At 49.2% G+C, this 140,538-nt stretch overlaps 6 protein-coding genes and 1 pseudogene across 13 annotated transcripts in view; 4 read left to right on the forward strand and 3 right to left on the reverse strand.

Moving 5' to 3' along the window:
- The first annotated feature begins 18,560 nt into the window (after window positions 1-18,560).
- Window positions 18,561-38,645, forward strand: STMN1 (stathmin 1). 2 transcript variants are annotated; one of them, XM_045545929.1, is made up of 5 exons: window positions 18,561-18,674; window positions 20,365-20,439; window positions 20,931-21,103; window positions 22,948-23,139; window positions 38,303-38,645. In XM_045545929.1, the coding sequence occupies exons 2-5, from the start codon at window positions 20,427-20,429 to the stop codon at window positions 38,441-38,443; spliced, it is 519 nt and encodes a 172-aa protein (XP_045401885.1). In that variant the 5' UTR covers window positions 18,561-18,674; window positions 20,365-20,426; the 3' UTR covers window positions 38,444-38,645. The 2 variants fall into 2 exon arrangements, with proteins under 2 accessions (XP_045401885.1, XP_045401886.1); XM_045545930.1 differs by lacking the exon at window positions 38,303-38,645 and adding an exon at window positions 23,506-24,019.
- A 13,532-nt stretch (window positions 38,646-52,177) lies between these two features.
- PAQR7 (progestin and adipoQ receptor family member 7) lies at window positions 52,178-57,260 on the forward strand. The gene is given in 4 exon segments (XM_045545931.1): window positions 52,178-52,183; window positions 52,340-52,430; window positions 56,095-56,548; window positions 56,550-57,260. Coding segments are annotated over 2 exon segments (1,041 nt in total). The 5' UTR covers window positions 52,178-52,183; window positions 52,340-52,430; window positions 56,095-56,116; the 3' UTR covers window positions 57,159-57,260.
- Window positions 57,261-60,237: 2,977 nt separating this feature from the next.
- On the forward strand, window positions 60,238-85,452 carry LOC123634387 (aurora kinase A and ninein interacting protein). The gene is made up of 4 exons (XM_045545937.1): window positions 60,238-60,410; window positions 80,993-81,134; window positions 82,713-83,507; window positions 85,382-85,452. The coding sequence occupies exons 1-4, from the start codon at window positions 60,333-60,335 to the stop codon at window positions 85,450-85,452; spliced, it is 1,086 nt and encodes a 361-aa protein (XP_045401893.1). The 5' UTR covers window positions 60,238-60,332.
- LOC123634385 lies at window positions 68,951-69,750 on the forward strand (annotated as a pseudogene). The gene has a single exon (XR_006733899.1). The product of XR_006733899.1 is annotated as a 3-hydroxyacyl-CoA dehydrogenase type-2-like (transcript).
- On the reverse strand, window positions 84,629-96,570 carry MTFR1L (mitochondrial fission regulator 1 like). 4 transcript variants are annotated; one of them, XM_045545932.1, is made up of 7 exons: window positions 96,472-96,570; window positions 93,502-93,631; window positions 92,896-93,000; window positions 90,455-90,564; window positions 90,012-90,223; window positions 88,399-88,720; window positions 84,629-85,619 (listed from the first exon to the last, which is right to left on the reverse strand). In XM_045545932.1, exons 2-7 carry the CDS (start codon window positions 93,523-93,525, stop codon window positions 85,514-85,516), a joined length of 879 nt encoding a protein of 292 aa, XP_045401888.1. In that variant the 5' UTR covers window positions 93,526-93,631; window positions 96,472-96,570; the 3' UTR covers window positions 84,629-85,513. The 4 variants fall into 4 exon arrangements, with proteins under 4 accessions (XP_045401888.1, XP_045401891.1, XP_045401889.1 ...); XM_045545935.1 differs by lacking the exon at window positions 96,472-96,570 and adding an exon at window positions 95,813-96,460; XM_045545933.1 differs by lacking the exon at window positions 96,472-96,570 and adding an exon at window positions 95,426-95,805.
- A 3,014-nt stretch (window positions 96,571-99,584) lies between these two features.
- SELENON (selenoprotein N) lies at window positions 99,585-114,663 on the reverse strand. Its single transcript, XM_045545938.1, has 12 exons — window positions 114,458-114,663; window positions 113,724-113,841; window positions 110,792-110,925; window positions 108,244-108,453; window positions 107,991-108,115; window positions 107,358-107,495; window positions 105,779-105,860; window positions 105,419-105,607; window positions 104,996-105,101; window positions 103,370-103,482; window positions 103,177-103,278; window positions 99,585-101,798 (listed from the first exon to the last, which is right to left on the reverse strand). Exons 1-12 carry the CDS (start codon window positions 114,644-114,646, stop codon window positions 101,628-101,630), a joined length of 1,677 nt encoding a protein of 558 aa, XP_045401894.1. The 5' UTR covers window positions 114,647-114,663; the 3' UTR covers window positions 99,585-101,627.
- Window positions 114,664-130,381: 15,718 nt separating this feature from the next.
- The window catches only part of MAN1C1 (mannosidase alpha class 1C member 1), a 131,440-nt gene continuing 121,283 nt past the window's right edge, over window positions 130,382-140,538 (reverse strand). For 2 of the 3 annotated variants that reach the window (XM_045545940.1, XM_045545939.1), the window contains exons 9-12: window positions 136,029-136,248; window positions 133,317-133,489; window positions 132,063-132,178; window positions 130,382-131,146 (exon numbers count right to left, since the gene is read on the reverse strand). In XM_045545940.1, the coding sequence (XP_045401896.1) occupies window positions 131,032-131,146; window positions 132,063-132,178; window positions 133,317-133,489; window positions 136,029-136,248 (624 nt within the window). In that variant the 3' untranslated portion in view covers window positions 130,382-131,031. The remainder of the gene's footprint in view (window positions 131,147-132,062; window positions 132,179-133,316; window positions 133,490-136,028; window positions 136,249-140,538) is intronic. The other variant, XM_045545941.1, reaches the window with a different exon arrangement.

The raw sequence follows: 140,538 nt of genomic DNA on the forward strand, positions 1-140,538 counted from the left end.
GAAGTTTCATGGCTGTTTCTTTTTTTTTTTTTTTTCTGAGACAGAGTCTCACTCTGTTGCCCAGGCTAGAGTGCCATGACGTCAGCCTGGCTCACAGCAACCTCAAACTCCTGGGCTCAAGTGATCCTCCTGCCTCAGCCTCCCAAGTAGCTGGGACTATTGGTGCACATCACCACGCCCAGCTGATTTTTTTCTATTGTTAGTAGAGATGGGGTCTCACTCTTGCTGAGGTTGGTCTTGAACTCCTGACCTCAAGTGATCCTCCTGCCTCCGCCTCCCAGAGTGCTAGGATTACAGGAGTGAGCCACTGAGCCTGGCCTGGTGGCTGTTTCTTATTGCAGGAATGGAGCCCAGCAGTCACCCCTGGAGTTCTGTGGGGGACATGTTTAGGTGTGTACTTCTGTGAGTACTGGTTTGCCTCTCTGGGTTGCAAGGAAGAAGCCCATGTCAATGAAACTGAGTGACAGTGCTTTGTTGTGAGGCTCCACAGGAAGAGAGATTCTTAGGAAACCATCTCAGCTGCTAGCAGGACACGCTCTGGGTCCCCGGGCTTCCCAGTCAGTGCAGCGCTGTTCGGGTCATAACCTGAGTTCCAAGGTTCCACCTTGTCTGTGAGCCCTTGGTGTTGGTTATTGGTGGTTCCTCAGGGCAAGAGGGTCCAGTTGGGTTGGTTTGCTGCCGACTCGTGTAACTCTCCCCACCAGGCAGGGCTTCAGCCAAGCCACCATGGCAGTGCTTGGTTTCCTTCAGGTCCAGCACACACCAGGCCGTCTGTCCCAGGTCCGCGCAGAATGGGTTTTAGTCACAGTGCACCGCAACTGTATGCAGAGAGAACGCCTGGTCTTTACTTGGTCTCCCCCGTGGAGAGCTTTCTGGATTTCTCCCTTGGAAAGAGAGCTGGAGCTGAGGAGAAACCTCTAGGCATCACAGTCCAATTTACTTACTTCACAGAAGGGAAGAATAGAGCCCCAGAAAAGCTGATACACTTGCTCAAAGCTGTACAGCAAGTTAGCTGCAGGGGTAGGCCTAGAACCAGCTCTCCTGACTCCAGTTAGATTTTTTTGGTTGGTACATAAGGGTGCGTCTGTGCTAGTGAAGTGTTCGATAAACCCACCGGCTGTGTACCAGGCAGGGGCCATGTCCTGAGAGTGGACAGGCCATGTAATCCCTGTCCTCTAGAAAGGTTATAACCAGGGTATCAGAGCACAAATAGAAAAAGATAGCTGTCTGATTTGCAATGGCCCTGGGGAAGCCAGTACAGTTAGGCAAATTATACTAGGTCCAAGGGAAAAATCTATACGCCTCTGAGCATCTGCCTGACCCTCGGTGACCTGCTGAGAAAGGCGATTATCAAGATTTTTTTTTTTTGACAGATGGAGTCCCGCTATGTGGTCCAGGCTGGAGTGCAGTGGCTATCCACAAGCACCCTCACAGGGCACCACAGCCTCAAACCCCCCAGGCCCAAGTGATCCTCCTGCCTCAGCCTCCCAAATAGCTGGGACTACAGCGTACCCTATCACGCCTGGCTAAGATTTTTATGTTTCAGTCTTGTTAGAACTAGATAGGTCACAGGACTTCCGGACTCAGCCATAACAGAGCAGAGAGCAGGAAGGAGCCTGAGAGAATGGATTGGGGACCTCATTGTATGTGACCTGTTCTCTAAACCATCTGCTCTTGTAAATCCCTGTTTCACAGCCCAGAGCAGCTAGGGAAAGGGCCAGGAGTCTTTGAAACACAAACCACCAGCGTGTACAAGACCATTGGGTATGAAGCTGTCTTTTCTCTTCCCAAGTACATGAGGTTTATAAAGGATAAATGGAGTGTTTCTCTGGCTGGCCCAGTACCTGCTGCTCGTGCAGTGGCCGGGGGATGCTGTCGGAAGCTCTTGGGAGTGGCAATGGCATGGTTTCCAAAAAGACAAGTTGAAAACCCAGCTACAAGGTAAGCTCCAGAGCCTGGACCCTGGCAAATTAGTCTTTTGGCCTGGTTGCCATGGAGACAGACAGGCAGCAGCTGCTGGGGAAGAAGAAACAGCAGCTTCCCCAACATCTAGGATTCTGAAACAGTAATGGTGGGGGAGGGGGCTTGACACCGCCCTTTCTCCCCGAGATATCGAGGCTCCTCTCTGCCCCCCAGCTCCCAGACTCATAGGATCTGTTGAGTTGCCAGGGTCACAAAACAAGATGGTGGCAGTGCTGGATCCTGAAGCCTCAGTTTCCTGCTTCCAGGCCAGTCCCCCCACCCCCAACACCACAGTTGCTGCCTGCTCCGCTTTTGGAGCAAACAGATCTTCCAGCGCTGAGCTCCTGGGCCCTGGGAGGGTTCCCAAACGCCTTCTTGGAGGGGACAAGTCACTAGAGGTGAATCCCAGCGTGTTGGCCACTGGAGGCCAATTTTTCCTCTGCTCTGTCGCCGTCTCTCTGGAAAACCTGGCAGAGGCTGAGTGGATCTGTGACCAGCCATTGTCTAGAAAGGGAGCTTGAAGCTGAGCCCAGAGGGACCTCGGCAAATGATGGACTTTATTGTTTCCTCATTTGATGCTACACCGATATCATTAATTTGTGGCTTCACTGGCCATGCTGCCTGCCTGGCTGCCCTCCAAGCCCTGACCTCCCTCACTGGGTGGAAACAGTCCTCAGCTCTCCTCCTCCAGGGGTTATCTCTGGAAATTGAAGGTTGGAGAGGAGGGGCCTGGGATCCAGGTCACCTGGGTCCACTTTCTCAGCAGAGCTGCCAAGAGGTTGTGTCTTAGCATCTCGGTTTCATCCTCTTTGGTAAAAGGAGAAATGAGGCTGGTATTATCTAGGGCTTTGAGTTCCTGGGCTTTGGATATGAGCAGAGTCCTTACGTAAGAGAACAGAGACCTAGTGTGGAGGGATAGGAGAGGGAGAACTGCAGAAAGGCAGAGGCTACTGCTTATCTACGAGCCCGGGCTTTTGGTGTTTAATTATGAAGCTTCGGTTTAATTACAAAGATAGTTCATGTGCAGGCATTATCAAAGAAAAAAGTCAATGCCAAAGAATATAAAGAAAATTGAGAAAACAACCCATCACCTCAAGTCTCAATCTGTAGAAACCACCGATAATTTTCCAGATCTTTCTCTATGCTTACACTCCCCCCATATTATTATAATTAACAAATGATATATTTAAAATTAACAAACGATATAAGAATACATTTTTATAAAAGATGCAAACACCACAGATAAATGTAGAACAAAAAGCAAAAGTCTCCTTTTAGTCTATTCCATTCAACTGATAGCTACTGTTAAGTCTCATGTCCTTCGTACATTTATGTACATACACAAACACAAGAGTTTCAGGCTTTCGTTCTTTAGTGTAAAGGTAGTCATAACATCCACATTGCTCAGCAAGTTGTTTCTCCCACCATAATAATAGTTCTTAGATTTTTCCACGGTAGTAGACCTATCCCATTCTACATAACTGCTGCTTAATAGTCCCCATTTAGGATATTCCGTAACTTGTTTAAGTAATCTCCTCCAATAGACACTTGAGTAGTGGTTGTTTACAATCATTTGTTAATAATGATGTTTTGAACACTTGTACAGCTATTTATACAGGGTTTATTTCTAGAAGTAAAATTCCTGGGTTAACATGTCTGTGTATCTTTAATTTTTCTAAATACTATGCAGATTTATTTTTATATTTTTTTAAAAATTATCTTAGCCATAGATGCCCACTGCAAGCAACAAATTGAAAAGTATAGAAAGCTATGGGGGGCTGGGGAATCACTCACAGCATTTTTCCTGTCACCAAAATATGTTTGTAAATATCCTTTTTATGATAGGTATCATATGTACAGACCATAATTTTCTTAGCTATTCCTCCATTGTTGGGCTTTTAAGTTGCCTACCTTTTTTTTTTCATTAATGATAACACCTCAGTGAATCTTTCTGCATAAATCTTTGTCCTAAATTCAATAATTTCTTTAAGCCAGATTCCAAAAGGAGTAGGACTGGCTCTAGCGATAGCGATTTTAGTGAATCTAATTTTTTAAGTTAAACGTTATATTACTATTATGTACACATGGTACAACATTCCAAAGACACTAAAGGTTACACAATGAGAAGAATATCTTTCTCCTACTTGATCCTTTGGCAGTGGTTTTCCTCCTTAAAGGCAACACGATTACGTTTTCTTCATGTGTATGTTTCTTATGGGGAAAAAATATATGTTTTTTATATCTATTCCTTTTTTCATGTAGAAACAGCACATCAGATACATACTTTTGCACTATTCTCTTTTCCCTTAATATTGCTTGATGATAGTTCTATATATAAAATAGAGAACTGCCTCATTTTCTGAAAATATTGCATAGATTTCCTTTAAATGGAGGTACCATATTAAATTAATCAATTCTATTGATTCATTTTTAGGTTGTTTTCCATCTTTTGCTACTGGAACAGTGCAGTAATGAATGTCCTTATGCACATGCCATTTGCACAGGTGCCGGCGCCCATCTGTGCGATGGGTCCCTGCATAAATGGAACTGCTGGGTCCCAGGGAAAGGGCACTTTACATGTTGATAGCTATTGCTGTCTCCACAGAGAGTGACCATTTCCTCAGTGGAGGATATGGACAGTTTTCAAAGCTCTTAATACAAAAGGCCAGCCTGCTTTCCAGAAAAGTGTTACCTGTTTATAGGTTCACCCCCACACCACTCCCTCCTCCCACAGATTTGCCTGACAAGCAAAAAAACCAGTATGCCCATATTTGCTGTGTTTCTTCATTTTTTTCAAAGGGATCTGTGAAATATTAGCAAAAGTGAACAAATAGTTAATTTAAAAAACCTTTCTAGCTGGGCGTGGTGGCACATGCCTCTAGTCCCAGCTAGTAGGGAGGAAGAGGCAGGAGGATCACTTGAGCCCAGGAGTCAGAGGTTGCTGTGAGCTAGGCTGATGCCACGGCACTCTAGTCGGGGCAACAGAGTGAGACTCTGTCTCAAAAAAATAAATAAATAAATAGAAAACCGAGGATCTGGGAGAATTTCCTAATCCTCTTTTTGCCACAGTCTATGTGTGACCTTGGCAAATGACTTATCCTCTCTTAGAATTGTCATGAGGAGGAAGTGAGATAATACATTCTGTAAAGTCCTTGGCACATACCAAGAGCTCACAAGGTGGCAGCTGAGAAGAAACGTTTGTTGAGGAAAAAATGCCAGCCCTCCAAGTAGTCCCATCAGTCAAAGGAAGGGAGGCTGTTAGGTTCCGAAATGCAGGCTGGGCGGTGCCCCCGGCTTTGTTCTTTCCCTCAAATTCTCCCGCTGGTCTTTCCTACCATGCAGAGGAAAACGGAAATCTGCCACACCAGCTCCTGGGGACAAACACCCCAGACCAAGACCGGCCCTTAGGGCGGGTGGGGGCCGGGGGCCGGGCCCTCTCCCGGGTTCAGGGACGCACCTCGGGGAGCCCAGGCGGTGTGGTCTGCGCCGGGCGCGGAGGACCAGAGCCCCGCGGCGGGCGCCCGCGGCCTGACCCGGGACCGCGGCGCGAAGCTTGCATTCTCGCCGGTTTCCCACCCAATTCCCGTTCCTCCCAGAGCCAACGCCGGGCGTGAGCCGCCGGCGCCCCGGGGCCGAGCACCTCCCCGCGGCCGGGGTGGGCGCGCCGCGAGCGCCAGGTGCGCGGGCTCCGTGCGTCACTCTGGGCTCCGGACCCCGCCAGCCGGAGGCCCCCCGCCCTACTCAGGTCCCTGCGGGCGGCAGGGCGGGGTCGCCGCGGCTCGTGCTGGGTGCCGCGGGCCGGCGTGCTCCTCTGCCGGACGCAGGACGGCCCCTGAGGCCCGCGCACCTCCACAGGCCCGGCGAGCCCTGGCCTCCCCCTCCCTGGCACGGAGCTGCTGCCCTGGAAAATCTGCTGCTAGAGACGCCATTTCGGTCCCCACCCTTGCCTCGGCCGAGGAAGAGCCAATGACGACGCTCGTGTGTAGCTGTGCCAGCCGCAGGTAGGGTGGGAGAGCCGCTCTGTGGAGCAGAGCGAAGCCATTTTCTGGAAGGACGTGCAGTCACTTCCACTCGTGGTATAGTCACCATGTTGGACAGCTTCAGCCGTTCCCTCCCCGCCCACCCCCTTACACCGTGGTCTCTCCTTGATTTTCCCTGACAGGGACAATATGGTGCGGTGCAAAGATTGTGCCCCGGGGAACCAAGTGACCAGGAGTCTGGTGTTGGCTCTGACCTCACCCCCGTGACGCAGCCCCAGTCCTCAATCTTTCCGTTTGTAAAAATGCAGGGAAGAAATAAAATCAGACCATGGCAAGTATTGATGAGATTGTGGGGAAGTGGATTCTCTCGTTTTGTCCTTCTCTAGTAAAACTGAAAATATTCCTAATCTGTACTCAATCATGCTGTTTCTCAGTCTCTATCCCAGGAAGATAACTTGCGCATGTACTCAGGAAGGCTGTCCATTTCAGGACCATATCTAGTACCAAACCATTGACAAGGGCTCAAGGGCTGTCAATAGGGAATGAATAAATAAAATGGGGTCTGTATACATAACAGGTCACTATATCACAGAAGGTATAAACCAGATCCATATATGCCCTTTGTAGATAAGGCTCAAAATATATTAAGGAAAAGCAGAAAAATGCATACAATATAATATGATTTTTTTTGCAACACATCAGACAGAACTGTGGATTTTCTATGGTTATATTCAAACATATATATTTGCATTTTTTAAAAAAGAAAGGAGCAGCCTTGGGGTGGGGGTGGCTCATCCCTGTAATCCCAGCACTTTGGGAAGCTAAGGAAGGAGGATCCCTTGAGAGCAGGTGTTCAAGACCAGCTTGGCCAACATAATGAGACCCTGCGTGTATAAAAAATAAGAAAAATTAGCTGGGCGTGGTGGTACTTGCCTGTAGTCCCAGCTACTTGGGAAGCTGAGGTAGGAGGATTGCTTGAGCCCAGGAGTTTGAGGTTACAGTGAGCTGTGATCACACCAGAACTGTCTGGGCAAAGATTCACTCCTAATCCATAAGAGTGGCTGGCTCTGGGGAGAGGGAAAGGGAGTTGAGATAGCAAGTGGATTTGTTTGTAATATTCTCATTTTTATTTTTAAAAATGACAGTACATTCACTTATTACTTAGGGAATTTTAAACTGCATATTCATAAAGAAAATACTGGAAACAAATATGTCCAGGAAACAAATAAGTCAAAAGGTAAACAATGGTTAATTCCAGGTTATGGGACATATAAGTAATTGTTATTTTCTTCTTTGCACTTTTTTGATTTTTCAGTTTTAAACATGCAGGGAAGGGATTCAAGAGTGACTGTGTGACCCATCAAGTCCCTCAGCTCAAAGAAGCTGCAGTCCTGTGATTCTAGGTAGTCATCTTTAAAGCCCTAACTCCCCTCCCCGCCTGCCTGGAAGGGCTTACAAGTAAGAGCCTTGGTGCTCCTGCCCCATCTCCCTCCCCAGTGTCAAATTCAGTCTTACCATCCCTCAACTTGAAACCTACTGGCCAGAGCAAACTACTTGCAGTTCACCTGCTGTGCTAGGGCTAGGCTCATCACTTCTGGGCTCATCTCTTCTGAGCTGTTTCCTCTTCCTGGCGCCCTCTTCCCTGCCTCTTTGCCTGCAAACTTCCATCAGATCTCATCAGCTCGGCGTCCCTACCCTGCGTCCCCTGCCCTGCCTAGGTTACCACTCTGAGCTGACTGTCTATTTATTGTGAATTCTAGAGGCCAGGAACTTGCCCTCTTCCTTTCTGTACTGCCAGGGCCCAGCACAGGGCCTGACAGCCTCATGGTTCCTCAGTAACCGTCTGTTGCACGAATAGACAATCAAAAACAACAGATTCTTCTGTGGTCTGGGTTTTCTAATGCTCCTCCCAGGAGCTCTGAGGGTTCTGCTTGCTCAAGTTTAGTGGCAGAACCAGGATTTGGGCTCAGAGACTGGCTCCAGAGCCCACGCTCTTAACCACTATGCTCTGAGCCCCTAATGCATTCGATGTGTTCATGCACCAGATATGTATTGAGAGCCTACCATGCATCAGGCACTGTTTCATGTAGTAATGAAGACACAGCCCCTATTCTCATGGATCGGGCGATAGGGGGTGGAGGAGGACTCAGAAAATAAATAAGTATATAATTTGCCTACTTGTGATCTAGAGATGAAATATACAGGATGACGGAAGGAACGGTTTGGAGGGCGGGGGCAGATTAGGAGTTCAGTTTTGGATGTGTTTGGTTTGAAATGCCAATGAGATAACCAAGTGAAGATGTGGAGTAGGAGGTGGATAAGTACGTCTGGAGTCCAGGACACGAGACTGGGCTGGATATATACATTTGGAAGTCAGCAGCATAGATGGTATTTAAAACCGCAGGACTGGCCTAGATCACCAGGGCAGTGAGTGGGTTCCGGGAAGAGGCCCGAGTACTGAGTTCTGCAGCACTTAGAGGTGAAGGAAATGAAGGGAGCGGCCAGTGAGGTGGGATGGAAACTGGAAGAGTATGGTGTCCTGGAAGCCAGGTGAATAGAGGTTCAAGGTCAGCCGTGGCAAGGGTTGGACAGGGGCCAGTCTTTGGATAGGCTTGTACAATGAGGGGAGGGAGCTGTTGCAGGAGCAGCGGGACAGGAGCCCAGAGAGATGGGAGAGAGTTGGATCCTGCAGGGTTGGTTGCAGTGCTAAGGAGCTTGGCCTTTAATCCCATACGCACTGGGTAAAGTGGAGGGACAGGATCAGATTTTTAGAGCGAGCCTTGTGGTGACAGTGAGGCTGAGGCTGACTTGCTTTAGGCAGCCCTGGTATTAAAGTTTACTTATATTTAATTAGATAACAATGTTTAAAAATCAGGAGATTTTCCAAGAAGTATTAAATTCCAGCTTTTCTAGCCACACATTGTTGCAAGACAGCCATCAGCCAAAGCTGAGCAGAAGCCCCCTGTTCTGGACTGAATTGTGTCCCCAGAAAAGATGTTGAAGTCCTAACCCCCTGTACCTATGAACATGACCTTATTTGGAAATTGGGTCTTTGCAGATGATCAAGTTAAGATGAGGTCATTAGGGTGGGCTCTAAACTAATACGACTGGTGTCCTTATAAAAAGGGGAAATTGGGACCCAGAGACAGACACACATAGAGTGAAGACAATATGAAGACATGGGGGGGGGGGGGGACACCATCTACAAGGCAGGGAGCTGCTGAGGCTACTGGAAGCCAGAAGGGAGAAATAGAACAGATCCTCCCTCAGAAGGAACCAACCTTGCCCACACCTTGATCTCAGACGTGTAGCCCCCAGAACTGTGAAACAATACCTTTCTGTTGTTTAAGCCACCCAGTTTGTAGCACTTTGCTAAGACAGCCCCAGAAAAGCAACACACCCACCTCCTCCCACCTAGGGGTCCTGTGTGCTCCAGTCTGTGGCAGTCCCCTCTCGGCAGTCCCGTCTTCGCTGCCTTTTCTCCCTGCTGCTCCGCAGGGATTTGAGTTGGCAAGAGCGGGTGCTGGGAATGGACCGGAGGGGTGCAGACTGAAGACCGATTAGGAGGCTGCTATAGTAATCTAGTAGCCTGGTGGGGCCTGCACACACCCTGGGGCAGCGCTGCTTGCTAACTGATGCAAGGGCTTAGTGAAAGAGGTCTTGTGTCTATCCCCTCCTGTGTTTTCTCTTGCACAGCATCCTACCCTCCTCCACCTGACACCCCAGCCACCCCCACCTTCCTGGCTTCAATTCCACTCAGTGTAGATTTCACCCGCCTTGGAATGGGTGTCATTTCAGCAGCCTTCCTTTCAACTTCCTGTGACAGCTGTAACCTCTGTTCTCACTGAATTGCTAAGATTGCTGATAAATGCCAACTGCTTGGAAGCTTTGTAAGTGACTGGGAACGTGCTCCCATGCCAGGCCATGGAGAAATGGGCTATGGAATGGCCGAGAAATTTAATGAGTTAAAAGAAACTAGTAATTCCCCAGCCTTCCCTGTTTTTAGGCCCGCAAGAGCCCATCCAGAAATAGACTAGATCTAAAATAAAAATCATCCTCCTAGCCCCTGTAGGAGGAACAGTCAGGTTACCCCTTAGAAGCTCCGGAAGCCCAGCAGAGGGCTAGGGCAGCAACCTCACCAGCCCCACACTGGTTTTTCTTGCTCATATTTTGATTATTTGGAAAAGGTTGGGTGGAGGAAACAACAGAAAGCAACTGCCCCAGCCTCCTTGTTAAAGAAATGTCACTGGCTAAGAAGACAAGATGATATATTCAAGATGAGGTCCTGGATTAGATCCTGGAACACAAAATGAACCCCAGTGGAAAAATGGGGAATCCAGTTAAAGTCAGCCATTTAGTTAATAGCATTGTACCAATGTTAATGTTTTAGTTTGGATAAATGTACCATGATTATGTAAGATGTTAATGTAAAAAGAAGCTGGCCGAAGGGTACATGGGAACTCTGTGTGTGTACCATCTTTGCAACTCTCTGGAAATCTAAAATGATTTCAAAATTGAAGTTTAAAAACAAAATACATTTTTTTTTGAGACAGGGTCTTGCTCTGTTGCCCAGGCTAGAATGCAGTGACGATATCATAGTTTCCTGCAGCCTCAAACTCCTGGCAATCCTCCTGCCTCAGCCTCCTGAGTAGCTGGAACTATAGGTACACACCAACAAACCTGGCTAATTTTTTTTCTTGTAGAGACGTTGCTCAGGCTGTTCTCGAACTCCCTGCCTCAAGCAATCCTCCCACCTCGGCCTCCCAAAATGCTAGGATTACTGGCATAAGCCACTGTACCTAGCCAAAATACATTTTTTAAAAAAAAGAAAGAAAAAATGTCACTGTTCAGAATAGTACATTTTGAATTTGCAAGAGACTGAACACCAGAATACACACTCATATATGCTGTCTGACCCTAAGCCCTCAGTGTGGTTTGGTGGACAAAAAGACATCAGCCGAATGATTTAACACTTGCTGAGTGTCTGCTCATGGCACCGTAGCGATACCAAGACAAAAATCATACAGAACCCTGCTCTCAAGGAGCTAACTCATAGTGAGGAGGCCAAACGTGTACGGATAGCCACAGTACCAGCATAGTGGTGGCGGTCAGAGAGATTAATCAAGAACTTGAAAGTGGGGAGAATTTCAATCTAGACAGAAGCCAAGGGACTCAAGGCCTCGTGAGGGTTGGTGCTATAGACTGAATGTTGTGTCCCCTCCTCTCCAATTCATATGTGGAAACCTATTTCCCAACATAATGGTTTGGAGGTGAAGCTTTTGGGAGATAATTAAGTCATAACAGTGGAACCCTCATGAGTAGAATTTGTACCTTTATAAAAAGAGGAGGAGACATGAGATCTCTTTCTGCTCCCGGCCATGTAAGGATAAAACAAGAAGACAGCTGTCTGCAAACCAGGAAGAGAGCCCTCATCAGACACTGGATCTGCTGGCACCTTGACTTCCCAACCTCCAGAACTGTGAGAAACAAATGTTTGTTGTTTAAGCCCCCCAGTGTACGGCATTCTGTTACGGCAGCCTGAACTAAGACAGTTGGTGCCAGCAAAACACTGAGACGTACAGGTGTGTGACCTTTCAGGGAGCTGGGAATAGTCCAATAAAGCGGAAATTTAGTTGGGAGCAGGGGGGGAAGAGAGTGAGGGTAGAAGTCTCAGAGACACAGGAGGACCTAAGATGGGTAAGGAGGACACAATTCTCTTCTGTTTTAAATATTACTTTTGTCATTAATAAAAGTGATGCATGTTCATTTTAAGAAGTTTGGAAAACCCAGAATAGTACAAAGAATAAAACCAACTCAATTGTTATTTTATTCTTCAGAACTAATATTTTGGTGCATTTTCTTCATTATATTTTGTTCCTAGTTGGGCTCATACTATACAGTTGGGTGGGCTTTGTTTGTTTTATCTAGCATAATGTTATAAGCCTTTCCCTATCTTATTAAAAAAGGATTTTAAAGCAAGAAGAGAGGTCATTTAGTCCACCTCCCTCCTAATGCAAGAATCGCAATTCAACATTCCTGATGATTAACTGGCAAATCTTTGTCTGGACACCTCTTGTAGCAGAATCATGTCATTCATGAAGAGGTCCAGGTCCATTCTATTGTTGGCTAAATCCAATGATCACAGAGTTCTTCCATTCGTCTTAATTGTGCCACTCTATAACCATCCCTCTTTAAGAAGACAGATCTTCAAATGTATCAAGAATCAGCCAGGTATGGTGCCTGCCTGTAATCCTCCCAGCTCCAGGAGGCTGAGGCAGGAGGATCACTTGAGGCTAGGAGTTCAAGACCAGCTTGGCCGATATAGCAAGACCTGGTCTCCAGAAAAAAAAAAAAAAAAGAGTCTTAGGAAAAAGGAGGACGAGGTCGTTGAGGTTGACTGCAGTGACCTCATGGAGAGTCTCAGATGCCACACCAGAATCCTTGGACTATTAGCCAGGGAACGGAGTCACCAATTTTTTTTTTTAGGTTTCAGAAATTTTTACTTTTCTCCCATGATGTGCTCTAAAGGTAAATTTATGAAATATTTTCAAGCCAAAAATGGCATGATCAGAGTTGTGCTTGATGATTAATACCTTAGCTGTCACTTGCTGAGAGTTTATTATGCATAGACACAATGCTAGGGACTCTACATACATTATTTCTTTTAGTCCTGACAACTCTATGAGGTAGAGGCATTGTCAGCATTTCACACATAATGAACACAGGCCCCCAAAGGGGAAGTCACGTGCCCAAGCTCATACAAATGGTAACTGAACAGTACCTGCCACATCATATAAAGCACAGGATTCAAATTCCCTCTGTGACATGAACTAGCCACGTGACCTTGGGCAAATGTCTAAAGTCCTCTAGGCCTTTCTCCCTTATTCATAAAATAACGGCGGGGGTGGGGGGGCGGTGGTAGCCTCATAAAACAGTTTAGAGTAATAGCCAAAAGCATAGAGTCAGAGCCAACTACAAAAGCTCTGCCACTTCTGTGTGGCCTAGTTGAACAAGTGATTTAATCTCTCCCCAGCCTTGCTGCCAGCGTCTGCCAGACCCAGGGCAGACGTGTAAAAGGGAAGCCCACACACCACATGGCTAAGTATTTAAGAGTTATAAATCAAAATAACAAACTATTTAAAAAAATATATGTCCTAGCCTCCTGCCTTGACAAATATGCCTCCATAACAACCTAGAAAGGTAGGTTTTGAGTTGGAAATTCTTGGATTCCCTGGAATTCCATGTGAGAACATAGCAGAGCTAGCTTCCTTCTCTTCCCACTCCCCAGCCCACATGTGCAGGTTCAGCCAGCTCAGGACAGAGGGGTGCTCTTACCAGGAGGAAGTCTGCCTTTGGGAGAGTGGACCCAGGGAAGGGGCTAGCATAGATGCCAAAAGTAGACTTGGGCCATTTTGGCTGGGAATTCTGAAGTCCTGGGCACTCAGAGGGTGTTCTAGAAGGGGTGCCCAGGCTCTGGGTGGGCACATCTCTTTGGCCCCAGGGTACTCTTTGCCTGTGAGGAGGGGCAGAGCTAGAGGACAATCAGGCTACAACCCTCTAAAGCACAGGGCGTAGGACAAGGACCCATTTGACACGTCTAAGGAAGATACTGTCTCTTTGTGCCTCGATTTCCTTTAGGATGACCAACTCATCTCGACTTGCCTGCGACTTTCCCTGTTTTGGCACTGAAAGTCCTGCATGCTGGAAAAACCCTTTAGTCCAGGGCAAACCAGAACAGTTGGTCACCCTCATTTCCTCATCTTTACGATTAGGCTAATAATATCTCATAAGTTTGTCATGAGAATTAAATGAGTTAATACATGTGGAGTGTTTAGACCAGTGCCTGCCATGTGGTACGCATTCTGTGCCAGCTATTATTTAAAAGATTCCATTCTACTGGAAAATGCTAAATTTCTATAATTGGAGGCTTCGAGTGAGAAAGAGGAAAGAGTTGAGTCTGAGTGAGGTTTTAAACCTGGAAAGCAAGAATCTAGCAGAGCAACCAGCTGAATGGGGAAGCCCACATGCGACTGGTGGGAAGCTGCTAGTTCAATGTGCATCACATGGGGTTGGAGGGCCTTATGGGGCATCCATGAGGAAATGTCTTTTAGGCAGTTGGAAATGTGACTTCAGCGTTCAGAATAGAGATGGGAGCCTAAGAGGAAGATGAAGAGTCATCTCCATAAAAGGAATCACTAGAAGAAGGTCTGGACTTCTATCAGAGGGAGGAGGGTTAGAACATGGAGACAGAAGACTGTTGGCCCCATTCGACTTAACACATTTATAATGTGTGCACTTTACCACAGTTCAATGACTTGAAATGTCATTCATTTTAAGACATACCATTATTTTATATGTACCACTAAGAAAAAAGGCTGTCCATAATTACAACATGCTATAATATTATTGACTATGAGGACCAATTGATTTCAAAGATACAAAAATGTGAAAAAAAATCTTAGAATTAATTAAATAAGATATATGCCAGGCATTGTGTCCGGCAGCACGGGGAGAGGAGTGGGATACAGTGATGAAAAAGACCCCACCTTCAGAAGCTTCCAATCTCACAGTGACACCTGCAGCTACTTTTACCACAAGACTGACTGTGACAAGTGCTACAGTGCAGGCACCAGAGCTGTTCTGAGATCAGCTGCTGCTTGCCAAATATTCAGAAGAGTTATTAACATAGACAGCATTGACGGCCATGTCTTTCTTGGGATTTCTAGTCCTCCTCCTCCTTTTCCCTAATGCGTGAAATTTCTAGGGACAAAGCCTTTCAACCCATTTTTGAATGAATTGAGATAATGAATTAAAACACCACATGGTGAGTGTTGAATTGGTACAACTCCTGTGGAAGGCAATTTGCCACTATCCAAATTATTATACAAATGTGTTTTGCCCTTCGACCCTGCAATACCACCTCTAGATAAATCTTATAGATATACTCACCCACTTGGGAAATGCCATATGATCTAGGTCATTCATTACAGCATTGTTTGAAATAGCAAATTACTGGGAATAACCGAAGAGCCGTGGATAGAGCACTGGTTAACTGCGTCTTGGAATATTCATACCGTGGGAACAAGGTCAAGGAAATGCTCGATGTATGAACAGGGAAAAGATCCCTGACATGAATTATTAAGTGAAAACTGCTAAGCACAGAACAGATATAGGAGGCTATCATTTGTAAAAAAAAAAAAAAGAAAGAAAGAAAGAAAAAGGGAGGATAAGAATGCATATCTATAAATTCGCCTGTGTACATACAAAGAAATTCTAGGACACACAGGAAACTGGTAACAGTGATTATGGTGAAGGAGGGGTTGGTAGAGAACTTAGCAGACAGAGAAAGAAAAGGCAGGAGGAGGAGGACTTCTTATGTTTTATTTTTAAACCGTGTGAATGTGTTACTTATTTAAAATGTTAAATTAATTGAATTTTTAAAAATACCACATGGGAAGAGTTAACCCAGTGACTACAATTCCCACCAAAAGGTGAAAGTCTAATATTCATTCATTCATTCAATAACCTATAGCAATCAAAGAACTTCTCTAACAATGATACTTAACAAGTACTCAGCACTTACAATGTGCCAGGCATCCTGCTAAGCATTTTCATGTACATGATCTCATTTAATCCTCACCACCCTCCTATGGTGCAGGTGTCTAATACTATGGAAGAGGACGCTGAAAGTGAGAGGGATTGTTCTTGCCTAAAGTTCTCTGCAAACATCCAGGTGCCACTGTCGTGGGCCAGTCCCGACACCGGGCACTAGGGACAAGACAAAGACACCACCCTGCCTCCAGGACCTAATGGTCTAGCGAGGGAGAAAGACGTGTAAAATAGATTCACAGACAGGATTTGAACAGAGAAGGGAGTGTCAGAGCACAGTGCCTGAGGATTAGCAGACAAAGGGAACAGAGAGGCTGAGGACAACAAGAAAACGTCTCCCACGACACGTTTTTTGCCAAGGACAGGCCCCGAAAGCAGCCTATGTGGGAGACAAGCCTTGCAGCCCAACAATGAACAAAGGCTGTCCAGGGCTCTCTGGCAGTAGAGGAGATCTGACAACAGCCCAGAAGGCCATTTGATCAGTGTAGACATTCCTTCTAGACTTTGAAGCCTGAAGTGCTCTCCTTTAGCTGTCTACACAGATCAAAGGCTGGAGGACTGCCATATCTCCACTTCGCTTTGCGCCACGCCATAGTCACAGCTAGCTCCACAACAATCCGACCAAGCCATCTGAGCAGAGGCAAAAATAATTCTCATAGGCAAAGATAGACAGTCCCAAGATGTGAACATTAACTCCTTGCTGCCACTGCAGGGGGAGGGGATCTTGAACTTAGTTTTAGAAAGCTTTCGAGAGGGGAGATTCTGCCCCTCTCCAAAGTCAAGTGGCAAAACTGTTTTCTCTCCTTACAGTTGAAAGCCCTTCCTATTCCAAGGCCCATATAGGGACACCCACGGGAGTTGACAATAATTAGCTGTGGTCTGGCTCTCAGAAAGGCAGCCTCACCGTACAGAACAGGGATCATCCCACCTCACAAGCCCCATTTTATTAACAGGATCATTCTAGGGGAAACCTTTCCCCCACCCCCTCAGTTCTTAAGCCACCACGAGGAGCTCAGGAAATCCTTGTCGCAGATTGGCAGGACCAGGCATCTCACAACAAACCCAGAAGCCAAGTGGCATCGCTAAGAAAGATTAAAAATCGACATGAATTCTAACATCTACATTCCTAGCTGCGGTTTCCATGGAAATAGACATCTGCTCTAGGGAGAAAGAAAAGGTGGGGGGAAGCGGTGTAAGTGCTTTAAAATAATCAGTGTTTTGAAAGATTTTTTTTTTTTCTGTCACAACATTAATAGTCAGAAATGTGAGATTTTTGTATGGCAATTTCTGGTATTTTTTTTTTAATATACACCAAATGGGTGGGACCTTCCTCTGCAAACCTCCAGATTAAGTACAAAGACTGCAAGATAAAAGGCAGGTTCAGGGAGTAAAGGCCTTTGGCCTTGGGTTCCTTCTTCATTTGTGTTCCCTGCCTATCTATCACTTTTCAGCAGGGTGAAAACCTCTCCAACTTTTCTAATGATTTCTGAGATTCCACTCAGAAAAATGACAGATGGAAGAACCTGGCCATTTTGAAGCTAAGTTTGGTCTGAGAGGCAGAAGCCTTTCGGGGCTCAGAATCTGAATTATTCCTGGTCCTGTTCATAGGCTGATTGAAAACCACTTAGGTTGGCTGAGGGGAGGCTGACCCCACACAAGAGCGATTGTTAGAGAAAATGCCGAAAGAAGCATATTTCAGGCAACAGTGCATTCCTAATTGTTTGCTTTGTGCGGTGTGTCTGCAGCTTGTATGGTCCAGTTCTCATAATCCCAGGCACCCATTAATTGTATATTATCTCTGGCACATCCCTAGTAACTAACTAGACATAGGAGTCTTTTTAAATGAGGACTGTTGTGTCAGGAGAGTTGGTCATATTTATGTCTTGGTTTGAGGAGACAGAGCCTGTTAATAAAATGAAGGTGTCCCTTCTGTTTAGTCAGGATCTCAAAGAGCAGGTACCTTCGTGTAATGACCACCACCTGAGGACACAGTCTTCGTCAGAGGATGGGAGTAGAGGTCTAGGAATCATGCACATTTTACTTATTTTTCCTCTTCTTGTGGGAAAAAGGGGCCAGTCATAACACGATAGCCATGGTCAGACCAATTTCCTTTGTGCCTCTGCTGTGGTTCTGATCTGTCCAGGTCAGGGGAAACAGTGACCTTGTGGCTCTTTTTGTTTTGATTTTTAAAAAGAGCCCAATGCTGCTCTGGAGAGCACGTGCTCCAAGAACAAAAGCAGCACTTAACTGCGGTTCGTGTAGTCTAGAACTGCTACAGCTCTTCCTTCCCTGTCATCCGCTAAAGACTTGGCAGAACAGATGGAGTTGCATTTAAGCCCAGTGGCTTTGTTAGACCAAAGGAGATCAAATTCCAGAGCCTCCCGCTGTCCTGCACAGGTCCCTGGTCACCAGCTAGGGAACCTGGGGATGGGAGCGAGAACGCACCCAGTGAGGGAAGGGCCACACCCGTGACCCGTTAGGGCTGAGTGGGTTAGTAATTATGATGTCACAATACAGGTGACATGCGGGTGTCCGGGGTAGGGTGCCAGGGGGGCAGGGGCCACCCATGCAGGGGCGTAGAGTGGCATTGTCCTGTCACAGGTGCTCGGGCGTCTCAGACAAGCACGCGGGTGGGGCAGTAAAGGGACACTGCTCAGTCTGAGTGCTGCCCTTGGGGCGAGGCGGGGCACGTGGCTCTACGGAGGCGGAGTCCAGGCGGCCAAGGTCTGAAAGGTAGGGAAGGGCCCCCCACCCCGCTCCGCCCAGCCCTTTTTCTAGAGATGGGAGAGCTGGTCCAAACTCAGTCCGGGGTCCACCGCAACGCCCTCTTCCGCGGCCACATCGCCGCCTTGGCCCCTGGCTCACACCTGGGGATACCCCCAAGCGCCCCCCAGACCCCCGCATTGTCCCCTTGCCCCGCTAGCTTAGACTACACTTCCCGAGGTGCTCCGGGGTCCCGAGGGGCGGGGCCCCACTCGGGCTGTGGGGGAGGGGGCGGCACGTGCCGCCGCTCTCGGCCAATGCGGAGCCCCGCACGGGGGTCACGTGCCGCTGTTTGGCGCTTTTGTGCGCGGTCGGGTCTGTTGGTGCTCAGAGTGTGGTCAGGCGGCTCGGACCGAGCAGGTGGGTGCGGGGCTCTCTGAGGAGGCGGTGGCCGGCTTGGGGCAGCGAGAGGGACGCGACCGGCGGGAGGGGCCGGGCTGTGGCACCGACCCCCTGCTGGAGGGCGGCGGGCGGAGCCGCGGGCCCCTGAGGGGCAGGTGGGCGGGGGGCTCTCCGCTTTGTGTGTGGCTCGGGCGGAGCCTCGGCTTTGTCCCCACTCCCTGGGGGCGCGGCTGTCGTGGGGAGGGGTCTGAGCGAGCTGGAGGCCTTAACCCCGGGGTGTCGTTGAGGAGACAATAGGGGTGCCGCCCCTTCCCTGCAGGCTCCGCCGTGGTCCCCATTGTCTGAAGGGGTGGGGCGGCGCCCCCGGGGACCAGCAGCCAGGCTGTGGGCGGTCAGGGCCGCGCCGCCTCCCCGCGATTGCCCTAGCCTGTGACTGAGGGGTGGGTCCCCTGGCTTCCCTAGAGGGCTGTCCTGTCTTTGCGGTGGGGGCGCGGACGGCTTGGGTGGCGTCAGGTTGGGGACGGGGACGACTGGAGGAGGTGGCGCGGCAGGTTGGGGACGGGGACGACTGGAGGAGGTGGCGAGCCGACTGCGAGGCTACCAGGCGGCTCGTTACTGGAGCCTGCTCCACCCGCTGAGGTGTGGAGGGGGTGGCGGCGGCCTCGAGGTGTTTTTGGCGGGAGTTGGGGGGGGCGTCCGCGCTGGGCGAGCCCGGGAGGGGCGGAGTTACCCGGATAGGACCGTTAGCCCCGCCCATCCCTCCCCTTCCCACGCGCGCGGGCTCGGGGATGTGGAGAGTTCGGGGAGATTCGAAAAGGCGCGGGGAGGAAGGGGGCGGGGCCCGGGGCCGGAGTGCAGGGCGTGCTCTGATTGGCCGGGGGCGTCCTGTCCGCTTTTCTTCGCCTGGGCCAGGGCCACGCCCATCCTTGGTCGGCTGCTGAGTGTAATGCTCTGCTCGGGCTAGAGGTTTTCACAGCCTCTGATTTTAATTTCTAGCTGTTCGGAACCTGTAGTCCTGCGTTTTTGGTACTAGCCTAAGGTCTGCAAGAATTATGATCTTAAAAAAATCAACCAGAGATATAGCGTTTTTTATGACATAACGGCAGCAAATATAACTTAAAACCTAGAGGGGAGAAAAAAAAAAACTCCAGAGGTTCATAAAACTTAATTTTGCTCGCTGTTGGCAAAGAGCTTAAACCTCAGGAACAATAGGCGTTCTACATTATTGGCTAATATTAGCTTGGGCGTTTTGTTTTCCTCCATAGCAGAAACAGACAAAGCAAGGGTGGGTATTTCATTTGCACAATGAATTGTAGGCAGTATTAAGATGGCTCCGGTCTGTACTGTTGAGTTGAATGTGGAGTATCTTTTCACGGTGGGGCGGAGAAATTTAGTTTATGAAGGGAAAAAAAAATGCTTCATCCTTGTAACCTCATCTAATTTTAAAAATCGATGAGTTTTTTTGAATGGGCAAGCTCAGTTAACTTGATTTTCTGCAACCAACGTTATATTACAGTTCAAATTTCCCAACATTTCGGTATTTTGTAGATATTGATAATTTTTTTTCCTGGTTAATGATGTCTTATGTAATTCCACGTAGTGATTTTTCTGACGTTTATTTATACAGATGTGATTTGAGATCTCTTTGTGTTGGTGACATATAGAAATACCAAGAAATTGATTGCATGCTTTTGAAAATTGTTTTCAGGGCTTTCCTTACCACAGTGGATTGTGTAGAATACACTGCCAGTCTCTTGTCTTCTATTCACCATGGCTTCTTCTGGTAGGTAATCTATTTGGAAAAGCTGAAATTGTGATGGGGTTATGATGTTAGATTAGGAGATGGCTCAAGTCATACACCTTTAATTTGGCACTTGTGTTTTGGTCTTATCAAAAAGCTGTTTTATGAATAGAATAATTAAGAAGAAAAAATGATTATTGCGTGAATGTACTGAGAGCTCATAATTGTTTCATTATTAGACAATTAAGCTTTCTCCAAAGCAAAACTGTGGAGTTTGCACAAGTCTTTCTTTTGTTTATGAAAGGGACGGTCAGGTACTGATGTCTCAGAATAGTGTTTATTAATCCAAAAATGTGGAGCTTTGTTTTTCTGAGAGATGATATTTATGTAGTAATATCTTGCCTGCAAACGCATTTTCATCAGCCCTAATTTGATTCATTACATTTAACTTGGTTTTTAGAAAGTTGCAGAATAGTTTATTAAAACAGGAGAACCTTGGTTTTCTGAATTATTATAAATATGATCAACTTCAGATATCCAGGTGAAAGAATTGGAGAAGCGTGCCTCAGGCCAGGCTTTTGAGCTGATTCTCAGCCCCCGGTCAAAAGAATCTGTCCCAGAATTCCCCCTTTCCCCTCCAAAGAAGAAGGATCTTTCCCTGGAGGAAATTCAGAAGAAATTAGAAGCTGCAGAAGAAAGACGCAAGGTAATCATGACAATTCATAGAAAACAGGATATTTATTAATACAATAGGGCAAATGAATTTTATTTTCATAACAGGAAGAAAACAGAATTGTAGCTACACCATGATTATAACTGTGAAAATTACACATGCAATGGCTGGACAAAAATACCAGCCGTCGTGTGTTGAACTCCTATTAATGTGCCACCTCTTTTGTTTATATTTTTCTCCTTTAATATAGTGACCCTACACTGGGTGTTGTCTCAGATAACGGGAATTAGAAAACAGTCTCAGGAATGTTAAGTTATTTTCCTGAAGTCATACAACTAGTAAGTGTAGGAGCCAGAATTCAAGCCCACGTCTGATTTAAACCAAAGCTCATGCTTCTCTTGCTTCCTCTTTGAAAAATAGAATATTTGTTGGCAGATGATTCTTTGTCACTTTAGTTATTTTTGAGAGCTGTATAATAAAAGCATTCTAAATTGCTAGTAATGTGGTTGTGTTGCTTAACTGGTATTGTGTAGCTTTTCTCTTATCTAAGCAATTCTATTACAAAGTAGCTATCCTTAAAAAAAACCAATCAGAAGAATCAACAAATACTATGCTTGTTGTAGAAAAACTGGGAAACAAATTTATAAATAGAAATTAAAAGTATTCATTTTCCCACCTCCCAGAAATAGCCATTGCTAACATTTTAGTGTATTTCCTTCCACTCAACATTATTCTACTCATTAAGAACTTTACATACATTCTCATTTAGTCCTCTTTCCCACCAACCCTGATTGGGGTGGTGGGTTTGATTTTAAGTTGGGGCAAGTAAGGCACCAAAAGGTGAGGTGTAGTAACCTGCCCCAGACCAGCACAGCTAGTGTAATTTGAAGTCTAGTATATACACACAGGCCCCTTTTAAACTGCTGTAGCGTGTGTCATATACTTTTCAGTGACACATGCTGTGTGTATGGGCAGTGATTCAACATCAGCACTGCGAATCTTTTCCCCAGGAAGAGCAGCAGTATTTACACTTGTGCAACATCTTCTATCTGTGCTTCTATGTAGTTTGAGTTCACGGAGTAGGAGGAAACAATACAGCTGAAAGTTGGACAGAGGGAAGTTTTTTAGGAATCAACCCTGGCCTTAGTCATTAGCCACTACTTTACATAATAACTGGCTAAATATAGTGAGACTCCTATCATGATTAGTATTTTGCAAAAGAGAATTAATAGAACCAAGTGGCAGATGCTCTGTAGTTAACACTGGAAGTTGATGCTTCCAAACACCTCTGAGTCTGATAACAAGCTATCCTGAGTCTGCTGAAGGAGGCACACCAAGGTATGGTTTGGAAGTTAATGAGTTTCCACAGAGAAAAGCTAATAAGCCTTTCCTTGAAACAGAAATCCTTCTCACTTAAATGGTAATCTGAAGGCTTAAGGTTAAATTTTCTATTACTGATTTTTTTTAGTCAGTTATGGTTAAAATCTTTTATAATGAGCCAGTTTTCTTTGGGTAACTCTTTTGAAGTTAAGTAACCAAAATTCTTTATAATACAGTACCATTCCCAAGTGCATATTACTCAAGTCATCTGGACACCATTAAGCAGAAAATCTTACTCTTATAAAGATTTCCTTAAGGAATAATTGGGCAAGAGATCTCTGAACAAATATAGGCAGTTTTCCAAAGTAAATACAAATACTAGAAAAAGAATATGATTTTCACGGTATTTTATGATAGGGATAATTCAGGTCCTAATATCCGTATTACTTAAAGAGACCTTATTTTCTGCCTCTTTTCAATCCCCCCATTAAATAATATCTGTTGTAATTTTATACTAAATACATTCCAGAGAGCCTAGCCTGTTAAATTTTTTCTAGTCCCATGAAGCTGAGGTCTTGAAGCAGCTTGCTGAGAAACGAGAGCACGAGAAAGAAGTGCTTCAGAAAGCAATAGAAGAGAACAACAACTTCAGCAAAATGGCGGAAGAGAAACTGACCCACAAAATGGAAGCTAACAAAGAGAACCGAGAGGCACAAATGGCTGCCAAACTGGAGCGTTTGCGGGAGAAGGTTGGTTTCTTGCTTTGTAGAGGGATTAAGAGCTTGTGGTTTGATTCACCACCGAGTTGGGTTGAACTAAGTGCCTTCAGTTTAGGGACTTAACATGTTAAATGAGAGGTGTTTTTTTTTATGATGGAATATTCAGTAATATCCAGCAAAATTGCACGCATTCCTTGCAAGATCAGTAGGCAGCCTGGTCATTAGGTTCCCCAAGTGACCCAGGAGGTTTGAAGATGATGTTGTAGAACTCTAATTTTGTAATTCCCATGGGATGGTAATATAGGTACCAAGGCTTTGCTGGGCCTCTTTGGGGTGGGGGAGCATGACTTGATAGGCTTTTTTATTTGACTGATGATACTTACCATTGCTTTACAGGATAAGCACATTGAAGAAGTGCGGAAGAACAAAGAATCCAAAGATCCTGCTGATGAGACTGAAGCTGACTAATTTGTTCTGAGAACTGACTTTCTCCCCCTCCCCTTCCTAAATATCCAAAGACTGTACTGGCCAGTGTCATTTTATTTTTTCCCTCCTGACAGATATTCTAGAAGCTGATGTAGGACTGCATAGGTAGATCCAGGCTGTAAGACGTTGTTTTAGGGGCTAAAGGGGAGAAACTGAAAGTGTTTTACTCTTTTTCTAAAGTGTTGGTCTTTCTAATGTAGCTATTTTTCTTGTTGCATCTTTTCTACTTCAGTACACTTGGTGTACTGGGTTAATGGCTAGTACTGTATTGGCTCTGTGAAAACATATTTGTGAAAAGAGTATGTAGTGGCTTCTTTTGAACTGTTAGATGCTGAATATTTGTTCACTTTTCAATCCCAATTCTGTCCCAGTCTTACCAGATGCTACTGGACTTGAATGGTTAATAAAACTGCACAGTGCTGTTGGTGGCAGTGACTTCTTTCTATTCAGGTAACAAATTATCAAGCTATAGACACCTGCCTAGTTTATGTTTGTTCCAGATGAGGCCTTTGGGCTGGTGGAAATACCCAGCACACACATTACTGCAAGTTCTCTGCCCTCCAGTTTCTTGCTCCTGAGTTGTTTGCATTGTCTTCTTCCACAATCATTGCTTTGTTTTGATGCCTTGGCCCAGATCAGCTGTTACTATACTCTTTCAGATGTTTATTTGCAAACAAGCATTTTTTTGTTCTGTGTCCCTGTTAAAAAGGCAGAATAAAGGCACAAATGGAGTTTCTAGAGAATAGTTTAGAGGGAATCTCAAGGTCCTAGTTGGAGATATTTGGTGGTTACAGGTGGGGGTGTGTCCTAATACTTTCCTGCCATCAAAGCTATGACTCAAGAATCAGAATTAATAGAACTTTCTATGCTGCTGTAAGCAACTGCTCTGACATGATTAAAGGGAACTTTAATTATTTGCTGGAGTAACATTTGACTTGGGTGGTTAAGGTTGGCAGCTACTTCATCTTGTATCCAGAGGCTTATAATACTCACCATTATCAGTGCATTTCCTCTGAATTCAAGGAAAGCCTTTGGCAGCTTTCCTATGCTGTTTGGGAAATAACCTTAATTACATATGATTTTTTTTGCTTCCCAGACATCTGTATAAAAGCTCTTAGAAGCCAAGCACTTATAGCAAAAGATGATTGCTAATACTGCAATGGGTTCACGTGTTCCTAATGCATGTGCCTCTGCAGCTCTGGCTTTATCTTGATCTGGGTTTTGCCAAATTTATTTATGAGAATAATAATAGCCTACTAAACTTACCTCTGATGCTGTTAGGAATAAGTGAGTTTGTGTGTGCATAGAGAGACCACGCTTAGACCAGTACGTATTTAGCACTATATATAAATGATTACTATTTTCAACCACAGGCTCCTGAGTACTCTAAGTTTATTATACTCTTGAGTTGGAAGTGATTATGCAGCTTTTATGTGCCTTGCATTGACTTTTAAATTTACTTAGACTGAGATGATCAATCAGAGGAATTCTGGACAAAAGCTTGATTTGAAGAGTTATGGGCATGTAGGGCAAATAGGAATAAGATCAAATGTTGTTTAATACAGTAGCTGCTGAGCAATATCTAAAAGAGGATAGGGTGAGGCTTGTGTGTAGCTTAAGCACTGGTCATCTTTGGCTCCTGTCTCTGGTACATAGTAGGTGCTAAAAATGTGCATGAGTGAAATGGTGCCTATGGGATGTTTAAAACACCAGTTCTGAGTAGATGGGAATATAAAGAAGGCCTGAACAAAGAAATCTGGAGTAATGATTTAGGTGTCCTACAGATGGCACAGTAATAAGCTTTTGTTCGTTCATACAGGACTTTGTTGGGAAAGGAACAGACCTCGGGAGAAAGCAAGAAAAGGGTCAAGATAGGCCTGAAGGAAGGTCCCCTGTTAGTTATAAGCAATCTGTGGTGGCCCTGAGTTTATCTGAAGGCAGTTCTGACCTCCCCACCTCATGACAGTAATAAGTCACAGGAAACTGAACAGGATACATCTTACCCACAAAATCAGAAGCCCTATTTCACCTCTGACCTTTGGAGGAGGATTTAGTCCTGGGTGCCAGTTTTCTCCTGGATAAAATGAGAAGATTGGGCTTGGTCAGTTTGAGTAACTTCTACTCCAAAATTCTTTGCATCTGACTTGGAGGGGAGGAGGAGTAGTGGGTATCCACGAACTTCTAGGGAATGTCCTTATCAGCGTACTTTCCCTGGCCTGAGTATTCTCTGTCCCATCCTCAGGAATCTGCATCTATCCCAGCCGGGCCAGCCTCTCCCGGCAGCACTTCTGCCATGGGTAGTTTGTTTGCAGCCTGGGAACTGTGACCAAAGAGCCGATCCCATTCCTTTTGTTTTGAGTGGAAAATGAGGCTTGTCCTTTCTTGAGGTTTTTATACTTGGACTTAATGATTGGCCACAATAGAAAAGAGGTTTGGTTATGATGATGCCACTGTACTCTAGCCTGGGCAACACACTGAAACCCTATCTCACTCACACACACACACACACACACACACACACACACACACACAAGAGGCCAGGTTGGTGGCTCACACCTGTAATCCTAGCATTTTGGGAGGCCAAGGCAGGAGGATTGCTTGAGGCCAGGAATTTGAGACCAGCCTGAGCAAGAGCAAGACCCTGTCTCTACAAAAAAATAGAAAAGTTAGCTGGGTGTGGTGGCACGTGCCTGTAGTCCCAGCTGCTAGGCTGAGGTGGGAGTTTCGCTTGAGCCCAGGAGCTTAAGGTTGCTGTGAACTATGATGATGCCACTGCATTCCAGCCCAGGTGACAGAGTAAGAGCCTGTCTCCAAAAAAAAAAAGGTTTGAAGGATGTGAAGGAGGCTCTTACGTACGTCAACATTTAACAAACACGGTGTGCTTCACATTGGGCTACGTGCTAGGGATGAAAAGAAGGTGAAGTTAGGGTCCAGCGTGACATGTGCTTATACCTGAAGGGGGAGGAAAGTTGTGGAACACGTATCTGAGAATGATGTCAACCATGTGCTTGTACTAACCAGGTATGTTCTAGTGCTTTGGTGAAAGGAGTAAACACAGAGGGCTTTCGTGATCTGGGAAGTTTAGTGGAGGAGAAAGGACTTGAGCTAGTCCTTAGAAGTCAGATGGACCCAAATCAAACCCCCCACTAAAGCACTTACTTATTAAACACTCAGCCTGTGATTGTGACATGCACAGAGAACCTGCCATAGTTAATGGCCCGAGGCAGGCTCTCCAGGAAGGTCCCCTGCCCCTTCCTTTATCCTAAGTGGTAGAGGCCCTTTGAAGGTTTTCCAGCATAGGGATGGCAGTAGTCAGTAAACAGTCATTTTAAGGAAGAGAAAGTGGAGGTGGGATGAGTTGACTGGAGACCACTGTGGGGGCTGTTGGAGCAGCACAGGGGTGAGGCGGGAGAGCCCTCGGGGCCTCTGGAGCAATCCACATGGCTGACACTGTGCTGAGGAACTGGGGCATGTGCTGCTAAACATGGGAAACTGGAGGAGGAAAAAGAAACGACTCCACGGTTGGCTGGCAAAGCGGTGGTGCCACTGTTGAGTGAGCACTGACATCCAGGCGTTGCTGTGCACATCGTCTCCACCATCCCCACCGTCCAGAGACACAGGCTGAGGAAGGTTATGTAACTTGCCCAAGGTCCCAATGAGCTAGTAAGGGAGTCTAACCCAAACAGGAAAGGGGACTGCTCTGGCAGCTCAGTGTCCCTCTGTTGCCCTGAATAATTTCCTTGTGCCCCAAACCAGCACATGGACTCAGCCAGCAAGTGAAAGCCCTAAATTCTGCCAGTGCCACCTCCTTAAAAAGGAAATTTGTGACCATCTCTTTATTTGGACTTACCTGGAAGAGAGCTCTCATCCCCCACCTACCAGTACTTTATAAAGGTGTTCCCACCCACTCTGTAAAAGAATTTGGGTTTCCAGCGGTGTTGTAGCTCTCCAGGTAAATCTGTGCACCCAAATGACAGTTTGGCTACCTTACTGCTGATCCTGTTGTTTGAATCACCGTTAAATATGAATCATTTAGGAATTTAGAACACGAAAGCCAGGCTTCTTAAAGAGGTGCCTCTTTGGATAGAGGTTGGATTAGGTGCCCTGAAAGTTCCTTTCCAAATCAAAGACTGTGATCCTCTACCTGGTTAGACTGCAGACCCCCTAAGATCAGGGACCATGTCATGAACACGAAGTATTCCCCAACTGAGCTGAACTGACAGGCCCCAGACACACTGCTGGTGAGCCAAGTCCTGCCCCCTCGCTAGCAAAAAGCCCTAGTATTCACTGGGATGGGGGGCTTGGTGGAGGCTCCCCATGCTAAGTCTAGGTTCCCCTCTTAACCTTCTCTCTCCTTAATAGTGACAGCTAAAAATTATCTGAATGAATCCCCAGAACAAGCCTATGAGATTATCTTGCTCATTTCCCAGGTGAGGAAGGAGGCAACCGAGCTATAGTTTAGGTGATTTTCCCAAAGTGATATTAGCAAGTGGTGGAGTCAGGAATCAAACCCAAACTTTTAACCCCCATGCTATACTGCAGCTCATCATGTATTACAAATGTAAGTGGTTAATTATTATGCAATTATTTTTCAAGTGTGTCTCTCCAGGTAGAACATAGGGTCCCCAAGAACAGGGACTCTGCCTGCCACTGGATCTCCAGCCCTGAGCCCAGCTCATGGTGGGTGGTGACTATGTGCTGGATTAATTAATTATGAGTGAGTAGGTGACTCCCGCGGTCCACCTGCTTTGTCCTCATCCTGGGCGAACCCCATCACCCCGATTTTCTAGAAGCAAATGATAGTTCTGCCCTACCTTTGCAGCCTCCAAGGTGCCTAATCTTTGATGGAATCCTCCCAGATCCGAACGCACAAACTGGGAGCTGCAGCCAATATGGGTCCGCAGGCATGTTGTGTTCGCCCCATGCTGTGTTTTAAATCGTTGAATTTGTTGACAGTTCCACGTGAAAATCTGATTTCAGGCTTATCTTGAAGAACCGCAATATCTGGCAACCCTGGGCTCACAGTCCCACCCAGACGCCATCAGCAAGCTCCGGGCAGCTGCTGCCCCCTTGAGGCGGGACTTGTGCTCTACAGCCCTCCATTCCTCCCCCCGCCTCGCCTTCTGTCCTTAATGGGACCGCCCTAGCGTTTGCGGTCCCTGACACAGCCCCTGACAGCAACTCTGTCCGACCACCAGCCTAACTTTTTTTTAGGTCAAAAGTCCAATCAGTACAAAAGGACATGTAATAAAAAGCGAATCTCCCTCCCCCTGGTCCCTAGCTGTCCTCCCTTGTGTCTCCTTCCAGAGATGCTGTACCTTTGCCAGCACAGTCCCCAGACATCCCAGCTGGCCATCAGGGTCACGTGGCACTTTTTCAAAATGCGGAGACATAAGACCCTCATCAGACCTCTGGAGGTAAGATTTCTAAAACTGGAGCCCAGGTGTCCAGATTTTTTTAAAGCCCACAGTGTTTTCTGTTGCTCAGCCCACCAGAGGTCACTCTACTCAGGAGGCAACGTTGCAAACACAATTTGCACTCTCCGGCGCCCCTAGTCCTGCGGAAATGGGCCCGAAGCACCAACCATCACAGAGTGCCGGCTGCACCCTGCGCGGGGGGGCACCCCCCAGGACCCAGGCACATATTACATCCCCTTTCCTCCCTCCCCCCACGGTAGGCCCCATTTCCTAATTTACCGTGTGGACCGTTCAGTACAAACACAGGAGACCTGCGCTTGATGTGGGGCACAGACAGGCGCTCCTCAGTCCAGATGCGGGCCAGGGTGACTTCCTGTAGGAGATGATACTTGGGCCACGTTTGGTGTAGGGATTAGAAGCAAAGAAGGCACACCTCGACCCTGTGCTTCCCCAGCCTGAGACTCTCTGTGACTACCAGTGGCACCACCATTCTCCTGGCCACTGACAGGGACACTTTGTTAACAATGTATTAGGTTATTAAGTATGAAATGTCCGATTTCCATAGGCACTTTGACACTTCTTGTTTGAAAGTACATCCTCATTCTTTCAAACACATGGTTTGGCCTGTGATTATCTTTCAAATTTTTTTTAGATCAATTTTTGTGAAACCATGGAAAAGTCAAAAAGTCGTGTTATTTTTGAATATGAGTTTTATTGTGGAACCAATGCAGCGCAGACAGCTCAAAATATCAACCATGTGTTTGGGAAGGATGTAGTTAATGAACGCACAGGACGCTGATGGTTTGAGAAGTTCCATTCTGGTGATTTTAATCTTGAAAATGAGCCATGTGGGCAACCTGAGACCAAGGTGGATAATCATAAGCTGAAAGCTGTAGTGGAAGTGAATCCATCTCAACCTACATGTGAATTAGCAGCAAGGTTTGATGTTACTATTCCAATAATATTGGATCATTTGAAACAAATGGGCAAAGGAAAGAAGCTGGATAGAGGGGTTCTGCCTGAATTAAATGAGTGTCAGAAGAGAAATCGTCTCGGAGCTTGCCTTTCTTTGCTGTCACAACTTAAAGGCAAACCATTTCTACACCATATTGTTAACTGTGATGAAAAATGGATACTTCTTGACAATCGCCAGGGTTCAGTACAATGGTTAGATAAAGATGAAGTGCCGAAACACAGTCCAAAACCAAATACTCATCAAAAAAGCTAATGGTGTCTGTTTAGTGGTCCAGTGCTGGTATTATCCACCACAGCTTCATGCAACCTGGTTGGTCGATTACAATGGATGTCTACTGCAACCAACTGGATGAAATGATGAGGATGCTTGTGATTAAGCAGCCGAGATTGGTCAGTAGAGACAGGCCAATCAATCCTCTTGCAAGACCACATTTCGCACAAACAACGCTGCTCAAACTACAGAGGCTGGACTTGGAAACTCTCTGTCATCCACCATATTTACCAGACCTTGCACCAACTGACTACCACTTCTTCCAGGCTTTGGACCACTTCTTGCAAGGAAAAATAGTCAATTCTCAACAAGCTGTGGGAAACGCCTTTCAGGATTTCATCGCCACTCCTTCTCCAGGCGTCTTCACTGCTGGCATAAACAAGCTACTGTTAAGATGGCAAAATGGTCTTGATAGTTTAGGGGCACACTTTGATTAATTATAGTGCTTCTTGTTTGAAATATAATAAACTCCATTTTTGTTTTGAAATCAAACATTTCATACATCAAGAAGGCCCTGGGAGACGAACTGGTGTAGAAGGAGGGTCAAGCCATGGTCAGACCAGCCTGGCGTGGGCTGCTTGGGGTTGGCCAGCCTGGCACCCAGAAGTAGTGCTGGGGGAGTCGAGGAGCCTTGTGCCTCCTGGAAAGTCTCCTCGCGGCAGCTTGAACCAAGGGTATCAAAGCAAAGGCCCCGGGCCGCTGCCAGTCCACAGACTGTTACTGGTCTACAACCAGATAAGTACAGAAACTGAAAGTAAGCATTTAGAAACTTTATCACAATAGTACAAGGTCTGTTGAATACTGTTAAGATGAAGTTAGGCTAGAATTTTGCATCTTTTTTTCATTTCATTTTTTTGTATTTAAAAATTATTGTGGTAAAATATACATAACATAAATGTACTGCTTTAACCCTTTTAAGTATATAATGTAGTGCCATTAAGTACATTCACAATATTGTGTAACTATTACCACTATCTAGTCTATTTGTCTTAAATTTTACAAAAGTATAAGTTATCAACAGATTAAATTTTTTTTTTAATTTAGCTTGAGAAGCACTGGCCTAAATACTGACCTTTGGGCTTCCCAAAGCCTCGAAGTTTTGGAGGAATTGAGGGAGGGGCTTGATTATGTTGTTTGGCTTCACTTTCCCAAACCGTGGAGCAGTTTCCAGGCTCCCAGGCTGGAAAGGTGGACTAATGGGCTTCACCCTGGGCTGGAGGCCAGCGAGGCACCGAACAGCCTGGGGCTGGGGCAGGTTCCAGGGGCTCTTCCAGGCAGGGCAGCCCTGTGCCTGGGCCACAAAGGGTGGTTGAGAGACCATGGGGGCATTCTGTTTGGAAGCCAGCAGGCCTTCCTTCTGACTCAGCCTGGGAGGCGTTCAGAATCCCAAGAATGTCAGCTTCAGCTGGAAGGGCGCTCAGTGGTGGTGGCATCTATCTCCTTAGGTAGAGGAGGATCTTGAGGCCAGAGAGAAAGGCCTGGCCCAAGGTCACAGTCATTTGGTCTCAAATACAGGCCTTTCAATTCCCAGTCAGAAGCAAGGCAGAGATTTTTGGAGTCACACAGCAGGATTCAAGTTCTGGCTCTCTTGGCTCCACAGGGGCCCTGGGTGCCCACACCCGCATCTGTAAACTGTGGGTACCCACAGGCCGGCTGGGTACTCAGTGCTGGGTTCAGGGAAGTGTCCCTCCTCCCTGGGGGCTCCCCCCTGCTGCCCCGTCCTACCGGCTTCACAGGTCTTCTCAGCCTGCCATTTCCCATCCTTGCAGCTGGGGGACAGAGGGAGGCAGACCCTTGCCCCAGACTGGGGAGAGGAGGGTGCACCCACGGCACCGGCCCCCAAGCATCCTCTCCCTGGTAGGCCTGCTCTCCGTGCTTGACTGTGCTGCCGGCCCTGGGTGTCTTTATCTTTTCTGGGACTCAGAACATTTGCAAAATGAAAGGGTTGGACCAGAAGAATAAAAAATCCATTTTGGGGAGAGGATGCTAAAGTTTGGATACCTTAAATTTTTGTCTCTTTTCTGGAAAGTCCAAGCTCACAGCAGGCCTGACTGGGCTGCCCCCAGGGGACCAGGCCATTGGCATCTGTGTCACCTCGCTCTGTATTTTCTCACTGTCTCCTGTCTCTTCTTTCTCTTTTATGGCTAAGGTTTTTTGAGCTCTCTCTATTTGTCACATGTTGTGTAAGCACTTTACATAATCCATTTTGTCAAATCCTTAAACCAACCTCGTGAAGTAAATACAGTTCCTATCCCACTTTATAGATGAGGAAACTGAGGTTCAGAGAGGTTAGGCAGAGCCAGCAGCCTGCTCTGTCAATGCCATTTCCCAGATGGTCAGGTCCCCGTCTGGCCTGAACTTAGTGGGCTCAGTGTGGCAATGCCTGTGCTCACCTCCTCCTTCCTGTTTTTCCTAAATGGTCTCTGACTCTGCCCTCAGCGATGTTCCCATTGGTAGGATCTCCTGGCCGTCAGGGAAGAGGGTTGGGACGTTCCAGTTTCTGACATATCTCCTGTATCATGTTCCTTAACCCCAGTCTCCTTCCTCTCCTTTCTCTTTAGATGTCCAAGAGCTAGAAGGTTCCCTAGGAGATCACCCAGTCAAGTCTCTCCATTTGTTCATTCACTGAACAAATGCACACTGAGCCCTCATTCTTGCCAGGCACAGCGTTGGGCCCTGGGGACACAGCGATTTTCAAGGCAGACAAGGGCCCTGCCCGTGCGCGTGCGTGCTGGGGGAGGAGACAGATGATAAAGAGATTGTGGTGAGTGCTGTGGACAAGATGTGACACACAGTGGCTGTGGCAGGGGTGAGGGGCCGCCACAGATGAGGCAGGCAGGAGCGCGTGTTCCTGGTAGAGGGGACCATTAGTGCAAACGCCCACAGGCAGGAATCAGCAGGTGTGAGGCCGGAGCATAAATGAGGCCCGCCAGGCCGGATGAAGTGAGCTGGGGTATCCCGTGCAGGGGGGTGGTCAGGGTCCAGCTCACAGCCTGGGGCTGGCGCCAGGGTTTGTGTTACAGTCTGTGCGTGATGCCGAGCCTCAGATTTAAGAGGGGAGTGATGCGACCAGATTTTGTGTGTAAAGAATCCTTCAGCCTTTGTGAGGAGAATGGAGGGTAAGGAGGGCTGGAGTGCAGGAAGGAGAGAGATGAGGGTGGCTCGGACACGGGTTGGAGGGTTGCGGTCAGATTCAGGATCTAGGTCACAGTGCAGCCAAGAGGGGCTGGTGGCCTGGATGTGGACTGTGGGGAGAGGGAGGCCTCCTGGGCTTTTTCACGTGGGGAGCCAGGAGAAGGGAGGTGCCATCTACTCAAATGAAGAAGGCTGGAGCAGGAACAGGTGCGAGGGACGGGGTGGAGAGAAGCAATGGTTCCACTGGCCACCATGGGAGACCTTGCTGGCTGCCCTCCCACCATCGATGTTCTCCTTCCTTATAACAGAAGCCTGAAAGGTGTTTCTAGGTACCAACTTGTCCGGCCCCTCCATCCACCTTTTGCCATTTTTTCCATCCTCCTTTTTCCTGCCTGGAATGGGGACGTGATACCTAGAAGTGTAGCAGCCATATTGTGATCATGAGGGTAAGAGTCACATGATAAGATGACTGGAGCAGGGAGATCGTTAGAGCCTGGAACCTCGATGACATCACTGAACTGACATATCAGTCTTGGACTGCCTATGCCCCACCAGGTTCTTGTTGTAGGATGAAGATTAATCCTTTTACTTGTTTAAGCCACTGTTTTGTGACTTTTCATTCCTTGCTGCTGAATTAAGTCATAGCTAATGAAGTTATGAAGGTTTTGGAGGAGGAATCTGGGTCTAAGGGAGGAGAGAAGGGGGTTACCCATATGCATGGGGTTAGCCAAATCAGAATTCAGTCATTTATTCATTTATTGAGGACCTACTATGTACCAGGCACTATCCTAGGTGCTGAGAATTTAGCAGCAAAAACAAAAATGGACAAAGGTTCTTGCCCTAGAGGAGTTTGCACTCGGTATAATCAAGAAGCCAAGCCTGACTTCTGGGCTACTGCATTTTTATTTGATCCCAAGGGTGTTGGAGTTTGACATATGAACAGGTGATAGGGTTGAGTGTGGCATACCTGTTCCCACAGCCTTCGTCACCCACCCACTATGTTAGCAAATCAGAATGGTCAAGATATTTCTCTAGTGTTTTCTATGAGCCAAACACTGTGCTACATTCTGTCTCTGAGGGAGAGCAAGGTTAAGAAACCAGGCCCAGTCACACAGCTAATAAGCAGCTGTGCTGGATTGGCTTTCTGACTCCAGATACCCCACTGCACTCACTGACCCTCCCTGGAAAACCTCTTTCCCCACTTTCCCTGCACCCCTCTTTGTCATTCTTTGACAAACCGTTTCCTGATTTCCCCTTTCTCCTTGCTTTGGACAGGGACAGTGTCTCTTTTTCATCTCTGTAGTCCAGGCACCTAACAAGGGCCTGGCACCCTTCATTCATTCATCCCACTTTCCAAGATTTCTCTGTGCTGAGTGCTGGGAATATAGGACAACAAGACACACAGCCCAGGAGGGAGACAGGCAATTAACAGATGTCACAGTGTGATGGATCTGGTAGGGTAATCAGAGGGACCCGTCCAAGTACAGAGAAGGGCAACCAAGTTAGACCAGGGTGGTGGGAACCAGTCAGGGAGGGCTTCCTGGAGGAGGTGACACCTGAGCTCAGTCCCAAAGGAGAAGCAGGAGTTGAGCAGGTTAAAAAAAAAAAGCCGTAGTGGGTGTTTCAGACAAAGGGAGCAGCATGAGGAGGGCTGAGAGAGGTGAGATGGCAGCACGTGGGCGTGGCTGGACTGCAGATGGAGGGGGAGATATGAGGCTGGTAGGTCACAGGACAAGGAATCTGGACTTGATTCCGTAGGCACTGGGGAGCCACCCATGGGTGGGGAGCAGAGTGGGTCCTGGTCAGATTTGCCTTGGCACTCCATAAATACTTATCAATGCATGTGTGAAAGAAGGAATGATAGCTATGGGGTTCCGTGCATGTGTCCTGCAGAATGGGGAGCGGTTAAATGATCTGACAGTGGAAGGACACGCCAGGCAGATGCTTGGACTGCATCACTCCTCTGCGACCCTGTCACCTCTTCCTCTGAGATGTCCCTGCCTGGGCCCCACCGTCAACAGCTGGGATCTTCACAGTGGTCCCTGCACAGCCGTGCTCCTTCTTTCTTGCCCTCTGCAGGGTGTTCCCCATGGCTGCCTGAGTGATGCCCTAGGCCAGATCCTCCACCCCAGGCCTCTGCCCAGTGCGTTTGTTGCCTCAGCTACATCAAAATGGAAAAAGAAATTTCTGTACTTATTATCGACAATGGCTCTGGCATTTGCAAAGCTGGCCTTTGTGGGAATGATGCCCCAGAGGGTTGTGGTAAACATGGGACAAACATGTGGGCAACAGCTCAGAGCAATACCAGCGTCCTGACCCCAAAGCACCCAATGGAACTGGCTGACATGGAGAAAAATCCAGCATCCTACCCTCTACACAAGCTCCATGTTGCTCTGAGGGAGACGTGTTCTCTTTGCCAAACCTCTGCAGAAATCTGCCCCAACAGACAGAATATGACCCAGGCCAGGTCTGGAACCTTCAATACCCACTACGTGTGCTGAGCGGGGTGCTGGCCTCCCCGTGTGCCTCTGTTCATACCACCAGGAGTGCTTGGACTGTGGCATGAGAAACTACTCCATGAAGATCCTGACAAAAAGAGGCTTCAGCTTCACTGCCATAGCTGACAAGCGACTGGCAAGAGAAGGGCCCTGAGTTTCTGGTGGCTGGGGGGTTGCCCCTGGCCAGGAGAGGGCCAGGTGTCCAGGCATCTCCTCCGGCCCTCCTCCTGGGGCTTGGACAACTCAGTCCTAAAGTGTGATGTTGGCATCTGAAAGGACCCGTATGGCAACACAGTATTGCCAGGGTACCACCACGTACCCTAGACTTGCCGATAGCGTGCAGGGAGAAATCACAGCCCCGGACCCGATGCAATGAAAATGAAGAGGGGTGCTCTTGGCACTAAGCACTCTGGGTTGGCGCTTCCCTGCTGGCCGCGCTCTCCCCTTCCAGCAGAGGCGGAGCTGCACTCCGCAGGGGGAGCATGAGTCAGGCCCACGCACTGTCCACCACAAATGCCTCTAGGTGACGCAACTGCATGGCGTTTGCATCATTAGTTAATTCTCGTGTATGCATTCACCCTGGTAAGATACATGCACTTATACAAGTCTCATGAAACTGGACCAAGTCTTTGAGAAGAAGCCTGTGCCTGATATTAAGATCAATATTCATACTGGGTTGTAAAAAATAAGTAAATAAATAAAATGTAAGTCAGATCATGTCACCCCACTGCCACAAAACCTCCTGTGGGCTCCCCATAGTACCAAACATAAAATCCAAAGTCCTCATCCTGGCTGGAAGGCCCCGGGACCCCAGCTGGCTCTGGGATCTCATCACCTCCCCCTACCCCATCCTCAGCTCAGCGGTGCCTGCTGTTCCTTGACAGTGACACAGTGTTACCTTGTCAGCAGCACGGCCTTCCCTGATCACCCGCTCTCTGAGTTCCCTGCCCCCAGCATCACTCCCCCTTTCCTTATCCTGCTTTGCTTTTATTCGCAGTATCTATATAGATTCTTTCCCTATTAGAAGATAGGCTTCAGGAGGGTGGAGACCGGGTCTATCCTATTCCTACCTGTGTCCCTGGCATCTGGCATAGGGCCCAGCACATAGGAGGTGAAGTGCTCAATAAATACTTAGAAGGAGGATGTCTGGACCCCTGCCTGCCCGTGTGTTGGCTGTAATGACAAGTTGTCCCCTGTCCCCTCTCTCATTGCCATGATCTCTGCCTGTCTCCAGCTCCATGGCTCTGCATCTGCCACCAGCTGTTGGGGAGAGTGGAAATTTCCACTTGGAAGCTGGAAGGACAGTCATGTTCCCTGGGCTGAGCTAGATGGGCTGAGCAGAAATTTCCACAGCCACAAACTCCGTCTGGAAGCATAAGTGTGGTGGCCATGGAGCCCGAGATGGGGCCAGGGCTGCCTGTGAACATCTGAGTCTGCCCCCTGCCCAGACTCAGGGAGAACAGCTTTGTTTACGGATCTGCAGATGGGGAACCCTGGAGCCAGAAGGATCTTTTTTTTTTTTTTTGAGACAGAGCCTCACTCTGTTGCCTGGGCTAGAGTGCCGTGGCGTCAGCCTTGCTCACAACAGCCTCAAACTCCTGGGTTCAAGCGATCCTCCTGCCTCAGCCTCCCAAGTAGCTGGGACTATAAGCATGCACTACCATGCCCAGCTAATTTTTTCTATATATTTTTAGTTGTCCAGCCAATTTCTTTCTATTTTTAGTAGAGACGAGGTCTCACTCTTGCTCAGGCTGGTCTCGAACTCCTGACTTCAAGTAATCCTCACACCTCGGCCTCCCAGAGTGCTAGGATTACAGGTGTGAGCCACCGTGCCCAGCTTCAAGAAGGATCTTTAGCCATCCACAAATTCAATCTCCTGCTTTACCAGATGGAGAACTAAGGCCAGAAGGGGAAGCAATTTTTCCAAGGTCACACAGAAAGTTCATGACAGAGGATGGACCCAAACTCACTGCAATGACTGGGTTTGGTCCTCTTTTTCTCTCCCATTCCCTCCCTCCCTCCTGCCTTTCCCTCCCACTGTCCTCCAACTCATGCTTCCCAGGTGCCTACTTTGGGCCAGCCCAGTACTCTGAGCTCCCTGCACTAGCACCTCAGGCCCCGGAGGCTATGTTACCACCACCTGCTCCCGTCAAACCTCCTCCCCACACCCCTGCCTCCTGCAGCTCTGCTACACATTTAAAAATCCCGAAGCCCAGGTTGCTCCCCATACCAGTCAGATCAGAATGTCTGGGGGTGGGGGCCAGACGTCAGTAATTTTTAAAGATCCCTGGGTGATTCCATTTGCTGCAAAGCTTGAGAACCATTGGTTTCAGCCTTGATTGATGGCACTTCCACCTCCTGTCACTTGATTCCTGGATTGCAGATGACCTGGTGATTTTTTTTTCTTCCAGATTACTTTATGGACTCATTGGCCTGGGCAGGGACAGACCTTGGCTGAGCAATCCTTCCTCCCTTCTGCTCCTGCCCTTTGCCCAGCCTTGAGCCTCCAATCTGCGCAGATTACCTGGTTTGACCTGTCTCACCAACACTAGGTATTCAATAAATATTTGCTGTGGATGATGGCAATGACCTTGAGAACTTTCTGGCCAAGAGGATCCTTGATGTGGAAGAAAGAAAAAGGCTTTGGGGTCCTTTGGATTCTAATATCAGCCAGGTCTGCTTGCCTCAGTTTACCCCTCTGTGAAGTGGGGCAGTGGAGAGTGAAAATGCCTACCTTGAAGTTTGTTCTAAGGATCAGGATCAGTTGCTCTGGGAGCAGACTGCTCCTGCCCTGATGGTGGGGAATGGTGACTGTTTTGGTGGGTGGCAAGTGGGACCTTAGGAAGGAAGGTGGCCGTGAGCCTTCTGAAAAGGACCCTGCACAAGGTGGTTTCCTCCCAGGGGAAGTAAATGGGGGTGCAGAAGCTGAGGGGTGAGGTCCCAGGGATCAGCCAGAGAGTGCCACCACCTGCCTAGGAATGCAGGGAGAGGTCCCTGGTAGGGGGTTTTCCTGGGAAGTAGCACCCCACGGGGACAGAATCAGCATTTTGGGTACCTGCAGTACCCAGAGGAAACAATGCCCAATTGCAACCCCAGCGGAGGAGGGAGAGCTTTTCTCCTCTCATCCCTTCCTCCTCTATGGCACCAGCCCTGGGGAAGCAGCATGGGGACAGCAAGCTGGAGAAACAACGAAGAAGCTGATCACAACCTCCCTCTCCACACAGTTATTCCAGAGTAAAGAAGGTGAAGCTTTAGGCTGAACAGAAGATAAACATTTTGATAGCAAAAAGGACCAGACTTTTTAATGCCTAGAAGAGGAGTCTGTGCTGTACACCTGAGAGGGGACGCTACAGGAGCATCTCAAATGCGGCAGGAGGCTCCAGAGGAGTTAAAGGGGCTCCGGCAGGAAAGCATCAAGGGTGATGGGCTCCCCTGGAATCGGCATTGGGAAGCCCATCTGTGCTGCCAATTGCCTGCACGGCCTTGGCAAGGCCCTTTATTTCTCTGGGCCTTGGTTTCTCTAGCTGTGAAATGCCTCTGAAAGGGCCCTGCCAGACCTTCCCAGTTTGTACAAAGATCTGAGGTCTTTCAGTTCCAAGCAGGAAAAGTGAGCACATCCTGAGCTCAGATCCTGAAACAAACTCTGGAAGGCCTCAGGACGCCAGGCAGCAAGTCCAAAACATGACCTCCTCCGTGTAGTGAGGAAATAGAAATTTTAACATTTGTTGTTTAAAGTTGTTAATTGCTGGCCAGGCATGGTGGCTCACACCTGTCATCCTAGCACTCTGCAAGGCCAAGGTGGGAGGATCGCTTGAGCTCAGGAGTTCAAGACCAGCCTGAGCAAGAGCAAGACCCCATCTCAACTAAAAATAGAAAAAATTAGCCGGGCATGGTGGCTCATGTCTGTAGTCCCAGCTACTCGGGGGGCTGAGGCAAGAGGATCACTTGAGCCCAGGAGTTTGAGGCTGCAGTGAGCTAGGCTGACACCACAACACTCTACCCAGGGCGACAGAGTGAGACTGTGTCTCAAAAAAAAAAAAAAAAAAGTTAATTGTAACATTATTTTTTAAATAGCTTTACTGAGGCATAATTTACATACCATGAAGTCCACTTCTTTTAAAAGTGTACATTGCAATGACTTAGTAAATTTGCAGAGTTGTGCAACTATCACCACAATCTGATTGTAGAACATTCAATCATCCCATAGAGATTCCTCATGCTATTCCTGTCCAGCCCCAGGCAAGAACTGATCTACTTTCCGTCTTGTAGATTTGGCTTTCTCGCATATTTTATAAAAGTGGGATCGTACAATATGTGTGGGGTTTTTTTTTGCATCCAGATTCTTTTCACTAAGCATAATATTTCTGAGGTTCATCCATGTCATAGTGTGTATCAGTACTTAATTCCTTTTCATGGCCAAACAATATGATATGTATATACCACATTTGATCCATTCATCAGTTCATGAACATTTGGGTTGTTTCCACTTTGGGGCTATTATGAATAATGCTGCATTGGACATTTTTGTGTACAAGTCTTTGTGTGGATATATGTTTTCAATTCTCTGGGGTAGATTCCTAGAAATGGAATTGCTAGGTTGTATGGTAACTCTATGTTTAATATTTTGAGGAACAGAATTGTTTTTGTTATTTTCGGTTCCTTGCATTTTTATATAAATTTTAGGATCAGCTCATTAAGTTCTGTAAACAGGTCTGCTGGGAGTTTGATAGAGATTGAGTTGAATAATAGATCTATAGATATATTTTGTAGATTTCATTGTGCAAGTCTTGTATGACTTTTGTCAAATTGATTCCTCAGTATTTACTTCTTTTGATGTGATTATGTGCAATGCTATTTTAATATTCAAAGACAAAGAAAGAAAAAATAAAAACATCCTGAGTATGCAACATTTGATAAATTATGGTCTGTTCTATTTTTTTTTCTTTTTTTTTTGAGATGCAGTCTCGGTGTGTCATGCAATGGCACGATCATAGCTCACTACATCCTTGAACTCCTGGGCTCAAGTGATCCTCCTGCCTCAGCCTCCCAAGCAGCTGGGACTACTGGCTTGCACCACCACGCCCAGATAATTTTTAAATTTTTTGTAGAGATGGCATCTCAGTATGTTGCCCAGGCTGGTCTCAAACTCCTAGCCTCAAGGGATCCTCCCACCCTCAAAGGATCCTCCCACCTTGGCCTCCCAAAGTGCTGGGATTACAGGTATGAGTCACCACGCCTGGCCAGATCTGTTCTATTGATGGGTTGTTCTGGAATTGTTACAAGTGGTTGTTATGTGTTTCCACAGAAAGATGACTCTGATCATGTTGGACCATGGAGAATCCTGAGTGTAAGGACCACATCTAATGTATCATCCTTTTCCAGGCATGAGCAGAGAGGCTGGCACAGATGTGATGCTTAGGTGTCGTAGCCACTAATACCAGCCACCAAATATTTATTTCTTCTGTTGCACTTTCCCACCTCTTGAAGTTAGTTGTGGCCATGTGACTTGCTTTAACCAATGACACGTGAATGGATGTGATGTAGGTCAGTCCTGAGCAGAAACTTTAAGAGCCAACACAAAACTTGTTATAGTCTTTTGACCTCTGCAGAGGCGGCTGGCTGCATCTCAGGGCCACTCCATCAGCCTGGGCCCTAGAGTGAGGATGATATGGAGAGAGACACAGCCAATGGCCATGTAGAACGAACATGAAATACAACCTGATTTAAGTCACTGAGATATTGGGGTTGTTCTTGTGTCATAACCTAGCTCATCCTGACTAGTAGGTGGGTAACAATGAATGAAGTGAAAGAGCAGAATATTAAATTCTCTGTCTTCTCTGATTGAAACTAAAAATGAATATAGGCAGTAAACCTAAGGGAATGGGGAAATTAATGCCAGCTGGAGTGTCAGGGGAGGGAATTGTGGGTGAACTGCTTCTATTTTAAATGTATTTTAATGGATATTCAGCCTCACTCATAATGAGAGAAACAGGAACTAAATGGAAACTGAGATTTCATTTTCATCCAGTAAATGGGCAAAGATTAAAAGGTTTGATGCCACACTCAGTGATGGAAACAAGCATTTCTGTATATTGCTTGGGGGAGTTTGGCAACAACTACCAAAATCCCCATTGACTCAATAATCCTGCGTCTATGACTTTATTTTACAAATATTCTTGCATGTAATGATGTAGGAGAAGGGTTTTTCATTGCAACATTGTTTATAAGCAAAGAGCGGAAACAATTTAAATGTCCATAAATAGGAGATTGGTTAAGTAAATTATAACCCATGTGCACAGTAGAAACTTTCCAGCCATAAACAGGAATGAGGAGGCATCTGTGTACGTACAAGGAATGGCCTCCAAGAATGATAAGTTAAAAAGGAAGGTAGCAAACACTATGTATGGCCTGCCACCATCTGTGTAAACAGGAGGGGGTGTGCACACATCGGTATGTATGTGGACTAGGTGGGGGGTATCAAAGAAAACAGCTTTGTCTTTTCCCCCACCGCCCTCACTTTCTGTGCGCTGGTTCTCCTGGTCCCTTGGTTGAAACCACAAGCAGTTCCCATGACTTGATACTCTCAGATTTTTTTTAAAAAGTGTTTCCAATCACCTTATTAAGTCATGAAGCAGTTTCATTTTAGTCATTTGAGACAGTAAGAGGCACAACTTCAGACTATTCAGTCAAAGATTTCCTCTCTCCCAGCCTAGGCTGACTCCAGGTGGGAAGACAGCTTCTTGCCTCCCTCCCTCTGTCCCTCTCATCCTTCCTCCCTTCCTCCCTCTTTCCTTCTTTTTTCCTTCTTTCCTTCCCTCCCTCCCTCCCTCCCTCCCTTCCTTCCTTCCTTCCTCCCTCCCTCCCTTTCTTCCTTCCGTTAGTCTCTACTGAGCACCTACTGTGTGTCAGGAGCTGCTCTGGACCTGATATCCAGCTGTGCCCAGGCCTGGCAGATGACCCCTGGGAGCTTACCCTCTGGGGAGAATCAGACAATACGTCCTGGGGTGCTGAGCGCCCTGAAGGGAGGGTGGGGTGGAGATCAGGCTAGTTTATATAGGTGGTCAGGGGAAGCCTCTCTGATAAGGTGACATTTAAACAGAGATGTGAGGGAAGTGAGGGGCCCAGTCCTTCAGCTTTTTGGAGCCAGGGCCATCTCATGGCTGTGTGACCTGTGCTGCCACACAGTGCCCTGCTCTGAGAAGGGCCCCGTGCTGGGGTTTCATGCTCTGCTGTTACTGTCTTGTGATTCTCAATTTTTGAACCAGGGCCTGCATTTCCATTTTGTCCAGGGTCCCACAAAGTCTATAGCTGGTCCTGTCTGAGGCAAAGTGAGTTCCAGGCAGGGGGTCCATCGTGAGTGGGCAGGGGTTGGCATCTTTGAGTCTGGAGTAGGACAGGAGGCCACGGGTGGCTCCTCTCTTTCTGCCCTGTGCCCTTTCATCCTCCCCACCAGCTGCCCCAGGGCTGATGCAGGAGGGGCGGGGGAGAGGTTGCAGAGTCAGAAGTCTGAGCTTGCTGGTACTGTCTTGAGCAAGTGTTGAAGCTCTCAGGGCTTGCCAGGGATTTAAAATTGACTCTTTTTCCTGTTTGGGAAGGCGGTGGGGGTTGCTTTCCTGGAAGTCTTAGTCCCATTTCCTCTTAAAGCAGAGGCTGAGACAGAGACTTAGGTGCAAGGAGTCTGGGAAGGGGTCCAAGGAAGTAGAATGAGAAGGGAAGGAGGTTGCTGCTTTAGGTAATGGAGCCTGGGTTCAGGAAGGCCAGTGGGCAGACAGACAGAACGAGTTGTCTTCTTTTTTTTTTTTTTTGAGACAGAGTCTCACTCTGTTGCCTGGGCTAGAGTGCCGTGGCGTCAGCCTAGCTCACAGCAACCTCAAACTTCTGGGCTCAAGCAATCCCTCTGCCTCAGCCTCCCCAAGTAGCTGGGACTACAGGCATGCGCCACCATTCCTGGCTAATTTTTTTTTATATATATAGTTAGTTTTCCAACTAATTTCTTTCTATTTTTCTTTTAGTAGAGATGGGGTCTCGCTCTTGCTCAGGCTGGTCTCAAACTCCTGAGCTCAAATGATCCTCCCACCTCGGCCTCCCAGAGCGCTAGGACTACAGTCATGAGCCACCGTGCCCTGCTGAGTTGTCTTCTTTTGGACGGGAGGCCAGGGCTTTCTCCAACCACTCCCACACACCACTGGGTGAGGACTGTCCCCAGGATGTTAACTGTTTACACCTCTAGTCTGTGTCTAAGCTTGCAGGCTGAGTGGCCCCCACAACTTCAGAGGGTGCCCAGAGACAGGACACGCTGCTTTCCTCTTCTTAGAAAGTCCTTTTCCCTCCTCGAGGCTTGGTGAACTCCTCTTCATCCTGTGCGACTCATCCCAAGGGGCCATAAGGCAGTGACTCTTTCTCAGAAATCAGTCCCTCCGCACCGTGCTCCCTCTACCCTGTGCACGGCTGAGGTTGCGGTCATGAGCCAGACTCCCCGGGTTTGCATCCTGGCCCTGGTATGGGTATGAGGTGGGAATGGCTGCCATAATGCTATGTAGCAAACCACCTTAAAGTTGGGGGCTTAAAATAAACCTTTATTTTTCTTGCTGATTGACAAAGGGGAAGTGAAGAATTGAAATAGACACTTGGCATTTGTTGAGCAGTTACTGTACCAGGTACTGTAAGCACCTTGCATATATCATGTCATTCACTCACCAGCCCTATGTAGCGGGTCTTATCACCCTGGTTTTGAGTTGACAAGACTGATATCCAGAGAGGCACAGGGGCAGGGGCACACAGCTGGTGAGTGGTTAGAGCTGTGGTGTGAACCCAGGCAGAATGTGCCCACAGCTTCACTGCTTTGCCGCCTCCAGTGAATGGATGACCTTGTTTCGGGGGGGGGAAGAGACACAAAGGTGTTGGGGAAAACTCAGGCACCACATTCATCGTTTCTCTCACTTTGGGTCGACTGAAGCCCTTCCTGGAGGTCTCCCAGCTCAGAGCCTGACTCTCCAGGCCTTTTCACTCCTGCAGGTACTTGACTGAGGCCTGCCCAGGAATCCAGTCTTGCTGGGGCCTTGATCCTCTGAGGACTGAGCCTGGTACCTGGGAAGGCAGCCAGGTGATGCACAGGTTACCCCCTGTGCCCAGGGTTCTGAGCTCAAAGGGTTATTTATGGGGGTCTGGGTCCCCAGAGCATCGTTATCAATTGGCCTTGTCCAGGTGGCCAGAATGCCGTCAGACTGCCCAGTCTGAGCTGGGAGCGCAGGCAGGGAGATGCCTGGGCTGGGGAAAGGAGCTGGAGCCGATAAGGAGGCGTCCCTGCCCACAGCTTCCCTCGGTGATACCAGCGCCGTGGGGCCAATAGGAGCAGGCTTGGATCCAGGCCCGCCACTAGCCAGCTGGGTGGCCTTGGGCAAGTAGCAAACTCCTGAGTCTGCTTCCACATCCACGAGCTGAGATAATGATAGAACACCCCCACGGTCCTATAGCACACGGAAGAGGTAGTTTTGCATCCATAACTGCACACTGTCCTTACTTTTATTATTTTTATCATTCAGCTCCGAAATATTCACATCCAAGTTTCATGGTTAAGTGACCTCTCTGTGGCAAGCATACCTCCGGATCTGCTTCCCAGAACCTGAGTACAACTGGTCTCACTCTGTCATCCGGGCTGGAGTGCAGTGGTGCAATCATAGCTCACTGCAGCCTCAAACTCCTGGGCTCAAGCCATCCTCCGGCCTCAGCCTCCTGAGTATCTGGGATTACAGGTGCACACCACCATGCCCTACTAATTTTTAAAGTTTTTTTAATAAATGTTTTGTAGAGATGTGGTCTCACTATGTTGCCCAGGCTGGTCTTGCACTCCTGGGCTCAAGCAATTCCCATGTCTTGGCCTCCCAAAGTGCTGGGATTACAGATACGAGCCACTGTGCCCGGCCTGGGCCTCAATTTTTCTATCCATAAAATGGGAGTTGTAGGAGCAGAAAGAGGGCAATCCTTTTCCTCCCATCATAAGGGTCATGGCTGACACCTCTATAACAAAGACAGGTTAACAAGAGAAAAGCATAATAAATTTATTTGATCATAGTTTTATGTGACACAGAGCCTTCAGAATGAAGACCCAAAGGTACAGGGGAAACCATCCATTTTTATGTTTAGGTTTAATAAAGTACGGACAACTGTAGAGATATGATTGGACAAAAAGGATGTGATCTGATACTAACAGACTGAGTGGGGAAACCCAGCAAGGCCTGTCTGTTCAGATTTTTCTTGGCCTCTCTGTGCAGCATTCCTTCTTCCTGGGTATGGGGCAGGAGGCTTCTAGAATTGAGAGTCTTTTATTTTTATGTTTTAACTTTTTTCAACAACCCCTTCCAAGTGAGGAATGAGGGTCTTAATTTCTTTATGACTGGCTATTACACAGAAAGGTAGGGCAAAGGGGAGGTTAGGGCAATATTTTTGGGCTCTATGTCTGGCTTCCGGGTAAAGGGGGTTCTGGTTTCTCTGACCAGCCTTGGGAAAGAGGAATTCTATTAATGATTTCTATAGCTTAGGGGCAAGAGACAGGAGGGCAGGAGAAGGTCAAAGAAAGACTGCTCTGGGGGCTGTTTCTTAGGCCTTCACTTTGGGGTATCGTTTTCTGACTTCCCACAGGGTCATCACACTCACCTCAAAGGAATGCATGAGGCTCACATGAGATAATATATAAGTCCCTTGTCACTTCTCTGAGCCTCAGTTTCCCAATTTGTAAAATGGGTTAATTACAGTACCTGCTTCATAGGATTATCTGGATCAAAGAAGTAGTCACAGAAACTGTTTGGTGTACCACTCACATGGCAAGAACCGAACAAACTGTAGCTTTCAAAATGAGCCCAGCACAGAGCAGGTGTTCCAAAAATGGAAGCCGATTCCAAATCACTTTCCACATTTTAAATTTTTATTTACTATGTTGGAATATATTGTATTGTATAGAATATTTTCTGGGGCCAGGCATGGTGCCTTGTGCCTGTAGTCCCAGCAACTCAGGAAGCCAAAACAGGAGAATCGCCTGAGCCCAGGAGTTTAAGGTTGCATTGAGCTGTGATTGCACCACTGCCCTCCAGCCTCCAGCCTGGGCAACAGACCAAGACCTTCTAAGAATGAATATATATATATATATATGTATATATATATTTTTTCTCCATAATATCTTTACTTGTTTTAATTTCCTATACTCTATCTGTTCTAAAGGAGGATTTTCTATGCTACTTTTCCTATCCACATAACAGAGATTTACCTAATTTTATGGGTTTGTCTGAACCTGTTGAAGGAGAGAGATAGGTTTCTTGCTATTACATTGTGATTATATAAGTTACATTATAATATAATAGAGCAATATATGTTCCTTTAGTTCTTTGCAGTGGACAAGGGCCTTCATTGCCCTTTGTTTTATTTAATTCTCCTAACAACCATGTCAGGTTGGTGGTATTATCTCCAATTTACAGTTCGTAAAAGTCAGGCCCCGGTGAGAACAAGGAGACTTGCCTAAGGTCCCATGGTGAGTTGAGGGTAGCATTAGGACTCGGATCCTGTCATGGTGCTTAGGTATCACAACTGCCTCTCCCAGGGGACGCAAAGCTCCCTGAGGGCAGAGCAGCGTCATGGGCTATGTTCTCCCAAGAAGGGGGTGGAGGTCTCCACACTCTGCCTGGTCCAGGTCTATGCACAGCAGAGGAACAGGCAGCCCATGGCATCGTTGATCCAATAGTTATTGAAGGCTTTCAGGTGCTCCCAATTCTGGGGGCAGGTGTGACACTAGGGAGTGAAGAGTGGGTGTTTGAGTACAGGTCCAGACATGTGCACTGGCTGAGCAGACCAGGGCAAGCTGCCAGAGGTGGGGGCTGCTTTGGGTGCGAGCTTAAATAAGCTGGGGTGCGGGCGGAGCTCCCCTGCAGAGATAGCCTCGTGAGGGGTGGCCTGGGGGGGTGAAGTTACTGGGGAGTGGGCCTCGGGCTCTGGCTGGGAAGGTGGTCCACTCTCCTAGTACAACTGTCCCGCACCCCTCCCCATGTCAGCTGGGCCCAGAAACCGGAGCTCGTGCTTCCGTGGTCCAGCTGGGAGACCCGCTCAGCTGCAGCCTCAGCCGAGCTAAGGAACTCGGACGACCGCTGTCTGGGCCTCCGTCTCCCGGGCTGAACGACGACTGCAGGAAGTCCCAGGACTCTGGGGCGGGCGATCCCTCTCTCCTGCGCGGGCGACACACGCGCGTGGCGGGGGGAGCTGCGCGTGCAGCGGGGGTGTGCGGCTCGGGGTCGCCGGCTGCAGGCCCAGCGCCCGCAGCGTCCGAGGCCGCCCGCCCTCCCGCGGCTCGGGGCGGGGCCGCTGCCCGCGGCCCTTTATCTGCCGGCTCGGCCGCCCCCGACGCCTCGGCTCTCCGGCTCCGCTCGGCCACAGGTAGGGGCCTGCGAGGAGCGGGTGGCCGGGCCGGACGCGGGAGGGGCAGCTCGCGCGGGCCGCGGCGGGGCTGCTGGGCGCCCTGCGTAGGGGCGGGGGGGACGCGGGGACGCGGGGAGAGGAGCGGCAGGACAGCAGAGCCGGAGGGGAGCACCTCCCGCTCAGAGCAAGAGGACCGGGTGGGTGGGGACGCGCTGGCAGGGCCAGGAAGGAGGAGCGGAGCTGGAGGGGGCATCCGGGGAGAGTGGGGGGAGGCAGAGGAGAGGGGCTCGGGCCGGCGCAGGGGAGTCGGCTGGGCAGGGGGCGAAGATGCGGGCGAGGAGGCGGGAGGAGGGATGAGAGACAGCGTGTATCTGGGGACAGGGAGAGGTGCAGCGTAGGGGGATGGGGACACCCCTGGGGGAGAGCGAAGGTGGGTAGGAGGAAATTGGTGCCCGCGAAGACAGTGCTCCTGGAGGACCTGCAGGGAACTCGCTGCTTCCTGGAGGAGGAATCTGGGTGAGACTGGTTACAGAAGGGTGCAGGTGCCCCGAACGGGGTGACGTGAAGAGTCCTAGCTGGGGAACCAGGAACAGTGGGAGTAGCACAGCTGGGGACCAAAAGGGGCTCTTGCTCCAGAGGCCCAAGCAGACCAGACTCCTCGGGTTGGGGAGGCCTCCCTGGTGTGGGAAGGGCCTGGAGCTTCCCCCACACAGTGAGGGAAGGGGTTAGGGGGCCCCACGCTGCCCACAGCACTCCCCTCAAGCCTGCAGAGATTTCCCTGGGGCAGCCCCCAAGACCTGCGGGGCTAGGTCAGGCCAAGGCCTTGGAGTCAGAAGAGTTTCCTGGATCTCAGTCTGGCTGTTCCCGGGTGGGCAGCCCAGGACCCGGTGTCTGAGCTCCCATCAGAGAGGGGCCCAGCTTCCTGCGTCACGGGCTTATGCCACCTCTGGGTTCTCCTGTTGGGAGGCTGCCCCGAGGGGCCCTTGCTGGTCAGCAGTGAAGCTCAGGTCCCTTTCCTGTGCCCTGTGCTGGGTGACTGTAGCCAGCTCATCCAACCGCTCTGGGCTTGAGAGAGTCCCCTTCCTCAGCAGTTGTGAGTCTGAGCTCCACAGACTTAATTTCTTTAAGAATTATTTCATTCTGATCACATTTTCCAGTACAAACGGGGGCCCAAAGTGCTGTTACAAAAAAAACAAAAAACAAAAAGACCCAAAACCAGTTTCTGTTCAATTTTGGAAGATGTGGAGGGAGTTTTTCTTTAAACCTTTGGGCTGAGTTGGGGAATTGGTTTGCATTGAGGGAGGTGACCTGGTTGCTAAGAGATCAGGAGGCCAGCCAGGGATGAAAACTTTGCCTGTTTAATCTGTGGCCACCCCCGCTGCTGGGTGCCTGGAAGTCATCCATGGTGGATGAAGGGCACGAGCACTAATTTTGGAGCCAGACAGATGTGCTCTGCTATCCTGCCTCTGGGCGGGATACAGAGGATACAGGTTGGCTGTGGGTACAGAGCTGTGAGACAGGTGAAGTGTGTGTGAAAGTTCTTGGTAAACAGCAAGCCATTATAAATTATTAATGACAGCACCTAGTCTCATTAATAATGTTTCACACTCTGCCATATCGTGTTATCCTCATCAGAACCCCTCAAGAGAGTTTACTTCTGACAACCCCAGTGTCAGCATTGGTCTGGCCGCCTTATTTTTATCTAATGGGGTTAGACTTTGCATTCCATGGCGAGATAAAGTTGTCTTTAACAGAATATGATGAATAATCAGGGCCCAGAAAAGCAACAATGAATATTTTGTTTGCCAGGAAGGAGGCAAAAGAGGAAGTGGAATTTTGTAACCAAATAATACTTGTAACAGGTGTCATTTAGTTAGGCCAATGGTCCCCAACGTTTTTGGCACCAGGGACCTGTTTCATGGAAGACAGATTTTCCATAGATGGGGGCTAGGGGGATGGTTTCAGGATGTTTCAAGCACATTACATTTATTATGCAGTCAAACCTCTCTGCCAATGATAATCCATATTTGCAGCTGCTCCCCAGCACTAGCATCACCGCCTCAGCTCCACCTCAGATCATCAGGTATTAGATTCTCCTAAGGAGCGCACAGCCTAGATCCCTCACATGTGCAGTTTACAGCAGGGTTTTTGTTCCTGTGAGAATCTAACGCCACCGCTGGTCTGACAGGAGGCGCAGCTCAGGTGGTGTTGCGAGCAATGGAGAGCGGCTGTAAATACAGATGAAGTTTTGTGCCACTCACCTCCTGCTGTGCGGCCCGGTTCCTAGCAGGCTGAGGACTGGTACCATGGAGTTAGGGACCACAGAGTTAGGCTATAAGCTCCAAGAGGGCAGGGTATTAATACCCTGAGGTATTACCCTTTGGTATTGATTCCCAGGTCTGTAAATTCTATGAGGGCAGCATTTTAAATGTTTCAGTTCACTGTGGAAGCTCCAGTGCCTGGCACATAGTAGGCCTAAAATAAATATTGTTGCAATGTCACAGGTCCTGAGGGCCCTTTGGAGTCACTGGTGAATTCACTCTCTCCTTTGACATTTTGGAGAAACAGGGCCAAAAGAGGAGGGGACTTGTCCAAGGTCACACAGGGAATGAGTGGCTGGGCCAGATGAGAATCCAACAAAAGCAGTGGAACCAACACTGTGCCAGAGCCAATACCTAACATCCGTGACTTTTTTTGCTTTCAGAAGAGCCCAAGAGGTAGCTATTTTCATCCTCTGACTATAGCTGAGGAAATAAGCCCAGAGAGGTTAAGGGACTTTTGCACAGTTGCACAGCTGGTAAGTTCCAGACCTGAAATTCCATCCTCACATAAAAATGGGGATTCTGGCTTCTCTTAAAACAGTCTGCCAGAGGCGAGTGGTGGATGCCCACCCTTCAGTTCTCCAGGGTCACCACCTGGGTGGCTTCCCTCCTGGCATTTGTGTGGGTGAGCTGGTTGGGGCAGGGAACCTGGCTGCTTCATTGCCCTGTGGCGTCGTGGCTGGCATATAGTAAGCACTGAGTGAAATCTGTCGGATGGGGGTAAGGCAGGGCTCTCCTTCTCCAAAGCCCATTTTCCATCCTGTTCCCCCATCCTGCTCTTCTGTTTTCTCCAGGGGGGTTGTGGGCTCCTTTGACCAGGAGGAGCTAGGGGTGGCAAGCCTTGGTTGAAGAGGGAAGTGAGGAGCCTTGACCTTGCGTTGCAGAAAAGGGGGATATTAATTGGGAGAGCGGGGCGGGGGGGTGGGGAGGAATTTGCTCCTTAGACTGACAGAGGAACTCCCATTGGAGCTGGCCCAGAAGCCTCCCAAACCTCCTGCAAGACATGCCCAGGCCAGGCCACATGCCTTTTGGATTACCTGCTGGCACAGTGTACCCTCCTGCACTCTGCCACTCTGGGGTGGGCTGCCAGGGTCCTGTCCCCTGGGGATGTAACTGCCCAGTTACCGCTCTTGGGCTTTTGGGCAAGTGCCAATTTCCAGGGCTCTGTGAATCCAGGACAGGTACTCTGTCTTTGCTGAGAATGTTTAATTATTAAGTAAGATCAGCGTCCTCAGAAGTCCAAACTCTAGCCAAATTTCCGTGGTCCTTAAATACACCCCTAGAGATAAGGTATATGTTTAAGGAGACACAGTTAACTTTCTGAGCTCCTCCCCGCTGATCCAGTGGAATTAACTATTGAAAGCTAAAAGAGGACAGTCTTTTAGAGAACCCCAAGCAAATCTCTCAGGCTGAGGATATTTCAAATTCTACTACATTACAATTATTAATAATGGTAATCTTTATTGAGTCCCTAAACTAAGCTAAACTTTGTTTTAATAAATTTAATTTTTGCAGCAATCTATGTGGTAGATAATATTTCAATTCCCACGAGGGAGCTAAGGATCAGAGAAGGTTAGTCATTTTTCTGAAGTCACACAACATGTTACAGAATCAGGAGTCAAACCTGGTTTGTCTGAATCCGAAGTCCATCTCCTTCATGAGCCTTTATAGAGTCTGTTTTTTTCCCTTTATTCCTAACTTCCTTCCATTCTGATTCCCACTGAGTAGGGGACAGCAGCCAGCCAAGTCTGCCTGACATCTGTCAACCAGGCCCTGGACACTTGGTCCCAGCTCAGTTGGCCCTTGCTTTGCTGTGTGGGTAAGTCAAACTTTTCAGCCAGCTCTCAGTTTCCCAGTATATCCCATGCAGAGGTTAAAGGTGAGCTTCTTTCTGTAGCAGAGGCCTGGCTAGAAGGGCATATAGCCTAGTTTCACCAACGTGGCAGTGGCAAAGGTGGGGAGGAGAGAGGTGTGGGAGGTGGTCTTCAGCCCCACCCTCTGGTGACATCACACAAGACACCTCCAGTAGCTAGAAGCCCCGCCCCTAGTGACCCTCAACTGTGGAAGTGCCACCCAATGCTTAGCATCTGGTGAATTTGCCCAGTACCACAGTAGAAGTCATCAGCCCCCAGGCTCGAGAGAAACCCCCAGGTACCCAGTGCAATTTGGCAGGTTTGGAGGGGCCCGATGGAGGCGTACTGGGCTGCGCTGGGCTGCTGGAACAGGCAGGGCCTGGCAGCCTGGTAGGTGCACTATTCGAGGCAGACTGCTCAGAAGACAACGAAATGGGCAGAATCACACCTCGCAGGCAAGTGATGAGGACTAATTGCAACAAGGCTATATAGAGTGAGCATACAGTAAACACTACATTTCAGTATAATTATTACTGGGAAAGGAATCCTTGGTCACATGAGCTTGGCAAATGTAGATTCAGCAGAGCTAAGCAGACTTCTTTTTTTTTGGAGACAGAGTTTTGCTCTTTTTGCCCTCGCTAGAGTGCCGTGGCATCAGCCTAGCTCACAGCAACCTCAAACTCCTGGGCTTAAGCAATCCTTCTGCCTCAGCCTCCCAAGTAGCTGGGACTACAGGCATGTGCCACCATTCCTGGCTAATTTTTTCTACATATTTTTAGTTGTCCAGATTATTTCTTTCTATTTTTTAGTAGAGACGGGGGTCTCGCTTTTGCTCAGGCTGGTCTTGAACTCCTGACCTCAAGCGATCCTCCCATCTTGGCCTCCCGGAGTGCTGGGATTACCGGCGTGAGCCACCGCGCCCAGCCAGCAAACTTCTTTTCTGCAGGACTTCTCAGAGCCTTTAATGTGCTGTTATGTCTTGGACAGTTCCAAGAATGGGATATGGAGCATAGGACTGGACTTAACAGATCACAGGGACTCAGGAACTAGGTGTCTACAGGGCACCACCAGGCTTCATCATCCCCTGATCTTTGTCCCCATGGTAGAATAGAAACCTTGCTGGGTTGGACAACTCTGGGAAAGGCCTTCCAATCTCTGGGCTTTGGTTTAATATAAAACAAGGAAGCTGCACGAGATGCTTTCAGAGCCTTTTCTGGCCCCCTGAGCTTCCGAGTAAGGAAGACAAACTTGTGGACAAGGGTGGAGGCTAGATGATGGAGGCCAAAGCCCAATCTCTTAGGGGGAGGAAGAAATCCAGCCCTGGCTCCCCCACCAGCAAAGCAGGCCAGGGGCATCTCATGCTCTGGACTGAAGTGGCCCCAACAATTAACACCTCAGGAAGGTCTGCTTCCTACACCTGCCCTGTGCCTGCCCTGTGTGAGAAATAGGAAGTAGAAGAGTCCTGTACTCCCTGTTGCAAGTAGCACCCCTAGTGCAGTAGTGTGGTGACTTAGTAACTCCTGCTTCCCCACTGGACCAGGAAAGGCCAGGGCCAGAGCTGACTCCGGAGTCCTAATGTAGCAGGAGCTGGGGGATGTAGGTCAGGCTGGAGAGAGTGTAGACTGGGGGCGTCGATCATCTTGATGCTGCCTTTGCATAGCAAGCACCCTGCGTTTACTTGGGTTATGCGTGAGTTATTTGAGTGGGTTTGCAGGTGATCGCAGTGCTGCTGGTGGCAGAGAATGTGACTGCCTTATCTTGCCTGAATCTCTTGGTCTTGTACAGTGACTGGGGCAAAGGTGGTTACAGTAGATGAACCTGAACACTGAGTCCAATAAGCTTGTTGAGGGAATTTATTTGGTAGGGAAATTGTCCGGCGGAGTTTTCATTAGATGTCTGAGTTAATGAGTGACACAATGAATGAAGATAAGCTTGAATTACGCAGCTGGTGCCACGCAAAACGGTGAAATGATGACGAGGCTTGCCACCTTGTCTTGCAAAGGGCAGCTTAGGGTGGCGGTTAAGAGCGCAGACTAAGTTCAGAGCATGCCTCTGCCACTTCCCGGCTAAGGTGAGTGAGCAAAATACTTAACTTCTCTGTGCCTTAGTTTCCTTATCTGTAAAATGGGAATAATGATAGTATCTACCTAGCGTTGTTAGGAAGCTTATAGCAAGTGCTGTGTAAGCATTTTTATTTTCCTTTCTGTAACTTCTGGCAGATAATGAGGTTTCTGAGGGCAGGGGTCAAATCCTTTTCCACTTTCACGTCCTCTCCCAATCGGGCACAGGGTATGAGGCAAAGAAGAGTTTAGTGTTTGCTAAACGAATGAATGAATGTTTTAAAGGCTAAATTGTGTAACCCATCATAGGTAGGGGAAAGTGGGGGGGAGCAGTGAGGAGGCCCCCTGGAGGTGGCAGCTTGCACTGGCCTTAAAGGGCTTCAGTGCAGGGACAGGAAAATGGCACAGGGTGTGACGTTGGGCTTACATGGGAAATGAGGGCCTTGAATGCCAGGATGAGGGGTTAGATTTGATTTGTTTGAAATTAGCAACCATAGGGTGGGGCAGGGGCTGTAGAAGGGAACTTAAGAGTGGGAGGTGGCTAATCAGTGGTTAGCTGGGGACTTTTAGAAACAAAGTAGCTTTTTGAGTTGGGCCTTGAAGGCTATGCAGTGTTATCAGAATGCTGTTATATTGTTTTCATTCAGCAAACATTGAGTGTCAGCTACTTGCTAAGGACCAGAGGTTCACAAAATAATGAGACAAACTGCCTACCCTTCACGAGCTCACATGAACAATTTGAATGCCCATGAGAAGTGTTATAAGGGTCAAAGGATGGTCTGATGGCAGGCACTCAAGTAGAGGGTCATCATAGGAGGTTCAGGGGACATGGAAAAGCATCACAGAAGAAATGGGTCTTGAGGGATGATTAGGAGTTTGCTTAGTACACAAGACGAGGAAAATGTCTCAACACAGGAAACAGCTTGTGCAAAGCTACAGACGTGGAAACAGCAGTCGGGGGGTTTGGTGAGGCTGTGACGGGATTTGAAGTGCTCTGTGGTTGAGCAAGATGCTGGAGAAGGTAGCAGGGACCAGAGCGTGTAGGGTGACAGAGGGTCAGTGGGAGACCTGGGCCACTCCGAAGGGGCTATAGGTAGAGGCAGTGGGTGTAGCAAGGTCATTGTCGCCACCAGGTGAACACTGATGGTGGCACGAACACAGGCTGAGAGCCTGTCCCTATCTCATGTTTTCCACATGTTCACATGGCTGGATCTGTACTTTAGGAGAGAAAACAGCTGGGGCTACTGTGTGGAGCCTGGACTGGAAAGGAAATGACTGAGGCAGGCAGCCCTGTTAATTCGTGCATTCCTCAAACATTTACTGAGCACCTGCCATATGTCTGGCACTGTCCTAGGTACTTGAGATATATCAGGGAACAAAACAACGATCCTTCTCTCACAAGGTCAGAGCTGAGCTCCTCCTTAGGATGACTCTTCTCCCTTTAAACCCGGAGTAGGGATGAGGGTGTGGGGAGGAGGGAGTAAGGCCTGGGCATCAGAGCCCCCCGGCTGCTGCTCGTGGGGGTAAGGCGAACACCAGGCCTCTGACCTTGCTCTGGCCTCTCTCCCAGCGCCCTGCCCAGGCCCACAGCCATGGCCATGGCCCAGAAGCTCAGCCACCTCCTGCCCGGTCTGCGGCAGGTCAGCCAGGAGCCTCAGCCATCTCTGCAGCCAGAGCCCATCTTCACGGTGGACCGAGCGGAGGTGCCGCCCCTTTTCTGGAAGCCGTACATCTACGTGGGCTACCGGCCGCTGCATCAGACCTGGTGCTTCTACTTCCGCACGCTTTTCCAGCAGCACAATGAGGCGGTGAACGTCTGGACCCACCTGGTGGCGGCTGTGGTGCTGCTGCTGCGGCTGGCCATGTTTGCAAGGACCGTGGACTTCTGGGGAGACCCGCACGCCTCGCCCCTCTTCATCATCGTCCTCACCTCCTTCACCTACCTCTCCTTCAGTGCCTTGGCTCACCTCCTGCAGGCCAAGTCCGAGTTCTGGCATTACAGCTTCTTCTTCTTGGACTACGTGGGGGGTGGCCGTGTACCAGTACGGCAGTGCCCTGGCGCACTTCTACTATGCCATCGAGCCCGCCTGGCACGCCCAGGTACAGGCCATTTTCCTGCCCACGGCCGCCTTTCTCGCCTGGCTCTCCTGCGCTGGCTCCTGCTACAGCAAGTTCATCCAGAAACCAGGCCTGCTGGGCCGCACTTGCCAGGAGATGCCCTCGGCGCTGGCCTATGCGCTGGACATCAGCCCCGTGGTGCACCGCATCTTGGTGTCCCCTGGCCCTGCCACGGATGACCCAGCCCTTCTCTACCACAAGTGCCAGGTGGTCTTCTTTCTGCTGGCTGCTGCTTTCTTCTCTGCCTTCGTGCCTGAGCGCTGGTTCCCTGGCAGCTGCCATGTCTTTGGGCAGAGCCACCAGGTGTTCCATGTCTTCTTGGTGCTGTGCACGTTGGCTCAGCTGGAGGCTGTGGCGCTGGACTATGAGTCCCGGCGGCCCATCTACGAGCCTCTGCACACCCGCTGGCCCCACAACTTCTCTGGCCTTTTCCTGCTCACTGCGGGCAGCAGTTTCCTCACTGCGTTCCTCCTGAGCCAGCTGGTGCGGCGCAGACTTGATCGGAAGACCAAGTGAAGGGGGTGGCAGCTGGCAGGGAGGGGGGTATAGTTGGGGGACAGAGGTCCAGGCTTGGCTTCAGAGGGGAACAAGTCCTGGTAAAGTTGTTTGCGTCTGGCCTGTGGTGACTCTGTGTGTACACCTCAACTGCCAGGGGCAGCACTGGCCAATCCGTGGATTTGGAGATTGGCTGAGAGCTGCAGGGGTCCTCTCCTGGGCCTGCCCCAGCTTCCTGCCCTGAGAGAGGGAAAGAGATAAAGGCATTGGCCGCCCTGGCTTGCCTCTCCTCTCCACTTACTGGGGGTGGAGCTGGGGGTCACCTTGAGTCAGGACCCCAGTTTGGGGCTTCCAGATTGTCTAGGTGGGAGGTAAAACTTAGGTCAGAGTCAGATTTGAGCTGAGAGGCAGGGGAGGCCTCAGCAACCCACCTCTACTCAGATTTCATGGGTGGATAGGGAAGGGGCAGGACCCAAATACGTGTGGGATCTTGCCGTCCCTTGCCACGTTGCCTACAGCGTTGGAGCTCCAGAGACCCCCAAAGGTAGAAGATTGTGCCAGACATAAATGATCCCATCCAATGCCTCATACCCCTTCAGTCACTGTCCCAGACAATGAGCCCCCAAATCTCTTAGCTCTGGCCTCTGTGCCCCACACAGCCTGTTCCCAGCTTCTCTCCTGCTTCCCTTGTTCATGATTCAGTTATCCATTCAGTGTTTCCTGCGCCTCTGCTCAGAGGCAGGCCTCTGGCTGGGCCCTGTGGATCAAAATGCAGGATGACAAAGGCTTTAATATCTGAATGAACTGTCAAGGGAAGCACTGAGAGGGAATAATCAAGACTGCCCGGGACCCTCTGTGTCTTGGGTTGGGAAGGATGAATAGGAGTTTGCAGATGGAGGATAGGAAGGGCATTCCAGGCAGAGGGGAAAACCTGTGCAAAGGCCCAGAGGTGCGGAAGGAGGAGCTCAGTGGGCTAGGGGTGGTCTGGACTGTAATATGTCCTGGATGTAATAAAGTGGCTGTGACAGTAGCTGCCTCTTTGCTCTTTGTCTCCTGTCCCAGGGAGGGGGCCCCCATGTACAGTATTGGGGGAGGTTTTCTGGAGGAAGCTGGGTGAACACAGGGTGCAGCGGAGCAGTTCTTGTTTCATCTTTGCCTAGGGGTGGGGGTGGGGCCTTGTGTACTATATACATATAGGTGAAATGTGTTTGGCAAGGGTGTGGGGGACAGTTTTATTGCTAAATAAACTTTAGGAATAAACGAAGGAGTTTAAAATATATATAATCCCACTTTATAATTTAATAAAAATTTCATATTTTGGTTTTTTTCTTCAATCAAGAAGGCTTTTATATGTTAACTTTTATAATATTGCTTTCTTTATAGTATACAAGAAATGTATGTAAAATGAAGGAAAATTAGGAAGATTAGGAAAAAACCCAAATGAGTAAGAAATATCCATTCCACTGTTAAATTATCCTGGGGGACCTCCTGAGATATATATGTGTATATTAATGCATATTTTGATATAATATATATTATTAAAACTTATAGATACATATCTATATATTTCATCTATGGAGACGGTGGTTAGGGGCGGAAGGATGGTTGGGATGCCAGCATTTTTGCATTTCTGAGGGACTTTGCTCACTTGATCGTGTTTCAAATCTAAGGTCACACTTGGTGAAAACAGGACTAAAAACTAGTTCCAAATTTTTACTTAACCTTTTCAAAAGTCCTCTTCCATGTAGTTTTGTAGTTACACTTAGATTTTCTTTCTTATTTACTAAAATAATTCACAAACTCGAGTGTTTGGTAACCATTTAGGTTGAGGGCCCCAGCTCTGGAGTCCAAAGACCTGATCCTCCCTCCACTGCTTTGCTCTGGCATGATTGCAAAGATTCAGCCATGAGATGAGGAAAGCCTTGAGCCCAGGGTAGTTACTATATGTGCTGTAGAACCTCAAATTCAGGCCTTTGTACCCCATGCTCAGCTAAAGCCAAACACTGTGACACTGGTGCTTGGAGATAAAGGTTTATTTAATTTGGCCAAAGCAAGAAGACAGGAGAGCAAGATTTGTCAGTTCGGTCTTCTCAAAGAGATGAAGAGGGGAGGTTTTATGCAGGGTGAGAGAAGGGGTTCCAGGGACCTAGGGTGAAGTCTGTTTCTTCAATCTCAGATGACATCTTGAGCAACTAGACTTCTGAGCTTCTGCAGCTGACTCCCTCAAAGGCATTCATTCCTTCTGCAAAACATACATTTTTCTTGTGACTCTAGAGTTGTCTCTGTTAACTTAAAAAAAAAAACTGCGAGGTTTCTACTTTGTAAAAAGACCTCTATTTCTCGGGAAGGGTTCTCAACCTGCAGAGGCCATTCTGACAGGCTAGCAAACACTGCTCTGGCCCCACGCCAGGAGCACAGGTTTCAAGGGAGCGACAAAGGGAACAGGATTTCATAGAGTAGGGAGGCTCAATATACATATTTAACAAGCTATAGGATCATGAATATTTATGAAGAGAGCGTGCATGTGTAATTGTGCTTTACAACTCCCATCCCTTCATGGCTGGGAAATCAGTTTTAAGGTTTTCTCTGGGGTCCCCTTGGCCGAGAGGGGTCTGTTCAGTTGCGGGGGTGGTTAGGATTTTATTTTTAGACCACCTTTACTGCTTGACAAAAACCAGCACACCGGCAGTTAATGATTACTGTGAGAACAAGCGGCATTGGGCAGCAGGAAGTGAATGGGTATCAGGTGCACGCAAATAAGGGCCTGGTCAGAATTTACATCGTGTCGGTCACTACAAAATGCTGGGAGACTAAAATCTCAAGGGACTCGGTTACATATTTACAGCAAGAAATCTGCAATTCGGCAAAAAGAAATGCACATTCTTGACAATGTGGAGAGCCGTTCACACAGCAGTTTCCGGAGTCCAGCTCCTGACCGAGGAGATCAGGAAGCACACCCACGCCCGGGCCAAGCCGAAGCCCCCACGCACGAAACGAGGAGCCTCGCTGTTGCTAACGCGGAGGCGGGGCCTAGAGGAGGGGGCGGGGCCTGCGCCGGGGTGGGGGGAGGCCGCGGCGTAGCTCCGCCCCCGGCGTTGGCGCGAGATCCGAACGGCTGTGGCGGCGGTTCTGGTTCCTCCCTGAGGCGTCGCGAGCCCGGCTGGGTCTCTCGCTGGCCTGGTCTCCTCGGCAGCCATGAGGCGGAGAGGCGCCGAGGAGGAGGCCTGCGGCGTGTGGCTGGACGCGGCGGCGCTGAAGAGGCGGAGAGTGCAGGTGGGACGCTGGCGGGTGGGAGGCCCCGCGGCGTTCACGGCGTGTAGAAGCGGGGCCAGACGCGTGCAGAGCGCGGGAGAATGGTCCCTCGAAAGGCTAGTACCGGGGCCCTGTTACGTCACTCCTGTCGCCTCTGTTTACCTCCATAATGACTGAAGCCCGCAGAACATTAAAGGTCATTTAAGGTGGGGTGACAAAACTGCTAGTGATAGTGGTATGTGTTGTTTGCTTCATACAGGAAATATATGTGAAGAAATTGAGCACAAATTGGAAAATTCTAGAGGTCATGAGTCCAAGCTCCTCCTTTTACGCAGTTTTGAATTGAGACTTGGAGAGGGGATATAAGTTGAGTGAGGTCACAGATGGGTTAAGTGTAGGAGCCAAAGTATATCCCAGTTCTCTTTGGTGCTAAGTATGTTTTTATTTTTTAACCGTTGCTTATGAATCATATTTGCCAGCTTGATTTTGTAAGTATAACTAGGTTTGAAAAAAGATTATTTTCTTCTAGTATGGAAACACGAACATCTTAAAACTTTCTAAAACACTCATTCAATAAAGACGTGTTGAGACCGGGCGCGGTGGCTCACGCCTGTAATCCTAGCACTCTGGGAGGCCGAGGCGGGGGGGGGGGGGGGGGATCTCTTGAACTCAGGAGTCCGGGACCAGCCTGAGCAAGAGTGACCCCGTCTCTACACAAATAGAAAAATTAGGTGGCTGTGGTGGCGCTTATAGTCCCAGCTATTTGGGAGGCTGAGGCAGGAGGATTACTGGAGCCCAGGAGTTTGAGGTTGCAATGAGCTGTGATAATGCCACTGCACTCTACGGAGCTAGCCTTGAGTGTTGTCTCAACGAAACAAACGAAACAGACCCTCAGACCCTCTCACCTCGGGGTGAGAATTCCTCAAATTTGCATATGCATCCATGTCCCAACATCTCAGCCTTTACTAGAAGCCTTTTGCAGAGACTTAAGCTCCTAAGGAGTCTGCGCAATTGAACTCCTCAGAGCAAACTTTCCACCCTCTCCCCAGGCCTGGAAACCTTGCTTGTCCCTGTGTCTCCATATCCCCTTCAACCTAATTCAAAAAGAGTGGGGGAGGTTTTAAAGAGACAGCTTCTAATACATTTTGCCCTTTGGAATCCCTGGAGCAAAGAATGTTATCTGTTTTTAAAATTAAGAATATGAAATATATAACTTTGTTCAGTAAATAGAGAATTCTTTTCCTTCTATTTAGTAGTTAGAATTTGGGTCACATCAGGAATCAGAAACACATTCTCTACAATGTAGATATTCCTCAGAGAGAATCTAGTAACCTGCTTTTATCAACCTTAGTATTTTGTGTTAACTAAGCTTGTTAAATCAGCAGTTTAAAGTTATCTTGCTTTCTTGGCAGTCTTTTTGTTCTTCTCTAGTTCCTGAGTTAGTATGCAAAAAAGTATGGGCTATATTGTATTACAGCACAGAATTGTAACCATTTTTCCTCCAAATATAGGGGAAAGGGCTAATTTATGGATGGTAGGGAAATATATATATTTACCAAAAGTGGTCAAAATGTGCAATGGTTATTGAACTAGGAGTAAACCTTTTATGCCATTAGAATACATTCTTGAATGACATGGGATCAGTGGGAAACCTGTATACCAGTTTAATTTAGAAAGAGGAGAGAAGTGGCAGAGTTCAGGAGACAGAAAAAGGGAATATCTCTCAAAGAAGAGGAGAGCCAATATTTATGTCTGTAACTCGTATACCCCAAATCGTGCCTTTTTCCCTAACGGTGTTATGGTGAAAACATTTGTCTGTGATGAAGTGCACGGCAGGTATGGAATCCTCTCTCCAGGATCTCTATGCCCTCCTCTTCCTCTGATTTCTGGAGGTCTGAACCTATGACCACATTCACTAACACCATTTTCCCTTCTTGTTGATTCCCAGAGGCACTTGTTAAAACTTTGGTTCCTGACTAGTATCTGTTACTCTGACTTTCAGACTTCCAGCCCAGGGTAATAAACCTTCCCTTTCACAGGATGTAGAAACATGGCTTTTCCTAGAGTGGCTATCAAATAGGTATATAATCCTTTGAGTTTTAATGTTGGAAATGGATGGGCAATAGCTAGTGGCTAGTGTTTTAGAAAACATGCCTCTTCCCACATCCCTGAACAGAACTGTCTACTATGTTGGGGAGAATGAGTGGTTTGTAGTTCGGCCAGTAGACGATAAATGTCTGTGTTTGGAGTTGAGTTTGTTTCTCTGCTGGTCTGACTACCCACAGGCATGGCATCTTTGGCTTCATGGTATGGAGGATACTAGATTTTTTTTCATTTCTTTTTTATATTATGAAAGTAATATATGTTTGTTAAAAAAAATCAAATAGTAGAATTGTGTCAAGTAAAAAAAGGCCTCACTGGTAGTAGCTACTGTTAACAATTTGGTATCCTTTGAGATATTTTGTATGTGTATATGTATATATACATATTTGTTTCCCCCACACATGGGGAAACACATCAAATATATTGTTCTGCTACTACTCACCTTTCACTAAATTATGGTGGAGAACTTTCCATGTGAGAATATAGGTTTTCATATGGGTTTGTTTTGTTTTGAGACAAGGTCTTGCTCTGTTGCCTGGGCTAGAGTGCAATGTCATCATCATAGCTCAGTGCAACCTTAAACTCCTGGGCTCAAGCAATCCTCCTGCCTCAGCCTCTCAATTAACTGGGACTACAGGTGTGTGCCACTATACCTAGCTAATTTTTTTATTTTTTGTAGAGATGGGGTTTTGCCATATCACTCAGGCTGGTCTTGAACTCCTGGCCTCAAGCAATCCTCCTCCTACCTCCTCCCAAAGTGCTAGGAGTATGGGTGTGAGCCGGCGCGTCCGGCCTAATGTGGGTTTTTTTTAAAAGCTATTTTAATTTACATGATTTTTAAATTTTATATTTTAACTTTGCTGCCTGTATATTTATCGAAAAATATTTCTAACAGAGGTCTTTCTGGACATTAAAGAGGTAAAAAGATTTAGTATATGATATGTATATTTGCTGTCTCTTACTTGCATTATATTTTAAATGTCATAATTAAAAAAAAATGCTATTTCTTCTTTACCTTTAATGTGATTTAGTTTCTTACCCTTGAAATATATAGCAGAGAAAGGAATATGTAAAGGTACCAGAAATTTTGGCTGAGTCACCAGTGGTTTCTGGACCAGCCTTAGTGGAACACTACATGCCACTCTGATATTCAGCAACTTTTTTTTTGAGACAGGGTCTTGCCCTGTCGTTGGAGCTGTGTGCAGTAGCATCATCATAGCTCACAGCAACCTTGAACTCCTGGGCTTAAGTGATCCTGCTGCCTCAACCTTCCAAGTAGCTGGGGGACTACAGGCGCATGCCCATAATGCCAGGCTAATTTTTCTATTTTTTATAGAGACAGGGTCTTGCTCTTGCTTGGGCTAGTCTAGAACTCCTGACCTCAAGGAATCCTCCAGTCTCGGCCTCCCAGAGTGCTGGGATTACAGGCGTGAGCCACCGCGCCCAGCCGAAAAGCAATCTTTTTAAGGACTATGAGACACCGTCTGGCCATATGTGCTCTCTTACACGTTTTAGACCTTGGCTAGTCCTCTTCTCTTTCGCTGTGCTCCAGCCATACTGGCCTTCTTGATGTTCTTCAAGCTAAGTACGCCCCTGCTTGTGGCTTTCTTAACACCTCTGCTTGAAATACATAGGGATTAGATAGTCACATGGCTCATCTTTCATTTGTTCAAAAGTCAATTTATCAGTGAGTCTTCCCTTAACCACCATAAAATAGCAACCTTTCTTTTATCCCCATGCCCCATACTCCCTTACCTCCTTATTATTGATTTGTTTTTCCCCATAGCACTTTTTGCTCTCAGATATACTATATACTGTATATTTACTTGTTCACTTATTGTCTTTTTTCTCCTACTAAAATGAAAGTTCCTTTAGGCAGTTTTTCAAACAGCAGTCATGGTAGGTACTCAGTAAATATTTATTGCATGAGTAAATGAACAAATGAACTAATCTATCTGGACTTTGCTTTCTCGGTCTGTTAGATAGGGTTATAATTGCATATTCTTTCTTTCTTGCTCTGTTCAGAGTATAAGTGGGAGGATTTTAAGCTTTTTAGAGCAAAGATTGACTGAGGACCTTTAGGAGAATGGCAGTTAAAGTGTATAATTAACAACCCCCCCATACTTACTGAAATGATTTTTAAAAAGATAGAGAAGAAAAGTTTATTTTCATTGAAACTGAAAAGTCTCAATAAAAATACTGAAGTCTAAAATAGCAGCACTATTAAGCTCTGTACTATGGAACTAATAAAGTTTTATAAATCTAACTTAAATGTTTATCAGTATGATCTTACCTTTGTGTAATGGCTTATGGTTGTAAAACTTTTTGACATGTATTATTTCATTTAACCTTCTCAATAGCTTTGTGAGAGGGGTGAAATGATCCCCATTTTACAGGTGAAGAAATTGAAGTTCAGAGATAATTGCTCAAGATCACATCAGAGTAAGTGTAGCTCTGAGGCTTAATTCCAGGTTTTGTGACTCCTGGTCCAGTGTGTTTTTTTCATAATGTGTAAGATGTCCTCAGACAATAAAAAGATGAGTAAGATAGTTTGAACCCCTAACATCAGGGTATGAGATAAATAATTGTCAGATTATAAATGCCTTAGAGGCATAATTAAATTGTTTTAGGGGCTTAGAGAAAGATGAAATTACATTTTATTATGAGTGGAAGAGTGTGGTGGTTTTTAAATATGTCCACAAGTTCTTCAATATCCACTCTTTAAAAGATGGAGCCTAATTCTGCTCCCCTTGAGTATGGGCTGTATTTAGTGATTCTAATGAAGATGGAATGTGGTAGAAGTATAAGTGTTAGAATTCCAAGGCTAGGTCATAAATGACATTGCAGCTTTAGCTTTATTCTCTCTTTGAGGGAAGCCAGCTGTCATGTTGTGAAGACACTGAAGTTTCAAGCTCTATGGAGAGGTCTGTGAAGTGAGGAACTGAGGCCTCTTGCCAGCAGTTGTATGAATGAGGAAGTCATCTTGAAAGAGGATACTGCAACCCTGGTTGATATCTAAATTTTTTAAATTTAGAGACAGGGTCTCACTCTCTTGCCCAGGCTGGAGTGCAGTGGCATAATCATACCTCGATATAGCCTTGAACTCCTGGGCTCAAGAGATCCTCCTACCTCAGCCTCCCAAGTAGCTGGGATTACAGGCATGAGCCACCACGCCTGGACCCATGTTGATATTGTGAATGCAACTTCATGAACTGTGAGACAGAACCACCCAGCTAGGCATCCCAAATTCCTGATGCACAGAAGTTGTGAGATAATAAATGTTTGTTGTCTTAAGCTGCTAAGTTTTGTGGTAATTTGTTATGCAGTAATAGAAAACTAATACAGATTTTGGTCCTAAAGGTGGGATGTTGCCTAACAAAAGCCTAAAATGTGGGAGTGGCTTTGGAATAGGACAGTGGAAGTCAGCCAGAAGGGCTTTGAGGAGAAAGCTAGTGAAAGCATGAAGAGCTTTTAAGGAAACTTTCTAGAATTATGATGGCCTTTGAGGAGGCTGTGGGTGAGGATTTAAAGGAAAGTGGGAAAAGTCTTACTGGAAACTGGAGGAAAGATCCTTGTTATGTAGTGACAGAAAGTTTAACAACACTGTCGGCTATAGTGAAGTGAAAGGTAGAAAATGTACCTAATGTTACCTAACTGGGTGAGCTAAGGAGATTTCCAGGTGGAGTACTGAAGATGTTCTCTGGCTTCTTTTTGCTTATTATAACAAAAGCCAGAGGAGAGAGATAAGCTAAAGGGATTTTTATGAAACAAAAACAGAACCTGGACTTGCTGGTTTTAAAAATTCTCAGCCTCTCCAGGTGGCATACAATGCTAAAGTTGAGAAATTGCTTCTGGGAAAAGATGAATCCTGGGGACTGTCAGGAATATTTGATTAAAGATAAAGCCAAAATTGAGCCAAGGTCTTCTGTTAAGACCTTAGAATAACTTAGTTAAAGTTCTGGCCCACATGGTGGCTCACGCCTGTAATCCTAGCACTCTGGGAGGCCGAGGCGGGTGGATCGCTCAAGGTCAGGAGTTTGAGACCAGCCTGAGCAAGAGCGAGACCCCGTCTCTACTAAAAAAATAAATAGAAAGAAATTTGCTGGACAACTAAAAATATATAGAAAAAAATATTAGCCAGGCATGATGGTGCATGCCTATAGTCAGTCCCAGCTACTCAGGAGGCTGAGGCAGAAGGATTGCTTGAGTCCAGGAGTTCGAGGTTGCTGTAAGCTAGGCTGACGCCATGGCATCTAGCCTGGGCAACAGAGCGAGACTCTGTCTCAAAAAAAAAAAAAAAAAGTTCTAAGGTGGTTACTTAGAGAACTATTTAGTCAAAGCACTGAGACTTGTAAGAATCTTAAGGGTGTAGTCATTTAGTAGAAGCTGAAGGTAGAAGGCGGCTTATTTCTTAGAGGTTTGTGGGTATGACTTTTCATTAAGAAGTATACCCCAAATAAGATTCACAGAGTTTTAAAGAAATTGCAATAGCATTAACATTGCCAGCTTGGGTAGAAAAAGTGATAGTACAAATGAAAAGTCATGGGAACTCCAAACTTCCACTGGCAGGAAGCAAACTGAAAAAATTACTCAGCTGCAAACATAGGATGACTCAGAGGACAGAACCAAGAGCTCAGAGGGAGAATTATTCTATTGCAGGAGCAGGACTTAGTTCTAATCAAGGAACTTTTAGCATTTGCTTGGCTGGATTTGAGAATTGCCATTGACTGATGACCCATCTGTGCTTCTTTTTTCCTCCTTTTTGAACAGGAATGTCTATAGCAGTTATGGTATTCCTGTTCCACAATTGTAAGTTAGGTATATGAGGGAAGATACCTGTCTCTAGTTCACAGGCTTACAGATCTAAAGGAACTGTACTTAAACTACACTCATGGACTTCATCTGTACCTGTTTTAGATACCAGTATCCTTGATTTTGGGCTGATGCTATAAAGAGATGAGACTTTGGTAGGGTTTGTGGAGAGAGTGAGTATATTTTGCATATGGGAAGAATGGAAATAGTTTGTGGCCAGAGGGTGGACTATGATGGTTTTAAAATATGTCTGCTCTCTTCTCTTTAAAAGGTGGGGCTTAATTCCCCTACCCTTAAGTTAGGACTGAATTTGGTAACTTCTCATGAATAGAATGTTGTGGGAAGTGACAGTGTGATTTCTAAGCCTGTGTCATAAATGGCATTGTGACCTCATTCGATTGCTCACTCTAGGGGAAGTTAGCTTCCACGTTGCCCTATGGAGAAGTCCATGTGAGGAACTGAGGCTGTCTGCTAATAGCCATGTTAGAGAGCCATCTTGGAAGTAGATCCTTCAGCCACAGTTAAGACTTCAGATGACTGTAGCCTGAGCCAACATCATGACTGCAACCTCATGAGAGACCCTGAGCCAGGACCCCCAAGCTAAGTAGCTCCTGTATTCCTGACCCTCAGATACTGTGTGAGATAAACGTTTATTGCTTTAAGCTTCTAACTTTGTGGTAATTCATTACACAGCAGTAGGTAACTAATACAGATGATGTTAAGAAAGGCTTTGTGAATAATAGTTGGAGACTTAATTGCCCACTTTCAGTTATGGATAGAACAATTAGAGATTAACAAGGAAATAGAAGACTTGAACAACTCTGTAAACCAAGTATACCTAACAGACATATGTATAGAATAGTCCACGCAACAACAGCAGAATACATAATCTTCTCAATTATACATGAAGCATTCGTCACAAATGCTAAGCCACAAAACAAACCTCAATACATTTAGAAAGATTAAAATCATGTAATGTATATTTTCCATCCATAATGGAATGCAGCTAGAAATCAATAACAGAAGGAAAAGGGGAAAATTCATAAATATGTTGAAATTAAACAGCACACTCCTAAATAACCAAAGGGTCAAAAAAGAAATGAAAAGGAAAATTAGTAAGTACTTTGAGATAAATGAAAACAAAAACACAATGTGCTAAAATTTATGGGATGCAGCTAATACCATGCTTAGAGGGATATTTATAGTTGTAAACACCTATATTATAAACAAGAATCTCCAATCAGTAACCTAATCTTCCACCTTAAGAAACCAGAAAAAAAAGAACAAACTAAACTCAAAGTGAGCAGAAGGAAGGAAATAAAATTCAGAGTGTAATAAACGAAATAGAGTAAAAAAAATTGAGATCAAAAGTTGGTTCTTTGAAAAGATCAACTAACTTGTCAGACCTTTAGCTAGACCAATCAAGAGTAAGAGAGAGAATAATCAAATTATTGAAATCAGTAATGAAAGAAGGGGCATCACTACTGACCTTACCGAAATAAAAATTATATGGGAATACTATAAACAACTGTATGCTAACAAATTAAGAAAACCTAGATGAAATGAACAAGTTCCTAGAAAGTCACAAACTATCAAAGTTGACTCAAGAAGCAATAGATACCTTCCAGTGAGAAGGCGGGTGCAAGATGGCTGCGGCATGTGGGAGCGTGAGGGCTTGGTTGCAGTAATAACTGGAGGAGCCTCAGGCCTGGGCCTGGCCACAGCGGAGCGACTGGTGGGGCAGGGGGCCGCTGCTGTGCTTCTGGACCTGCCCAGCTCGGTTGGGGAGGCCCAAGCCCAGAAGTTAGGAAAGAGCTGTGTCTTCGCCCCAGCCGATGTGACCTCTGAGAAGGACGTGCAAGCAGCCCTGACTCTAGCAAAAGAATAATTTGGCCGCGTGGATGTGGCTGTCAACTGTGCAGGTATTGCAGTGGCCATTAAAACGTACAACTTAAAGAAGAGCCAAGCCCATACCTTGGAGGACTTTCAGCGAGTTCTCAATGTGAATCTCATGGGTACCTTCAATGTGATCCGCCTAGTGGCTGGTGAGATGGGCCAGAATGAACCAGACCAGGGAGGCCAACGTGGGGTCATCATCAACACTGCCAGTGTGGCTGCCTTCGAAGGCTAAGTTGGACAAAGTGCATACTCTGCTTCCAAGGGGGGCATAGTGGGCATGACAGTGCCTATTGCTTGGAATCTGGCTCCCATAGGTATTCGGGTGATGACCATTGCTCCAGGCCTATTTGGCACCCCTCTGCTGACCACCCTCCCAGAGAAGGTACGCAACTTCTTGGCCAGCCAGGTTCCCTTCCCCATCCAACTGGGTGACCCTGCTGAGTATGCTCACCTGGTACAGGCCATCATCGAGAACCCGTTCCTCAATGGAGAGGTCATCCGGCTGGATGGGGCCATCCACTTGCAACCTTGAAGGGAAAAGGCAGAGAAAACACGCTCCTCTGCCCTACCTTCCCCTGGGGTACTACTCTCCAGCTCAGGAGGTAGCCATTTTGTAACTGTTCACCAGTCACCTTCTGTGCCTAACAAAGTCTCTATTTCTAAAAAAAAAAAAAAGAAGAAGAAGCAATAGATAATCTAAGCAGACCTCTAACAAGTAAGGAGACTGAATGAGTAATTTAAAAACTTTCTGCAATGAAAAGCCCAGATCCAAATAGCTTCACTGGTGAATTGTACCAGACATTTAAAGAACAATTAATGCCAATTGGTCACAAACTCTTTCAAAAAAATAGAAGCGAAGAGAACACATTCCAGCTCATTCTAAGGCCAGTATTACCCTGATACTAAAACCAGATGAAGACATCACAAAAAAACTATGCCAATATCCTTTCTGAATACAGACACAAAAATACTCAACAAAATACTAGCAAACCAAATCTAGCAACACATAAAAAGGATTATAAATCATGACCAAGAGGAATTTATCCCTGGAATGCAAGGTTGGTATAAATTTGAAAACCAACTAATTTAATATACCATATTAATAGCATAAAAGATAACCACACGATCATTTTAGTAGACACAGAAAAAGCATTTGACTAACACCATTTTATGATTAAAACATTCAACAAACTAGAAATAGAAGGTAACTTTTGCAACTTGATAAAAAGGCATCTGTGAAAACCCATAGCTAACATCATCCTTAATGAAGGAAGACTGAATGTTTCCACCCTAAGATCAAGGACAAGAAAAGATCTTGCCCCTCTATTTACCATTGTACTAGAGGTTCTATCCAATTTGACAAATAAATGAATAAAAGGTAACCACATTGGAAAGGAAGAAGTAAAACCATCTCTATTTGCAGATGACATGATTTTATATATAGAAAACCCTAAGGATTCCACTTAAAAAAAATACAATTAGAAAAAATGGGTTTGGGCTGGGTGTGGTGGCTGATGCCTATACCACTAGCACTTTGGGAGGCCGAGGCAGGAGGATTGCTTGAGGCCAGGAGTTTCGAGACCAGCCTGAGCAAGAGCGAGACCCCTGTCTCTACAAAAAATAGAAAAATTAGCCAGGTGTGCTGGTGCACACCTGTAAGTCCAGCTACTTGGGAAGCTGAAGCAGGAGGATTGCTTGAGCCCAGGAGTTTGAGATTGCTGTGAGCTATGATGACTCCATTGCACTCTAGCCTGAGACAGAGCAAGACCCTTTCTCAAAAAAAAACAAAACAAAAAACTGTTCTAAAATTAGGTGATATTTACACAACTTTGTGAATATACTAAAAACCACTTAAATGTATACTTAAATGGTTGAATTTTATGATATCTGAATCATATCTCGATAAAGCAGTTAAAATGAAAAGAAAGAATGGCTTTGTGGAAGAGGTGATATTTAAGGTGGACCTTAAAGCAAGGGTTAGATTTTGTTAGAAAGCAAGAGATGGGAGGTGGCATTCTAGGGACAGTATGAATAGTGCCACAAAGGCAGGAAATATAAGGGATGTTTGTGAAATAGGAAGTGAAAGGGAGTCCCCACACCATGCTCACTTCTGACACCAGCTGCAAGTTTGGGAGTCCCCACAACCACTCCCAGGTTTCATAATTGGCTACAAGTACTTGCAGAACTCACTGAAAGCTGTTATAATTATGGTTCTAGTTTATCACAGTGAAGAGATACAGATGAGAATCAGCCAATGGCATGGGCACATAGGGCAAAGTCTAGGGGAATTCCAAGCCTGAAGCTTCCAGTGTCTTCTCCCAGTGAAGTATTAGACAATGCTAACTGCTCTCAGCAATGATTTGTGAGAGGACCCACATAGTACTGCCAACCACAGAAGCGTACCTGAGCCTAGGTGTCCAGAGTTGTTATTGAGGCTTAGTCACATAGACATGGTGGTTGACTCACCTGCTGGGCTGAGCTTTGTTTCCAGCTCTATGGAGGTCAAGCTGATAATGCGTGGCCCAAAGCCCTCACCATAAATCACATCGTTAGCATAGATGATCTGGTGTGGTCCAAGGCTTCCAGGTTAAAAAAGACACTCCTATCCAGTGGGACATTCCAAGGATTTAGAGATTGCCTCTCAGGAGTGAAGGGCAAAGTCCAGGCCTTTTTTTGGGTAATACTCTTTACTATATAGAGAGAAATTCAATTTGGCTAAACTGTAGGGTATATGTTGGGGACTTGATATGTGATTAGGAGAGTAAACTAGTGCCATGTTGGAGAGTTAACTAGTGCCATGTTGGAAATTCATGGAAGGCATTTGACATAATGGGAGCTGTCTCTAAGAAGATTAACCCAATGGTGATTATATGAGAATATGTAGTACTTGAAAGGTAGGCTAGAGAAATTTGGAGGATATTGCTGAAGTTGAGGCAAGAAATAACAAGGGCCTAATCCAGAATAGTAGAAGTTGAAAGATATTTAATTTTATTGGATTATTGGTCTCTATAATCATATCTGAAAGTGTAGTTATGCTCAAGAAGGACCTAAATGGGCTTGGTGGGGGATCTCCTAAATGTTTTTAAGCTATGGCTTTGGTCCCATTTTCTGCATCTCTCAGTGTCTCTTCCCTTTTAAAGGCCCTTTGCATCTTCAGATCTGATTATATTTAGGAGCTAGAAATTGGTACCTTAGTAGAGGATGATTATAGAAAAAAATATAAAAAATATGACTTGAAATAGTATTTGGAAATTGGGAGAATAGGTGCAGTGTATATAGGCTGGTTGTATGTATACATAGTAATACTTCTATTAACAAAGTGAATACTTTCCAGGGGGATTCAGGGATTTGTTCCAGAGTAGGGATTCCTCCTCCAGTGCATTTCCATTGAGGCATCTTCTTTTCCTTCAAAATGAGCACAGTGCTCTTCTTTCTTTTATGGGATTGTCATCTGTGCTATTGAGAGGGACACATGTGGCCATCGCTATAATGGAAGTAGCTAAAATAAGGAAGATTTAAACAGATCTTCAGGCTGGGTGCAGTGGCTCATGCCTGTAATCCCAGCACTTTGGGAGGCCATGGGAGGATCTCTTGAGGCCAGGAGTTTGAGACCAGCCTGGTCAACATAGTGAAACCCCATCTCTACAAAAAATACAAAAAGACAGCCAGGCGTGAGTGGTGTGTGCCTGTAGGCCCAGCTATGTGGGAGGCTGAAGAAGGAGGATCCCTGGAGCCCAGGAGTTCGAGGCTGCGGTGAGCTGTGATCACGCCACTGCATTCCAGCCTGGAGGACAGAGCGAGACTGTGTCTCTGTCTCTAAAAAAAAGTCTTCAATAAGTAGTACTCATTAGGGCAAAACTGATGGTAAATATACTAAAACACTGTACTACAATGGCTTCTGACTTGGATGACATCGTTTAAATGAGAAAAATCTCATTAGTAAGGAGCCCCCTTTTATGAGACTTAATAATGCTAGGGGGTATGTATCAGGTCTCCAATTTAGGAGTTGGGGTAGCTAGAAGAAATTTGCTTTTCTCTTCTCCCTGTTGAGTTTTCATTAGGTTTAGATGAAAAACCAGTGTCAGGTAGTTCAAGAGAAAATTCTTGGAATAATTTTCTGTTGTTAGATTACTTTTTTTTTTTTTTTTTTTGAGACAGAGTCTCGCTCTGTTGCCTGGGCTAGAGTGAGTGCCGTGGTGTCAGCCTAACTCACAGCAACCTCACACTCGTGGGCTCAAGGGATCCTACTGCCTCAGCCTCACGAGTAGCTGGGACTACAGGCATGCGCCACCACGCCCAGCTAATTTTTTCTATATATATTTTTTAGTTGGCCAGATAATTTCTTTCTATTTTTAGTAGAGACAGGGTCTTGCTCTTGCTGAGGCTGGTCTTGAACTCCTGACCTCGAGCAATCCACCCGCCTCGGCCTCCCAGAGTGCTAGGATTACAGGCGTGAGCCACCGCGCCCAGCCTATTGTTAGATTACTTTGGGAGGAAAACATTCCCAGTTCTCCGTGGGTGTACCCTCCCATCCCCTCTGTGTTCTGGACCTTATGTGTAACATCAATTATAGTGACAGGTGCTCATCTTAGCTTTGATCACAGTACCAGAAAAGCCTTAGTGTTTTTTGACAGCTTTGTTGATGTACTGAAAATGTAATGAGTAGATATACATAAAACAGAAACAGGAATCTATCCTTCCTGTATATCTATATTCTTTCTAAAATATTTATTGAATCGAGTACCTATTATGTGTACTAAGCTACATTAAGTTCTGTGGAGGATAGGAAAAAAAAGTATGTGAATCAAATGTTGATCTCAGGATTTTGTAGGATGCTAAATCTTGAGATAGCAAGTGATAAATGGCCATTTCAGAAGAGGAAGAGGCCACACATGGCTGTGGGAATCAGGAATGCTTGGGGGTAAGCTGAAGATTTTGCAGCATTTCCGGTTTAAGTGTGAAAAAGGCCCTTTTGTGTGAGGCACAGAAGGGAGGAAGGTGGAGGCCATGACTGGGGACTGGCATGTAGCTGAGTATCATGTTATAGGATGCGTGGAGGGTTTTGGGGAATGGAGAGAAAGGGAAGTGGGACTCATGAATGTGCAATCTGAGTCTACACTTTATGATACAGAAGTAGAGAAATTATTGACAGTTTTAGGGCAAGCTGATATGATCACAGCTGTACTTTAAGATTAATCTAGAAGCTAGGTGTGGAATTGGTTGAAATAGGTAATGAATGGAGGCCTGACTAGCTAAGGCTAGGCAAGAGTTTAGGAGATACTGAACTAAGGTAGTGTGTTATTACTTCTGTAGGTTTGGGGAGTTTTGAAGCAAGTTTTGAATTAATACTTTGTTACTAATTCAACAGAACTGACTTATGTTGTTGGAGATGCTCAATGATGAGAATCTGGGCAGCTTTTCTTGATAAGACTCCTTAAACAATCCTCCTTAGGGGTGTTTATTAGATAGCATCATCCTTTCAGGCTGACTTGATGAAGCGTGAGAGTGCTGATTGGAAAGGTTTTTCATCCTAAAAGTCATCAAATTAATGCTATGAGTGACTAAGGAGGAAGTGGGGACTTGGTGATGATGCTGTGAGTGACTCCAAAAGTGGGAAGAGAATGAGTATGGGCCCTGAGAAGCATAAAGGAAGAGGAAGCATGGCAAAAAATTAAATAGCACTTTCATGTTTTCAGGCTTTGTCTGTGAGTGTGGAAAATGGGACTTCATACACAAATTCAAGACCAGAGTGACCGTTATGAAAAAAGGAAGTTGAGCCAAATTTGATTTGAAGGTCATCATGAATCATAAAAGAAAAAGGGAATTATATTGGTTTGAACAAACTTGTAGATAAATTATCAGAAGAGATAAAGATAAAATGAGGGCTAAACTGAATTTAAATGCTGCAGAACCATGAGAACATTTTACCAAGGGGGTTGGTCCTGTAGGAACCCTATGCCTCTTAGGCAGGCTTTCTTACACAGGCATACCTCAGAGATACTGCAGGTTCAGTTCTAGACCACCTCAATAAAGTAAGTCACACAATTTTGTTGGTTTCTCAGTGCATATGAAAGTTATGTTTATACTATACTGTAGTTTATTAAGTGTGCAATAGCATATGTCTAAAAAAACAATGTACATACCTTCATTAAAAATATTTTATTGCTAAAAATGCTAACTATTTGAGCTTTCAGCAAGTCATAATCTTTTTGCTGGTGGAGGGTCTTGCCTCAGTGTTCACGGCTGCCGACTGATCAGGGTAGTGGTTGCTGAGGGTTGGGGTGGCTGTGGCAAGTTCTTAAGATAAGGCAACAATTACGTTTGCTGCATCGATTGACTCTTCCTTTCACAAAAGATTTCTCTGTAGCATGCAATGCTGTTTATAGCATTTTACTCATGGTAGAACTTCTTTCAAAATTGGAGTCAATCCTCTCAAACCCTGCTGCTGCTTTCTTAAGTAAAGTTATGTACTATTCTCTATTCTTTGTTGTCATTTCAACAATATTCACAGCATCTTCACCAGGAATAGATTACATCTCAAGAAACCACTTTGCTCATCCATAAGAAGCAACTCCATTAAAGTTTTATTGTGAAAGTGCAGCAATTCAGTCCCATCTTCATGGTCTACTTCTTTTTGAGACAGAGTCTTGCTCTGTTGCCAGGCCAGAGTGCTGTGGTGTCAGCCTAGCTCACAACAACCTCAAACTCCTGGACTCAAGCGGTTCTCCTGCCTCAGCCTCCCGAGTAACTGGGACTACGGTGCACACCACCATGACTGGCTAATTATTTTTTTTCTATTTTTAGTTGCCCAGCTAATTTTTAGTAGAGACGGTGTCTTGCTCTTGCTCAGGCTGGTCCTTGAACTCCTGACCTCAAGCGATCCTCCTGCCTTAGCCTCCCAGAGTGCTAGGATTACAGGTGTGAGCCACCGCACCTGGCCCATGGTCTACTTCTAATTCAAGTTCTCTTGCTATTTCCACCACATCCACAGTTAGTTCCTCCCACTGAAGTCTTGAACGCCTCAAAGTTTATCGATGAAGGTTGGAATCAACTTCTTCCAAACTCCTGTTGAGGCTGATATTTTGACCTCCTCCCATGAATCTACGAATGGTTTTTTTTTTCTGTCAAGAGATGGGGGTATCGCTGTGCTGCCCAGACTGGTCTCAAACTCTAGCCTCAGCCTCCCGAGTAGCTAGGACTATAGGCGTGCATCCCTGTGCCCAGCTAACCATGAATGTTCTTAATAGCATCTAGAATGGTGAATCATTTTCAGAAGGTTTTCTGTTAACTTTGCCCAAATCCATCGGAGGAATCATCCACAGCAGCTATAGCCTTATGAAATATATTTCTTAAATAATAATAAGACTTGAAAGTCATAATTACTCCTTGATCCATGGGCTACAGAATGGATATTTTGTTAGCAGGCATGAAAACATCTCCTTGTACATCTCCATCAGGTGTATTGTCAATTGTCAGTGAGCAGGAGGTCTCAAGAATGGGCTTAAAATGTTGTTAACCATGCTATAAACAGATGTACTGTCATCCAGGCTTTGTTGTTCCCATTTATAGAGTGCAGGCAAAGTAGATTTGGCATAATTCTTAAGAACCCTAGGATTTTCAGTATGGTAAATGAGCATTGGCTTCAACTTAAAGTCACCAGCTGCATTAGTCCCTAAGAAGAGAGTCAGCCTATCCTTTGAAGCCAGGCATTGACTTCTCTCTAGCTATGAAAGTACTAAGTGGCATCTTCTTTATATATATTTTCATCTACATTGAAAATCTTTTGTTTACTGTAGCTATCCTCATCAGTTATCTCAGATCTTCTAGGTAACTTGCTGTAGCTTCTTCAGCAGGACTTGCCGCTTCACCTTGTACTATCATGTTATGGAGACACCTTCTTTCCTTGAACCTCATGGACCAACCTCTGCTAGCCTCAAACTTTTCTTCTACAGCTTCCTCACCTTTTTCAGCTTTCACAGAATTGAAATGTGTTAGAGCCTTGCTCTGGATTAGGCTTTGGCTTAAGGGAGTGTTATGACTGGTTTGATCTTCTATACAGACCACTTAGACTTTCTGCTTATCAGCAATAAGGCTGTTTTGCTTTCTTATCATTTGTGGGTTCACTGGAGTAGCACTTTTAATTTCCTTGAAGAACTTATTCTTTTCATTCATACCTTGGCTAACTATTTTGGTACAAGAAGCCTAGCTTTGACATCTCAGCTTTTGACATGTCTTTCTCACTAAACTTAGTCATTTCTAGTTTTTGAATTAAAGTGAGACACCTGTGACTCTTCCTTTTACTTGAACACTTAGAGGCCTTTGTAGGATTATTAACTGGGCTAATTTCATTGTTGTGTCTCAGGAAATATTGAAGCCCAAGGAGAAGGAGACTGGGGAACAGCCAGCCAGTGGAGCAGTCAGACACGTACATTTATTATTGCCATCATATACGGATGTGGTTAGTGGCACCCCAAAACAATTACAATAGTAACATCAAAGATCACTGATCACAGATCACCATAACAGATATAATAATAATAAAGTTTGAAATACTACAAGAATTACCAAAATGTGACACAGAAACACAAAGTGAGCACATGCTGTTGGAAAAATGGCACCGATAGATTTACTCAATGCAGGGTTGCCACAAACCTTCAATTTGTTAAAAAAAAAAAAAAAAAAAAACACAAAAAAAATGCCGTATCTGTGAAGCACAGTAAAGTGAAGCTCAATAAAATGAGGTATGCCTGTACTGTATAAAGTACTCACAGATGCTGCCTTTATTTTGAGGTATGGATCATTAGCTGAAGGACTTTGTACCTGGGTCCTTCTCAGTTCAGATGATCTGTCCTCACTCAGTCTTAACATTCCACTGAGATAAAAAGAGATCCTTGAAGCCATGGGTCTTCTGAGAGAGCTATAACTGGGATATTGTCACTTCTGACATCACTGTGACCTAAGGAAGAAACATCCTTCAACTAACTAATTGAGGTCTGGTAACCTATAGTTTTCTGTGAAGCTTCTTTACAGTACTTAGCATACTTGTTGTAATTTAAATAATTATTATTGGTCTATTTTCTCTCTAAACTTTACTGGAGCAGTCTGTTTTGTTCGTCACTAAATTCCCAGTACCTAGCATATAGGTGCTCAAATATTTGTTGGCATATTAACCCACATTATTTCACATAGCTAGGATGTGGCTCCTATAAAATTTAGAGAGCCATGTGCCAGCTTGGGCTTCCTTGTAATATGGCGGCCAGGTTCCAAGAGTGAGCATCTCAGGAGAGCAAGGCAGAAGTGCATGGCATTTTATGATCTAGTTTTGGAAATCGTATACTGTTTACTTATGTCATATTTTATTGGTCAAGGTAGTCACAAAGTTCTTTCCAAATTCAAGGTAATGGAATACGGATTTTGACACTTGATGGAAGACTGTCATGGTCACATAAGAAGAGTATGTGAAATGGGAGATCTTGTGTTGGCTATCTTTGAAAAAGAATCTGTTAAAGTTTGTAGTTTTCATCAAATGCCCCAAGTGCAGTGGTGTCATTGTAGCTCACTGCAACCTCAAACTCCTGGGCTTAAGCTATCCTCCTGCCTCAGCTTCCCAAGTAGCTGGGACTATAGGAACAGGCCAAGACACCAGACTAATTTTTCTATTTTTAGTAGAGACGGGGTCTCGCTCTTGCTCAGGCTGGTCTCCAATTCCTGAGCTCAAGCAGTCTTCCCACCTTGGCCTCCCAGAGTGCTAGGATTACAGGCATGAACAACCTCACCTGGCCCCTATTTTTCTCCTTATTATGTTCATATTTCCCTTTAAATCCTTGAGTATATTTAAGTTAGCTATTAACTTGTTTGTTAATTCTCTTATCCATGACATTTCTGAGTCTATTTCTTTTTTTCTTTTTAAAATTTTTTTCAGACTATAGCAGAAGAGATCTGGGTCTGTTTCTCTTAACAGATCCCACCCCCCGCCGCCCCCATACACACATCACAATTGTAGATATTTTACTGCTTCACATATCTAGTAGTTTTTTATTGCATGCTAGACATCATGAGTGCTATTGTTGAGTGTCTGGATATTGTTGTCTTTAAAGAATACCAAATTTTGTTTTGGCAGGAAGTTAATCAGCTTGATACTTTCAAAGCTTGCTTTTAAGCTTGTTAAGAAAAAAAAGTTTTGTTAAGGCGGATTTGGAATAGTTTTTGCTCTAGGGCTAGTTTAGTTCTACTACTAAAGGATGATTCTTCGTAGAGCTCTACTCAATGTTCCCGGTATTCAAGGTCATTGTTCTACTCTGGCTAGTGGGAACTCAAATCTTATCTCCCAGTGTGTGTGAGCTCTGGGAATTGTTTAACTTGCAATTCCAGTTTGTAGTTTTCTTGCCTGGCCTCATGGGGTTTCACTTAACATGTGTAGCTTAGTATTCAGTAATGGACTTGAATCGATCCCTATGCAGATTTCTGGAGGTCTTTCCCAGCCACCTCAGATTCCCCAAATTCCAGTCTCAATCTACTCATCAAAACTGCAGTGCTCTGCTTGGGTATATACACATTGTGGTCTGGAAAGTGCTTTCAGGCAGAAAGCTGAGGTGATCACAGGGCTCACCTCATTTGTTTCCCTTTTCTCAGGGATCTCAGTTATGTACTGCCTATTATCTGATGTATTTTTCATGCATCTTTGATGCAGTTTTCTGGTTGTGTATGGTGGGAGAGAAAGTTCTGTACCATTACTGCAAGTCTAAATTTGAATTTTACATCCAGGATTTTGTTCTTTTAAGCACTTAAAGTACAACTTAGTTTCCAAATGTAAAAATGAAATGAGGTCAACTTTGATCTAGAATTAATAATTTGGGTTCAAATTTCAGGCCTACCTCCATCTTGCAGCATGAATATTGGCAAATCTCACTTTTTCTTTGGCTGTAACAGCTAAATTGAATTGAGTATAACCCTATTCTCTGTACTTCTCAGGCATTCCATAACAAGCAAATGGAAGTAAAACAAATCACACTAAATGGATGAGGTTCTATTTATATATAGTTGACAAAACTCACTTCCTAAACTTCCCTTGCCTATCTCCCAGTACCACACTGTGAAGTATAAAAGGGCCTGAGATGAAAGTGTGGCAAGACTGGTGCTGTTCCATTGCTCTTCCTCTCAACAACAGTCAACTGTTACTGAATGCTTTCTATGTGCCAGGAACTGTAAGTCTTGTATGTGAATTCACTAAATTTGCATAACTGCCATATGGGAGAGGTACTATTATTGTCCCAATTCCACACATGAGAATGAGACAGAGATTAAGCAATTTGCAGATCATACAACTAATAAGTGGCAGTGGCAGAATTGAGACTGATTTGAACCCCAGCTGTGTGGCTCTGGAGCCATGCATACTCTTAACCACGATGTGACTATTTGAAAACTACTGAAAAATGCATTAACTGCTGCTGATATAGAATCATTAATGAAACTTAAATATAAAGGAAAGCACATCAACTTTGGAATCCCTTTAACAAATTTTGCTTGTTTAGTCAGCCTGATTTCCATGGGGAAGCAGAAAGACTGGGCTATAGTTAGAATATGATTCCTTAAAAGACAAACACAAAACACTGTCCAGATGGCAGGAAATGGAAGATGATGTCCAGCACAAACTACCCGAAGAATAGAATATAAGTGGAGTCTAGAGGGTCCGGTGTGGTTCCAAGAGGGTCACTGGTGATTATTGAGTCTCTCTTGTCTGGCAGCTCTTCTATTAATAGGTTCTATTATTCTTTTTCCCCCCTTCTCAGACACATTTAATGAAACCAGGCACCAAAATGCTAACACTCTTTCCTGGAGAAAGAAAGGCTAATATTTCTTTTACTCAAAGAAGAACTCCACCTACAAGCGTTCAACAGAGAAGCATAGCTTCCTTCTTCACCCTGCAGCCAGGTATGGTGACCTATCTGGGAATACTCCCGGTCTGAGAATACTTCATTATCCAAGGGGCAAAAAAGGAGTATGTTTATTTTTCCATATTGGAACATTTATGAGACATGGTCAAACTAGTGCATTGTGTTAAACTTAACTGACCTGTTGGAAGAGGTTATAAAACACAAGAAATCGCCTTTTTAAAAGCAATGTATACATACTTCTACAATCATACTTTTCTGGTTCCATTTTGCTCAGCTTAATATTAAATATTTGTATTCGCTGACAGAGCAGTGAGAAAAGGTGTACTTGGGAGTTGACCTGCCATTAGGTATATGTCTTGAGTTGGCCACAATGAGTAATTTGTATACGGTTAATTGGTAATTATTATTTCTGTATGAAGCTTCTCAAATTATTCAAAGATTCAAAGCTGCTTTTTTCATAGAAAGGTTGGCATAAAGTTGAGTTTTGTCTCATTGTTTGGCAGGTTCTTTGCTTGGATGTCCCTGTTCAGGGGAGCAGCTGCCTCTGAGCAGGCTGGGCCTTCCAGAGCTAGTTCCTGCCAGTTGGAGAGTGCTGGGAGGAGTGGTTCGCATAAACCTGCAAAATGCACTCTCCCTTCTCTAAATGAAAACTTAAACACCCTTTTGCTTTATGTAACACGGACAGATTTTTCTCAAAAACACTTTTTCTACTGACAAATTCTGGTATATTTTATAGTCTACATTGAATTCTTAGGCAAAGTTGAGAATTCTCACAAAACACATAGTTTCTGTAGTATAATGCTTGTTGGAGAAGGAAAGAGAAAATCATTTATTCTGCTTTGTTTGTAATTAGATCTTGGTATAATCTGGGGAGAGTTGGGAATTCCAGATCATTCATCCTTAAGGCAGAACAGGATCCACTCCATGCCTGATAAAATGGACAGGCTAGATACTAGTAGTTGGTTTATTCCTGTCCTTCCTACTGGTTGATTTAGCATCCTAATTGTGTCTTTACTCCTTTTCCCATGAAACTCATAGGAAGTAGGGAACCTACATCCTTCATACTGTCACCAGAAAAGTTTCTCAGAGTTGGATAATGTGATCTTTGCAACCTTACAAAACTAGTGTGTTGAGCATGCTTTTTTTTTTTTTTTCTCCCTGATCCCCCTGACCCCCGAGCATGCTTCTTTAAGGGTAATATCCAGCAGTATATATTTGGTCAGGATAACTATTTAGTAGAAACCACATGTAAATAAAAAATAAAAGCAAAACTAATGTGTCCTATGTTAAACTCCACAAATGAACACTCAGCTGGAAAAGTAGGCTATGGTCTGATGATACGCCATGTTTGACTTTATTAGGTAGTCATGGGAAGCATCCATATATTTGAGTAGGGGAATAGAAGATCTGTATTTTAGAAGATCATTCAGGAGAGAACAGTGAGATTGAAAAGGAGGAAGATCAGTTACAAAGTTATGTGAAGAGTTTGAGTAAGACTCTTGCACTAGGTAGTAATAGTAGCTGATATTGATTTCAGAAAAAGCCAACTAAATCCTGCTTGTTCAGGGCACGATTATTCCCACAGAATAATATTTGTTCATTCCTGTTTTCCTAGGAAAGACAAATGGTGGTGACCAGAGGAGTGTTTCATCTCATAGAGAAAGTCAGATCAACAAGGAGTCTAAGAAAGATGCAGCCCAGCTAGACCATTTGATCCAAGGCTTAGAGGATGGTTGCGTGGCACCCCCTTTAGCCACTTCAACCCCTGCAGACATCCAGGAATCTGGACTTTCTCCTCAGTCCCTCCAGACTTCTGGCCACCCCAGAACGGGAACCCCATTTTTGTCTGTGTTATCTTTGCTCCAGCCTGATACCCTAAATTGTGCTGGAGAGAGTAATGCCTCACTGGCTTTTTCCTTCACTCAGGACTTGGAAAGTTCTTGTTTGCTGGACCAAAAGGAGGGAGAGAGGGATTCTGCCAGGAAAAGAGAATGGCTTCATGAATCTAAGAAGAACCATCAGGGCATGGAGAAACACTGTCAGCCCTTAGACAAGACTAAATTGGAAAGGAAGGAGTCTGCCAAAGAAAACAGGCAGGCCCCTGTTCTTCAACCTTACAGGGAATCCTGGAGTGGAAAGAACACAGAATCAGTGAAACAAAGCCCTTGTCCTGTTTCTGTGTTTTCCTGGGATGGTGAAAAGGACAAGGAGTCCTGGAGTCAGCTTTTTACTGAAGATACTCAAGGCCAGCGAGTCATTGCCCACGACACTAGAACTCCTTTCCAAGATGTAACCAGTAACTGGAATCGGGGCTTAGGGCAGTTTCCTAACAGCCCTTGGCCTCAGTACCAGGATGGGCCAGCACAGTTAAATCTGAAGCCTGATTCACTCTTTACCCAGGACTCTGAAGGTAACCAAGTTATTAGGCACCAATTCTAAATGTTTTTATGAGTTGTTAAAAGTACCTTGAAATGGCAGATAACGTAGGGAATTATCTTATAGTTGGTGGGGGTGGAGGGGGTAGTAGAGCGAGTTTGTTTAGGTGGGAAGGAGGGATGGAATGAACCTGTTGTCATTATTGAGCATTTCTCTGTGCAAATAAAGCAGGTGGTGCCATTATCAAGACAGTGTGATTGGCATGATGGCTTCCCCTTAAGAAGGTGACTAGTAAATTCCCTGAAGGAGTCTTTGATGAGTGCAGAGAAGGTAGGGTGGGTATTTATCCCTCCGCTGAAGAGCTTGTTACTCAGCCTGCAGAGCCACCTCTTTGCTCTTTTAGTTGCCTGGCTGGAACTTTGCTTCTTGTGGATGTGTTCTTTTAATCTCTGGTTGTAATCTTACCCACTCAACCTAAGCTTGGGATGATTATCCCTGACCCCTTTTTGAATAAGGCAAATCTCCCCACAACCCAGGTGTGTGGGAGTGAGTAGAGAGAGAGGTAGAATGGTGGTAGTTACTTTATCTGTGTAGCATTTTAAATTTATGTACTCTGTTTAAATACCTCTCCCTAAGTTATTCTTTTCCCACAAGGTGGAAGAGGGCCTTTTTAAAACTATGATTCTAAGTAAATGTTTCCAAAGCTGGCTCTGGTGGTAATTAAAACATTACCAATTTTATTTTTGAAAAAAATGACTTTTTTTTTTTCAGTCCAAAAAATAACATTTTAATAGTACATGCTGTCATTGCCCTGGGTCTGATCTGAACACCGGTCTGGTTTGACTTATGTTCTATCCAAGGCATTATCCTTGGCAGTTTCTCGTGTTGCAGGTGTGGTATCTAAGAGGCTTAAAAAACCTCTAGGCGGCAAATTTGCAGGTTATAGGATGGAACATTTTTTTTAAGAGTTTAGGGCAAAGTCTCTACAGAAAGGGGGAAGAAACCCCTTAGGGAAGTTTTCTCTTATAAGGTCAGGACCTTATAAGGAAAGAGAGGAAACCAGAAGCCTGTTTAAAAAAGTTTCTAAAATTAAGAGGAATCCTGTGTCTCTGAGGGATACTGTGTAATTACAACTCAAGAGATGGACACAGCATATGCATTAGCTCTCCAAATCCTTCCTTTAATGTCAGGTAGTACTTCAACCCAAACACACACAGTATACATACCATAGAGAAAGGGACCTGAAGGCATCTGAGTCATGCATGGTGTGGTAGGTACAAACCGTGGCCCAACCTAAAGGAGCAGTCAGGGGCCTGGAAGAAAGATGGTATGTTCTTTCCCCTCCCTACCAGGCTTAAACTGAAGTCCGTGGAAGAGAAAGTTTTTAATCAGTGGAACCAATGAGACCCCCAAGGCCTTGGAGGGTAGATTTAATTGTTCAGTATTATAAAATATGTTTAAGAACAAAACAGCCCAGGCCTCCCAGCGCAGCCCAAGTGTTGGCTGGTTCAGTGGTCCAACCTCTACATCTAGAGAGGGTGATTGCAGGGCATTGGTGTAGGTTTTTGATGGAGCAGCGTAAGATTTTCCCTGCCTTGCCCTGTGAACATGTACACAAACATTTAAAGCCCCTTCCGCTCTATCCTGCTCTGCTGCAAGGAAGCCACTGAGAGCGAGTGACAGCTGGGCACAAAGTGTCCAATGAAACCATTTATGGGGTCTAATGCAGTGAAGTCATTCATTTAGGACCTATTTTCACACAGGGATGAGGAAAAAACAGAAAGTTCCGTCTTACCCTTTAAAACTGAGACACTCCATTCTACATGATTACCTGTAATAAATCACAGGCCTTAGCTTCTGCTAGGCTTTGAAGTATGGGAAACATATAATCCGGCTCTTCTCTTTCAGTCCAAGCTCTAGCTTGTCAGCAAGACTGTTGCAGAAGATTTCTCATTGAGAGGCAGAAACATCTGCGGTGAGGAAGGCAGCTATTAAAGGAATTCCAGGAGCATCAGACTGAGTTTGCAGGGCTGAGTGTTGTCAGTTTCCTTTTCTACTGGTATCTTCTTCCTTCAGAGCAAACTTCCTCCTTAGGACCTCAGAGATAAGCACAGCAGGGTCTTCCTCCTTCAATAAACTCCGGTTCCTGGAGACACAATAATAATAGCTTATCTTTATTGAGTACTTACTCTGTCCTGGACAGTATTCTGAGTCTTTGCATACATTATCTCACTGAATCCTCACAACAGCCTTAGGAGGTAGGTGCTATTAAAATTCCCTTTTATAGATGAGGAAACCAAAACACAGAGAGGGTATACAATTTGCCCAAAAGTCACTAGTCACTCAGCAAGTAAATGGTGAATCCAGAGTTCGAAACCAAACTAGCTGGTTCCAGATCTCCTCTCTTAACTAAAATGCTTTACTGTTTTCGAAAATGGCTATAAAGCATAGGCAAAGTAAATGACCATCAATCTGTTAAGAGTTGGTCTCTGATGGCTAAACTTTTGCCCCTACCTTTTAGCCCTATCTTAGTAGCATTTCACCAGTCAGCAGGGGAGGTGACTGATGACTCTTGGCCATTCTGACCCCTAATAGTTCTGGGGAAAATGTATGCTAAGGGCCAGGCGCGGTGGCTCACGCCTGTAATCCTAGCACTCTGGGAGGCCGAGGCGGGCGGATCGTTGGAGCTCAGGAGTTCGAGACCAGCCTGAGCAAGAGCGAGACCCCGTCTCTACTAAAAATAGAAAGAAATTATATGGACAGCTAAAAATATATATGGAAAAAATTAGCCGGGCATGGTGGCGCATGCCTGTACTCCCAGCTACTCGGGAGGCTAAGGCAGAAGGATCGCTTGAGCCCAGGAGTTTGAGGTTGCTGTGAGCTAGGCTGATGCCACGGCACTCATTCTAGCCTGGGCAACAGAGTGAGACTCTGTCTCAAAAAAAAAAAAAAAAAAAAAAAAAATGTATGCTAAGGATTTCCTACTACCCTGTCTCCCGCTCAGGGGAGCTGAAAGGTTTTTTAAATAAGAGATCCAGAATTATAGCAAAGTATTCAGAACAATAAGGAACTCGTGGGAAGAAAACCAACTCTATGGGGGTAGTCTCAAATTATCTGATACACCATATATAAGAGGGTCATGGATACCTGTAAAATAGATGCTTGAAATTCTAGTGAACTTACATACATCCCCATTCATCCCCATGAAGGTGTTTTACTGGTCATTAGGCAAGATATAGGGCCAAGATTGTCTATTAAACCTTGAAAGCAAAAACAAGAGGAATTGCCTTTGGTCTGTTACATTTCTGAATCTATACTGACTGGGCTACTTTCCCGTTCTTAGTCATCAACCCAGCTCCTTCCAGTCCCAGAACACAAGCAAGAAGGGGTTGGCAGCAGGGGTCTTTTTTTTTTTTGAGACAGCATCTCATTCTGTTGCCCAGGCTAGAGTGCCGTGGCGTCAGCCTAGCTCACAGCAACCTCAAACTCCTGGGCTCAAGCAATCCTCCTGCCTCAGCCTCCCAAGTAGCTGGGACTACAGACATGTGTCACCCATGCCCGCCTAATTTTTTTCTATATATATTTTTAGTTGTCCAGCTAATTTCTTTCTATTTTTATTAGAGACGGGGGTCTCACTCTTGCTCAGACTGCTCTCGAACTCCTGACCTTGTGCTATCCTCCCGCCTCGGCCTCCCAGAGTGCTAGGATTACAGGCGTGAGCCACCACGCCCAGCTGCAACAAGGGTCTTGGATCTTATTTGTCTAAGAGAAAGTTTGAGAGTCAATCTATAAAACACTTTGACTGGAAGAAAATTCAGGGAAGACCAAAAGCAGCAGCAGCAACTGAATTTGGGAATGTAGGAGACCAAAGAGCTGCAGGTCAGTATGACCAACCCTGGTTAGGGCCAGAGAAAGAAGGTAAGAGTGACTTCCTAAAGGAGGTAGCCACTTAGCCTGGTCTAGTTTTCAGTGGGAAATGGGGCCCAGGAAACAAAAATAGATCCTTGCACAGAGTACGTAATGTTCCCTTTAATAGGAACTTCATCAACTCAGGAGAAAAATTTCACCTCCCGGTACCTAGAACAGCTTTATATCTGTATTAACAAACACAACTGCACACCCTGGGCACTGGCCATCAAGGTCTAGATCTCAAACTTAAATGCCCAAACCTACATTTGAACCAGCTCCTCTGGTGAGTCCTTTACAGCTGCTCAAGTCACACTTGGACAAACACTGTGCAAGGGGGGTGACTCCCTGAGACTTTTCTGCTAAATGAGTTTTTCCAGGTAGGTATTACCCAAATCCCCTCATATGCCATCAGAAAAACCTAGAGCTTCACTCATTGGGGATTCTGTTTTAGTAAGTTCAAGGTGTATTTTTAATGAATCTGAGCAATTCTGATAAGCAGCTAGGTTTAGGAACTACCCATGAGTCTCCAAAGCCTTGTCCTCAAATCCCTGAATTTGCAGGGGTGGTTTGCATAATGGACCACTGTATTTTAAAGCAGGCAGAAACTCCCAACTTTATGAAATTCTCTTTCTACGAAAAGTCTACCAATCTGAGATACCAAAACACATGTCATGCAACCCCCTACTCTGAAAGGTGGAACATGAGGACACTGTCACTAGCAGTATGAGAACTGAAGTGGTTAAAGCCACCTGAAGACAAAAGTTGGACTGGATGAGACTTCTTGTAAAATCCCTACTAGTCTAATATTTGGTTGGGGTGACCTAACCCGACAAATGTGAAATGTTGCTCTTTCCTCAAACCAGGACCCCAGCACTAGCAGCAGGTAGTCAGCAAGCTTTGAGAACGATGTAACATGGCTACTACTGAGGACTTACTATGTAAGTATGTTGTATTAGATCACTGACCACGGGCAACTTAAAGAATAAATAGATCACCAGACCTCATCAAATACTTACAGATCTTGGCTCTGTTTCATCCGGTGAAAGTCCTTCAGGATACCCATCATGTCTGCAAAGCTGCTGGCTTTGGACAGAGAGATGCAGTCATCCTCTTCAGACGAGCTGCAGGTAGTTTTGTGTTCTGGTTTGCAACATTCAGGGCTGGCAGAACAAAGCAGGGGGACTGATGGAAGCTCAGGTACCTCTACCTCTGTCTCCTCGGTGATGTCACTAATGACAAAGGAAGTTGTAGAGTGGAATGAGGATCCAAAACAAGGTAAGGGAGAAGAGACATTTGAACTTCCTGGAGATAAGAAATCTGGCGTTAATGAAGCCGAAGCTGAAAGAGAAAACAATAGGCATGGATGGACATTGGGACTAAAATACAGTAGCAATATCTTCTCCCCACAGCACTGTCTACAGAATATTCATTTCCTGGGCTGACACCATGACATTTTATAACAGCCAGGATAGTATCTGTAGCTACTACACTTCTCACTCAGGACCTCAGAAAGATACAGAAATACTGGGCATTTCCAGTGTTTCAAGAGGGCCGAAAAACCCAGCCCAAAAGGTCTTGGCTCCTAAAAGCTCCCATTCCACAGTAGGCAATGGAATGACAGTCCTGTCTTAGGCTGGGGCAATAGTGACAGAGTTAAGGCCTGATTTGTCCTTTTCTCTAACTGGGCTTAGTGCTTTTGACTATGCTCCCTTGAATCTTGCTATCTATGAACTAGAACAAGTGTTCTAAGCAAAACTAGAATGGTAACTAAGTCCTCTGAGTTTCCTGAATTTCAGTGGGGAGTATTTCCTCAATTTCTAAAGTTTAAAAAGCACTCTGATTTTTCATAAACTACTTCTGCTTATCTCTTCAATGACAAAGAAAAGTAGCCAAGAAGTATAAATGGAAAATTTGAGTGCAATTCTTCCATAAAACTTCCATGTGAGAATTAAATACATGAAGATTTCAAAGGGAACAGCATGGTTTTCATGTGCTGTACCAAATGATAAGTTTGGAAGCTACTATATGACTTTAAGTCAATGAGGAGTGGAAAAAATGAGGATGGGGGGAATATTAGGATAAACCCTGAGCATCTTGGGAGAGATCCACCTGTTGGCTATCCATGCCTCTGGTCAAGGCAGGCTCCCATCAATTTCCGGTGGTTCCACTTAAGAGCAGACAGAAAGCTGGAGGGATAGAGAGGTGATCTCTGGTAGAAAGGCCAAGGAAAGGGAAGATAGGTGTTTATAGGGAATATGTTTCTTAGTGGTGGTGGTGGTGGTGAATACTTATTTTTCACATCAAAAAGAAAAGCTGCTTTAGGCTTATGGAAGATGTGATCTTAAAGACATGTGGAAGAGGGTGTTGGTTTTTGTGGCTAAGGGAGGGAATCTGCCTGAGACCATAGGTTAAATGAAGATTTTTTCCTAAGCAAACCATTCAGTCCAAAATGGCTGGTGGAAACCATCCAAGAGGCACGACAGGCTAGCCAAACCTCAGGACAACCTCAGAGGTCTGGGCCTAAGTCTCTCTAAACCAGGGACCACCGTTTTCCTTATCCTTATTCTTCCCAAAAGCCCAGGTGAAGGGACAGCCTGCTAAACTCTGGCCCTGGCTCAGGGGCTCCTACCTGCATCAGCTGCTACTATCTTGGCAATCTGGCTGCGCAGGTGACTCAGTTCATCCTGCAACTCAGTGGTGCGGCTTAGGGCTGGCAGGGCTGGCTTCTTCAGGGCCAGGAGCCTCTCCTCTGACCCACGCAGGTTGGGCACTGAGGCATTGCGCTGCATGACAATCAGGGGGCTGGGCTTCCAGGTATGCCTCAGGGGGCGTGTATCACTCCTGCACCAGGGAAAGACAATTAATGTTAGTCAGAGACAACTGACCACTGCACCCCTCTAAAATTCCTTCCCCTACTCCCAGAGTAAGACACTCAGGTTATGCGTCCCCTCTGAGCCCACAGCTCTCATTCCTATTGCCCTCAGCCTCTCACAAGTACCCTCCCTGCTGCCTGCCACCTATTCTGGGAAGAAGCTCCCCACTCCCCAGCAGACTGGCTACTGCCTCAACTACCTGACCCGGGCATATGTCTCCTCTTCATCTGCAGCAATCCAAGCAATGTCAGCCAAGGTAGGGACTGGGGGCACATCTCTTAAACACAGGTCAGAGATATTGGGCAGAGTCTACAGGGAAGCAAAATTCATCAACAAACATTTACTGACACCATGATGAGCCAATCAGAAACTTTGCATAATACATAGGAGGGCAACTTAATCTAGCACTGGGTGTCAGGAAAGCTTCCTAGAGGGGAGCAGAAGGGGGTTCCTGGTCAGAAACAGATTGAATAAGAGGCCAGATGCACAAGAGTCTGTGGGATTACAAATAGCTCAGGGTCTTCAGTGGGACTGGCCTCACTTACCTTTTAATGGAGATGGCCACTGTCTAAAAGCACCATGCCCTCTGGTGAGAATATAGGTGCACAGTCATCAACAACCTGTTACAGCAACAGGAAATTTCTCCTGACTGGCTGTTTATAACACCTTTATAGCTAATTGGGATCTACATTGTTACAGGAATGTTGTTTTAAGCAAACCTGATAATTTGAATATATTTAGATAAAAGAAATGATTAATTATACAAAAGGAACCATAATAGGATTTCTTAAAATAGCCTTCAACCCAAATGAACAACCAAGGAATAGAAATGCTGAATAAATGACACTGTGTTAATTGAAAAATCAGGAGGATTCAATCATACATTGATTGTGATTACAACAAAGTGATAAACATGCATCCAGAAAAAGAAAGGAACTATATTAGGACATCAACAGTTATTTTGTAATGACTGTGATTATAGGTAATTATTTTCCTCTTCTACTTTCCGTAATTTAATATTTTTATATGGTTAAATTTTAAAAATAAGATTCCCTTAAATAATATTTAACATAATCTAATTTACAGCAGACATCTAGGGTTAATAATAGTTAATAATAAATGCACACCTACACATGAGTTAAATTCATCTGTTTTTGCTACAAATTGGTAGATGGATCAGGGGTTGATAGCTCTTGCATTTAGTAGGGAACCTGGGACTCACGGTAGTTAAGTGATATGCCAAGGTCACACAGAAGAGGACTTCCACTGGCCTAGGAGCTACTGCTAAGATGGGCCACTTAGGAGAAGCCTCCATTTGCTTTTCTGGATTAGGTCTGAATGTTCCTTTACTCTTGGCAATTAAATGATTTGACACATACAAAGTACTTAGCACAGTGCCTGACACAGTATGTGCTCAGTAAATGTCAGCTAGTATTACAACTACAACTCACACATACTCCTGGCTCTGTGGGAACCTGTGCCCTTCATTGTCTCTGTCTCTGACAATCTGGCCAAAGGACTGGAGAGGGTACAGCTGAGTGTGGGGCAACCTCCACGGAGTCAGTCATACTCCCTAGCCATCTTTCCCTTTGTTTCTGACGCTACTTAGGCAGCTAGGACCACATCCTACCCAGGCCCTTTGGGCAATTCTGGATAACTGGCAATCTGGGTCATGGGACAGCTCTCCCCAACCCTGTTCCCCAACACACACTTCCAAACCCATTCCTAATACCAACCCTAACATCTTTTAACTCTAGATACAGTTCCTACACATACTTTGCAGTTTAGCATCTGATATTCAAATACAGCTCATTCATTTCTGTTTCTACCTCAGTCCATATCCTTTCATGCACATATTTCTCTCTCCTTTGTGTAGACACACAGCAGAAGCATTTCTTTGTGTCCCGGCTCCCTAAATGCGGACACCTTAATCATCTAGCCTGGAGCTGGTGCTTAACCATTAGTTCCTAGGGGGAAGCAGCTGGCACTAATAAATGCTACTTAGTTTTCCTTTAAGGAAGGGGGTCTCAGAGACTTGGGCCAGGCAGGAATCTCTGCTGCTCATTGGGAGCTAAAGGATCCCTAGACACAGGTAAGAGTGAAGTAGCCCAGTAACGGAGTAACCAGACTGGCCAGAAAGAGAAGGCTGAGGAATTATGGCCTCAGAGAAACTAAAAATAGCGGCTAAGTGACCAACTCTTAGGGCCGGTGAAGAAAAGTAGAGTTTAACTCAAGAGTCACAACATTCAGTGTCCCAGGTGGAGACCTGCCAGGTTGCAAGGAAACAGCAGAGCACAGACAAAACTAGTGTGGAGATCTGGTTCAGCAAGGGCCTTTGGCCTGCTCTGATAAACTGGACTGCTACAGCCTGATGAAATCAGTCAGTTAGAGGCAACAAAGACGCAAGATTATTAATTTGTGAGCAAACTGGAAATATGACTTGTGGTCACAGGTTTATATGTGATCAGGAAGGCACAGTGACCAGGATTCATTATAAGCACTTAAATATTTCTTGACAAAATGATAAAGTGACCAGGAAACAACTTGCCTTGGCAATGCCAAGGGGTCCAGGGCACAGAAGCAGCACTATCCCCCCCATACTCTGAGCCTCTACTCTCCTTGCCCTTCCAGTATACTCACCTCAAAAGATGCCCGGGGACAGGGTTTCAGGGGTAGGTTGGTCCCGATTCTTCTCACTACACTTCGAGCAGCCCCATGTGGCTTGTTTTGCCAGATTGGGATAGTCTAGAGCAAAGAGAGACAAAGGCAGCCATAACCTGAAAGACAATGAGCCCAACTACTATCCTCCAGGGAAACTTAATTCCCTAACTAGGGGCAGGACACTCTGAGGTGGGGGGAGTACGTCAAGTCTCAACTGTGAGTGACAGTAGGTTCCCCAGTTGCCAGCCTTCATGTTGGCCAGCCACCCAAGGGGACACCTGCTGCTACTAAGGCAGTCAATGTTGGGAGGACCTAGTGAAAGGGTGAGGGATTAGGTAGGTGTAGGGATCGTTCAGGTTTTCCTCCCCTCTGTCTGTACAAAAAGGCTGAAACACACCGACTCCTAAAGTGCCCCAAGGTCATAGTTAGTTCTTCCTGTGGGGAGAGGATGGAAGGGCAGTCTAACTCCAATTCCAGGCCTCGGGGGAAGGGAAGAAGTAACTGGAGAGTTTCAGAACCTCATACGGAACACTTCAGCTGGACCAACCTTCCCCACCATACCCCTGCCCTGGGAATGCCCCTTACCACATTGGCTTCCATTCCTGACATTTCAACCAGCTCCTGCACTTGAAGGACAAGGCAGTTGCAGCTTGGGGAGGCGAGAGGTGTGATTCCTTCATATCAGGCCATCTAGAGGAACACCAGCTTTCCCTTCCTGTGAAACAATCCCCACAGTGGGGACTCAATGGTCACCACACAAGCCCCACAAAACCGGGCCCTGCAGAGCCATGACTAACACCAAGTGTTCTTTGATGGTTTACAGGGGAGAAAAACAGCCCAAGAGGCTGCCTTCACCCAACCTTGGCTTCACCCAGTCCAGACCCTTAACGGTTCTGTTCCAGACTTGCTGGGTGAGCTTGGCCAGCCCAGGGAGCCTTCATAGGTCCTAAGGTTTCCTGAAGCAAAATTTCTAAAGATGTAAACCAAATGATTTGGTAGCTACAAAGCTCATGGGAGAGCCAAACTGTGGATACCCTCTAAGCTCAGGATTCATTCTTGAAGACAAGATGTAAAAGCACAGCATATGCCACCCAGCCTAACACTGCTGGGCTCCTACAAGGAGAGATCAGAGAGAACAGGAGAACAAATAGCAGCTCATGCCACTCTCAGTCTACTGGGCTACAAGGAAAAAGAGCCAAAAATTTTTATCCTGGCTCAGCCATTAACTAGCTTTCTGAATGTTGGTTTCTCCATCTATAAAAAGGGAACAAGCAAAGCTGCCATTCTAGGTTAACTTAAGGGTCACTGGGTGAAATGGGGGATTTTGAAGTGGTTAATGAACTGTTTGTTAAAACATGACACAGATGGGTCAATCACTCCTGACTACTCTTCACAATTGCCCTTGCATGGTGAACAGATGCAATCAATGAATGAGCTATTCCCTTGTTCATCAAACACCAACAATAACCACTTGTGCCAGGCCTTGTGCTAGGCACGGTGGGGGCTGTGGGAAGAGTAAGACAGAGTCATCCTCTCAAGGAACTCACAATCCACAGAGAGATAGGACATGAATATAGAAATCCCAGGAAAGGCTGAATATCACTACATCTAGAGTTATACGCCTAGAGAGGGACACTAGGCAGGTGGCCAGATGGGTTCAGCCCTCTGGCCCCAAGGCCCTGTTGTGAGTTTACAGGGAGTAGGAAGGGAAGAAAAACAGGAGCAAGAGCACACAGGTCCAGCACAGGCAGGTGAGGGATATGTAAAGAGCAGCAGAGGATGATAAGGCTATAAGAGTAGACTGGGGGTCAAGTCATGAGAGCTAGGAATGCCTGGGTGAGAAGGCACTGGGGAGCTCCAGACAGGCTCTGAACAGGGCAGGGACTGGACTGACAAAGCAGCTTTTTCTGGAGACCTCCCTTGGAGAGTCCCTTTTCCACCCTTGGGAGAGTTAGGTGTCACTCACTTTATGATGCACACAGGGAAAGGAAGCCAGAGAGAGGAAAGGACTTGTCTAAGGTCAACACAGTGGTCATGCCAGTAGAAAGCACCTAAAGTCTGCTCTTGCATGGGCTCCATCTTGTCACCTCAGTTCAAGCCTTTTATCAAAGTCCCTCTGTGTGCCAGGCTCTATGCTAAACATCAGTGCTGGCCCCAAGTTCCACGTCACAGCGCTATCCTGTGTTTCTCACTTTGGTCTTTACAGCCACCTCCTCTCCAACCTTACTTACAAAGACTCAGTTGGTCCTAACCTTCACAGAACACCAGAGGGATCTTTCCCAAACACACTGCTAATCATATCGCTCATTTGTTTAAAACTGGCTTGCTAGTGCCAACGGGATAAAATCTAGATTCCTCAACATGGCCTGCAGGGCCCTCCACAATCAGGCCCAACCTCATCTTTCTCTGCTATCTCTAGGCCAAACTCATTGCAGCCAACGCCCCTGCTGTCCCCCTTGCCCTCCGCCCTCCAGCCACCCTGGCCTTCCTTTTGCCCCCATCACACCACCTCTGAGCTCTTGTCCACACTGTTTCCTCTGCTTGAAACACCAGCACCGCCTTCACCGCGCTCATTCTTCATCATTCCACAGCTCAGCTCAAGCATCACCTCCCTTCCGTGTGGCAGGGTCAGGTCCTTTCCTGTGCGTCCGCAGCACCCTGCCTTTCCTTCAGAGCCCTCTCCCTAGGTAACTCTGTAATCTGCCCTTTGTCTGAAGGGCTGGGATTGCCCCGCGCACAGCACGGTGTCCGCCTAGGACACAGTAAGCACTTAAATGTGTCGAATTAAGAAATGGAGGGGGAACATCAACTTAGCTTTGAACACCCCCCCAACACACGTCACTGGTTAAGCGAAGGCTCTTTCCCCAGTTCGCTGGCAGCACTGGCGGGTTCTTACCACCCCTGCGCTCCCACAGCCCCCAGGAGGCTGTCGTCATGATCTGTTTACTCGCGTCTCCCTTAGGAGACTGCGAGCTCCTCCAGAGCCGGCCTCGTCTCAGCACCGCCGGTCCCGGGCGCCCCACGGAGGCCGCGGCGCTCAGTGAAACTTTGCCGAGCTCTCCAGCGGCCGGAGACCTGCGCCGACGGTGTCCCGCGAGGGCCCAAGCAGCCGCGCGGGGGAAGCCGCCGCAAGAACCTGGCCCCTGCCGCGCCTCCCCTCCCCCGCAACAGCCGACCCGACCGGGCCAAGGTCGGTCAAGTCCTCGCCGCCTGCCCGGCGGCCCTGGGACCCACAGGCCCAGGATCCGTGTGCGCGGGAGCCTCCGAGCCGGGGCCGAATCTCAGAGGGAGCGGCAGGGCAGCCCGGCCTGTCGAGGAGCCAGGCCGAAACGAGAAGCCTCTGGGTCTGGCTCGGTCACCGTTTGCTGGGTGACTTGGACGAGCAATTACCCCTCGGGGAGTCAGTTTCTCCCCTGGCAAATGAGGCGGACAACAGCAGCTCCCGGGTGAACAGGGGCCGCGGGCTCCGCACAGCGCCTAGCACCGAGGCCTTGCGGGAAGCCGGGCCGGAAGACCGCGATACCACCTCCCAGGTGACCCTACAGCCTCTCTCACCTCAGACTCGGGCTCCGGGCTCTCACCTCACGGCCCCTCCTATCACAGGGCGGCCGCTCTACCTCAGCTGCCCTCACTTCCGCTGACCCGCCCCCCGGAAGCGATCCTTTGCAGCTGCGCACCGAGCCGCGCCCCCACGAGCCCTCGGGAGGCGGTCCTGGCTCGGGGGCGGGGCGAGCAGACCGCCGAACGGGCGGGGCTCTGGCGGCGGCACGCCCAGATCCCGCGGAGGACACGCCCCCATTAGACCACGCCCTCGCGGAGGGCCGCACCCCTGGGAAGTGTAGACTGCGCTTGGAGATCCTCCAGGCCTGATTCGTCGTACCCTCCGCCTGTTGCTCTCCACGTTTAGTCCCATCCGGCTGCTAGAAGCTGAGGTCTGATTGTGTTGACGGCTCAGCCCCTAAAACATGCGACGTCTGCTGCCCCCACCCCTACTGCAAACTTCAGAATCCACACCCTGGCCTTCAAGCCACGCATCTAGCGCTCACCTTGCCTCCTCTCGCCTGGGGCCCTTCGCAGTCTTGCTTCCCAGCCAAGGCCCTCTACACGTCCCTCTCCAGCAAGCAGTGGCAGAATGGGCCTCTTGCTCCTCTGACTCCTGTAAGGACGGCCTTACTGAAATAACAGGAAAATACCTAATCCTGTAATTGTCTCATAAGAACTAAAAATCAATCTTGAGCTCTCCCTACTCATTCTGTTTCTGTCCCAAACTAGCAGGCAACCTGCTGGGGCTCTGTTTTCACAAACACCTGAAAAGAGCCCAGAAAGGAAACGTGACTCTTTCTCCTTACATTTGCCTCGAAGAGTTCCTGAGATGCTAAGGGACAGATAGTAGGGGGGTAAAAAAACCCTATCTCAGGGACAAAATCACATCCCCTGTGATAGGCCTTGACGTCTCTCAACTGCCTGCTAATTACTTCACAACAATTACTATTTTTCTTTGTCCCCCTAAAAGCAGCAAACCACTTGGCCTGGTGCTGGCATCTTCCTTCTCTTTCTTTGGGATGCCACACCATCAATCTGCTGTCTTCCCCTCCTTCTCTCTCTCTCATTCTCTCTGTCCTTCTAAAGGATAAAATTAATTTTACTTATATATCCTCATCTCTGTGTGAGAAATCTTTCGCCACCTGCGCTGTGAGCACCTACCAGGTTTTCCACCCTGACAACTCCTGCCCTCCAGCGCTTTGTAGCTTTCTTTTATTTTAGCATCTTTCTCTCTCTCTCTCTCTCTCTCTCTCTCTCACACACACACACACACACACACACACACACACACACACACACAAAGTATATTCAGTGAATTTGTTGATTAGATGGGTAGCTTGATGGACAGGGCCCCAGAGGCAGCGTGGGAGACAGCCACATTCCTCCCAGGCTCACTAACCCACTCTGCTCAAACCCTCACTGTCCTGGTCTCCATGGCACCCAGTTCCTGGGTCACATTTCCTCCTCCACCCTCAGCACAGGCTCAGGCTGTGCCTGGCTCCCAGTGTTAGGGTGGAAAGCTTTAGTAGGTGCTCAGGGCGCAGGTGGAGAAATATTTCTCACTCAGAGATTAAGATATAAAAGTAAAATTTATTTTATCCTTTAGAAGGACAGAGAGAATGAGAGAGAGAGAAGGGGAGGAAGAGAGCAGAGAGACAGTGTGGCATCCCAAAGAAAGAGAAGGGGTGCCAGCAGCAAGGCCAAATGCTTGCTGATTTTAAGGGGGATGAAGAGAAAAAAATAGTGATGCTGTCAGCTGATAACAAAAGCCGGGCAGCAGATAGATAACAAAACTGCAAGGATGTCAAATTCCAAAAGATGGTTTCCTGCCTTCCATGGAGAAGGGATTATCACAGGAGATGTGACTCTCCTCTTGAGATATGGTTGAGGCTGTAGCTCATTCTGCTGTTTACTCAGGAACTCTGTAAAAGCAGATTCTCAAAAAAGAAAAAAAATTTTTTTTGAAGGAGAGAGATTTACATCTCTTTTCCGTCCATTAAGCTTTCTTTAGAAGTTGTGCAAAACAGAACCCCTGCAGGGTACCTGTTAGTGAGACAACTCATAGGATTGATCTTTCACCGTTACAGGGTAAACTGTAGGATTAGGTATTTTCCTATGTGGGATTATGTATTTTCCTGTTGTTTTTGCAAGGCCGCCCCTTTCACCCAGGCTGCAGTTCCTTGGGCCCCAAGCCTGCAACCCCTATCTGCCAGGGACAGGGCTGGCTTCATGGGTGAACAGCCGCCCTATGCAGTCACAATGGGCCCTATGCTTGGAAGAATCCTGTACTTGGTTTAATGCTCTGCTGTTGTCCTCCTGAAATTATGAATAATTTTTTAACAAGGGATCCTGCATTTTCATTTTGCACTGCACCCTGCAAATTATGTAGCTGGTCCTGGCCAGAGACCTCAGAGGTCATTCACTCCGATCCCCTCCATATTTCAAATGATGCAGGTTGACTTCCAGGTCCAGCTCTCTTCATAGGATGGCAAATTATGCTTTAATCATTACTTCACTCTCCTGGCAATGGCAGACCATGCAATCTACACCAGCTGTCTTTCCTGGGTGAGGAAGCAGGAAGGAGAATGGAGCCCTCTAACCTGGGGATTTACCCCACCTCCCAAGCCAATGACCAATGGATACAAGGTACAAAAAGCTGGTTCAACTCTGCAGTGTGGTTTATGCCTCAGAGTCCTTTCCCTGTGGATCAGGCCAAGGCCAGGCTGAGATTCTGTCCCTGCTCAGCATTTTTCCTTTCCCTTCCTGTTTCAATCCTTCTTTTACAGGTTTCTCTTAAAGTACATTTCCAAAAAAAAAAAAAAGTCACCTCATGCCTCAGAGCCTCTCGGGCTCTGCTTCTAAGACACAGGTTTAACTTTAGGATCTTTCTCAACACAGAGCACCACATTCTCAAAATAGTAAGTCCCACCACTTGCTGTATCACAAACTTATTTTGGGCAAGGCACTCAGGCCCTCTGGTGACAAGATAGTCCCCAGAACCATTCCAGCTCAAATCTGCCCCACCAAACTCCCTTGTCCATCTGCCAAGCCAATCCCAGCAGGGAGAGAGTTGGACCACAGGACAGAACTGAACCACATCCCAAAGGAAAAGCACTTAGAACTGCTCTGGTCTCTTTAATTTTATTATAGGACATGTTAGGGACAGGGGAAGGAAGTGGCACAGGGGTGACAAGAGGGCAGCCTTGAGACATGGTGGGGGCCAGGCTGAGGCATCAGGGGAAGATTCATTCTGAAACCCCAAGCAATCAGCACCTTACACGGGTGGAAGTGGAGTCGCCCCTCGTCCCTCCGGAGCAACAGCGGCAGGGCCCGCTGGGGCAGGGAGGCTCCTGTGCCCTCCCTCCTGCAAGGGGCACGGAAGCACCGGCCCCCGCAGGACACAGCACTGGCTGGGCTCGCTGGCTCATGCCCCCCAGGTCTGGAGATCAGAGGGGAACCAGAGGCTCCAGTTTGAGGCTTTCCTTCCCACCCCAGGACAACAAGCAGGGAGAGGGGTGGGGGTGCAGTGCCAAACACAACGCCCCCAAGTCAAGACACAGGCTGGGGAGTCACATGTGGGTTTGCATCTCCACTCTGCCACTCTGAGTGACCTCAGGCAAGTCACTTCACTTCCCTGAGACTCAAGTTTCTTCATCTGCAAAATGGGAACAATGAACAGCATCCACGTCACAGGCTTATTGTGGGGACTAAGTAAGAAAATACACGTAGTGTTAGAAGGTCCTCGGACAGAGACGGTGCTTGATGACTGGCTGCTCTTCTAGTTGACACAGAATTAAGAACAAGCCTGGCGTGAGAAAGGCTCAGCGGATGTTCCCACGGCAGCAGGGAACCGGGCAGATGGGAGGCCTGGCGAGCGAGCCAGCACGTGGCTCCCTTCCTTCTCCCTCTGCGGGGAGACGGGCGAACAGCGAGCCCTGGTGGGGCGAGGGTCGGGGAGGACTGGGTGTAGGGGCAGGCCTGCCTTCAGGGCCTTAATGACAGAAGTCCAAGGGCACCTCGTGGGCCTGAGTGGAGGGCAGGATGGAGCTGCCCTCTGAGTACACTGGGGGTACACTGATCCTCTGAGGACTGTTTTCAAAAAGCTGGAAGAGGAGAAGGAAGGGGGGATACGTCTTCCCGTGTGGCAACTGCAAGGACATCAAGCTGGGTCCATCTAGGATTTCAGACCCAGCCATCATGGGGCTGCTGCCGGGGGAAGCCATTGCCCCCTTCTTTCTCCGTGGCACAGGAATTATAAAAATACCTACAAACTGTGAGAAAGGCCATGTAAAAACACTTTTCTGCATGTATAAAAAAGAGACTGGCGTGGTCAGTGGCTCAGGATGTGGACCAAAGCCCCAGAGTGGCTGAGGAGAGTCAGCGGCAGGTCTGGGGCAGCCCCGGGCGCCAGCCAGGCTGTGTTCTTTGGCTGGGCGTCCTCCCACGGGTCAGGGTCCGGGACAGGCGGTGGGAGTGCCCTGGGCCTCAGGGAGCCCTCGGTGGACCCCCTGGCTAAAGGCGGAGCCTGCTTTACGGCGCACTTCCCAGACCGGGGCCCCCAGCAAGTCCTGAACTCGGTGCTGGGTCCCAGCGCCGGGTGAGTGGGGTGGTCTGGGGAGCAGCATGATCTCCACTTCCGAAGGAGGGTCTGCCCAGAGGCTGCAGAAGGCTGTCGCCGGCTGAGACTACCCCAGCTGGGGACATCAGGCACAGGAGGGCAGCCTGGGTACCGCCAGGAAAGAAGGCTCTAGACAAACAGGAGTGCTGCCCTGGCTTCCTGATGTTTTGGGAGCGGGGCAAAGGCAAGCAGAGAGCGGCGGCCCTGTCTTCCCAGCCCACTCCTCTCTCCTGCTCTTTGCTTCGCAAGGGCCTGGACTATGCGACTGGCAGGTGACATCCAGGGAGATCACCCAGACCCCGATTTGGGACAGGTTCCCGAGCAGCTTCTGGAGCCAGATGGGTAAGAAAGGCCAATGGTGGCAGCCAGAGCTAGAGGCTGATCCACCTGCTCAGCCCGGGCACCCCCTGTCTACCACCACCGTGGGGCAAAGCTAGGATGGCCACCCTCAGTTGACCTCGGACTCCACAAGGCAGCCTATCAGTGGGGCGGGGGAGGGCAGAGTCTGAAGTGTGACATGGGCCCGTCCATGACACCCCCAGCAGGGTCTCTAGGGCTGGAGCAGGGGCAGGCCGCGCCGGAGTCCCTCCTTCAAGAACTGCATGTAGGTGGCTGTGGACGGGTCTTCAAAGGTGGACGAGAAGCTGAAGACGTTGTTCTCGACGTCCTCGGGCTTCATGGAGGTGATGTCCAGGAAGTAGTTGGCGTTGATGTGGTGGACCTGGGAGAAGGGCTGGGTGAGGGGAGCGGGGCTGGGGGTCCCCCAGGCTCCCTGTGCCCTCTGCCCTGCGGCTGCTCGTGCTGTCTCGAGAGAAGCAGCCACTCTCGAGCCTTGGCGTCCTTGCTCCGAGGCAGCTGACAGGCAGGCAGTGCTGCCGTGAACGCTCACCAGAACCCGACCCCAGGGTTGCCTCTGGGGCCCCCCGACTCGGGAGCTTCCCCCACCCTGTCCACTAGGCGAAAACCCAACTCCTTCCAACATCCTTTTCCTCTACCCCTCTGCCCGCTGCCCCCCAAAATGACTTCTCTCTCCTCTGTTCCTGTGACCCCTGAACTCCATACCCACTTCTGTCAACATGCCCACACACGGACAGCCTGATCCCCATCTGTCCCCGCTTCAGGAGCGAGCTCCTTAGGGCAGAGCTGCATCTTTATCTTTGTGCAAAGAGCCTGGCACAGAGCGGGTGCCCGGGACAGGAACAGATGAGTCAGTGGGCAAACGCACCAACAGGCGAGCGGGGGACTGCGTGTCAAAGTCCCCAGGCAGAGTCCTGTCTGCCCATCTCCGTGACCCCAGGTCCTGGGCTGGCTCGGGCACGGGAGCCAGTGGAGGTGAGCGAGGGGCCTGGCCCTGCCCTCCAGGCCGCTCCTCCCGGTTCCCCGATACCGTGTCATCACCCTGAGCCCGGGACAGCAGAAGCCTCCTGCCGGCGCCCCTGCCTCTGCACAAGCCCTTGCTGGACACCTCTCCCGTGCCAGCCCCAGCCCCAGCTCCTGGACTGCTCCCGCCCCGAGACCCTGAGGAAGACCCTCAGGGGCAGGCCTAGGTTCAAAACCAGCTGCATTTCTTAATTGTCTGCAGCTTTTGCCAAGTCTGAACCTTTTTGAGTCCCACGTCCATTGTTTGTAAAGTGGGCGTTTGTGATCATCCAGCTCCCAAAGCTACTGAGGCCCCAGTGAGTGGCATGTAAGAGACCCATAGGGAGAGACGGGGTCTTGAGCCCTGGTCCTCTCTGTCCCAAGGCCTGGCTCCTCCCTCCCCTTCCCTCCCAGGGCTGGCTGCCATGTTCCGAGGTGAGCCTTTCCTTCCGGGCCACGTTTCCGTCCACAGAGCCTGTCTGTGTCACGTGGGGATGTGTGGGCCGTGCTACTGGACTACGCTCACTGCTGCACAGTCCCGAAGCACAACTCCCACATCACGATTCCTATTTAGAGACGCGATAACCGAGGCTCAACAGGGTTAGGAGACCAGCTGGGGACTTCACAGCCAGGAAGTGTCAGAGCAGAGCTGAAGCCCAGCGCGGCCTGCATGTCCAGGCCTGGCTTAATGCTCCCGGGGCCTTGGCGCCTGGCCCGGGTGGGGTCGGTGGGGGGCCTACCACAGTGCCATTGGGCAGGCAGATCATCATCTCCACGGGGAAGCTGTACTTCTCCAGGTGCAGGCCGGCCAGCTTCTTGTGGGACACGTTCTCCTGGTTGTTCTGCGGGGACAGTTGGCACACTCCTGATGCCTCGGCCCCCGCACTGCCCTGGCTCTCCCGCAGGGCTGTTCCTGCCCACCTGCCCACTCACCTGCAGGTCCTCCAGCTCCTTCACGAGGGACCAGGTGCTGATGAAGCTCTCATTAAGGAGGGCGAGGATGGGCGAACTTTCCAGGACTGTCTCCCGGAGAGTTCGCCCCGAACCTGTTCAGGGAGAGGAAAACACCAGAAGGGTGAGGGGCCCCCACGTGTCTTACTAGGAATTTCAACCAGCAATAATCTTGCTCTGGGTAAACCTTCTGTGCTGGAGAATGGTCTCTGCACTCAGGTGAAATAACAGATTCAAAGAACCTGCCATAGATAGAGTAGGTGCTGAATAGATGATGGCTGGAATTAGTATCAATAATATTCCGGCATCCTGGGCTGAGATTTGGGGTAGGGGTTCTATCCATCCCAGGGACTTGCAGCCAGCGACAACTTCTTAAATCCACTTAACTCTCTGTGCCCCAGGGCCTTTGCACAGACTGTTCCTTTACCCAGACACTCTTCCTCCTGTCACTTGGCAAACTCCTACTCATCCTTCAGAGTCTCAGCTTAAATGTCACTTTCTCCAGGAAGACTTCCCTGATCCCCCAGTTGTACACTCTTGTGCCACTCTGGCTTGTACTTATTCATTTGATGTCTGCCTTTTGCACTACATTAGGTGCTCCCTGAGGGCAGGGACCCTTCTGACATCCCTCCTCATTGTGGACACCAGCACCTGGCCTCTTACTATGCAGGTTTGTTGATTGACTGAGTGAGGACAGGGGCATTGTGTTGTTTTTTGTCTTTTTTGAGACAGAGTCTCACTCTGTTCCCCAGGCTAGAGTGCCGTGGCGTCAGCCTAGCTCACAGCAACCTCAAACTCCTGGGCTCAAGCAATCCTTCTGCCTCAGCCTCCTGAGTAGCTGGGACTACATGCATGTGCCATCATGCCTGGCTAATTTTTTTTCTACATATGTATTTTTAGCTGTCCAGATCATTTCTTTCTATTTTTGTTTTTAGTAGAGATGGGGTCTCACTCTGGCTCAGGCTGGTCTCGAACTCCTGAGCTCAAACGATCCACCCACCTCAGCCTCCCAGAGTGCTAGGATTACAGGCGTGAGCCACCGCGCCCGGCCTAGCGGCATTGTTTTACTCACCTTTGTACCCACTGCTGGACACCCAAAGAACTTTGCATTTAGCTGGTCTTTGGTGAATTTTCCCATTAAGGTCACGCAATCCCAGCCTCTGGCACTGTTTTTTTTTTCCTTTTTATTAAAATTATTTTAAGTAGCCATGCTGAGCATGTAGGCACTATTCTCTCTCTCACTTGTGGATAACCCTTTACAGAGTACCAGGCCCTTTCGTGGCCATGACCACCACTCTGGGAGGGAAGCACGTTATCCCCTTTTACTGTAGACAAAACTGAGGTTCAGGAAGGGGAAGTTACTTGGTCAAGGTTACCAAGTTGGAAAGGGCTGAGTTTGAGCCCAGTCTTCCTGGGCCCTTTCTTCTGTATCCAGTAGCTTCTTCTGGGCTCAGCACAGAACCCCCCAAGACCCCACCCCACGCCCCTGCCGAGTGGTCCCAAGTCTGTCATTGCTCCAACAGGACAGTCCTGTTGGTCTCAGAGCCTCCTGTACCCCACAAGGTGTGGCGTTCCCCCCTTTCCCTCAGAACCGGCCGGGCCCCTCACCTCAGCAGGACTGGTCATCCAGGGCCCCCCACAGCAGGATCGAGTGCACCAGCTTGTTCTCAGCCTGGGCTCGGTCGAAGGCCTCGGCGAACGGCAGGTAGGTGACCTGGGGCCAAGCCGAGACAGTGAAGTTACTGTGTGCGGCTGGGTCCCATCGGGCCACGAGTGTGTGGTGAGTGTGTGTGTGTGTGTACACGTATGTTTGTGTGTGTGTGTGTGTGAGTGTGTGAAGGGGGTGATGCTGAGGTGGGGGACACCTCCTCCAAGCGCTGGGTGGCAGAGGGGAGGACCAGTGGGCACAGGCTGCGGCAGCCGCGGCAGCAAGCCCTGCAGGTGCTCAGCGCCCGTGCCCACCTGCTGCTCCACAGCCCCGGCCTCAGCCCCCGGAGCCCAGCTCTGGCCTTCACCCCTGCCTGGCCTCACCTTCTTGAAGGGATACATGGCCACCTCCAGGCGCCGGGCGGCCTCCTCCCAGCTCAGCTCCTGCTGCCACTCGATCTCCTCAAACACGAACTGGAGGGGCTCACCCGAGGGCAGGCGGCTGTCGATCACGTTCCCATCTTCGTCCAGGATCACGGAGGGCACCGAGGGGCCCGCGGCCTCCAGCTCCATCTGGGCCAGAGGTCAGCAGTGAGGGACGTCTCAGATGGGCAAGAAGCATCAAAGGGTCCTGAGAGGCCCTTGAGGATGCCCCACTCATTGTAGAGGTGGGAGGTGGGGGCCCAGGGAAGGGGAGAGCCCTGCAGCTGGGCCTACCTGGGTGGGAACTGCCTGCGTGCTCACCTGGGGTATGTAGCCGATGTCCACCTCCATGTTGCTGCTTTCACTGGCCCCGTACAGCCACTCCATGTCCACATTCAGGGACCTGGGGACGGCCAGGGCAGAGCAACAGCATCATCAAAGCCCGTTAACCAGGTCAGACTTTATCTTCCTTAACACACACAACTGTCCCCATTTTATGGATGAGAACACCGAGGCTTTGCGAGGTAAATCCACATCCTCAGAGCCACCAGGATTCTGGCTGCAGAGCCTGGGCTCTTGCCCCTCCCCAGGCCGCCTCTTCTAACGCACTGGAACCACATCGCCCTCCACTGGCCCAGCTCCTCCAGCTCATAAAGGGCTGTCACAGCCACTCTCACATACTGCCCACGACCCTTCGAGGCAGAGAGATGGTCAGTGCCTCGCCGCAGGACACAGAGTGTGCAGCAGTGAGAGCCGGGCAGGACACAGAGTGTGGCAGCAGTGAGAGCCAGGCACTGCTGTCCCTGTGGCCTCCTCTGCTCCGTCTCCAGCCTCCAGGACAGCAGGTGTCTGGCCTGATCGGTGCGCTCTGCAGATCCGCCACACGGGGGAGCCCCAGGACTGACGACCACCCACGGCCACTGTAGGCAGAGCAGGACAGGCGCGCTGGGAGCCCTCAGAGCGGGTGAGCAGCCCCCACGGCCTCTCCTTCTGTCCTATCTAGTCTGGGGGCCCCCTCCCCATCTCCCACCCCAACAACCCTGGGGGGGAGGCAGGTGTGCCTCTGTCCCCAGGCTGTCTAGACCATCATTCCCTCCTGCTCCTTGGGTGAAACAGGCCAGGAGTTAGTCTCCCATCTGGCAGATGGGGAAACTGAGGCCCAGGGAGGGCCAGGGCTTTGCCCACAGCCATGCAGCTCATTGGTACATGGCTGAGATTTAACCATGGGCCTCCTGGCTGCCAGCCCAGGTCTTGTCCCTGTACAGGGGTCACTCAGGCCCACTAGGCGGCCACTTGCTATTAGGGAAGAATCTGGAAAAATGTGAAGCCACAGCCTCCTGGGTCCCCTGCTCTGCTGACAGGCGGCTAACCCTGAGCAGGTGAGGCAGACAGGCAGGTGGCGGGCACAGAGCTGTCCCAGAAGCCCCTCCAGGGCTCCATGGCTGTGGGGGGCCCACTCTCCGGCCTTTGCATGTGCTGTTCCCTCTGCCTGGCTAAGCCCTCTCACCCCCAGGTCTCTGCTTAGATGCCACTTCCTCTGGGAAGCCTTCCTGGACCCTGACCAGCCAGGTCCCTGCCCACCTGCTGGTGTCCCCTTGGCATGAGCAGGCTGTGGGTATGTGTGTCTGGGGTCTGTCAGCAGCATGAGGTGGGGAGGCAGCAGCTTCAGGGAGGGACTGCTGGCTGCTCACTGGGTCCCAGGCACGGAGGGAGGGCCAGGCCCACACAGTGCCTGGGAGACGCTGGCTGGATGGTGGGGTGACCCCCGGCCCGCCCTATGCCGCCTCCTCCTGGGTAGGCTCCCAGCTGGCTCCGGGGGCTCCTGCTTCTGAGCTCCTGGAGCTGGGGACAGGACACATTGTGGCAGGGTGCCGAGGCCGGGCCAGGCCAAAGTTTTCACCTGTGGTTGGGCACGAAGAGCCGGAAGTCACGGACGTGGGTGGCATCTTTGGAGAGGATGATGTGGCCGGTGAACTGGCCAGGGGAGAACCAAAAGGGGAAGTCGGGCGGCTCGCTGAGCTGGAACTCGGCGTGGATCCTGCAGCGAAGGGCATCTGCTGGGCCAGAGCCGCCACCGTCTCCCCCAAAGCCTGGGGATCCCTGGCCAGACTCCCGCGTGGGTGAGAGGGCAGGGCAGGGAGGAAGGGGTGCGTGGGCCGGGGAGCAGGCGCGGGGCCCTCCAAGTGCTGCTCATCCTTCAAGCCCAGCCTGGAAGCCTTGCTTTGACCCTCCCCCGAGTTCCCACAGCTTCTAGCCAGTGTGCATGACCCGGTGTCCCTGCCTCCTTCTGTGTGGATGACACAATCACGGCCACCAGCCCCCTGCGAAGCACAGCTTTTCTCACTGAATTCTCATGTGCCCTAGGAGGATACACTGATGAGGAAACTGAGGCTCAGACAGCCAAAGCCGCCTGCTCGAGACCACAGGCCGGGAAGTGGTGGACTTGGGGGCCTCAAGCCGGGCCCTCCCTCCCACCCAGTGCGGTACCCTTTGTGCTGCCCTGAAGTCCCCGGCCCGGCTGCAGGACCCTCACCGGAACATCACGGTGTAGTAGAAGTTGCTGATGGCTGTCAGGCAGGCCACGGCCCCCTGAGGGGCAAAGCGGGTCTTGACGAAGGGCCGAGGGTGGAACATGCTCAGGAGCCGGTGGATGATGACCTGGGGGACAGAGTGCAGACCGGGCTGGCTTGCGGGGCCCTGCTGAGCCTGGGCGGGGGTGGCGCGTGTCCAGAGGACAGCAGGTGGGGTGGGCCTGGCACAGGGAGGGCCCATCACGCCACCCTCACCTCCTTGCCCTTGGGTGGCGGCGGGTAGAAGCGGTTGTTGGACAAATAGCCGGTGAAGACGCTCAGCTCGCTGGGGATGATCCACCAGGGCTCGCCCAGCTCCTGGCCCGGAGGGGGAAGGAAGGGCTGGAAGTGGCGCGTGGCGAACACTGCACTTGGCGAGGCTGCGGTTGTCCAGTTGCGGAGGCCGGACAGGGCGAGGCGGGAGACCTGGGGCAGGGAAAGCCGAAGCTCTGGGGCAGCGAGAACCACGATTCTGGGGTCCCCCTGTCTCATGTGTGTGGGGAGGTCTCCCCTGAGCCCTGAGCCAGCCCACAGGCCAAGGAAGCAGAGTGACCCTGGAGAGGCTCCTGCCCTGGTGACAGTCACAAGCTTGGAAACATCTTGCCAGACAGTGGCTCATCTCACTCTCTCCAGCCCCCGCCCGAGAAGCAGATCCTCATTGGCCCACCCAGGTGCAGTTCCCCCCAGAGCAGCCTGCTCCAGGGCAGGGAGCTGAGGGAGGGGGCAGGGGGCCACCCAGGACTGGGGGTGGTGGGGCTCTGGGCCTCACATGGTCCTGCCTCCATCCTTGGCTTAGCCAGCAGACCAACCGCGATGCCCCAGCTTCCTGACCCCTCTACCAGCCTTGCTCCTCGCCCCCTAACCCCTCTCTGCTCCTGGGGCCAGTGCGCTCAGAGGCTGGGTCTGGAACGAAGTCTGGGGAGGGGGCAGGTAATCATGTTGTGGGTGAGGTCTCTAGGGTCAAGGATGAGACCACAGAGGAGGGGAAGGACGGCCACCCCCAGAGAGCCTCAGGAGCAGCCGCCCCGCGCTCGCCGGGCACTGTGGGCCAAAGGCCTTCCCTCAGCCTGCGTCCTCCTCCATGACCGCCTCGCCTCTGTCTGGTGAGCTGATGGGCAGGAGGGACGCGGCTCCGAAACCGTGGAGCTGTCCAGGCTCAGTCCCCCTTCCCCACTCAGGCTTGGTGGGAGGAGGGAGTGGGAGGACGGGTGTGCAGGGCGTGCCCTCTGAGAGGGATTTAACAGGCAGGCTCAGAGCCCACCCCACCGGGTCCTGCTCACACGAGGGAGGGCCAGGGCTGGCAGTGCTGCTCCTGCCCTGTCCCCTGTGGGTGCACGTGTGCCCCTGGCACCTGCCCGTACTGTTCTTGCTGCTCGGTGCAGGACTCCTCTGCTTGGACAAGCCCGTCACCGCCAAACCCATCTCTACCCCAGACCTTTCCGTGGAAGGTCAAACCTGAGTTTCCAGCCACTTACTAGACTCTCCTCTGGACGTCCCCCGGGCACCTCGACTTCACCACGTCCAAACTGACCTCATTCTCTCCCCAGCAGGCACCCCCACGCACCTGGTCACCAGCCAGAAGCCGGAGTCCTCCCCGACTCCTCCCCACCCCCACTTCCCATCGCAGCCACGCCCTTTCCCTCCAGCACCACTGCGCCCTCTGGGAACTGCTCTTCCTGCCTCCATTTCTCCCCTGCTACCCCCTGACCCCCCTGCCGGCCTGGGAAGCCCAGATCTGATGAGGAAACTTTAAAACTCCGCGATGGTATCCTACTGCTGCAGGACAATGGCCAAAGGCCGGCAGCTTCTCTCCCAGCCCCACCAACCGCGCTGCCCCCGCACGTGTCCCTCGTGACCAGGGTCCCACCAAGCCAGCAGTCTGGCCTGGCTCACTGGGCTGGCACTTCCTGCCTTCGGGCCTATGTTCCTGTGAAGTGGCCTTTCGGCTGAGGCGGTATGGGCCGGGCAAAGAGAGACAGAGGCCCTGGCTGAGGGAACAGCACGTGAGAAAGCTCCGGCTGGAAGACAGCGTGATCTGGAAGGAAGGCAGCCGTCCGATGTGGTTGGGACAGGGAAGCCGAGAGGCGAGGGCAGGAGCGCACGAGGCAGGCAGGGTCTCAGGTGCCTTCGTCCGTCCGTGATGGGCTGCAGACCTTCCCCAAGGGGCTTGGGCGGGGGTGGCGGGCAGCAAGGATAGCATTTGCCCACCTCCTACCCCCACCTCCTCAGGATCCTTCCCCACCCTACAGCCTCCACCAGGGACCAAATCCCAGGTCTAGCTCCTCTGAGTTCAGCAGAGCACCAGTCGGGTGCCCGTGCCAGAGGCCTGGGGGAAAGGTGGCCGTGCAGAAAGTCACGATCGTCACAGGGGAGGCAGCCGCATTCACAGGGTCTACCCCGCACTTGCATTTCCTCCCCTCAGAACCCTCCTGCCCCTGCGGTCAGCCCGGCTGAGCCCCCCTCGCCCTGCAGCCTGTCAGATGTCACTCTCTCCAGGAAGCCCTCCCAGATCCCCCCATCTGGGGTGAAGCTGACGTTTCTGTCTCGTGCTGCCCTGCAGACTGTGTGCCTGGACAGCAGGGATAGCCTCACACCCACTTGGGCCCTAGGGCCTGGCATGGGCCCGGCTTGATGGGCACACAGAGGGACGCAGACAGAGGAAGGACAGAGGAACAGGGCACAGACCCGCCCTCAGGAGGCGAGTGCTCGAAGGCGATCCTGCTCTCTGTGGGCCCACCCATGGGCCACCCCACCCTGAACTTACCCCGAGGAAGCCATCTTTGCTCTTGGTCATGGTCTCCAGGAGCAGAGGCTGGAATCGGGCTTCTATGGTGAGCGTCTCCTCACTGGGATCCGGGGGCAGCCCCTCCTCCTCGTAGCTGGCTGCAGGCGTTGACCCTGTGAGACACAGATTACTAGAGAGGCCTTGTCCCCTGTCCCCTGCCCCCTGCCCCCTGCCCCGTGGCTGCAGGCCCTGCCCTCTCTCAGGACATCCACACCAGCTGGCAATTAAGGGAGCCAGGTTTGGAGCCCAGACAATGGCTAACAATCACCAAAGGGACAACCAATGCATCACATTTTAGTTTTACAATAGCCCCGGGAGGCAGATTACAACATTATTACCAACTCATTTTACAAAGGAGGAAGTGGAGGCTCAGAGAAGTGACATCACTTCCCCAAAGTCACACAGCTAGGTAATGGGGAGTCAGGATTCAAACCCAGGCCTGTTTCACTCTACACCCACGATTAACCATGCCCCTATCTGGGTCTCCTGGGACTGAGAGGGACCCAGTCAAGGGAATCCGAATAATGAACCAAAGCAAGAAGCAGACTCAGGCTGTCTGCGGTGTCACAGAGCACGGGTTTGGGAGAGAAGGGGACCCGCCTGTCTCTGCTTTTCTGGGTAGCTCACTGCCCTGTCTGGATAGGAAGGGGCCTGCTGAACTTGATGTCTCAGATCTCTTCCTGCTCAGAAATCTGACAATCTGTCATCTTTCAAGTGTGGAGGTAGCCACTGCGAAGGTTTAAGGGAGAAATGAAGCCCATTTCAAAAGGGATGACTAATAGACACCGATAACGGAATAAAGGGGTAGGTCTCGTGCTGTCTGCCCCCCACAGCAGGATCCAGGTGTGGAGACGACACCTGGCGTGTGTAGACTGGCTGGCTGGCGAGCTGAACGGATGCATTAGAAGCTGCTCTCAACCAGGCTGTCCTCAGAATCACCCAGGACGGCTCTTTAAGCTACAGATGCCCGGAACCCTCCACAGACCTACTGAATCGCAATCTTAAAGGACCAGAGTCAGGAAACTACCCTTTCAATTAGCGCTCTGCAGCTGCTCCCAGGCAAATCCCTATTCTAAAGGTTCACTGCTACTTCTGCATGTGTAAGTCTATGCAGGAAAACTTGCAAAACACCACTCTGGAAATCTGAGAGGAAGGGGGCAACAGGAGTGTGCAGGGTTATAAGTCTGCCTTGCCTATTCAATTATCTTACTGGCATTACAGATAATTATTAATAATAACACTCAACATTTTATAGCCCTTTGGCTTCCTAATAAAAAGTTTTATTTCCTGACATACAGGTAACATTTGCTCAATACAGGCAATTTGTAAAACGTTTAAGGTGCAAGGCAGAAAATTAAACACATTCATAACTCTACCAAATAGAACTGTTTGCCTCTATTTCCTGCTTGGATATGATTTTTCCGCCCTTTGATTTCTCAAAACTTGGTCCACTTTTGCACTCATAGCCTCGAGGCAATAAAGGGATCCTTTTCCCCTGATGGAGAAAAAGATTTATGTGAAAAAAATTTCAAGTGCCCCCAAGCCCAGCAAGCTTTGCTAACATGTCATTATGAGGGAACTCTCTGTCTCTGGCCATAAACACACAAAGAGGTGGCTGTGCTAATGTGCAGAGAAGTGTATGCAAATAAGAGGTAAAAGCAAAGCCGTGGGGGCTGACCTGTTCACCCACCCATCTGCTCTCCCAACAGAACTGCCTGCCACTGAGTGAGACACTGACACACGCGGATACATATCCCTCCAGCGATGAGCAGTTTTCATCTGACCTTCCTTCTCTAGCAGCGACCACAGGTCCCTGGGTTACCCACCCCACCCCTGAAATACAGACGGCCCGTCACCACCTTTGGTGCTCATGCAGTGGAGAGCAGCTGGCCTCTCCTCCTGCCTTTCCCATCCATTGACTGACTTGTGCCACACAATCTGGGTAACAAGTAGGTGCCTGAGATTGTAAGTTCGAGGATGTCATGGGAAGTAGGAGGGAAATGGACATAGAGTTGGGGTGGGGAGACAGTAAGAGAAACATTTTATAATTCATTAGAATGTTTCAAGCCTTCACATTTACCAAAACACAAACAAACAAACAAACAAACAAAACCCCACTGATTACAACTAGGCAAAATGAATAGCAAGAATGGGACAGGGCCAGTGCGGTGGCTCACGCCTGTAATCCTAGCACTTTGGGAGGCCAAGATGGGAAGATTGCTTGAGGTCAGGAGTTCAAGACCCCATCTCTACAAAAAATTTTAAAAATTAGCTGGGCATGGTGGTGCACGCCTGTAGACCCAGCTAGTTGGGAGGCTGAGGCAGGAGGATCACTTGAGCCCAGGAGTTTGACGTTGCTGTGAGCTATGATGATGCCACTGCATTCTAGCCCAGGTAACATAGTGAGACCCTGTCTAAAAAAAAAATAAAAAAAAGAATGGGACAGGATTCTGACAGCAGCTAAGTTTCAGATGTAGTAGTAATTGAATATCTGCTTCATATTGGTCCCTTTGCAGGGATTGGATTTTCTCTCATCCTCAAACCTGTGAGATGGTGCAGGACCCTGGAGTAGAATGCCCAGGTTCTAACCCTGGCTCCCCACCTTTCTAGCTTGGGCAAGTTGGTGAACCTGCCTGTGCCTTTGTCTCCCAAACTATAAACACAGGGATCACGACGGTGTCCGTCTCACAGGGCTATTGTGAGGTTTGAGGAAGACACCCACAGGAAGTGCTTAAAGTGATGGCCAAGGAACGTTAACTAGTATGGTTATGCACAAACGAGGGGAAAATGGACTCAGGGGTGCTGAAGCTGCACCCAAGCCAACAGCTAGAAAGTGTTAGAACGGGGAGGAGCCCAGGCCAGAGAGACCCATGATCTTCCCTCTGCCCCAGCCACCAGCCTCTCCTGGTACCTGTCAGCTTCTCAGCAATGGGCTTGAACTCCTCGGGGCTGATGTACATATCCTGGTCAGTGTCCAAGGAAGAAAAGAGGAAAAGGCCTTCTGTCCCCAGGGCCTTCAGCGCAGATTCCTGCTTGGGAGGAAGGGACCTGGGCTGAGCTCCGAATGCCAGCGTCTCTCTGTCCCCAAACAGGCAGCTGCTTCCTGATGGAGCAGTTCCCACCACCATCTTCCTGAGCTCTCTCCATACTTCCTGGTCCATCTGAACAAATGTCACCCCTGAACTGCCCCAGAGACCCCAGTCCCCCTTGCAGACCCTCCTGGTCCCTGCTTCGCCTGATGTCTGCTCTCTAAGCCCCCTCCCAGCCTGTCCCCTCCCAGTCTCCCCATGCCCTTCTGTCCTACCTCTTGCACCCACTGTCCTCTCCTGTCTCCCCTCCCCACTGTCCCAGGGCTCCCTGGTCCCCCCAGATTCTCCCAGTCCCAGCTGCACTCTACGACTTTGTCTGGGTCCGCTGTCCAGGTCGGCTCTCTGGACTGCGCCCCTCCAGTCTGTCCCGGCCTCTGCCTCACACTGGCCAGTCCCTCTGCCTCCTCTCCATCAGTCCTTCCAAGTCCCCCTCTGCCCCTCCCTCCCATCCCCCTGCCGACCCCACCCCCACCCCCTCACCCAGGCCCCCTCCCCCCTCCATCCCCCACCACACTCCGGGTCCCCCGCGTCCCCGCCCGGCCCGCCGGGCCCTGACCTGCCGCGCAGCCGCCTGGGCCTCGGCGTGGCGGGCGCAGGCCCGGACGGCGGCGGCGGCGGCGGCGGCCAGCAGGGCTCCGAGCAGCGCCAGGGTGCGGGCGCGGCGGCGCGGCGGCTCGGCGGGGCCGGGGCCGGGGCCGGGGCTGGGGCCGCGCCGCCCGCGCTCGCCCGGCCGGGCCCGGCCCATGGCGGCGGCTCGCGGCGGCTCCCGGGCGGCCCCAGACGCGACTCGCGGCCGGCGCGGGCGGGGCCGGGGGCGGGGCGGCCGAGGGCCCGGGCGGGGTCCGCCCCGGGGGGCTGCGCGGACCCGGGCGGCGCCGGGCGCGGGGGCTGGCGCGCCTCCTTCCTGTTCCGCGGTTTCCCAGACCTAACCCCGGCCCTGCGCCCGTCGCCTCCGGCCTGGGCGCTGGGACAAAGAAGGGGCTGGGGCCGAGCGCGCACGGGGCCCCGCGTCCCGCGGGTCCTGCGGGGAAGGCGCCGCAGCGGGCACCGAGGCCTCACGTCCGCCTCCGTGGGCAGGTGTGAGGGAGGCCCGCCGAGGGGCACTCACCTGCCGTCCTTACCCCACCAGTTTGCTAACATTTCTTCAGTCATCCACAACAAGAAAAATAAAAAGAAATTCCTTCCCGTCGCCGTCCAGTTGGAGGGCCACCTCTGCAGAGTCCTGTTACGGAGAGCCACCTTGCTCCAGGCACAGGTGGTCCAGCCCCCAAACCTGCGACTCCTGGGCCGCATGTCCTCATCTACAGGGAGGAGTGGGAAGGGGCCCTCCCGGGGTGTGGTGAGGCTGCAGAGGTTACCAAACACCCTCCCTCTGCAGGAGGGATCCTTTTGGAGAACACCACTTGCAGGCTTGGTGAGGGGCCTCCGGAAGGAGGCGGGTGGAGTTTGAGGAAATATTTTCATACCTGTCAATCCCCGGGAGCCTTGGTTCCTTGGGGGTCCCCTCCCAGTATCAAGGCCCCTAGGAGCCCCAGGGACGGCTCCGTCTGCACTTTCCCAGGACAGGGCGGCAACTGCAGGGGTCTCTAGACAGGAGCTCTGAGCCCAGGGAGTGAGCAGTGCCGGCCCTTGCAGATGCCCCCACCGCCAGTGCTTGTGCACCTACCTGTCGGGTCTCGGGAGCTGGGGGATCTGATGGGTGCTGTGCGCTAGACTTGGACTTGGGTGATTTATGACGTTGTCTCATTTTGTTCTAAAGCTGCCTGGTGAGGTAAGGATTGCTTGCCTGAGCTCTGGCACCCAGGTACCCAGGTCTGTCTGAGTCCAAATCTCCTGCCATCCTGCCTCTCAGGCCTCCCAGGGATGGCCCAGCTGACTGAGTTGGGGGCAGGAGGTTTGTCTCTATGGCCAACTCTTTCCTTTTCCTTTTCTTTTCTTTCTTTCTTTCTTTCTTTTTTTTTTTTGAGACAGAGTCTCACTCTGTTGCCTGGGCTAGAGTGCCGTGGCGTCAGCCTAGCTCACAGCAACCTCAAACTCCTGGGCTCAAGCAATCCTCCTGCCCCAGCCTCCTAAGTAGCTGGGGCTACAGGAACGTGCCTCCATGCCTAGCTATTTTTTTTCTATTTTTAATAGAGATGGGGTCTCGCTCTCGCTCAGGCTGGTCTCAAACTCCTGACCTCAAGCGATCCTCCTGGCTTGGCCTCCTAAGAATGCTGGGATTACAGATATAAGCATGTGAGCCACTGTGCCTGGTCTACAAATGGTAGTTTCTTTCTTTCTTTCTTTTTTTTTTTTTTTTTGAGACAGAGTCTCACTCTGTTGCCAGGGCTACAGTGCCGTGGCATCAGCCTAGCTCACAGCAACCTCAACTCCTGGGCTCAAGTGATCCTCCTGCCTCCCGAGTAGCTGGGACTACAGGCGCATGTCACCACGCCCAGCTAATTTTTCTGTTTTTAGTAGAGACGGGGTCTTGCTCTTGCTCAGGCTGGTCTCAAACTCCTGACCTCAAGCAATCCTCCTGCCTCAGCCTCCCATTATAGGCATGAGCCACCTCACCTGGCCTCAACGGCCAATTCTGCCCTTTGGTAGCCAGTGATGACAGCATCATGCAGGCAGGGCCCTGTCTTCCCAGCGCCGCGCAGGGCTTGGCACATAGTGAGCACTCTGCTGTCTGTTGGATGAATGACTCCCAGGGACCTTCCAGGGTTGTGGGCTCGACCCAGGCCTTGCCCTGTGCTCTGGCCTCATGTCCTCAGAGCAACCCACTGAGGGCCTGACATCTGGTGTTGGCTTCCAAAGGTTTCCAACTGTGTCACTTCCAAGTCATTATTGCTAATGTTTGGGGGCACCCTGCATAGGACAAATGCTATTAGAAAACCAAATTCTGTTCTATCAGGAAGCAAACTAACAGAGCACAGTGCAGGTTAGGAGGGCAAGATTGATGAGCTGAGGCCCCTGGAAAATAAACAAGGGAAGTTTTCTTTGCCAGTTTACTTTTATTTTACACTTGCTTTTTGTTAAAGACACAGATGCCCCGCCTTCTCTGCTGCCCAGCCCTGAAGAGGGGGGCTGCTGGGGCTTGCTGGGGTGAGGGTGCCTCTCAAAGCTCCGGAGGGTGCAGAGCAGGGTGGGTTTATGAGACTTGGCTCAGGTCAGTGAGGCTCTGGGAAGAGGACAGTCCTGAGGCCTGGAGTCCAGCTTTGAGGAGAAGCAGCTCTGGCCACTGGCAGTGGGGCAGCGCCAGGCTCCTGCTGCTGGGTACCCTTCCCAGGAGGGCTTGTCTCCAAACCAAGACCCTGGGCACTGCAGGGCCTTGGGAGATTGGGCCAGTGGGCAGTTCTGGCCAGGGGTGGCCCTACAGAATGCCTTTGGCACCTTTTTTTCTGGCTCCCCGAGTGGGCAAGGGTGGCATTTGGGAACCGGCAGAAGATGGAAACCACAGCAAGGTAAGTGATGCATTGGCCACGACCTTGAGGATCTCAGAGGTTAGCAGGGAACTCATTCATCGGGTCAACACATATTTATTGAGGGTCTACTATGCTTTGTGCTGGAGATCAGGGGTCCATCAGAGAACAAAGCAGACTTTCTGCTGTTCTAGACGCGTCAGTGGACACCTCCTCCCGGGGTAAGTGCTCTGAGGGAGGGCTGTGCGCAGAGGAGGGTCTCCCGACTGTCAGGACTCAGAAGAGGCTTCACAGAGCAGAGATCTGGCCAGACCTTGAGTTCAGGAGGCTGCCAGTCACAGTAGCCAGGGAAGAACATTCTAGGGGGTGGGAATGGCAGAGGCAAAGGTCCAGTGGCATGAAACTTGCTGGAGTGTCCATGGCTTTTTCTCTCTCACACACACAAACCCCTGCCCGCCCTCTGGCAGCACCCTCTCTCCTGCCGCCTGTCTCCCTGGGGCACACTCGCTCCTGCAGGGGGCGCTGCTGCTCTCCAGGGAGTAAAATCCAGTTAGGGTTTTCCACTCCGGCTTTACCGGGGACAGGCTGAAGCCAGGGAGAGGCCCACGTGGCTCTATTTTTTGTGTTTCTCTTCATCTGGGACCCTGGAGAGGCAGGTGATTTCCCCAGACCCAACCCCTAACATCTTGGCAGCCAATACTAGGAACAGCATTTGGGAGCAAAGGGTCACTTGGGGAAACTGAGGCTTCTGGTGCCACTGCAGGAGTAGCTTAAGCCTGGAGCATGTGGGCCTCTCAACAAACTAATTCCCTCCCATGTGCCTGGAGCTATTCTTGGCCTGGGAACACAGAAGTGAAGACGGACAAGGAATGTCCTCTCCTGGGGCTGAATATTCTACTAGGATGAGGGAGGCGATAGACACACAAACAAGGGCATTTTACAGTGTCCCGGGCAGAGAGAAGCAGGAATAACAAGTGCAAAGGCCCTGAGGCGGAAACAAGCTTGGGGTGTTCAGGAAACACAAAGAAGCCACAGTGAGCTAAGGAGAGAGTAGCAGCAGAAAAACTTGGTGACAGAGGCAGGGCCTTGGCATGAAGAATCTCGCAGGCCACAGCAACAAGCTTCATTCAAAATATGTTTTGATACCATTCGAGGGTTTTAAGCAGGGAGGTGACAACATGTGACTTTTTTTTTTTTGACTAGTCACGTGCAGCCTTGAGAAGGGGAGAAGTAAGTAGAACAAGGAGTTCAGTCTGTAACTGGGAACAATCAAGTGAGATAACTCACTACCTTTGCACCGGCCAATGACTTTTTTTTTTTTAAAAAAAAAAAAAAACCTTTCTGATAGCCCCAGAGCAGAAATAACCAAAATCTCCAATGATGAATGGAAAAACAAAATATGGTATATCCACGCAATGGGTATTAGTCGGCCATACAAAGGACTGCTGCTTGGATTCCCGCTAGAGCCGGGATGAGCCTTAGAACCCTTACGCTGAGTGAGAGAAGCAGACACGACGACCACGTGATTCTGTTTACGTGAACTGTCCACAGAGGCAGCCACAGAGGCGGAAAGTAGACCGTCGGTTGCCCGGGGCTGTAGCGGGAGAGGGGGCGGAGGGGGCTGGGGAGTGACTGCTAATGGCTGTGAGTATTCTTTCTGGGGTGAGAAAATGTTCTAAAATTAGATTATGATGATGGTTGCACAACTCTGTGAATATACCAAAAAAAAAAAAAATGAATCGTACATCTTTTAAATGGGTGGATTTTTATAGCATATAAATGGTATCGCTGTAAAGATGTTTGGCGTTTGTTTGCTTTAAAAGCCTTTCTTGTTTCTGGGCAGAGAATAGACTTAGGGCAGCGAGAGAGGAAGGAGGGAGGAAGGAGGCTAGTGCGGTCTCCCAGGCCTAAGGGGACAGGGGGAGAGAGGTCGGATGAGGCAGGGATGGACGGGGCCAGAGGCAGGACTTGTGGGTGGGTCAGAGGCGGACGGCGTCAGCTCTGGGCTAGAGCTCGGGTAGCTGGTGGCACTGTCCTGAGACGAAGCAGCCTGGCGGCTTGAGATGCCCGTGAGCTGCCCTCGTGGAGACGCTGCAGCGCCGTGTCTGGAGCTGTGAGCTGGGGGAAGGTGGGGCATGGGCTATAAATTTGGGAGTTGCCAGCCTAAAAATGACATTTAAAGCCACAGGATTCAATGAGATCATCAAAGGAGAGAGAAGAAGCCTTTGGCCCGTGGGCCACAGATGCCACTGTGCCTTGCAGTACTGAGTGGCTTTGGCTGGATTCACAGGCATGGGGCTGCGGCTGCGATTAGCCAGAAAATAGATTAATTTTCGAGGTCATGACAGGCTTGGCTTGGTGCTCATACTGTCCAGGCTGGAGAGAGATTTGTTTCCCGGGGTCAGGAAATGCCCCTGGGCTTCTGCCCAAATGGATGGCTTTATTCTCGGCATCATGGGTGCAGAGGCCCTGGGCCATCTCGCCTGGCTGCCCACTGGTGGCCTGGGGCCTTTGCACCAGACCAACACCCAGGGCCAACCCCCAGCTGGTCGGGGAAAGAGGGGCATTTTTACAAGCTCCTCTGTGATTCTGATGCACAGCCAAGATTGAAAAAATGCAAAGACAGCCGAGTTCCACACGAGCTACAAAAATGAGTTTGACATTTGAGGACCTTCAAATGGTCAGTGTTAGGCCCAGGCAGATGGCACTGGATGAGCTGCCCTGAATTCTGCTCCTCTAGTCTTGTGTGTTCTGAACTGGGTCCAGGGCCAGGGCGATCAGCCATCCTGGTCTGCTGAGGGCCAACGGGGCTTCTAGGGTGTGGGATACTCGGTGCTAAAAGTGGGAAAGTCAAAACCAGGATGAGCCGGTTACCCACACAAGGGAGGGACATGTCTAAGACTGCATCTGAAATGCTTTATTTCTTAAACTCTGATCTTAGCTGTGCACTTTAGGGATTTTAACTACGAATCGGGGGCAGAGGGCTTCATGGGCTGGGCACAGTGGCTCATGCCTGTAATCCTGGCACTTTGGGAGGCTGAGGTGGGAGGATCACTTGAGCAGGCCAGGAAATCAAGACCAGCCTGGGCAGTATAGTGAGACCCCATCTCTACAAAAAATTTAAAAATTAGCTGGGTATGGTAGCATGTGTCTGTAGTCCCAGGTACTCAGGAGGCTGAGGCAGGAGGATCACTTGAGCCTAGGAGTTCGAGGTTACAGCGAGGTATGACAGCACCACTGGGATCCAGGTGCCCGGAGAGATTTAACAGAGGCAGAGGCAAATTCTCAGGGAGCTAAGGTCCATGACAACAGTGGGCAGTGACAGTCAAGGCTGTTGGGGAGGTCCTCTTGGTGACCGGTGAGCTTTGGACAGGGAGGGTGTCAAGGCCACAAAGTGATCATAGGAGGGAACCGCGTGAGAGAGGGAAAGGCCCGGCAGACGTGCAAGGTCAGCATCCTACCAGAAGCGCACGGAGAACCACACAGCAAAAGGGGACACAGCAGGGTGGGCTTAGGGAGAATCAGGCCAGTGGGGGACACTCATGGAAGATCGTCTCCTGGTTGGACTTGCCCACGGGGGACCGGTGGTGGTAGACAGAATAGAATGCTTGAGCATTTGCTTTCAGTAGACCCAGAACTCACCGCCTTCATACCTGCCCCAAATCCAGAATGTTCCAAAGGGGAAAGAAAAGAAGGCCCTAGACCCCGTAAACAGCCTTGGCTCGCACGCGCTAGTGAACGGGAAGGGCCACGTTAGGAGGCAGCTTCAAGGTTTTAAGAGCACGGCTGGGCCAGCTTGAAAGGAGCGGGGAAAACAGGGCAGGAGGCTGGAGGCTTCAGCCGCAGCTACAGGCAGAAGGGTCAGAGGAAAGGTCCCGGGTGCCCTTGAAGTCTCCCGGCTCCTCAAAACCCGAGGACAAAAGCTGAGGAGAGGCCCAGTCGGAGGAGCACAGGCAGAGGGCACTCGGCCCTCCCTGCAGTGGGGGGCACGGGTTTCATAAGCTCCCGCGTGGGAATCTGAGAATGGGTTTCTACTGAGACGGATGTGAGGGGAAAGAGAATTCCTGGGTCTCTCCTTTCAGAAGTCAGAGGAAACTTTCAGAAATGTCAAGTGGGTCATCTCATGCCCTGCTTTAACCCCTTCCTAGCTTCTTGCTGCTCTCAGATTAAAATCAAACTCTGTCTTAGTCTGTTTTGTGTATAACCGAATACCACAGACGGGGTCATTATAAAGAAAAGAAGTTTATTTCTTACAGTTCTAAAGGCTGAGAAGTCCAAGGTCGGGGTGAGGGCTTTGGGCTGTGTCGTCCTGTCGTGGCCAAAGCCAGAAGGGCAAGCGCGTGTCGGGGAGCAAGCGGACAAGAGAGGGCCAAAGTGGCTTTTATACCAACCCTCTTCTGCAACAATGACAGTAATCCATTCATGGGGGCCGGGTCCTCATGGCCTAATCACCTCTAAATAGGCCAGGTCATACTTCTTTTTTTTTTTTTTTTTTTTTTTTTTGAGGCAGAGTCTCGCTCTGTTGCCCAGGCTAATGTGCCCTGGTGTTAGCCCAGCTCACAGCAACCTCAAACTCCTGGGCTCAAATGATCCTCCTGCCTCAGCCTCCCAAGTAGCTGGGACTACAGGCATGCACCACCATGCCTGGCTAATTTTTCTATATATATTTTTAGTTGTCCATATAATTTCTTTCTATTTTTTTTAGTAGAGACGGGGTCTCGTTCTTGGTCAGGCTGGTCTCGAACTCCGGACCTTGAGCAATCCTCCAGCCTCGGCCTCCCAGAGTGCTAGGATTACAGGCGTGAGCCACCGCACCCGGCCCAGGTAATACTTCTTGATACCATAAATGTCATTTCCATTTCAACATGAGTTTTGGAGGGGACATTCAAACCACAGCGAACTCTTACCCTGGCCTGCCAGGCACTGCGGGACAGAGCCCCTTCTACCGACCTCCTCTGACCCACAGGTCAGCGCCCTCCGCTGCCCACTGCCTTCCTGTTCCTCAGAGGCACCAACACTTTCCTACCTCTGAGCCTTTGCACTCACTGTTCCCTCTGCCTGGAGGGCTCTTCCCACAGATTGTCACAAATGTCAGCTCACTGGGAGCCATCTCTGACCTCCCCATTTCCTGTACCCCTCCAGGCACTGTCACTGTCCCCCACTGTGGGATCCCCAGACTCACCCCCCAGCACTCATCTTGTATTTCTGGTCCTGGCCTCCCACCCCACACTAGCCTGCAAGCCCCACGGGGCGGGACTCCTTGTCTGTCTCCTTCACCGCTGCGGCGTTAGCGCCTCACCCACTGCCTGGCTGGGAAGAGATGGTTAATTGTTACTTGCTGAGTTACAAAGGCTGGAGGATTCCAGAACGGAGGTTGGGCAGCAGCAATGAGCCCATAGCACAACCTCGAGAACTTGCTAAACAGAGAAATGCAAAGAGAAGAGCAACAGACAGTCTAGTGAGTCAAGGACTCGTTACACACGTGGGGTCCCCTGCCCAGGGGTTGGAGGCCGTAACCCCAGACAGGGCCCACATTCCAGGGTGCCAGGACTGGGTGCAAAGAGGACCTAGATATTACAAACATGTGGACTTGGCTCCTGGAGAAGGTGACCCAGGTGCGTCCTAAGACCTGGGAAAGCCACAGTCGGAATTTTGTAAATTGTGCAAGAGGACGGAAGCATCCCTGAGGCCTCTCTCTTGAGAAGCAGCCCCCTGGGACAGCTGGGGCCCAGGTCTCCTTCTTTCTCCGCCCTGCTCACGCTCTGCCTCTGCTCTGGTCCCTGGATGGCGAGGACATCATGGGTCTGGATTATATGGGTTCTGGGAGCACCTTTTTGCTGAGACAACTGCCGGAGGGAACGAAGTCTGCTTGTGGTTTCTAACCTCAGGCTGGTGCCGGGATTCTTCAGGGCCTATCGAGCCAGACTGTGGAAAAGCAGGGTGCTCTGGGGCTGTGGGGTCAGCTTGACTTGCCAGTGGAGGAGGTGAAAGGGCCACACAGTGATGCAAGAGACGCCCAGGAGGCAGCTGGGGAACCCTGGCGTCCGAGGGGCCCTGATGCCTCAGGAGCCCCCAGTCGATTGAACAGAATGAAAATTGAGGGAGGAAGGGTGTGGACGTCAGTTTCTTTGGATTTCAGTTTTCATTGTGAAGATTTCATTGTGTATTTAAACATTTCTTCTGAGTGGAGAGTGTTCCTATTGTTCAAAAGTGGGGCAGTTTTCCTTTCTCACCCGGTTCGTGGCAGACCATCTGGCGAGCCAGCCGAGGGGAGGCTGGAGTCCGTGCAGCAGGCAGCAGGCCCAGGGAGCCGCCCTGTGGGCTGGGTGCTGGGGAGGTGGCCCAGGGCGTCAGTTGCCGACTGCTGCGTCAGAGTCACCTGCAGGGCTTGTCAAAGACACAGACTGCAGGGCTGTCCCAGAGCTGCTGACGCAGCAGGTCGCCTGTGGGGCCTGAGAATTTGCATTTCCAACAAGCGCTCAGGGGCTGCTGGAGCTGCGGGTTCCACTGCTGGTGTCATGATTGCCCGGTTCCGAATCATTCTGTGTGGGTCAGAGCAGAGCGTCCCACCCCGGGTCTCAGGGGACCGCCCCAGAGAGCAGTGACCAGCTGGTGAGAGGCCTCCTGAGTCAGGGCAGGGTGGTCTGGACGTGTGGCTGGTCCCCGAGAGAGACAGCCACGCCCCCAGGTGGCTGCAGGGTTGGCGGCGCAGAGAGGAAAGTCAAAGTGCAAGTGTGAGTTCGTGGGGGTGTGTGTGTGTGTGAGTTTGCATGTGAGTGTGCACGTGTGAGTGGGCATGTGCATGCGTGTGTGAGTGTGTGTGTGAGTGTGCGGTAAGTGTGTGACCCCTTTTCTTCTACACTGCATCTCAGCCCCTGGACTGGGGAGAAGTCACTCCCCACTTGGAGAGTGACAGGCGGGTCTGGCCTGGCTCCCCGCGCTCTCCATGGGACGAGGGGGACTCGTGATTGGTAAACTGGGCGAGTCCTGACAGCCCCACTGCATTCGCCAGCAGAAAGGGAGTCACTGGTCTGAGAAAAGGGCCACTTTACTACTTGTACTGCATCTCTCTGGGAAATTCCTGTCTGTTGGTGGGAAGAACTCCCCTCCTACCTCTCCCTCACTTTCTGGAATCTTCAGTCAGCCCACAGACCAGACCAGGACAGCCCACAGAGATGCTGCAACAAAGCTGTAATCACTTTCCCCACCTGGTTCCTTGTGTCCACTCTCCACTGGCTGCTGTGTGATTAATCCCGAGTCTTCAGCACAGACATTTATTTCTGTCTCTAACATGTTGGGGACACAAAGATGAGAAGACAAGGTTCCAATTGACCAAGAGCCCTCAGTCTGTGGAGGGGGGGCTCATGCAAACCTGGGTTGGTCCCAAGGATGGTAGGAGCCTGGGTAAAAGGCATTTTTCTGTTGTTGTTGTTTAGAGACAAGGACTTTTTCTGTCACCAAGGCTGGAGTCGGTGGTGTGATCGTAGCTCACTGCAATCTCAAATTCCTGGGATCAAGCAATTTTCCTGCCTCAGCCTCCCAAGTAGCTGCGCCTACAGGCGTGGCATCATGCCTGGCTAATTTTTTTTTTCAGTTTTTGTGGAGACAGGGTCTCACAATGTTGCCCAGGCTGGGTAAAAGGCATTTTTAAGCCTGTGTCAAAGAGGGGCAGGAAGCAGTTGGGGAAGTCTTCCTGGAGGAGGTGACATTGAGGGCAGGCTGCAGGAGTGAAGAGGACTTTGGTAAGCTTACCTGGGGGCAGAGTCTAGGCTGGAGGCATAGCACGCGGAAAGGCATGGAGATGTGTGAGAACATGGGGAGTTTCAGCTTGGCTTCTAAAGGAAAAAAATCTCTGAGATATTTGCATGTTTTTCCAGGCTGGTTTTTTCCATTCCCCAGAGCACTGAAGGCTTCTGGGAAAAACATCTCAGTTATCATTGTTTTCACTTAGACCGGGGGCTTGGGAGTGGGCATATAATTTATTGTCCAAATGGGGCACTTTTCATTATTAAAAGGGGATACTATTAATTGTTATGCTGGAACAACAGGTTAAAACTAAACTGTCATGAGCAAATGTCATGAGTGGGAGGGTCACCCTGGACTCTGGGTCATCTACACGAGGGTGGGGTAGAGGAAGGGTGTGAGGAATGGCAGGGAGTCCCGGGCAGGCCTCCGTGGGGGCTGTCCACATGCCAGGAACAGCTGTTTGACCTCAGCAGACTTCTTGAGGCCTTAGTTCCCTCTTCCATAAATGGGGGTGCTATCTTTTCATGCTCCTCTAAAGTTGTAGGAAGGATTTACCAGGGAATCTATGAAGAGGAAAAACGAACTGGACCTCAAATATCCGCCAGAATAGAGGTGCCTCTCTGCCAGATTCCTGGGCAGGCTCCCAACATCTCCCTTCAGCCCCTGGCCCTGCCCAGGCATCCCCCCCACCCCCAGCAGGCTGGTCCCTGGAAGATCTTAGACAATCAACAAATCTTCATCCCAATTTCCGTAGTTGCAGGGCTAACGGCAAAATGTTCGCTCCATGGGAAAAGCAGAAAGCGTTCAGATTTATTGCTTGGAGAGTTTGGTTTGTCTCCTGGGCCTGGTTGATGCAGTTTCCTCCAAGTTTCAGAGCATTTTGTTTAAAAAGAAAAATTTTTGACAGCAGTATTTTGCCTCACATTTGTGCAAGGTTTTATAGTTTACAAAGAGGTTTACATAGAAACAATAACAATTGTCGCTACTATGTATTGAGTTCCTACATGGGGTGTGGTGCTCAACCCTTGAAACCACTCTCCGTTTCCACGGATGGAGAAGCAGAGGCTCAGAGAGGTTAAGGGGCTTGCTCAAGGCCACACAGCCCAGGGAAAGGGCAGGACAGGTCCATCTGATTTCAAAGGCGCCACTCTGCCCCTCTTGCCTTCAACCTGACCTAATGCACACCTAGCTGCAGGTAAACAGTGAGTGAGAAAAAACAAAACAAAACAAAAACTTGAGGCTTGTGCTGAAAACAGAGGCTGGAATGAGTATAAAAATAACCAGGTATGGTCAAGGGAATCTTTGAGTCCCCAAACAATATGTTTTGTGCTAAGATTAGTTTTGTAATGATGCAGGTGGTGGAGGGTCCAGTGAGATATGAACAGGGTACTCATTTTCTGAGTTCTAATTCTGTGCGGTTCAAAATGGCAGCCAGGGATGGGCATGGTGGCTCACGCCTGTAATCCCAACACTTTGGGAGGCCAAGGTGGGAAGATTACTTGAGCCCAGGAGTTTGAGACCAGCCTGGGCAACATAGTGAGACCCCATCTTTACAAAAATAAAAAAACTAGCTGGGTGTGGTGGCATGCCTGTGGTTCCAACCACTCAGGAGGCTGAGGCAGGAGGATCACTTGAGCCCAGGAGTCCGAGGTTACAGTGAACTATGATCAGGCCCCTGAACTTCAGCCTGGGCGACAGAGTGAGACCCTGTCTCAAAAACCAAACAAACAAAAAACAACAAAGAGAAAAACTCCAGCAGCCAGTAACCATACATGGCTATTTAAATTTAATTAAAATGAAATAAAATTTAAAATTCAGTTCCTCTGTTGCACTTGCCACATTTTAAGTGCTCAAGATCCACACGTGGCCACCGTACTGGACAGCATTGTGCAAAGCCACCAGCAGGCTGCTCCTGTCTTATCCTGACTGTCCTGGAGGAGGGGAGCCATTGACACAAGTGGTAGACACACCTGTTTCAAGATAGGCTCCTCTGCAGTCAAGGCACCTATAGATGCCATCCCAACACCTGTGACCCTCAATGTCACTCTAGAGCAGTTACAGCTCCAGGGAGGCAAATAAAAGGCAGAAGCCAAGGAGTGGCCACTAGCCAAGGCCTTGCTCCTCAAAATGTGGCCCAAGGACTGGCGGCATCAGCACCTCCTGGGAGCTTGTTAGAAAAGTGGAATCTTGGGCTCCATGCCAGATCCGCTGAATACGAACCTGTATTTTAACAAGATCCCCAGGTGATTCCTGTGCACATTCAAGTTTGAGAAGCTCTGACTTAAGAGACAGGCTGAACAAGAACAAAATACTGCTCCAAATATAGGAAACCAAACAGATATTTTCAGATCCAAAAAATAGCATCACCCCCCCACCCCACAGTGCATGATTAAGCATTAGTCACAGAGCTGAGCGTCTCTGTGCCACGTGATCAATGACCATCCTTCCAAGGACAACCCCCAGGGGGAAAACTGGGGGTGGCAGGTAGGGTGGAGGGAACTGGCCCATCCTCCAGCTCCAGCACCTCCTCGAACCACAGTGGGGTCACCCTCCCGAAAGCAAAGTGAGCAGAACTGAGAATCACATCTTGGATCTCAGGGATGCCGCCTTTAAATCAGATTTTCTACTTTTGCTTTTCTTCCCAGTGCCTTTGGCCGGTCTGAACAAACACAGTCATTTAAAGCGCCGCACCTCGGAAAGGACCGTCTCCCCCTTCTCTGGGGCGTGATGTTCCGCAGGCCTCAGAGCCTGGAGCCAGGTGTTGAGGAAGCTTTCTGGGAAGGAACCGGCATCGCGCCCCTCTATGTAGGAGAGAGGTGCAAAAGGTGGTTCCATCCCCAGCGAGGGCGAAGGTGCGGCTGAAGACGAGCCTGGCAGCCGCACGCCGACCCCCAGCTGGGGAAGGGGAGGGCTGCTCCAGGGGGAAGTTCGGGGTTCAGCTTCTGTGGCTTGCTGAGCTCTCTCCCACCTTCAGTGAGGATGACTCATCCCTTAATTCCTGTCTCCTCTCAGCCTACCTTGGGTCTTACTTATTTTTATCCCTGGAATGGAGTTAAGTTGCCAAAAGGATGATATTTTTCCACCTGCAAGGGCCCTCCTGGAGGATAAATTTTAAAATATTCATTTTTACAATTTCCTCCTAGCAATAAAGCAGAGGATGGGAATGCTGAGGAGGGAGAGGGGAGGGGGACAGCAACATGGAGACAGCTACATGGGCCCAGCGGGGAAGCCTGGGGCCACCGGGAACTGCAAAGTGGCTTTGAGACAGAGAGACATTCTAGGAGCTGATTCTAAGGAAATATTGGGCAAGGGAGAAAGGAGGAAGGGTTAAGTATGCTTTTCATAACTCTGTAGTACTGAAAAAAATCAAAGCAAACTGTAAACAGTCCTGCTGTTTTGCCTATCTGGCCTGCAGTTCCCTTATTTTGGTAACAAACTTCATATTTTTCCTCCACGGAATAGCCAGTGGCCCATTGCACGGGGTCTTGGTGGGTCTGTCAGTCCAGATGCCCGGTCCTGCCCTTGGCTAAGGTGGGCACGCGACCCAGGCCGGGCGAAATGGAAAGGAGACCCAGTAGGATCTGGAAACATCTATATTCAGCCATCCTGACGGGGGTGCCTAGCGGGGCTGACCCCCAGTTCTAGCAGCATCCCCGGCCAAATCCTTTCTAGTCTTTCTTGAGGTCTGGCTGTTCACGCGTGTCAGGAAATTCTTTCTGTTGTTGTGGTTGCTGCTGAAGTCGACAGAGTTGGTTTCTATTATTTGTAATTAAGATCCCAAATGGACACAAACCCCAAGAGCCCAGCCCCGACAGCTCGGATCAACAAAACACACGTGCAATACGTGCAATACGACGCAAGCAGGCACAGCGATGCGAGTGTATTTGTCGACGTGGAAAGAGGCTCACAACATATAGTTAAGTGCAAAAGCAGATTATAAGAAAACAGTATATTTGGCATGATATTAATACTGCGTTTGCAAAATATGTATATTCTATATATTCACAGAAAAAGGCCTACAAGAAAATAGAACTACTCATTCTGGAGGGCAGGATGGCGAATGATTTTTGTTTCTGCTTATCTTTACTTCCTGATCTTTCTACGATGTTTGTGTAGTACGTTTTGCTGTTTTTTGTTTTTTTTTTTCTCTTAAGTGAGTGCAGGTGGGTCATGGGACTCACACTTTCATGTTGCCCATCGGGATGCAGCGACTGTTTACTGAACACCACGGTTCCTGCCACGGGGCTGCTCACCAACACCTCTGCTAAGAACCTTCTGGGGGTGTCTGAGTCTCCAGAACAAGGAGGACGCCCTTCCTGCACCCAGGGCACCAGCAGCATCCACTTGTTGTCACAGCAACCTGTGAGGCCGAGGTTCTCCCTCTGCTGATGGAAAAGAGCCCAGAGAGGTGAGGTGATCTGCCTGGGTCCACACAGCAGGGATTCAAAGCCGGTTGCCTGGCCCAGAGCCCCAGGGGCTACTAAGTTTAGGAACACAGCCAAACGCAGCAGCTGAGCACAGGGAAGGGCTCAACGTTCCCCTGTGGCTGCAGCTGTGTGGACAAGCTGCCGATCCACTGGGTTGAGGGGAGAAGCTCCTGCGTCAGTGCTGGGCCTGAACTCCCTGCTCTGCACACGGCCTCCGTGTTCCAGGCCCGTCCCAGGGAAGCAGATGGTGGGCCCTGCGGGGTGGGAAAGGGGGCCACATCGTGCAGGCACGGCCTCCTGCTAGACACTCTTCCTGCTGCTACTTCTTACCCCCTAGGTCTTACCTTGAAGGTCACCTGCCCACAGAGGCCCTCCCTGACCCCCTGAGGCGGGCCCTGGCCATTCCTACCTCAGCCCTGTTTCTCTGTTTTGCGGCATTTCCTACAAGGTGCAGCCACTGCACTTACTGTCAGTTTACTTACGGCCCATCTCTCCCTGTTGACTGCAGGCTCCTGCCTGTCCCGCTCTCAGCTGTGGCCCTGGCCTCCAGCCTGGGGTCTGGTCCGTTGCAGGCACTTACCGAGTATCTGCTGACGGATGGAGCAGATGCACACGCAGCTGGGTGGCAACCTCAGGGGCCAGGCCCACCTCTGCCTTTTACCGGGTGTGTGACCTCAGGCAGGTTGCTGCTCCAGGGCCTCTTCCGAATCTCAACCTAAGTCCACCTGAAGGATTGGCCTCGTGCTTCCTGAATAGGTTAGGAGCAATTTAAGGGAAGGTAATAGAAGTTGAAATTGTTTACTAAATTATACCTTAAATCAACTGTGGGTTGATTATTCTTTCTGACGATAACATTGCAATGGTTTCCCCAGGAATCACTGATGTGCAATGAGCCCAATCATATTTCTTATTCAATAAACTCTTTTATTCTGGTTCACAGATTTCTCCATTACAATAATGAAAATAGCACTAGTGATCTGTAACACTTAGACCCAAATCAAAGGGGAGCCCCTCCTCAAATTATAAAGTAAATGACACATAGTTGGACATAGAGTAAATGTGGGGCAAAAGGCATTTAAAATATAGATAATGGGGTTAAGATTTTGTGTGTATGTATCAGGATGACACTGTTTTAGAAAGCACATGATTTTGAAAACTATAATTGTGATAAAACTCAGCTATAGAGAAAAGACAAAATCAAGCAAAAACAAAAACCCAAAAACCAAAAGGAAGAAAATTGAATGTATGTGGGTAGATATGCAAACCTTCGGTCCTTTGGCCCCGGAATGGCAAGTGAGTGGGCTTCATAGAAATTCTCCACAGAAGGAATGTCTGAGCCTGGTGTGACCATGGCCCTTGTCTGACATCGCTGCGTCTCCAAGTCCTGACTCCTCACAGAGGAAAAGAAGTTGCTTGTCTGACACATCTGCTCGGGTCTGCCCGAGATGGGGCCTACGTTCCCAATCCCTTTGAGAACAGTCCCAAATCCCGAAAGGGCAAGGCATCCCTGTGGTGGCCCCAGGCGCGGCGGGAAGACGGGGTCAGTGCCTGTCCTATGTCCTGCCGGAGCTGTCTGAGTGGCTCACTGGGAGCGGGTGGGCCTCGGTGTTGAACACCCAGTCTTCCAGGGAGAGCACGTCATCTTCAGAGAACAGAAGATAGAGATACCTGTACCCCGGGCAGGGCAGGGAAGCAAGACAGAGCCTGTCAGTGCCCTGGGGAAGAAGGGTGGACCACAGGGAACACATCTCAGGGCCTCTGTTATGGGCCTGCAGCTAAAGTCGGGGGGCCCGAGATCCCAAGACTGCTCGGAGGGCTAGTCCTGGGGAAGGACGCTATGGATGGCCTTGAGCTTTGGGGTCAGAGCGACCTAGTTTAACCTGGCTCTGCCCCACGCCTCCACCCTCTTACTGCTTCACCTGCCTGGCCCTCGGTGAGAGCCCTGCCAGGGGCTACATTCTCCTTCCTTGCAGAGTGGCCTGAGCACTGCACCAGCCACCTCCACCCAGGAGACCCTCCTGTCAAGTGCATGTTAGGGCACTAACACGAACAGGGAGTTGTGACTCCAGCACACCAGTGTCCAGGCCATAGAGATTTTTTTTTACTGGAAGGAACTGACCATTCCAACCCATCCTAAAGCGTTAAAGCACAAAGGGCTTGCTTGGGGGAACAGCAAGAAAGTGGGGTAGCCAACTCCCACCCCAGGAAAGCAAGAGAGAGATGCAGCAGCAACACTGCCAAGGCCACAGGAGGGAAACCATCGCTGTGACCACTGTTCCCATTTTACAGATAAGGACACAGTTGCACAGAACTTAAGTAACCGGCACGATCACAGTTCACACTCAAGGGAGTTGGATTCTAGCCCAGCCTCACTCCCTGAGTGATGACACTGGCTGGTCCAAGGCTCAGCCCTGGGGTGCAACCCTCTAGATCCCAAGCACTCCGTCCCTGTTGGGCTCCTGTCCTGTGACTGCAGAACCTGGCTGTGGGGGAGGGGAGGGACCACTTCCCTGCGCCCCACCCCCATCCGTAGCAAAAGCCCGCATCACCCTCTGGAAAGAACACTGACCAAGTCCCAACTCACTTTAGCGTCTCCGCTAGAAAGAAGCTCTGCTGCTTGTTGTCGTGGTTGGGAGTGCTGTTGTACACATCTTGGATCCCAGAGAAACCGGCTTCTGTCCGACAGTGTTTCTCCAGGGCCTGAGGGAGAGGAAGGCTGCCTTAGCAAGGAGAGAGGAAAGGCCCCCCAAGATTAGTGCCTGCCCAGTGGGCCAGAGCTCGAAAACATACAGGTCTCCTGGCCCCGTGGCTGGGGACCCTGATATTTGTGGGAGCAGAGGCCAAACTGTTCCTTCCGGGCTCAGCCACCCAGTCCCTCCACCCGCCTCCGAGAACTCAGTCCTGATGGGCCGCCTGCCTCAAGCGCTTCACCTGGTTTGGACTTAGGAAGCTTCTTAGCGGTGGACAGAGGTCAAGGAAGGCCACAGGTGAGCCTCACGGCCTGGGACTTGGGGAATGGGCTTGGCACACCCAGGGATTCTCTGAAGACTTAGATCTGGGCCCGAGGCACATGGGCCACCAGCTGTCTGCCCTTTGTATACAAATGCAGTTTTTACCCACTGAAGGGTCTCTGGGCTGTGCACAGCAGTACAAAACCCTTGGCCTGCGAAGGCTAAGAACCAGGGCCTCAGGGAAGCAGGCAGACTCTGGCCAACAGCCTCGCCGAGGATCTGAGCGGCCCCCGGGGCCCTGCCGGGCTTGGCACTCTGAGTGTGTGGCTCCCAGGACAGCCTGTGCTTCCCAGAGCAGGTGGTGCCTTGTCCGCCTCAGAGTGTGCATGGGGCATGGGGCACGAGAAGGCTCAGCATCCATCAAGGAACCTTCTGGAATCCCCACACCCACCTTTGACACCTACCCCCCAAATGGCCATGAGATTTCCAGTGAGGTGTTGGGGGCTGAGGAGAGGGTGGGCTGTGAGGGCTAGTAGGGACAGGGCAGAGGGGGCATTCCTGGGAAGAAGAAGGACATGAGAGTGGGCTGCTGGCATCTGAGAGGAGAAATTCCAAGTGACTTATGAAGGCTTCAGGTCAGGAAAGCCTCTGCGGGGACAGTGGTGGCCACATGGTGCTCTAGGCAGCTGCCCAGCCTTTGGCCCCCTCCGTTGCTGAGTCTTGGGTGCTGGCCCCAAGGCCATGGCACTTAGAACCCAGCTGGGACCCTCGGCACCCTGAACCTTACCCAGAGGTCAAGCTGGCTTCACCTTCTTCCTCTCTTTACCTGAGCTAGGGGGTTTGGGACCCTGTCTGTGTGTCCCCCACCCGCCCTCCGGCCCACTCACCATCACCACTTCCCAGCCCCACTCCCTGTAGATGGGGTCGTGGGTCTGCCGCCACAGGTACATGTAGCTCTCGACCACCTCGGGCCGGAGGATGTAGTAGCTCTCGCTCAGGTGGGTGGCCACTGCCTCTTTGCCGGAGTTAAACCAGAAGGCCTCGGGCCCGAGTTTGGTATCTGGGGGAATAGCCAACCAGAAGGCCCGGGTCAGACCTTCCACCTCCCGCTTTAGGAGAGATTTCAGTTGCCTGGAACCTCTGGCCAGGGCGATGGTTAGTGATGTGTTAGGAGGGGCAGGCCCTGCTGGCATTGCCCCCTAAGGCTGTGCCGGGCCGACGCACAGCTCCTCTCTCGGCCTGGGCTGGCCAAAGCAAGGCCCTTGAGGCCTCAAGAATTTTGCAGTTTTGGGCTCTGGGAATGCAAATGAGCTACTCAGCAGTCTGGGAAGACAGAAGTTTGAGCAATGTTCCACAACTGTGTATTTTGAGACACTAGCTTTGCAAGACGTTAGCCAGAACTCAGCCAAGAAAGAGTTTCAGATTTAAGTGTTTGGGGAACAGTGGGTTAAACAAAGTGATGTGGTCTCATGTCTATAGGTCTTATCAGATCCTTTAATATGCTAATGTGCAATGATGCTTCTCTACAGACCCCTTTTCTTAGAGAATTGCTTCTAACCTCCCAGACTCAGCCTTCCAGAGCTGACAGTTTGGGAAACTGCTGAGGTGGAGATGAAGGGAAGACTTGCCCAGGAATGCACTGAATAAAGAAGGCCCACCCCATGAGGTCTTGGTTTTGTTGTTATCATTGCTATGTTGGTCTTTGGACAATTTGCTGCCATTCTTGTTTTCCACATGACCACGATTATAACCACCACTGCAGCCACTACTTATGATCTCAAGGGGTGTGCTGGGTGCTTCACATACATGATTTCAATCCTGAAAAAATGGTTTTTTGCTATGGTAGATGCTATTATCCCTCTCTTATGCATGTGGAAACTGAGGATCAGAGAGGCTAAGTAACTTGCTCAAGGTAACACAGTGAGTCATGGCTGAGCTGGGATGTGACCCTGGATCTGATGCCCTTTCCCTGGGCTGGGCGCTCACATACACACTGTCTCTCTGCCCCACCAGGGTCTAACCCTCTGGGTTTAACATGTAGGGTATGTGGGCCAGATCTTCCTCCCTTTAATGCCTGCACATCCTGTCCAGGTCACTTGAGTACCCAGCTCTGTCCCTAACGTGTGCTCTCCCCCTCCCACGAGAGTTCAGAACCCCGAGAGGCCTTGGGTGGCTTTTCCTCGTGCGACAGGGGCTGAAACCTTAGAAGCCACCCCACTGTTCCATGGAGGCCTTCATGGAAGAGGAATTAGCTAGACCCTGGCCCCTCCAATCTTTGCAAATGGTGCAGTGGCTCCTGGCCACCAGAAAACAGCCATTGTGCCAAGTGGCTAATGGGGTGAGGGCAGGAGCGACTGCCGCAGCCGTCCTCGGGATGAGCTGGGCTGGCGGCAACAGTACGCTCTATTAAGCGGCTGTATTTTATGGCCTGGGCTGATTGTCCTAGACAAATAGCAAGCTTTTTATTATTCCTGAGATTTCTTATTTGTTTATGGTCCTGGCAGAGCGAGCTCTTTGAAGAGAATGGAAGACCGGTTTTAAAGACCCATTGCAATTCTCTGACTTCCTGGAAACAGCTCCAGGAGAACCAGCTTCAACTGGAGCAGGCACAGACACAGGGCCGCGGCTGCCAAAGGACGCCCGCGCTGCTGGCTGGAGGCGGCTGCCAGAGTGTTCTCACGGACCCTTGGCCTCACTCTGGGACCCCTGCCTTGTTATTCCCATGGAACAGAGAGGGAAACAGAGGCCACCCAGCTGGTGGTGGCAGAGCGGCACTTGAGCCAGGGATATTGACTGCAAACCTTGGGTCTTCTCCTCCAACCAAGGCTGGGGTTACAACTCAGAGCGGTGGGCATCTCTGGGGGCCGTGCGGGGCCGGGAATCTTCCTGAGGGGCACTGCTGAGAGGCAGCATGTCGGGAGGAACTGGGCATCAGAAGGCCGGGGCTCTAGCCCAGACTCAGCTACTCATGCGCAGTGTGACTTTGGCTATGTCACTTCCTCGCTCTGGGCTGACTCAGTTTCTCTGTGTGTAAAACAAGGAGTTGGGCTCGTGCTCTCTAACGCGACCTCTGACTCTAGCATCTGACAATTCTGTGGTGAGCCCTGAGCAGGTTGGCCAAGAAGCTCCCAAGCTTCCCAGTGGTCTTGGGTCCAAGAGGGTGACTGAGCAGGTGGTTCCAGGAGGTGGAGAGGTGCCCCACGGGGTGGGGGGACGTGCTAGGCTCAGGGGCCAACATCTCTGCCCCAGGGGCTGGATGACCCCTTTGCTCTGTGTCCGTCATGGGACCTGGGCTGAGTCATCTCTGAGCCTCAGTTTTCTCATCTGTGCTGTGAGGTTCAGTGACAATGTGAGTCAAGGGCTGGATAGCACCTGGCACACACAAACTTGCTTGATGCATCTCACCATGTCGCCTTCAGTTTAGCACAATCTCAGGGCCTGGAGAGCACATACCTCATTCATATCCTACATGACTTCCGAGGAGAGATTTCCCTAAGATTATGTGCTCCCTTCACTCACTGCCACTCTGCTGGTCTTTCCAGTTCTTCCTGGTGTCTAGCCTCAGTCTCTCCTGCTGCCCCTTCCCCTTGCAGGGTTACCTGAGCGGGCGTATGACTCGTGGCACGTCTTGGTGATCTGGGCTGCGAGCTCGCGGTAGTGGGCCCTCTTTTCTTCCTTGGCATCCTCAGCGCCGAGGGCGATCATGCCCCCGGAGAAACAGGCCAGGTGCCCCATCTTGTGGTCCAGAATCCCCCCTCGCCACTCAGCAATGTAGGTCAGCCCCTCGGGAGAGACATTCAGCAAGTAGGTCTCTATTGCCTGGGAGCAAGGCGGGAATTGGGCAGGGGGAAGGGGCACGGGAGGGCACAGAGAAGGGAGGGGAGAGGATGGAAAATGAACATTTTGGAGACAGCAGCAAGCGCAGCTCTGCTGAGCCCTCCATCCCAGGCAAAGGAGGCCCGTGGATCTGTGTTGGCAGAGGTGCCCGACGGGCCACGGGAGGCCCTGCCACTTGCTGAGCAGAGTCTGGTGCCAGCTGGGAGGCTTGGACAAAGGGCAGCTCCCCAGGGCGAGGCTCTCACACGGCTTTAAAATATTCTACGTTTTAAAAAACATTAAAATGAATTTTAAGATAATTATCATCCCCCATTAGATCCTCTGTTAGGAAGTCTTAACCTGAAGCCCAGGTGGCCTGTGGATGGGTTTTGGGGGTTCAGAGCACCCTTAAAGCTGAACCCAACACTTCTGTGAATGTGCATCTTTATGGGAAGAGGGTCCATCTGTTGTTACCAGATTCTCAAAAAGGACCTGCAGAAAAGAGCTGTTCTTTACAGGTACTGTATCGTACGTTTCCTCACTTATTGTCCATGGCAAGCCAGGCACCTGGGCCGTGGTGCCCTACACAGATGAAGGGGTGGAGTGGCTTGTCCCGGCCCCCCCGCCACACCAACCAGGGCCAGGACCTCCACTACCTGACAGCTGCTCCTTCTGGCGGGAAGAGCAATGCTGTTAGTAGAGACTCTGGGATGTCAGGGTGTGCAGGTGTCAGGACATCGTGGCCCCAGGAGCCCTGGAGACCAAGGTGATGGAGGAAGCTGCTCCCACAGCTGCAAGGCCAACCTCGATGGGCCGGTGGGCTGGACCATGGCCGGCAGCCTCTGGGGCCCTTGCCAGGCCTCTGCCTCCACCCTCACCCCTCCAATCTATCCTGTAGGGGGTCTCTGCACTGGGTAAATAACGAATTGGATCACATGACCCGCCTGCTTAGAACCTTCAGTGGTGTCCAAGTGCCCTTAGGTGAAAGTCCAGCAAGACCTGCCAGACTCCATGATCTGGGCCCTGAGGTTTGACCTGATGCTATGGACATGGCCCCTGGGCACAGACTCCTCGGGTTCAAATCCCATCTCCACCTGTTCCGAGCTGTGTGACACTAGGCAGGTTGTATGTTCTCTCTGTGCCTCAGTTTCCTTGTGTGTAAAGTGGGGATAAGAGCATTAACTACTTCATAGGGTTGTGAGAATTAAATGAGGTATGTCTGCAGAGCTTGGCATATTTCCCAGCCCAGAGAGAGTCCCCAGTATATGCTGGCTCCTCTAATTCCTCTCTGGTCTGTCCCCTGCCCCTCCCTACTCACACCCCACCCCAGCCACACTGGTACCTCCAACTCCGAGAATATTCCCTTGATGCCAGCATTGTGCTGGGCACTGAGGACACAGCTGTTCTGTAGGGGGGACATGGCCCTGCCTCAGGGACCTCTCCCAGGAGTGCAGAGACTTCTGAGCAAAACCACACACGAGGTGCAGTTTGTGATCAGCATTTTGAATGAAACAAATTGAGGGCGTGAGATTAAAAAAACTGGAGGGAACCCCACTTTGCAGAGTGAGGTCAGAGGAAGTCTCTCTGTGAAGGCGACATTTGTGAAGGCTGCATTTTCTTCCGGCCCCCGGGGCTTTGCCAGTTCTGTCCCTCCTTCCTGAAGGAGCTGTACCCTGCATGTTCCAGCCCGACTTTGCTAATTCCAGCTCAGCCATTAGGCCTCCTCCAGAACACCACAACTTAAACCAGCACTGCAGCCCCGTCACTCTGTTGACTCCTCACCTCTCTACAGAGTGACATTTGCACTTGGCATATGTTTCTGTTAAATGTCTGTGGACTCTGGGTACCGTGTGACAGCAGGGGCCACCAGCAGCAGCCTCCATCGAGTGCCTGGCACGTGGAGGGGGCTCAAATATTTTCTCCTTGGTCTGTGTCTTCCTTTTCCCTCCCCTGTCGGAGCCCAGGGCTGGTGGGCTGGCTGCAGGACCCTCATGGAGTGGCAGATGGGGAGGCACTGACAACAGGCTATGCCAGAGCACCTGTGCCAAGGTGGGGGGAGCGCTGAGGCCTGCAGGGCCGCCTGGCTGCCAGGCCACAGTCTGCTCTGGGCCTGGCCTGGCTCCTGGGCAGAGCTGGGTCCCCGGCAGCTGCTTGTATCTCCAAGCATGTGGTGCAGAGCAGGGGTGTCAGGGCCCAGAAGCCTGATTCACGGTTACTAGTTGTCAACATTTTGGAGAGAACACAGACATCTGAGGGAGATCCCAGGATGCCTCGCACTGGAGCTGGAAACATGCACCCTCCAGCCTGCCTCCCATAGGTCATTTCCATCTGGGGTTAGCCTCAAGCTAAGCAACTGTAGCAGAGAGGAAATTATAAACCAGTGCCTCTGTGAGGATACAACTGAGACAACCAGATGCAAGGTTAAAAAACAAGGCTTTCTAAAACTCCGAGCAAAACACAAGACAGCACAGGCTGGGGACCGACTGGTAAAAGGTTTCAGGGGTGGGGAACCTGCGGCCTTTAGGTTCCTTAAGTATGGCCTTTTGACCGAATCCAAATCTTACAGAATAAATCCTTTTAATAAAAGAGCAGTGCAAGGAGCTGAGTGGGGAGTCAGAAAGCTTGTTCGAATCTCAGCTCTGCAATTTAAGAATTGGGTGATTTTGGGCAAGTTACTTCACTTTTCTGAAGATTCACTTTGCTTATCTGTAAAATGGGAGTAATAATTTCTGGAATGGCTATGAGGATTAAAGGAGAAAGTATTTAAAGACTCTGGCTCCATGCCTCCTGCAGGAACCCCATCCCAGGAGGGATTTCGGGCCAGCCAGGCTCTCCTGTGATCTGGCCGCTGCTAAGTGGAGGCAGGCGCACTGGATTTGGAGTCCAAACTGGAGTTGTTTGTGTCCTGGCTCTGACACTTGTTGCTGTGTGACCTTGAGCCTTTCTGAGCCTCAGTTTCATCATCTGTAAAATGGGTGCTGAATAAGACACCCATCTGTAAAATGGGTGCCTGGAGGAGCCAAAGTGACTGAAGTGCTCCTGTTCTTCATCTTGTTGTCCCTCCTCCCGTGGCACTCGGGGCTGTGTGAACCTCCCATGCCCACCCCAGCTGGACATTGGTCTAACCTGGTGGTTTCCAATCCCAGCTGCCCATCACGATTGCTGTGGGAGCTGGGGCAGGGGTGGGATGGTGGGGTGGCTCCAGCACGGGATTTCTAAGGCTCCCAGGTGACCCTAAGGTGCAGGTAGAGTGAGCATCTTTAAGATGCTGTCACTCGGGCATGGGGCCCTGAGGCTGTGATATAATTAGTCACGGGTACAGCCTGGACATCAGGATTTTACAACTCCCTAGGTGATTTTAACAAGTCAAAAAGGTTGAGAACCACCAGAATATTCTTCAAAGCCCCAAACTTGCCAGAGGCCCAGCCTTTACCCAGGGTCAGAACTGCTCAGGCTCTTTGCTGGAGAGATCAAATGTGGGGAGCAAAGCCTCTCCTATTCAAAGTTCTCTCCTGTTCAATCAAGTGTTCCCAATTTCCTTAAATAATTCATGGCCATTTCTTCCCTTGAAGCCTCAACTACAGTGTGCCCTGAGGGCAGGGAACCAGGCCGCTCATTAACTCTATGTTTACTCTGCAAGGGAAGGTATAAAGGGCCTCTCTCACAGCACACCCTGGCCGCTGGCTGAACGCTAATCCTCTGGGGCTCTGGTCTGAGCTGGGCTGAAGCTGACAGCCAGCTGGGGACAGAGATTCAGACTGAGCTGGGACTGGAGTCCCAGAACCTGCCCCATGACTGAGGTCTCATCCTGGGGAGCTGGGCAGGTGGGGAAGGAAAACTCATTGCCAGGCCCACAGTTTAAAGGGTCTGTGGCTCTACAGGCCCATTTCAATGTGTGTCTTTTAAGCACTACCATTCCTGGCCAGATTCGTGTGATCAGAGGGGAGAGATCATCTAACCACCCACCCAACAGCTCACACTCATCCCCTGTCCACCCCTCCTCGCCCCCCCTCCACCCAGCTACCCATCCGCCCACCCATCCATCCTTCCCTCCCTCCATCCTTTCAGCATCCAGGCATTCATTCACTCACTTGTTTACAAAATAGCTACTGATGCCTCTTGTGTGACAGGCACTGTTTTACGAGTGGGGCACACAGGGTGAACAAACAGACAAGACCCCTGATCCTGGATTACTCACATTCTATTTTGGGAAGACAGATAAGGAACGAGTAAACAGATCCGTGCACATGACAATTTCAGATGCTGATAAAGGTGTGGAGGAGAATGTGCCTG

Source organism: Lemur catta, chromosome 3 (genome assembly GCF_020740605.2).
Source record: "Lemur catta isolate mLemCat1 chromosome 3, mLemCat1.pri, whole genome shotgun sequence".
NCBI lineage: Eukaryota > Metazoa > Chordata > Mammalia > Primates > Lemuridae > Lemur > Lemur catta.

Excerpts from the sequence above, each read along its gene's own strand:
- STMN1 (XM_045545929.1), top strand. Across the intron at positions 21,104-22,947 it reads CTGCAGAAGAAAGACGCAAG|TCCCATGAAGCTGAGGTCTT; the intron begins GTAATCATGACA and ends AATTTTTTCTAG. Across the intron at positions 23,140-38,302 it reads TGGAGCGTTTGCGGGAGAAG|ATTACTTTATGGACTCATTG; the intron begins GTTGGTTTCTTG and ends TTTTTCTTCCAG.
- LOC123634387 (XM_045545937.1), top strand. The coding sequence starts at position 60,333 with ATGAGGCGGAGAGGCGCCGAGGAGGAGGCCTGCGGCGTGTGGCTGGAC. Across the intron at positions 60,411-80,992 it reads TGAAGAGGCGGAGAGTGCAG|ACACATTTAATGAAACCAGG; the intron begins GTGGGACGCTGG and ends CCCCCTTCTCAG. Across the intron at positions 81,135-82,712 it reads CTTCTTCACCCTGCAGCCAG|GAAAGACAAATGGTGGTGAC; the intron begins GTATGGTGACCT and ends CTGTTTTCCTAG.
- MTFR1L (XM_045545932.1), bottom strand. The coding sequence starts at position 93,525 with ATGTCAGGAATGGAAGCCAATGTG. Across the intron at positions 93,001-93,501 it reads CAGGAATGGAAGCCAATGTG|ACTATCCCAATCTGGCAAAA; the intron begins GTAAGGGGCATT and ends TCTTTGCTCTAG. Across the intron at positions 85,620-88,398 it reads ATGAAACAGAGCCAAGATCT|GAACCGGAGTTTATTGAAGG; the intron begins GTAAGTATTTGA and ends TTGTGTCTCCAG.